Raw genomic sequence first — 116,750 nt, forward strand, 5'->3', positions numbered from 1 at the left:
AAGCAGGTAAGCGGCGAAGGATGCTGGGCAGGGAAAGGGAGGTGATGCTGTGGTATGTGGGAGCTCCTTCTGCTCAGGCACATTGGTGCCAGTGCTAATTGCTCATGACAAACTGACTCTGGGGTGGGAGAGAAACTGGGAAGCACCATGGCAAAGTTTGGGCTCTCATTCCCGAGGATTTACAAAGGTAAAATGCCTACGACATGAGAGAGACTTCATCTGTTTTCTTTGCTTTGGCAGTTTTAGGTCAGTTTAATAAGACAGAATCAAAAAGGAAACCTTCAAGAAAGTTGATGCCAAATTGGTGACAGTTTGGGAAATCAGAAGCTTTGCTCTCAACTAGTTTTGTTGCCAGTGAGATGGAAAGAGCAGGCTGGGATCCCTCGCAGCCAGGGAGCGACAGCGGTCGCTGCCCTCGCCCCAGTTTGGTGGGTGGGTGCTCTGACACCAGTGATAAATCAAATGTGGTGTGGGTAGATGGAGGAAGAAGTGAATAAACAGTGTTATTTCAGGATGCAAGGAGGGTGCCGAGGCCTGGGTGCAGCTGTGCCGGCGCGGGGACAGGGAGGGAGAGCAGCAGGGACAGGCTCTGCGGGCACAAGGCAGCGAACAAGCATTTGCAATAAATAGAAAGTAAATGGGTTGTGCTGCAGACACTGCTTTCATTACACGGGCTCATCCCCAGGAGCTCGACATCTGGGCATCACATCTGCTCAGCTGCTCGATTATTCTTTGAACTGGCCGCTCCACACTGTCCTCTGCCATGTTATCCAGCCTGGGATTCAGTGCAGCTCTGAAGTATCTCAGACCCTTCCTCCTCCATTTAATTCTCCATTCCTCACGGAGCACGAGAGGAGCTGGCAGGGGCTGGGGGTAATACTTCACTTGCACCTGATAGACCTTATACTCTGACATTTCCTCCTTTGAAGCATTCCCATTTCAAAAAGGCAGACTCTGTTACGAGCTGTTTCCTTAGCGGACAACTCACCAGTGTCTCTTGGCTGATGTTCTGGTGTCCAGCAATGGTCTGTGCCCAAAGCCAGGGTCTCGCTGCCGCTGCGGGCAGGGCGAGGTGGGCAAACAGGCAGCTCTGCGCACAGCCAGCTTTGCTACACAAGAGTAAAGCTGAGCCAGGGCTGCAGCAGCGGCTCGTTCCTTCTAAGACATACAAACTCAAACCCTTGACCTGTCTTTGGTGTTTTAAAGGTAGGGAAGAAAGAGGAAGGTGTGGTGCCTGTGCCAAAGAGCTTGTGTTCATGGTTTTGCTGTCCTCGGTTGTAGTGGGAAGGGCACTGTGCACCGACGGCGGTGTTGGACCATCACAACGTGATGGGTGCAGGCAGCCGCTGCAAGGTGAACAGCACGGAGGGCTGCTTCACTCCACCAACGTGTCCCCAGCAGCCAGGACTTACCTGCCCAGCTGCTTTGTAGACACCAATGTTTAAGTATCTATTTGATTTATAACACTTTGGGGAGAAAACAGAGCGCACATGGAGGAGCAAACGGCACGTGTGGTGACTTAGAGTGGTTTAATTTCCCCAGGCTGACACTCGCAGCACTTTCCTGTCCTGCTGTTTTTAATGTCCACTTTATTTTTGTACATTAATACTACTCTGGGGCAACTGATCGCACGTTACTGTCTCGCATCCCCCTGGGGAATTCATCTTTTCCTGATGGCATCGGTGCAATTGCAGAGTAATTTCAGTGGAGCTGCCATGGCTAATGCAGCTGGGCCGCGCTCGAGCAGTGCCTTACTGTGTTTATACCATCACCAAAGCACATCCGACGAGCTGTACCAGAGCTCTAAGCAGGGGAAAAAAAGCATATGCATTATTAAATGGCTTTTTTTTGTCTTGTACCAAGCCCAACTAGCGTGTGCTGCACTGAACCTAGAAATATAAACTGACCTTTACGAAGGCAAACTTAGTTTGAATAGGAAACATGGACGTGGGAGAATAGCTCTGGCCCAGCCATTAATCAGCCTCTCTTTTTTTGGTATTTTTGTGCGTCCTTTTTCTGCATGAAAGGTTAGGAAGTCAAAGAGCTTTTTAAATATTTTATATTGTCCTTTTCTTTTTTTCAGCCTCTGTTTAGAGAGCTATTCACTTTGTACAGTTTGGGGTTGAGGCGATGGCTAAGGCAAGGGCTGTGCCCAGCTCTCTGGGTAGTTCCATGTGGCTGCTCAGCTGGGCTGAAACCCCGGGGGTTTGGGTTCATCCCCCCTGACTGAGCAGACGAAGTGGCACCTTGGGTGAGAAGCAGAAGGGAGACAGTCTCGCAGGGGTGTTTGCTACCCTGGGATCTGTACGGAGCCTGTCCAGACGAGCGCTCCACTAATTATCTCAGTCTCCCAAGAAGAGGGTCCAGCCTGGACAAGGTTATTCTCCTACCCGTGGGCTCCTGGCTGTCCTGGCCCCATAGCACCCGCAGCTCCCCTTGCTCTGCTGCGCCAGTTGCGTGCTTCTCCCAGAAAGCTGGGATTTGTTTACTATGCACCAATTTATTTTATTTTCAGTTTAAAATACAAAACGTACGTGGGTTATAGCAACATAATTTGCAGCCTGCTGATTAATAATACAGCTGACGGAATGAAATTGGGCTGCAAGCTCAAAGTGCTGAGGAAAGCTAAAATTTGGTGAGCAGCATGTACATGTGGGGTAGGCAGCCTGCAGCCTGGAGAGGAGACTGCCAAGGCAAGAAACGCTGTTTTCTTTTTTGCTGCCTCACACAGGAAACCCGATTCTGTTAAATCCCCTTCCCCCACCCCACCGTACAACCTTCCATCCCTGGAGATGGTCAAGACTCAACTGGAAAACTCTGTGAGGAACCTGATCCGAGGAGTCGGGCTCCAAGTGGTGGGGGGCTGGACGAGGTGACTCCGGATGTCCCTTCCCACATAAATTATCCTGTGGTTCCTCACAAGCACATGAAAGCAATTTTAAGATGGGAAATTCTTATAACCCAGAGCAATTCCTCACAGTATTCCCCATCTGCATAGAGAAAAGGCAACCTATCAAGTGTTAATAAAAGCATGATTTTTTTTTTTTTTCATGGGTTCTGAGATGCCCCCATAGCCCAGCAGCCAGCCGGTCTTAGCACTTCTGGAAATACGGCCACTTTTTCACCAGTTCTTCATTTTATGGAATTTGTCATGAAAAAAGAGTCTTTATTCTCTGCCTGTTGTGTATGGGCCTGTGAAAGCGTTAACGATTCATCCCAGGGCGTGCTACTGCAGGTCACTAATAGACAGGGCAACTACCAACATTTTGCACCCTCTTCCAAGGGCTGATAAAATATCGGGGATATGTCTGGAAAAGGCGGCGTTACATGTCAAAGAGGATGTGCTCAATGTACTGTATCCAGCGGGAAACAATGGCACCAGGCTGACTTGTATCACTTCACTGACGTCGCCGAGTTCTGATCTGGCCGGGGATTTCTGAAAGTCATTAGTGCTGTAGACACTCAGGTCCTGTTTATTTTGGTAGCTAACAATTTAACTTCCTAAATACGTTGGATAAGTCCTGTAACTGGAGACAGAATATTATGCAAGACAAACATTTTGCAGTGGGTGTAACGGCATCATTATGCAACTGGGGTGAAATCTACACCCGGACAGGGTGTAAGTCCCCCAGTACAGTCTGAATGTCACCCCTGTGGGTTTCTGCTTCTTTGCCTGCGGAAGGGGTGAATTTCAGGCTCTGAATAAAATGCTGCACATGCTGTGATTAGACAATAAAAATGCCCCCTCTCTCAATGAAAATAAGTGCTGGAAAAGGAGACAGCAGAGAAAAGCACCCTCTTCCTAAAGGTATCCGATAGTCCAAGCCTGCAGCGGGAAGGCTGAATTGCCGGGTTTCAGGCAGGACTAATGCTACGCCTTTCTGCATTTGCCTCACCTGTGCTTTTGGCTGTCTCACACAGGGAAGAGAGAGAACCTCGATTAAAAACCACGTTATGGCAGGGTGGAAGAAAAGAGATTCTTATAGCTCCCATTATTGGCACATGCTTCAGGCAACAGCGCTGCCTGCTTTGATCAAGTGCGCCGGGTCCCTCCTCACCAATCACGGGGAAATTGATGTAAACACTCCGGCAGGTTTTTGAGAGCTTTGCTACTCCCCGCTTAGAAAGAGACACAATTCCTCGTGCATGAAGATGCAGCACAGGCCCATGATTATCTATTCAGGCCCCGTAGTGTTTAATTAAGTCACTTATCATGTTATCATCCCGTCTTTCTTCATCCTGCTTGTAAAGACGCACCCTTGCACTCACCTCACGCCGGAGAGCAGCAGCTCCTCTGTGTGCGTGTTGTGTGTGTGTAACGGCACCATTACACACCCACAGGTGCCAAAACCTGCAATTTATGGCGTACAGTTTGAGTCGCACCAACACCGCATACCGTAAATATGGTATTTCCATTCATTACGCTTGTTAGCTCCATGATGATGACGAGCTAACTATAGCTGCCTGGAGTTACTGCCGTTTAATCACCCCATTTGAACAGAGGCCCCTTTATCTTGTTAGTGTTTTGTCTCGTTAGTCTCTCGTTTGAGAACATATTTGCCCAAACACCCCAATTTTCCCCAATCGAGCTCTTCCCAGGAGGGCCCCAGGACGCCCTTCGTTCTCCCTGGCTGGGTGTTTGTCACCTGTGTCAGCCAGGGGAATAACTTCCACACTCGGCTTTGAAAGGCACTGGGAAGCGGCACCTAAGCTCACAGTGATGTGGAGCACACGACATCAGCTTCCCTGGGAGGTTTTAACAACTGTTAATGCTCTTATTCCTCTTTCTTCTGATTTTTTCCCCTTGCATTCACAGGCATAAGCACCAATTCAATACCTTCCTGCTCACAGGGTAACCGGACGGGAACGTTCATTTTAATCTTAGCCAGTGAAACAGTGGAGCAGTCTTGTTACAGATTACTGTACCACCAAAAATTGTTTATACACCTTCATTTCCTCCTGTGTAATTCCCTGAGAGTTTAATTTACTGGACCATTTTCTCTTTTATTTTTTCTCACCGTTTCCCCTGCGGAAGACAAGGGAGGCTCGGTTCCTCCAGCTCTAACAAAGCGGCACGCTTGTCTGGAGGGGATCAATAACTATCGAACTATCGTGCTTCCTCCACTTAGACTGTTGAAGCAGCTTCCTTTAATTGTTCTTTCACACTGCAAATACAGCGTACGGTGAATTTTTTTCCATTAAGGCTGCACAGCGGGTCATGCCACCCGGGGGTGGAAAGACCACAGCTACCTCACCTGTAATAGCCCTCAGCCCCTTGGGGCACTACCCAAAATCCGTTACACCTTTCTCCTCGGGGAAAAGCCCCGCTTCAGCGGGGACAGACCTCGGGGAGCGGACAGACGGGAGGACGCTGCCATGTTCCAGGGCTCCCTGGGGCCAAAGCAGGCCCCGGCGTGGCTCACGGGCTGCTGGGACGCTGGCTTGGTGCAGACCTGGAAACCCACACGTTAATACCGGTAAACAAAATACACCTTGGCTACAATGGAGGGGGGAAAGGGCAGAAAGCCCAGCCTGGGTTGTCTCCATGTTCAGAGTGAGGCTTCACCTCAGCCTCCCTGCCCCTGCTGTGAGGGACACCCTGAGGCGGGGGGCCAGGGGCGATCCCCCCTCGGCGGCTCCTCACAGGCACTATGGCGGGAACCCAGTCCCCTCAGGCGGCTCCTCACAGGGACTATGGCGGGAACCCAAGCCTCTCAGGCGGCTCCTCACAGGGACTATGGCGGGAACCCAGTCCCCTCAGGCGGCTCCTCACGGGGGCTGGCCGGCGGCGGGGGGGGGGGGGGAGGACGACACACCGGAGCCGCTCAGGCGGCCGCTCCCGGGGACGGCGAGGGGGGGACACCGGGTCCCCTCCGGGGGCCGCTCCCGGGGACGGCGAGGGGTAGCCGGGGTGGGGGACACACGGGCTCCCCGGAGGCGGCTCCCCACCGGGGATCGCCCCCTCCCCCGGCAGGTGGCCCCCGCGCGGCGGCTGAGGCCGGTGGGTGACGTCAGCGGCGGGGGCGGGCGCGCGGTGCCGGTGCGCCGAGCCGAGCCGAGCCGAGCCGGGCTATGGCGGAGCGGTGCGGCCGCGGTAAGTGCGGCGGTTCCGCCGTTCCCTCTCATCCCGCGCCGCGCTCCCGTTTACCCCGGCCTGAGCCCCGCCGGGGAGCGGTGGTGAGGGGATTATGGGGCGGGAAGCGATGCGGTGCGGGGTGAGCCGGCCGGAGGGCTGGGCGGGCGGTGGGTTACGGCGGGGTTCGGTGAACGGGTTCGCTGCCCGGGTTCCCGCTCCTGTCCCGTGTGGGACCGGACCTCGGGACCGGCAGCCGGGAGCCCGCCGGGACCCGCCTGGGGGCGGGGGGGAGCCGTCCCTGGAACCGCCCGCCGGTGCCGGTCCCGCTCTCGGTGCCGATGTCGTCTCGCCCTTCGCCGGGGCTCAGCCCGGCCCGGCCCCGCTGCCACCGCCGGGCCTGCCGGAGACCCCCTCCTCCTTGGAACGGTGGGTTTAAAACCCATAAGGAGCCTGCAGCGCCCGAGAGGATGAGCGAACGCGTCTGCTTTTGCTTCTCTCCGGTTCTACACCTGCTTTATGTGTATGTACGTGCTTTATGTTTATATGCATACAGACTTGCGGGCTTGCACAGCTAAATCTGCGCACAACCGAGCTGGCGTCAACGTGCCCGGCAGGTTGCCGGCCCCCTTCCCCGTGTCCGGAGAGAGAAACCTGCTTCTCTCCCTCTTTCCCCCTCCAAGGCAGGCTGCCTTTGCTCTCCGTCTTATTTATTTACTCCTAGCCTGAACTAGACCCTCGGGTCTGGAGATGGCAGGTGGCGACGGTCCAGGCTTTAATGGCCATCAAATGTGCTCAATGTGTGATGAACGCATGCTTGGCTGCTGCGCCGGGAGGCACGGCACCTCGGGAAGATTCATCCCAGGCTGGTGTAGTGTGAGTACCAGAAAGCGGGGGGAAAAAACCCGACCCCGATGTCCCAGCGGCTCTGACAGGCTGTCCCCGCACGGCTCTTTGCCCAGCTGTGTCCTCCAGCGCTGAGGCGTGGGGTGGGTTAGGGGAGAGGGGTCCCCCCAGGGCCCGGTGTACATCCAGAGCTCGGCCTTTTTGGGGTGTCGGAGGTGTTTGGGTACCTCCGCTACCTGTCTCTTGTCTGTATGCCTGGGGGACGTTGTGGCTAGAGAAGGTGATGTGCAATATCAAGGGCTTCTCTTCACGAAGCAGGTGGCTTGGTTTTGGAGACGCAGTGCTTGGATACTGCTGAGAGGGGTTTCGGTCCCTCCGTTCAGCTCTGTGTTGCTTGCTCCTCACTGTTAATTAGGCGTGTCTAATCCTACCTGGCACCAGGAACTTCCCAGGAAACGTAGAGTGCTTTTCCCTCCCCTGGTCTGCAGCAGAAGCCCAGCCTCCTGCAGAACGAGGGCTGGGGATGGTGATATCATCACCTTGGATATGATGAAGGCATGCAACTGAGACTCAGGTTTGCAGTGCACTTTCCTCCTTTTGGATGGACAGATGTCCATCAGGTTGAGGGTGACAATGAAGCCCCGTGGAGGTATGTGTGAGAAGGATTGCAGGGAAAGGGAGACCAGGACCATAGCAAGGATATCGCAGGAGCCAGGGCTGGAGTTGCACGTAATATTTTGAGGATAAATCTCACGCTCAGCAGGTGAGCATATCAGCATTCCCCCTCCCTGCAAAAGAGGTGAGGGTAAAGGGACGTGATAACCCACGTACCATCGATTCTCCTGTGCTTGGGAGACCACCACTGTGAGCCTCCACCTGGGTTCAGAGCCGAAGCAGAGAAAAGTCAGGCTCACTGCAGTCCTCTCCCTCCTCAAGCTGAGCCCAGCCTATTAGTGAGGACCAATAAGGTCTGAAATCCCAATCAAATAACCCGTGTTCAGAAAGAAGGATGCTGAACTGCAAGCATCTCAGCCAACCTCAAGCTCTCCAGGTTGAGTGCTTCATGCACCTGGTCTCTGTTTATCTCTTTATACCTAGAACAGAGACATGAAGACCTGCCTCCAGCTGCTGGAGTAGCTTTTTCTCATCCTGCTTCTGCCTCCTGGGTGCTGGGCAACTCAGCAAGGCAAAATTGCCACAATTGGCATTACAAGCCAAAATTGCCTCTCGATTTTCCAGGCGGCGTGAGGCAGCTCGCTTGCAGTGGAAGCTGTTTTGGTAGATCCAATTCATTTGCCCTCATTTGGGCATCTAAAGGTGTCTGGTCTGAGCTGCTGCCCACCAAATGGAGGGGGTAGGCACCTCCCGAATGGGATTCGTTTCGCCCTGTGGTAAACCTCAGATACGGCGCAGGCGAACGTCCTTCAGGGTGCTGGTTCCGACTTGGATATCTGAGTTTAAGAGGTCACAATTTAAGTGAGATGAATCTCGTGCAATGCTTGAAAACCTTGGTTTTTAGTCCTTTTGCCTTGATCTTTTCTTTTTTAGCATGACCCTGCTGTTCTCCTACCACTCAGGCCTTTTTTGAGGCATAAATAATGCTTCTGAAACTTTCCACGTCCCCAGGTGGGAGGTGTTGCTGAAATGCAACTGCAGGGAAGCGTTTGCAGCTCATCCTCCTGCGGACACAGAAGGCTGGGTTAAAAACCAGCCCGTTAATTTTGTTTTAATGGCTCTAAGCAATGGTGAGCCCCCCCCCCCCCCTTCTTCCTACCTTGTGCCAACACTTAATTGCTCTCACTCTGGGGAGATGCTATCTCATTTCAAGGTTGAACTTATCTAGCTTCGACTCGCAGAGGGGGGATGTTGTTGTGCCTTTGTCACAAAGGTGACTTGTCACTCCCAGCTCCTTGGCTGCAGTGATCGGGTCACCTCTTCACCTGCTCCTCAGGAGGCTGAAGTATTTGAGGTGCTACAGCCTCACGCTGAGAGGCTCCTGCTCCATTGTGTATGGTTTTTGTGGCCGCCCTTGGGACTTGGCTGGTGTGACCGCATCATCCAGGTGCCAGTCTGGATGCAGCCGTGACCTCGGCAATGCCGCGTGTTGGTGTGAGCTTGCTTTCCAGCTTCTAATGGACGTATTTCCCATTGCACCTTCAAGGACCACCTCCTTTTGCACTGGCTTTGCTCTGACAGCATACACAGAAGAGATGCCCCACGCTCAACCCTAATCCTTTTCTGGCCCGGGCAGAGATCCCTTTTCTGGCCTCATGTATTACTTTACCACATGAAAGCATGGTCTGTTGGACTGTCACCTCCACCGAGGTGATTTGGGTCTCTGTGCAATTGTGTCATCAGCCAACCATCCACTAGTTACTGGGTTTTTTTGTGTTACAGGTTCACATTTAATCTCCCAGAAGGAATCACAGATGAGACCGAGCAGCCACAAAAATCCCTGAGGACTGTGCTTGGGTGCTGGCTTCCCTCCCTGGTCTCACCCCATCAACAGCCACGCTTGGGGCTGTGCTGGCACACACCTTATGTGTGTGGGGTTCATTACACCTGGTGTGAGACTTATCCTCAAAATATTATGTGCTTTGGAGAAATGCAGGCAAACGCTGTGTCGAGGCAGTTGCCTGCGTCATGCAGCCCTGTTGGCTGTCAAAGAAAAAATAAGTCTTTTAAATAGACCTAATTCCAGGAAACTCAGCTGGCTGATTGGAATTGTATTTTTAGTCTCCAGTTCGTGTATTTACCTGAAATTTCTGTCCTGCTATTCTAGTCGGAGCTGACCCCAGGTTGCCTGCTGCTCCTGCCTTTCACCTTCTGTCCTTTCTTAAAATACTGTCACTACACAAAGTTTCCCTGTGTTTCACTGGTTGATTTTAAAATGCTTTATTTTAGCGGATGTTTGGCAATACTGAAATCTCTGTCATTAAGGGGTTTTAAGGCAGGTTATACAGGAGGTTGTTGGGAAAGACCCTGCTTTTGCACAATGGGATGCACATGGTTAATCTGTAGACTGAGTTTCTCTTGTCCTCTTTGGTAACTGTTTTGTCCCATCCCCCAGCATCCCATTGGCAGCACAGGTACTCACTTCCAATGTTACTGATGGTACCTAATAGTGAATCCAGCAGCTATCTAATTCCCTATTGCTAGCATGCTTAAAAAGTGCCTTACTTTACAATTAATTCTGTTGGCTGTTCAGATTTAATGGATTCCTTTAGAGGTCCTCATCAGTCACCGACCCTGGACATTTCTTTTCAGTGCCATCTCTTTTTCCTCTTCCTTTTCTTTGCCTTTTAGAAAGATCATGTTTCCATGGATTTTCCACATCTCATTTTTGCCAGAATGGTTTTTGCCTGATTTAACTCTTGCTGCTTTTCTGGATTTGTAACTTTTGGGGGCTTTGGTAGATGCTTCGAGCGAGTCCCTTACTCTCAGTGATGCTAGCGATTGCTTTTGGCTTTGTAAAACTTGCCCTTTTAAATTTAGACACTGCTGCTATTATTTTGGGCTCGTAGTTTCTGTGACTAGCGCAGAAACAGAAAGAAACTATAATGGAAGAGGACTTGCATTAGACATGGCAGTTCATTTTGGCTTCATCATCATCACATAGATCTGCTGCTGCTCCGTGGGCAATTAATGCTGAAATGTGAGCTACTCCACGTGCCAGCAGCGGCTCTTCATCCGAAAGACTTACTGGTGTGTTCCTTGGGTTTGGTATTGATTATTCATTAGGTTTTTGCATTGTGGTATTTTTATTTGCCTCTTTGGGTGTATGTATGTGATGAATAGTGGCAAGATGTTGTGCTCCTTGTACCCGCGCAGCTGAACGCGTAGAAGAGAGTGAAATTTGGTGCTTCTGGCCTGCGAATGCCCAGCAAATGGTCTTCGAGTGTCTTTGACACCACTGCGGAAGAAAATCACATACTTCATATGGTTTGAATTATTTTTGCACGTTTAAGCACTGAATCTCCTCTTTTGTGCCTTGACATCTTCATATTCCTCTCCTAACCGACCGCTGCACCTTGCAAACCTCATCGGCTGCGCTTCCCAGGCAGGCACGATGCCGACCGGTGCAGCCCAAGCTTGGCACTGGGAAGCCTCTCTGTGTTTCCCATGATCTGTGCTAGGGCAAGGTTAAACAGTGATCTTCTTCGAGGGCCTTCCAGGCGGAATTGCGTGTGGGGATTTACAGGAGCCGATTTCAGCCCTGCTGAAAGGTGCCAGGTTGACCTTGCAGGCACTCCCTGTCCCTGGGAGCAGGTCAGGAGCAGGACAAGCTCCCAGATCTCCATACTGAAAACTTCCCCTGGCTTGAAGGCTGCAGGGGGAATTAGCGCTGCTTGTTCCTGCAGCACTTTGCATCCAAACTAAGCCTGTCTTTAAAAAGCAGCCGGGGTGGTTGTGCTTGGAACAAGCAGCTCAGTTTCTATATTATACACAACAGTCATCTTTGTAGGAAGCTGGCCAGCCCACGCCACTGCAGCAGCCCAGAGCTACATGGCTTTTAGCATGCTTATCCTCCGGGCGTTCCTGGGAGGGAGGGAAGGAGTGGGGGAACTCAAAGAAAAAGCTTTCCAGAGCGCTGATGTGAGCATTCCCGGTGGTGTGAGAAGCGGTGCCCAGGTACGTGCGTGTCTGTCGGGTCACTGGCAGGGATGCTTACGTGTTTTTCTGGGTGCACAGCCGCTCTGTGGCAGGGAGAGCGGTCCCCTCCTGGGACTCAGTGTAGATCTGCCACGTGCAGGTGGGAAACCTGCATTCTGCCCTTGTGCCCTTAGTCTTGCGTCTGCTCTTGCACCCTTAGTGCATTCCTCACCGGCTGTGACCTGCCGGGGATAAAAAGTTACCCTCTGCTGTCCTGAGCTGTTGTCTTACTCCCAGGCTGAGCGATGGGAGACTTTCCGAGTCCTTATGATTTCCCGGGGAAGTGGCTTGGCCGTGTCTCAGCTTCATGTAAGGATCCCTTCGGATTCAGGGAAGAGCAAACAACCCCCAGGGCCGATGCCTGTTGGTGTCCATCTGTCCCAGCTGCTCAGATTGTTTGCACAAGTCAGTTCTTGGCTACACCTGATTTTACAACAGTATTAATTACATGGTAACTGATACACCTGCAACAATTAGCTATGTAAACTAAGATAAAAAGCCTAATCAAATGTCATGTTTCAGAGTACAGGTTGCTTCCCTCTGGATGCTTCCTAAGCCCTCCTCCCAAAATCCCTTCCTAAAGGAAACCCTGCAGATCATCTCTGGACCCTGAGAGAGGCTTGTTCCTATGTGTGAGTGAAGCGGGGCGGGGGGAATACAGCACATCAGCTACGGAGGCATGAGCCTTTCTGGAAGGACTTGTTCCCCCTTCCCCATATCTTATTTTTTGTGGCTGTGATGCTGCTGATCCCTGTGGAAGGAGCTGGGGGTATTCCCAGCCCCAAACTGCATGTTCCTGGTCTGGGGGTTTATGGAGGAGAGGAGGCGGAAGAAAACTCAGGCTGGATCACATTTGCAATTAAGGTGGAATATCATCCCACGTCTGCCGTCACAGCACCGGTTGTACCCGGCCCCTCACAGGGGCTGTGTGCTCCATTAACTCCCCCTGCCCCGTTCTGTGAAATACGGAAAGTTTTGAACTATTAGAAAGTGCCTTTGGGTAAAGGTAAATTAAACCCTTGCATGCTGTGAGGAGGCAGGGCTGGAAATGTGAATGTGGAAATAGGTCCCGGCTTAAAATGACTTCAAGGACAGAGGGTAGGTGCTGGGCTTCTCGGGATCTGATTCAGCTGGGACCAGTTCCAATTAAAATGAGATCAAGGAGAATGGGAAGAGAAAAAAAAGGTTGTTTCTTTGCATTTCTGTCAGTATTGCAGTTTGAAACATGGGGACTGGTTTGCATCTCTTCTACAAGCAATGAAACTGACCTGGAGAGTATTTCAGATAATTTCTTTTAAGAATTACAATTCTTTTGCTCTCTGGGAATGCTTTCTCCCTGTTTTTTTTAATTCATTGAGCCTGAAATGAGCAGGCCAGCCTTAGTTTCCTTCCACATATCTCCCAGGCTGAGTTTGCTCAGAAATGCCATAAATTAGAAATAAATATGTGCTTTTAGTAAGGCAGTAAGCACGGAGCAGACTGCTGCTGTTTCTGTGAAGGTAGTCGTCTTGCTAAGGAAAGCTGGGAGCGGGGAATGGGTGGCCAGGGAGCTGGCGGGGATGTGGGAATATGTGGGAACCAAGAAGGGAAGCCTCATGAAGCAGAAGAAAAGCTTGCATGGTGGAAAGGGGCAGGTCTCTTGTTGCTCCTGGAGTTGCTGCTAGGTTGAAGGGGATGCTGCAGGACTGGGGCCAGATGTGCATGCAGCTGTGCTAGCAATGGCAGCTGGCATGTGTTCCTCGCTCCTGCATGCCCATGCCACCATTTGCTAAACTTCAGTGAGATAAGTTTTAATGCAAAGTTGAAATTTTATATGCCCATTTCTCTTTTTACCTGTTTTTGCTTTACACTTGAGGTCAGTTTGGGGTTTTTTTGGTACAAGGGGCAAACAAGGAAATGTGAAATTTGATGAGACTCTTTTAGGAAAATAAAGCTTGAGTCGTAACTGGTGGCTATGAAGGGATCGTGATGCGCACGGTATCAATGCTGGGTCATCTTCTGTCTCGCTTGAATAAGGGGCAGGGAAATCTCAAAGGGCATCTTGATGGGCTTTATGTTTGCTAAACAATATCAATGGTTGATATTACTGACTTTTCAACTTGTCTCACATCCCAGCTTCACCTGAGTCTTAGCCGCTCTTGTTATTAGACGGAGGCTCATTCTGCTTATTTAAAAAGAAAACAAAAATTCTGAGAGTAGTGAGATGGCTGCACCCGCTCCCAAAATACCTGCTTGATTTTAGGCATGACAGACGTTCACGCCATCTGCGTGCCTCTTCGGTGCTGGGTTTTGCCCGGGGTTAGTGATTGCATCGCTGCATCCCCTGACGTTAAGGCAGGTGAGCAGGCAGAACAGCTCAGCACAAGCAACCTCAAATTTCTGGTAAATACCAACTGATTAACAAAGTGTAAATGCTGCAGAGAGTGCTTTGCTGAACTGGTGAGGATGGTGGAGACACAAGCAAGATTGTTAGCGGCACTAATCAGGCTGGTAGAAAGGAGTTTGATCATGGCACTTGAAGGGCCTCATTATCTTGTGTGTTTGGAGAGCGTGGAGGCAATTCTGCATTCGGGAAAGGCTTTTACAGTCTTTGTCTCTTTAAGTCATTAGAAATGCCACAATCTCATCTGTTAGAATGATGGGTCTAAGGATGAGAGAGGAGAAAAAAAAAAAAAGTATCTCTGAGCTGGAAAGCTAATTGCTGTCTGCTCTTCAAATGCAACAAAATGGGCAGAGTGCGTTTTGGAAAAAGGGGAGAAATTTGAAGGAAATTCCAATTATAATACTTGCAACATCTTTTCAGTACGTGAAAATGATGTGTTTCAGCAGATCCCAGGAGCAGTCGCAGGATAAATGCAGTAGCTGAACAACTAGGGGAAAAACTGTGATGGCAAAGTTTGGAGAACTTCTCCTTTTTCCCTATGGAGCAGCACGGGTTGGTGCTTTTGCTCATCTCACCTGTTTCATTTCACCGGTGCCATGACACTGAGGAGGGCAGACAGTCCTGCAGACCCTGGGAAGAGTATGGGGATGCCGCTTTTAATGCAGGAATTCCTCCATTGGGGGGATGCAGGATGCCCATTCCCCGCGGAGTCTCTAAATCTTCCCATGATTTAGGTTTACATCCTGGAATATAAGCTTATCTCCTACGCTGGCCTCTTTTTATCTGAATAAATCTCATGTGCCTGCTACTACTCAGACAGAAAATATAATCTTTATTACCATAATATGTTTGTCAGCTTTCCTTTTTCCCAGCAAAGTACTGTAAGATCTGCAAAATGCTTTAGAAACATAAGCATTTTTTGAGCAATAGATATTGAAAGGGAAAAAAAAAGTAAGTCTCCAAGACTTGAGTCTTGCAAACCAAACCACTCAGCCAGGTTTTCTTAACATGATTCCTTTTGCAAAATGGGTATCTTACCGCCCACTGGAGCCAAAAGTGAAGAAATGGATTAAGGCTGTGAAATTGCTCCCTCCTGATCATTCTTTTATGGCCCTGTGCAGAGCGGAAGGGATGTTTAAGAGCAATATTTGGGTAAATGCTGGGCACTGGTGGTCTAGAGCCCAAGCTGGTGCAGAGGACCTCAACTGCATTGCTTTCAACGAAGCATAGGGCAGGCTGATGCTCTAGCCCTGCATTTAAAGCATCAGATTTGAAAACGGAGCAAACCAGCCCAAACCTTCAGCAGTCTCCCAGTTTTGCCGTGGAGCTGCTGTCTCACTCCCTCCTCCCTTCTGGGCACCCAGGTCTTCACGGGCAGCAGGATTGTGCTCAGTTCAGATGATCCTCGCGTAGCAGGCAGCGATAGCCAGGCAGCAGGCAGGCAGCGCTCCACTGTGAGATGCCTTTTGGGCTTTGCTGCATGTGCTTACCTCCTGTTTGCATCTTTTTTTCAACAAAAGTGTGGTGGTGGAATGTTTCTCCTCCTGAGTAGCAGTAAATGTGGACACAAAGTGATGGGCAAAGTCTGAGAAGCACAAGCCCCACGTGGGATGGAGCAGATCCTCCCAGGGCTCTGGAGGACCACGGCATGGTTGCACCCTCTCAATTTTCTCATCCTGGTTAAGACTCTTTCTGGCATGAAGAATATCAACTTCGTGACTGTCTTAATTGCATCTAGGCAGCAGCCTGGGTGGTGTGTTCCAAAACAGACTGGGTGCCTGCAATGGGAACCCATGGTGGAGCAAACCCAGCAGAAGCGAGCCTGGTCCTTGTTGCAAAGGAGCTGGGTACAAGAGCTGGAGGACTGGCTGGATCTGTTTCCCCCCGCATCATGACCCCATTAAAATTTAAGGGTAGAAGTGGGAGGAATGGAAGAGAATTTACAATTTAAGGCTTAATTAATTTTTAACCTCAAGCGTTAGCTGGAGTTTGTGCAAGTCACTGGCAAGGCAATTTAAGTGACTTTTTAATGGGTTATTTTTGTTGCTTCACCAGGGTGGGAGCTAAAGATCCCAGGCTGTGAGCTGCCTGGGTAGGGGCCATCTTTTTGCTGTGCTGTTCTGATGCTTAATCCCTAATTGGCTTTTATTCACAAGCCCTGTCTGAGTCACAACGAGAGAGAAGGTGCAGAGACATGGCTGGATAGAACATGGGAAGTAAAATTTCCAGACTTCAGTCCCCAAGGCTCCAGGTTGGATCCATCCTGGAAAAGAATAGTAAAAGACTTTGGACTGTGCAGCATCCAGCTTATTTTGAAGTTGCTGGGTGTTTTGCAGGAGTAAGCTCCAGGGACAAAAAGCAATGAAAAAATGGATTCTCTGAGAGTTCCTCTTAAATCGTGAGGTTAGTTAGTAGAAAATGAGAGCGAGAACATGAGCGCTGGGTTTTCCGAGCGAGAATGCAATGACTATAAAACAGACCCGTCCCTCCAAATGCTGGGCAAACGCCTGTCTGTCTGCACCTCGGTGGACTGCTACCGCCGCTCTCTGCGTGGGATGTAGCTACTGCATCCCAGGTGGTGAAGGATGCCGTGATGATGGTGAGGTCTAATTTCAGACTTGGTTGGGGGGCACCTTCCCAGGCACGTGCCGTGTCTGTAGCCGGGGGGGGGACTTGAGGGCACCAGGCACAAACCCCAGCACGTTCATCCTAGATCATCCTGGCCTCATGTTTTCCTCTCTTAGCAGAGTGCCTCCTGGGTTGCTCATTCCCTCCAACATTTGTGTGCGTTTCACAACACAGCATTGGAGGAATACAAGCTTGGGTCCAGCTGAATTAATTTCTTGTGCAACTCGGCCAAGAGAAACCAGGGATAAATCTATTTTTCTCTGCAACATTCATTCATTCAGCTACTGCCTGCATTAATGCACCTCTGTTGCCTTGCGATCTCTCTCCACCTAGGTTATTTAGAGGAATGCTTTCTAAAAATAGCTGCCTTGGTTTGATGTCTTTCCGGTATTATTCTGTGTAGCACTAAAAACCTACCTGGAAAGGTTGTCCAGTTCATTGACGTTCCCTTAAAATACAGCTAATCCACGTAATCTCGTTATAGTAGTCAGTGATTATACTGAGAGCAAGCTTTAGCAGTGGTCCAGCAAAGCCTTTTATTCCCCATCTATTATCTGGATGGCTAAAAGTCACTAGGAGCGTGTTTTGGTTTGCTTGGGCTATTTTAGACCAGGACTTACAACATTTTTGTTTTAATTCTCTAGAAAATCTCCTGCGTTATTTTTGACGATGCCAGCACATTTCTGCCACTGCCACTGGCTTTCAGCTTTGCTGGCTGCTGGCATCCCACGACTATGCACCACGGTCTCCCAAAATCATGAGACTGGGAAGCATTAAAACAGCAGAGACTTTTTTCCCAGAGTAGAAGACTGGGAGCTTTGCCGTGTGAAGTTGTTCAGTGTGGGATTCCTGGTCTCCAGCATCTGTTCGCAGGTGTGGGGCCTTGTGGCCCTGTTCTTTAGGGAGTCAGACCAAGGAAAGGGCTGAAGTTTGGAATGCCGAGTCCCCACCATTGGGAAGGACCTGCCTTGCTCCACAGGCAATGGGATGTATGGGGCGGGCGGGCTGGACGTGTGGGTCAGGCTGGAGGGGCTACCCTTTCTGTTGTGCTGGGAGATAACACGGAGCAGAGGTGTGCGCTGCAGAAACCTGACTGTGAGCAAGGGCTTGTGTCTGTAGGAGCGGTGAAGCAGTTTGGGCTTGAAACGTGGCTCAAGCCCACCCTTGAAGAGGAACATCTTCCAGGAGGTGTTGCTACCTAAACCCCCATACACGTGGATCAAAGTGGCCGAATATGACAGAGCGTATGGTGAAATACCACATCTGGACAGTCTCCTGGATGTGTGATTAATTCTCCTTGCGGTTTGAACCTATGCCTGTGCTGTTTACGATGGGTTACAGGTCACGTTCTCTGCGTACTCGGTCTTGCCGTGCTCAGCAACCATGCCCCTCGGTCCGGCAGCGCCGGCGCCTCGGGGGAGTGTCAGTTCGGCGAAAGCTGCCGTCACCCTCCCAGAGGGTTGTTCGTAGATGGACGTCTCTGATCGCTCACTCCTCTCGAGGACGATGGATGCAAGAGCACGTGGCTGGAGGTACAGCTGCCCCGAGCCGCCTGGGAGGAGAGGGGGACATTGGGGGAGTGTTTCTGGCTGGGGCACTGGGCAAATCTCTGCACTGCATAGTTTTACCCCCTTTCCTCTCTCAGTCGCTGGGGGAGCATCTCTTTTGCTGTGTTGGGGCTGCGGCAGCGTGGGGCCATCGCTGCGGGATTGCAGTGGGAGGAGTGGGAGTGGAAACCTTTTACAAAGTGGTTTCTGCAGACAAATGCGGGTTTGTTTTTTTTTTTTCCTCTCCATAAAGCCTGTCTTCGTTGTTTTCCCAAGCTGAGCATGCAGATCTGCAAGCGGTCCAGCCCCGTCCCCCAAAATAAACTGGATGAGATTTGTCAGTGAGCAGAGGGATTAAGGGAGAGGTTAATCTCCAAGAGACACAAGTGCAAGCACTTTTGTGAGATCCCAGCGCAGTGTTTTGAGAGGACATCAGGCTCTCTGCTCGCAGAGGTACCTCCTGGGGCCCACGGAGGGTAGGGGCAAGTCAAAGGAGTTGCTCTGCCATCTCTCTGCCTGCCGGCGCGTGCTGCACATACCTCCTTTGGGGCAAATTCCTGGTGCAGGCTCCGCAGTCACAGTAAAAAAACCTCCTGGGCTGTTTCTTTTTCTTTTTCTTTTTTTACTTTTTTTTTTTTTTTAATAACCATCCTGCTTTTGCTTATCTTGGTCCAGCCCCTCCAGTGATAACACAGGCGAAGTCCTGACCCGTGGTGCCCTGGGGAGCTAAGACCCAGCTCTCCGACAAAGCGCCGGCAGAGAGCAGGTCTTCTCATCTCGTTTTTAGAAGAAAAGACTGTAGATGCCAAACCAAAAGGGCAAAATGATTTGCCCCAATGCGGTATCATGTTTCCACTCTGATTTATGGCTAGGGGAGTGGCTTCTGAGTCATCCATTCTAGGAATTGCTTTATTTAGGTAATGGAAATAATTCTGCTGGGTTTAAATCAATGTGTTGTCAGCCATTAAAAGCCCATGCAGCATGAAAACCACAGCTGGCAAGACTAGGGCTGAAGGGGGAGCAGGATGGAGGCTACAGGTGCAGCAAAATACACCGGCTACGATGTATGTCTGTCTGTCGTGGACAGCTTGACACAGGTGGATGCCTTCATAGAGATGGAGCTGGGCTTTTCCAGCTTAATACCATGTCAAACAAATGTACTTAGGCTGGTGGGAGAGGGTGCACTGGCTGCGGGGTGCACGTACTGAGCCCTGTTTGTTCAAGGCACTGTCTGGTTGCTGGCTGGCTGCAGACCGCCGAGCCCGGAGCGGTTTCACATGCTGGTCCCCCCGGGAAACGAGACTTTTCCCCACGTCTCGCCTGTGTTCAGCCGCTCGTAGCCCCCTGCCATGGCTGATTTACCAAAAACGGCTGTCTGGCCAGGGGCAGCCGGGTGGCTTTCCTGCACCGCTTAAAATCCCTGCAAATGTCAGCAAGTTCTTCATTGTTTTCTGTTCTTTCTGTGAACTAATGAACGTTGTCTGATTTTTTTCTTTTTTTTTTTTTTTTTTTTTTTTTCCCTGAGTGTAAGTTGGCCTAGCCACAAGTGCCCTAGCTGTTAAGGAGGAAAATTCCTATTTTCCTGCAAGAGGCGTGGGCAGCAGAGGTGGCTTTGCAGCGCTGAGTGATGCTGCTCCGCTCGCTTAACGCTACAATGGTATGCATGGGAAAATTGTGTGTGTTTTACTACTGTTCAAGCCAGGACTCTGGGGTCATTTTTGCGCTGCTTCCCTTTGGTTTTGCCTTCTCCTTCCGGCTTTTCCCACAGGCTTATGGAGATTTAACCTTCCTTCTGGGAGTGCTACTTGGTGCCTTCTGGCGTTTTGCTGGTGGCAGCTCTGCTCGTCTCCTCCTCAGTGGGTTTCCGTTTGGATGCTGGTATGAAAGGTATCTGATAAGTACTATTTTGGGGGAAATAGGTATATGATCCACTCCTGGGCAGGTTACATGGCTGCTGTTTGGTACAGCTGGGTTGTCAGAGCATGATAGATCCCCAAGGAAAAAACTCTTCCTGAAAAAACACATTGCTTCAGATCACCCAGGGTGCCTGATGTGCTGTGGATTGGCAGCTCTAGTGAAGCTGGGAGGATAAAACCCATGTTCAGAAACCCAGAGTGTGCCCATCGATTTGACTGTAGTAATCTCTGACTCTTTGCTATAAACAGCTCTGGTGTAAGAGGGTCTGATTCTGCCCAGGGGGAGGACTCTGCCAGTGGTAATTAGTAAGAACTTCACTCACAGGAGCTCACAACAGCAGCCCTCTGACTTTGCAGCTTGCTTTTAGACAGGTCCAAGTGCTTGCCAGTATCTGTGTACAGGCTTGTGATGCTTTTGGGACAGGGTGTGTCTGGTGGAGACCCCAGCACCGAGGTAGCTGAGGACACACAGCACAAGAGCATCGCTTGATCTTCAGCATCCTTCAAGGGCTGAGCGGTCGGCCGTATTCATCCTGAGGTTTGGGGAACAGCTCATTCCTCTGAGATCAGACTGGTTTTGCTGGGATGGGTTCTTGCCCCCTGTTTTCCTGTTTCCCTGGGATCCCATCTGCCAGATCTGGTCTCCTGATGTGCTTGCTTCTCCCAGGGTGCCCGGTGTGGGGCTGGTGCAGAGCACAGCAGATAGGTATCAGGGTGTGTGGAGGGTCTCAGGACACACAGGGCATGGGGCCCCCAACTTTGTGGTAAAAACCTCGTACTCCTGGGAGGTGCGGGAGGCTGCAAAGCAGGGAACCAGATCCTGTAGTTTATAGCTTGAACTGCAGGAGGTAAGGAAGGGAAGAGGCTGTTTGCCAAGACAAAAGCAGAAGCGTTGTCTTTACCTGCGTTCAGCCCCAAAGAGTGACCCTCCCCGGGGATCTCTGCAGGATGTTCCTGCAGAACTGAGCACCAGGAGCCTGTGTTTATTGATGGGAAGGACTAATTAAGTTTCAGCCTTGAAGCAGTCACTGGCCTGGGAGCTAAGAGCTACAGGAGACTTGCCCATATTTCCCTCTGCTCCAGTAACTCCGTTACTGTGACTAAAGCTTGGAGAGATTTCCTAAAGAGATGTGAGTCCATCACGGGAGCGGTGGGCACCAAACTCCCCGGTCTCGGTCCGCTGCACCCTCTGCCGCGGGGTCTCTGCTGCTCGCCTCCTCCGGGTCGGAGATGGCCTCCACCATGCACGGCGGGGATGCTGCTGCTGCAGCGGCACGGAGAGCAGCGAGGCAGAGATAAAGGACGTTTGAAAGGCTTTTGCTGGGGCGGGGAGGGATGCTGGGGCGAAGAGAGGGAGCGAAAAAATGAATCTCATCGTGCTCCTGCCAAATCTACCCGATACGGGAATCAATAAGCTAAGCCTGTACGATGAACACAGCCCCTGCGAGACCCCTCCTGCTTTGCAGCACGGTGTTTAATCTTGGGTCCAGTTGAAAAGGCTGTTGGGATGTAATGGTTTGCAGGATCTGGCCCTTTACAAGGTGTTCAAGCGAGAGATCACTGTTATCCTCCTTTAATTAGCACCTGTGGTGCTCTGCTAATAACAGACATCTTGTTATGACACTTGAGCTTTAATGAATTCATCCAGCTAGAGAGATCGCCGCTGCTTGGAGCGGGTTCGGTGAAAAGGAAAAGTTCATCACAACGTCACAGCTGGGTCTTGTGCTGGGAAATGCTGGGAGCTGGCAGCAGAGAGCCCACGTGAGGCCACGCAGAACCCCCCTCGAGCCTGTGCAAGGGCACCCAGAGCCCCCCAAGCCTTCGGAGAAGTGAGGGGAGCAGAAAGTTCCGTGCAAATCCCAGCAACAACGTGAGGGCAAATGCCTTCCTTGCACAGAGTGGTGTGGGAGAGAGAGAGGAAGAATGGAAGAATAAAAGAAAACTTCTTAATTTCCTAGTCCTTGTATTTTATAGCACAAGGGGTCCTGATTATAAAAATCTCTGTTTGCATCTGTGCAGAGGCAGCTGCTGCAGCTGCCCTTAGTGAAAAAGCAAGTGAGACGTAAATTGAAACTGTAAAATATGTTCAGTGTTCATAAAGAGGGAACATGTTTCTACATTTCCTGCATTATTCTTATATGCACAATGTTTATTGGGAATTTGATTGTATAATTAGCCATATAGGCAACCGCATCCCTTCCTTGGTCACCCCTCTGTGCCGGGCCGTGCGACTGGAGGGCAAGCTGGTGGGAGCATGGGCGTTGCTCCTGACCCTTCCCTCTGGCCACGCTGCAGGTTTGAACGATGACTTTGACCTCACACATATTTATTAAATTGGTGGGATTTATGGTCTGCAAAACAGGAGAATTTTCCAACACAGAAAATTTTTGGTATATGCTTTCTGAAAGTACCCCAAAGCTTTCCTAGCCTTAAACTAGGATAGATAGAGGTGGGAAGGGGGATGGGAATAAAGTTAGCACTCAAATTCCTTAAAAATAGAGTCCCTTTGTGTTTTACTGTCTTCCAGCACCCCAGCAAAACCCTCTATTGAGCACATGAGTAAAAGATTGGGGTGACTCCACCAGTATAAACACGTGGGATATATTTTCCCTGCACGTCGTCTTGGTGTAACCACAAATTTCATTACTCTCTGCTCCTGACCCTCTGTTGTGCTTCAGGACCTGTTGGCTGTATTCTGCTGCAGTTTGCCCTGAAGCTCCCATTGAATTCGGCTTTTCAAGTGGGTGGCAGATCCTGGGCTCATCAACTGAAAAACCCCTGGGACTCTGGTTCGTAGTTCCGTGAAAATAGACCATGTTTTCCGTCATCTGCAGCCAAATGGCATCGCTGCTGGTTTTATGACCACTGTTAGTCTCGGCAGCTATTTTTGTTAGGCCACTGAAATAATACTTGTTCATTACAATAGACTTGGAGAACCAAGAAGAGAGGAAAAAACGGGATTGCTGATGATGGGGCCAGCATCCCGAAACTCCCCCTTGGTTAGCTGCAGTACTGCCCCAGGATCCAGCCCTTCGTTGGAAATGCACATTTAAATAGTCAAATGGTTGTTCCCTCGCCGCAGTTTCCAGGCATCAGCTGCTCGGATAACTTGGGAGCAGCACCAAGGCTGTGTGCGTGCTTTGTTTCATTTCTTTAGTGCTTCTAATGAAATAACTGGTCAGAAGTGATGTCTGATTTGGATAATGGAGAGCACTGGAAAAATAACTCCTGTAGCCTTTCAGGGAAGGCTTGTCAGCCTGATCCTTTGGGTATGCTGTCGTCTCAGTTGGAGGTGACAGAGATAAGAAGGACAAATGGAGACGGTGGTCAGTCCTGCAGGAGCGTGTTGCCTGCTGGTCCCTCGGCTGTGGTGCGTCTCCCTGTATTCGCCAGCAGCTTCTCCCTGGATGGTTCAGTGAGAGGGACCAAGCCACAAGAGCGGGGACAGGATCACGGCTTGCCATCCTTTTAAGGGATGGTTCTCCCTTGGTCCCTCTGTAATTGCAGAAGATGCCGCAGGGTCATCATTCAGCCGGGGACTGAGACGTAGCCAGGGGCACCGAGAAGCCCGTCGATTTGCTCGTGAGATAAAACAGGGCTCTTTCTTCCCTTTTAGTCTTATGCAATGCATTTTCCCTTTCAGTGCTTCTAGAACTGTACTAATTATTAATAATTAAGCTGACGAGGCAAAACTTGGTTTCCTTCCATTGCATCTAGAGTAAGCCAAGAAGCTCAGCGTGGCAGCTAGCACCGGGTCCTGTCCAGCCCTACCTGGTCTCAGCAAACCCCGTGGAGTTTGGCTTGTAGTGCCAAAAAGCTGAGCAACATGGTGGGTTCTGGGTGATGGGGCTGAGAAGTGAGATATAGAAACAGATCTCAAACCCAACAGGGCACCTTGCTGAAGCATGTTGGCCCCAGCCCTATTTGACAGAGTTCCCTTTGCCAGTAGGAAATTTCTGCTACTTTTCTTGGTTTTTTTTCTCGTGCAGAGACTGCGGTCTTCAGTGCAGGCTTAGGAAACTCAGGTTAGTCACCACAGGTGAAAAAGCTCCAGTTTTGCTGCAGCCAGGTGTACCTCTTGCAGCCCTCTGGTTGCCCATCAGGTCCCAGCCTGCCCTTAAACCTTCCCATGGCCCTCAGATCCCCCCCACCTTCTTGAGGTTTAAGCAATGTGTGCTCCCTTTCCACGGCCATGCAGCTAGGGGTAACCTTCCTGCACAGGGTGCTCTTTCCTGCTGTCCTTGCAGAGCCTTAAGATTTATTTACCTTCTTTTTCCCCTTCACTCCTTGTTTCTCATCCTTTTTTTTCCCTCCTTTGACTATGGACCAAGGCACCTCTCTGGCTGCACATTGCCCCACTTCCTAATAGCAAGAGCGTCTTTCTCTGTTCAATCCTTGTGTGCAAAAGCCAGCATTAGATAATTGCTGGATTGAAGAGAGGCTGTAATTATTTTTGCTTCCAACTACAGGAGCAAGCAGTGTTTGCCAAACTGCTCGGTAACTGCTGGCAGATGCTCTTTGGAGGGTATCCCTGCCCTGCCTACATCGCTCACCACCATCATATGGTCCATATGTCTTTATTTTAACCATTAACTGGATCCCTCTTCAAATAGCTGCTCCGTGCTGGCCTGAAGTGTTACATTTCTCTTCCATCTTTAATGATTGATGGTCCCAAACCTAAATAAAGGTCAGCATTTAATATTTTCCCTATCGTTACTCTGGGTAACTTCTGCCAGAGAGCAGGAGGGTACCACTGGCGATGCCCGATGCTTGGGGAGTGCCGAGTGAAGGACCAGGCTGTGAACCCACTGCCGGGTTAATGGAGCAGCTCTGCTGATTAAGTTCTATAACAGAGGCATTCATCTGGCATGGAGAACACAATGGGAGCAGACCCACCATAATTTTATTTTATTTTTCCCCTCTGAGCAGCACTGGGACCGGTTGGTAACCTGGGACATCCCTGTGCAAGGTCACAGCCCTTGCAGCTGGCTGGAGATTCATAAACATCTACAGGGAGACATGGTAGGTCCAAAGCTTTGACGAACTGATCATCTAGAAAAAAGAAAAAGCCCAGCCATTTTCTAATGCTTCATGCCTTTTGTTCAATTCTATTTCTACATGAAGTAATTGCAGGTGAAAAATTGCAGTTTATCTGCAAAACTTGAAGTGCTTTGAGGGCTTTGAACCATCTTTTCCCAACTGGAACATCTGCAAGAGGTGGTCCCTTGCCCATGGCTACCCCTGCATGGTCACCTGCCACTGGAAAGTGACATTTTGTCAGGAAAATCCCCCAAATATTGGGATCCTCTGGCTAAATCTGCATCCTCGTCCCCAGCAGACGTCGGTATTTGCCTGTTAGGCCATTGCCAGCAGTGGAGTGGGGGGTCTGCCATCATGCCGGAAGGTTCCTCTGCTGCTTTTCTTTTCTTTAAAAGCCAGTCCATCTTGTTAAGAGATTCCTTCATCACTCAGAGGAGCATGTGTTAGCACAGAGAGGCTTTGAAATATGGGTTATGCTCCTGAGACACTGCAACTCACTGCTGTTGCTCACTTTGCTTGCCTTGGGTCCATTTGTTCCAGCTTCTTAATGCCAAGGGTGTCATTAAGTCTTTTCGTATTAATAGGGGGTGATAAAACCACAACTTAAATGTTACATCATTCGTCTCTATGTATTTATGTATTCAGCCGTACTTTCAAAGAGGACCATAGGACCCTGTATCTGTCTCGTATATATAACTTGTTTGCGTGGAGGAGTTCTTGGGTCTGTGAAATCATGACCAGATGTGATGGGTTAACCCTGGCTGGATGCCAGGTGCCCACCAGAGCTGTTCTATCACTCCCCCTCCTTCTCAACTGGACAGGGGAGAGAAAATATAACAAAGAGCTTGTGGGTCGAGATAAGGATAGGAGAGATCACTCACCAATTACCGTCACGGGCAAAACAGACTCAGTTTGGGGAAAAATTAACTTGATTTATTACAAATCAACCGGAGTAGGGTAATGAGAAATAAAACCAAATCTCAGAACACCTTCCCTCCACCCCTCCCTTCTTCCCGGGCACAGCTTCACTCCCGGATTCTCTACCACCCCCCCAGTGGCACAGGGGGACGGGGATGGGGTTTACGGTCAGTTCATCACACGTTATTTTCTGCCGCTTCATCCTCCTCCGGGGGAGGACTCATCACACTCTTCCCCTGCTCCAGCGTGGGGTCCCACCCACGGGAGACAGTCCTCCATGAACTTCTCCAACGTGGGTCCTTCCCACGGGCTGCAGTTCTTCACGAACTGCTCCAGCATGGGTCCTTTCCACGGTGTGCAGTCCTTCAGGCACAGACTGCTCCAGCGTGGGCCCCCCCACGGGGTCACAAGTCCTGCCAGAAAACCTGCTCCGTGGGCTCCTCTCTCCACAGATCCGCAGGTCCTGCCAGGAGCCTGCTCCAGCGCGGGGTTCCCACGGGGTCACAGCCTCCTTCGGGAACCCACCTGCTCCAGCGTGGGGTCCTCCCTGGGCTGCAGGTGGAGATCTGCTCCACCGTGGACCTCCATGGACTGCAGGGGGACAGCCTGCCTCACCATGGTCTTCCCCACGGGCTGCAGGGGAATCTCTGCTCCGGCGCCTGGAGCATCTCCTCCCCTCCTTCTTCACTGACCTTGGTGTCCGCAGAGTTGTTTCTCTTACATGTTCTCACTCCTCTCTCCGGCTGCCGAATACCGCCGTCCCAACTTTTTTTCCTTCTTAAAAATGTTATCACAGAGGCGTTACCACTATCGCTGATTGGCTCGGCCTTGGCCGGCGGCGGGTCTGTCTTAGAGCCGGCTGGTATGGGCTCTGTCGAACACAGGGGAAGCTTCCAGCAGCTTCTTGCAGAAGCCACCCCTGTAACCCCACCCGCTACCAAAACCTTGCCACACAAAACCAATACACCAGAAGAGAAGAGCAAAGCTTGGGAGGCTGCAAGCTAGCTCATGCCTCTGCAGGGAGTAGCTGCTAAACTTGGACAGATGAGGGAAGTGTTTTTGCAGCGTCCGGGTGCCGAGCGCATCCTTACGAAGGACGCGGTGAAAGATGAAGTCAGCTCCTATTTTCCCACTGGGTCATCCCACCTCTGCGTTCATCACCGGCAAAGCTGTTGGAGAAGCAGGGGGACGGCTGCCCGTGCCGAGCAACTCTCGGCAGAGCCGGGGGCCTGAGCTGCGATCGCAGGCGCTGCTGGTGGATGGCAAATCCCCGCAGCTAACAAAACGGCTCGTCCATCTTAATGAGGATGCTCTCCTTCTTCCCCTGGCACACTGGAGGTGAAACGAGCCCTGTCTTTAGCTGCTCGTGCACCCCGGGCTGAGCAACGCCGGCGCAATCTCTCTTTATAAATGCACTAAAATGGTGTGGTTTGCTGCATGAGGGAAGGGCTTGGCAGCTCCCCGCGACCGCAGGCACAGAGCCAGCAGCATCCCCAGGCTGCTGTTGAGGTTTGCTGTGGGACCCCAAATTCAGGGGCTGTCCCACTCTTGCAGCTGTTTTTTTAAGGCTCTTTGCAAAACCGGCCAGGGTGGCACCGTGTCATTTGCCCAAGCAATTTTGGTTGTTATAAGCTGAAAAACTCTGTGGCCCTCTCTGCTCTCAGCTGCTTGGCAGGGAGGGTTTGTACCCTCCCTCATGGGCTGCTACCGTGCTTTCCTTGTGATGTGCTTTAAATGGGCAGTCGGAGACATAGTGTGCTGTTGAACCTTTGCCTTCTGCAAATCGCTTTGTAATGTTTTCAGACAGATTAAGATAAAAAAAACAACAAAGGGGAAAGGAAGAGTTACAGTTTTCTGTGTATTACAAATCGAAAAGGAAAAATTAATCATCTGAAAAATGCTGGTAATGATGCATGATTTTTGGAGGGGATAACTAATGAATCTCTGAAAGGTCACAGTTTTGCTCATGGTTAACCTTCAGCAACCCATTACGTAGGCAAGGCATAGGCAGTGCCGGCATCAAATCAATCCATCTCCTCTTTTCTTCCAGGAGCGGGGCTGAGACCTGCTGAGGGATAGGTGGGCTGTGCAGCGCAGGGAACATCTCCGGCAAGCTGTAAAGATCAGATGGCGCTTGACTTCACCAGTGAAAGACGTACAAGGTGAAGGTGTTGGAACTGCAAATGTGGAAACTTGCTGCGCTGAATGCAGCCGATAAAGTGAGTTTTGGTCTGCAAAACATTTGCTGCCATCGAGATTTCTGTCTGCTGATGGGGCAGATGGGGTCTGCCTGTACCGAAAAGGGACTGACGAGAAAGGCGAAGCTTTGCTGACTGCTGGGGAGCCCGGCCAGTGCCTGGATGCGCTTCGCTGGTGGGGAAAACGCTGTCAAAACTTGTGGGCAGGGAGGGTTTGGGGCAACGGAGGGGCCATGGGGCTGCTCTGGGCTCTGCCCCATGGTGGGGCTGGCTGGCTGCCCCGGCACTGAGACGCCAGGGACGTGGGACTGGGCATCCATCTGCGCCGCCAGCCTTGCGCCTCGGCATCGTCTTGGGGACGTCGGAGAAGGAAAACGAGAGAGCGGCTGAAAAATGTAGCAGTGCTGATTTTTTAGTCTCAAGAAAATTAACCTTTCTGTTTTGCTAGAGATCTCTGGGCTGCGTTTATCCACGCTGCTTGGAAAGTCTCTTCTACCCCTTGATTTCTCAGCCAGTTTAAAACATTTTATTTGTGTGTGAGTGCTCACATCTATTTTCACTGCATCCACGCGTCATCTTGAAGCGATGGGCTTGGAGCAAGGCCCCCCCTAAGCATCTGTAACTAATAATGAGGCACTTGATTTCAAACCACGTTTGTGATCTGGAAGCCCTTCGACTCTCCCAGCTTTTCAAGTGACAAAGAGGAAAAAGCTGAAAGAGGACAGAGCACGCGATGGCAGAGAAGTGCGACTGTATCGCCAGCATGTACGGGTACGACCTGGGCTGTCGCTTCATTAATTTTCGCCCCTTGGGTTTCGGGGCCAACGGGCTGGTGCTGTCAGCCCTCGACAGCAAGAGCTGCCGCAAAGTGGCGGTGAAGAAGATCACCATCGGCGACGCGCGGAGCATGAAGCACGCTTTCCGGGAGATCAAAATCATCCGCCGCCTGGACCACGATAACATTGTGAAGGTGTACGAGGTGTTGGGGCCGAAGGGGACCAACTTGCGCGGGGATTTTTTCAAGTTTAACATGGTGTACATCGTCCAGGAGTACATGGAGACGGACCTGGCGCGGCTGCTGGAGCAGGGGAAGCTTGCCGAGGAGCACGCCAAGCTCTTCATGTACCAGCTGCTGCGCGGGCTGAAGTACATCCACTCGGCCAACGTCCTCCACCGCGACCTCAAACCAGCCAATATTTTCATCAGCACAGAGGACCTGGTGCTGAAGATCGGCGACTTCGGGCTGGCCAGAATTGTGGATCAGCATTACTCGCACAAGGTAGGCGATGCCAAATCGACGAGGCCAGTACTGTCTCGGCGAGCTGCTGGCCGGCATGGGGAGGCATTGAATGCATGTAGGCTGAAGCAGTTGGACCGTGATGGATCTTCTTGGGAGAAACTGGTCCTTGAGGCTGTTTGGGCAGCTGTAAGCCCTGCTGGGGTGGTCGTTGCTGGGGTGGTCACTGGTGGTTGTTGCCCTCCCTGCCCCAAGCCAGGACATGTTTCGCAGGCAAAGGCAGTGGGTTGAGCTCTGCCAAGCGTGCCCCAGGGCTCTCCCACGCTGCAAAGCAGCAGGCAGGGCACAGGAAGGGTTCAAGTGCCCTTCAAGTGTCTTTCGTTGCTTTATATCATATATATTAAATATATACTTACGTATTTTATTCCATCCCAGCAAGGGACTGGGGGGGGGAGTGCGTTTGCTCGCTTTACTCAAATGACTAAGCTCTGTGTTTCCTGCTTTGCTGCTTTTATAAAACACGAGCTGCCGTTCATCCCCGCAGTGGAAGCATGTGTAAAGGGTACCTGGCTCGTCCGCAGCTACTCTGCTTGTCTTTGTCCTCACTTCTGTGCCAACCCGCTTCTTAAATTCCCAACTCTATCTGAATTACACTTACTTAATCATAGAGAAAGAGAGATAGGTCTTTGAGATACAGTCATATTCTTTCATCCGAGGTCAAGATCCAAATAACCTATAAAATTTTTTGCTTTTTGGTACTTACATACTGTATTATAATGCAATAATAATTGTGAGTGGCCGGGTGCAACCCAGGGCAGCCTGGAGTACCCCACCGCTGCCCTGCTCGGGGCAGGGGATGCCCAGAGCCCTCCGGGCCCCCCAGCCTGAGCATCCCCTGCTGTCCTGTCTGTTGGTCCATGCATGCCTTTGTGCGGCAGTCTGGCTGGGATGGAGAAGGAGCGAAAAGAGGAATGAAGCAAAAATCAGGAAAAAAAACCCCTGCCCTTGAGTAGGTGAAATCTGTCCCCTCCTTGGGGGGATCTTTGGGACTCAGTTTTCTTCTCCTGCCGCTGTCACCAACTTCTCTCCGTCTGCCCAAGGAGGGCTGAAAGTCCCCCAAAGTGGCACTTTCTAACAAGGAATTAGTGAGCCACGGGCTGTGGGCTTCTCTGCGAAGGGTTGCATTCGCAGGCAGCTGCCAAACCCTGCAAAATAATTTAAGGTACTGAAAACAGTTCTATACTCAGGCAAAAATGCAGCTATTAAAGGAACTGCATTTTTCCTCTAACAAATTTAATTCAGCATGGCAGTCTCTTGCAGCGAAACCCACCTGGTGGGATAGCCCTGGATGTGGTGTTCTCTCTTGGGACAGGGGGCTGAGGAGGGACCCAGCATCCCACGGCCACTGTGGCCGGCCTGCCCACAGGCTCTCCCGTGCCCTCGAGAAAGGGAGGCTGGAGCTGGGAGCAGGTCACGGTGGCTTTGCTGGTGGAGCAGCTCAGGGTGGGAGCGGTGGCTGTGGTGACAGTGGGCAGGCAATGTGGGAGGGAGGGAGGCAAGGAAAACGGGTGAGAAGTCTCTGTAACACACAGTCCTGATGCTAATGGATTTTGAAGGGAATTGCAGATGTTTAATGCAGGTTGGTGTCCAGGCTGGAAGTTTGGAGCAGTGGAGGAGCATGGTGGAGACTTCATCAGCTTGCAGATCCACGTGGTCCCAGGAGAAAGCAAAGCATTGCGTGGTCTGCACCAGTAGACACGATGCAGTCTGCAGCAGGTTTCTGGTTAAAGTTACTATTTGGTATTGTAAGATAAAATCTATTTTTTTAAGCTGGATGTTTGTGTGGACAAGTTCAGTGTCCTCCATGGACCCCCCGTTGCGCCTATGCAGAGGTTTAAATGCACTTTGCATTTACCGATGGGTTTCTGCCCAGCACGGCTGATTTGGGCACCACTGCTTTGGGCAGGGAGGCAGGGAAGGGGAGAGGGAAAAGGATGGCGAAAAGACGATCTCGTGATCCTGAAGCTGAGCCCTGATCTATTCTGGTTTCGAGTCTGGGGTCTGGAGAGAAACAGAGCCTGGGGAGAAGGAAGAAGGTTGCAAGGAACATCAGGGAGTGAGTGCGGGGTCCTTGTCACTGCCTCCTGCCCCTCCTGTGCTCCCTTCCTCACCTGGGTTATTTATTACCCAGCTCAGGAAGAGGCTCCTCTCTTTTAAAGTGTGTGTGTTGCTTTTTTTTTTTTTTAAAGTCAGGTGCCTTCAGAGGCTTTTCCCAAGGGAGGATAACTCCCAGAGAAAACCCCTGCAAACAAGATAGTGCTACGTGAATGCAGAAAGTCACTGATTTAAGGAGCATCGTTTTGTCAGAGACTGCAGGATCAGGGTAGGAGTCATCAGTCGGTGTCTGCTGCAGAATTATTGTTATTTCCAAGCAATTCTCTGTCACCTTAATAACAGCCAGTGCAGTGGGAAAGAGCTGTCAGGAGGATGACCAGGGCTGCAGCTTCATGGTAGGGTGTATTTTTGCAAGATGCCATTGCATGAGCATCCTCCGATTAATCCTGGGGGTATGAGTCTAGAGCATCAGTGCAAAAAACCTGCAGATCCCCACTGTGCAGAGGGACCCGAATACGGCTCCAGAGCAGAGCCGAAAATAGCAGCACTGTGGTGAGCATCCAGCATCACAAATAATGTCAGTTATTTGTAAATTCTGGTGATGGGGAGGACTGTGTTTGCTGAAGCCAGGTGATGGGCACTGCAAAGGCAGAGGTATGATAGGAGAGCTTGAATGGGGCTTGGGTCAGTCCTGCCTTTGATTTCCAGCTCTTCTCAGATGACTCAGAAAAATCAATTCCTTTCCATACTTCCCTTTCAACCTTTGCTTTCCTCAAGGGCTCATACAGATTTATAAGCTCCTTGGTCTGTGCTCTTGCAGAAAGCATCAGCAAGAGGGAGAGGACTGGAACATCACCGTGTCTGAAGCTGCTGAGCCTCCACTCCGCTGCCGACCGGCATTAAGCAGGACAGGGATCCTTACACCCTGAATTTTGGTGCTACCAGCAGGTGCTAATGCAGAGCTGCCCAAAAGCAGATCCAAACCGCTGAAGGTAGTGCAGAGCTATACCTCTAGCGTAACGTTTTCTTGCAAGCCTTTGCGGCAAGGAAGGGTCATCTTAAGCGCTTGGGGTTTTTTTTCTCTTAGGATGTTTTGTATCTGAAATGTGCTTAGACTGATGGCTGGGTTCTGCTAACATGGAAAATTGCAGGTTGTGTGTTGTTATTCATCTAAAAGGTCACAGCTCTTCTGACCTGATTTTTCTCAAATCCCAAACCATCCTGCTGAGTGTTAAAATGGCAAACAACAACTGCGGTAGATTGTGAGCAGAGTTTTAAACACAGTTTAGAAATAATATACCACCAAAATAATAGCCCTTACTTGGCAATGTGTCTTGTTTACATGGCTTGCAGCAGGCAACCTTTTAATTAGGATAATTTGGTAGGAAAGGGAGAGCTCTCCAACTCTGGGAGACGCCCTGGACAACAGCGGGGAGCTGGCCTTCACCAGCTTTGAAACAGAGCAGCTTCGCCTGCATTTGTCCCACCACTTGGACGGTGTTTGCTGCTCAGATCCCTTTCTCCATGTGATAAGAGCAGCACGGGGGCATCTGTTCATTTGAAACTTCACCGTAACAAGATGAATTTCAAGCTGCCAAGGTCACGTCCAGATCTGGGTCTGTACCTTCACAGGCTGCTTAGACCTGACAGCTTAAATTTTAGCCCTGTCTCAGAGAAACACAATTCTAAGCTCCCTGCGTGCTCACGTACTTGCAAAGATGTCTTTAGGGCACAGAATATCAGGTCTAGCAGAAGAAGACCCTCGGGAGATGATCCTGCACATCCCCCTCTCTCTGTCACCCTGTCCTTTCCCTGATGCTCTCTCCATCCAGCCATGCAAGCTTCTTTCTCTTCCTTCTTACTACTCTTTTTGTCCCCGGGAGTCGCTAATCCTGCTGTTTATCCCTCTAGAACATCTCCACATTAATCCCTTTTTCCTCAGTCACTGCTGTTTGTAATCCGAACGCTTTGCTGTGCGACTTGGTGCCCAAATGGTGAGCGGAGGAGTGCTGGAGATGAAGATAAGGGGCAGCTCCAGCCTCTACGAGGTCCTTATCCTTATGCAAAACAGTCAAAGCCAAGCATTTATCTTTTCATCACCCACCTCCTTATTGAATGCAAGCATCTCGCCTTCACCATGCCCCCTCCATCTGCAGCCTCGTGGTCCTGCCTGGCCCATACCTCGCTGCCTTCCCCCCATGGTCCAGCCCCTGCCTGCATTTCTTCAGAGGCTGCCTGGATGTCTTTAGCTGCCCATCTATCCGTCCATCCCTGCTCTTACACCTTAATAAATATCTTTGGCTCCAAATGAGAGTCCAGATGTGATCTGCCCCAAGTTTGGGGGGGGAGGGGAGTGTAAAATTGAGATGCTGAGCACCCTCAGCTCGTGGTGGACAGGTGGGATGGGAGAGCAGGGAGATAGCAAAGTCAAGCATTAAAAATTGGGGTAAATACCAATGAATGTCTAGACTTAAAAATAATAAATGTTTCGGAGGGCAAACTCAGCCCTGGCTGTGCATCCCATGTGGCGTGTCGCCCAGCGCTGGTCAGAGAGGAGCCGTTGGGTTGGGTGGTCCTGTCTGGAGAAGACAACAGAAATTCCTGCTATATGGGGATACTGAGACATTCTGAGTCTCTTTACTCAGGTGATGAGACAGCGAAGTGGGATGCTCCTTAGCCTGCCCACGTTGTACAAGATAGTCAGATTACCTCTTCTGGGGGTCTGGGTGCTCTGCCTGGTGCCCCAAAGCATTTGGGGGCATCTGCATGGGGCTGCCAGGGGACTCTCTCTCCCTTTGCCTATTGGCAACGTTAATTACAGAATTAATTGGCAGAGATTCCATGCTAAGGAGGCTGTAGCAGCCCTGTTAGGGGGAGATCTCATGGTAAATAGTTTCCAGAACGTCTTCAAATCTTTGAAGTCCTCCCTTCATTTTGTACTTGCTGATCAGTGCAAACATAATAGCTTCCAGTTCATCCGGTAAAATAATAAAATTCCCAGGTGGGTCATCATGAGGAGGTCTTCAAAGGAGATGAGGATGTGGGATGTTGCTCCGTACTCACCCCGGAGGGGACCACCCTCCATGTTCAACCCTCGGGCAGCTGCCCCTGGCCCCGTGCAGCCAGCGCGAAGCCTCCCCGCTGTGACCCCGACTCACTTATTCTCCTTCTCTGTCCTCTGATGAAGCACGTAATAGTCTGCGGTCCTGAAATAAATGCACTCTGTCATCCCAAAAGGATGAGAACACACGTCACGTTGCTGGAGCCGTGCACAACGGCAGTTTTATTATTTTATTATGGAGCAACGTTCCTGCAAACCCGGTGTCTTTTCCAGCCTCTCCTAGAACTGCCCTACCTGCCTTTTAAAAAATAAGCTTAAAAAACATGCTGTGAAGAGGCACCAGCCTGCTGCTGCACCAGGATTATTCCAAAAGCTTGGGGTTGTTGCTATTTTGAGTCCCCACCTTGGCACCACAGCCGCCTGCAGCAGGAGCCGACCGGGCTCCCACGGGTGCAGCAGCAGAAATCCTGTTCCTGGCTGTGGATGGAGGTGTGGATACACAGGCTGTGGCTGGATCCTGCTGGATTTCCAGTTCACAGGCACCTGGTCTGCACCTTTGCAACTTTTTGAGTGCAGGAAGATGGATTTTGGTGTGAAATACTCTTGAGAGAAGCTTTGGGTTGGGGCCGCTTGGTTTGTGGTAGATGGGATCCTGAATTTCGGTGTCTGCCTCGAGGAGACCTGCCTTTGGTCCCTCCAGCTCCAAGGAGGAGCTCCGGGCTTGGGTGACGGTTGTTTCAGAGCATCAGCGGGTCTTGCTGTGCTCCCCGCATGCTGCCGTGCCGTGCCAGCTTCCCTCGGCGCGCTCGGGATGCAGGCGGTCCAGCGTGCCGTGACCGCGGTGACACCGGAATGCAGCAGCACCCACCCGAAATTGTTTCTCCTTCTGGTGTTACAAGCAATGCATGAAATCCGTTTTGTGTAAAGATTAGAAAAAGCATTTATTTTTCTTTGCTTTTCAGTTTCCTTGCTGTGCTGTTTGATCTGACTTGATGCTTATCCTACCTGTAGTGAATTCATCACCTTTATATATTGCCTGAGCTGTTCCTGCACATGGTGCAGGAGCAGAGGAGAAGCAGGAAAATGATACTTGAGAATTGCAAAAAAAATAGCATGGGAGGGCTTGAGAGCAAGCCTTGGACTTGAAACTATTTCTGGTTTTAAATTAACTCTGTTATATTGGTTTTTAAAGAGATACCAGCGATTTTTCAGTTCAGAAAGGGCTGTGCTGAATCCACAGAATGTTGTCGTGAAGATGTATCATCTTAATTAGAACTAATTAATATGCTTCTGCTCTTGCTCTTTCTGTCTGGTTGAAGCTACATAAATGATGAAATTCTTGTGCTAAAGCCCATGCTTTGCATAGGTGATGGCTGGAGGTGCTCGAGCTCTCCATCCTGGCACGGCTGATGCCCTTGTGTAAGTCTTGGCATCACAGGTAAGAGCTGAGCCCACACCTAACCCAGGTTTAGGTGGATCCCACGGCTGTGCCGGCAGCTGCATGATCCCGGCTCCCAAAGCTGGGCTGATATTTCTCCATAGGACTTGATAGTCCACAAGACTGTAGTTACTTCCTCCAGGTGGTAGGACAGGAACTTATCTTACGTATTTTATAAAAATAAAGATCTAGCCCATGTTTTTAGCCACTGTGGAGGCAGAGCAGACGTAGATGCTGGGGTTGTATAAGCTGCTCAGGACTGGGGTCCCGTGCTGCCCGGCCAGGGAGCATCCCCAGCCGCTCCTGCCGGAGGACCTCGGGCCAGGTCGGAAAAGTCTTGATTTTCAAACCTCCCATCAGCCCTTCCCAGTATTTTTCCCCTGAGGAAGAGGAGGGATAACCCAGAGCCCAGCAACGGAATGCCATGGGAAGCAAGGGGGGGTCCAAGTGTACGGTCCGTGCGTCGGTGGGATGGAGAGAAGCTGTCGGTTGCTCCTCTCCGTGGGTCCTTCCTGGGCTTGGTGGTGGGTGACCCGATGGTCTGGGTTATTCAGCAGATGAAAGCAGGGAGACGACAGTCAACTACACGGTGATGGGTAACAGAAGAGGGAAGCACAATGAGAAGCTCTGCTAATTAATTACCGCCAGTAACCTCACACGGCAGGGGAGGGGTTGGAGATACGTCCAAAATATTGAGTGAGTTTTTGCAGGGTATTTTCTCCGATACATAAGAGATGCCTGGGGAAGAAAAGGTTTGGTTTGTTGCAACATATAGATATTTGCAGTATATTGCTCATACATTTTGCATGGTGCACACAGCCCCGGGAACTCAAATCCATCTTGATGTCAAAGAGGAGAAACGTATGAGTCGAGCATTAAATCTGTAAGGAGAGTGACATTCCTTTGCTGGGAAGGGGACAAAGTTGCTCCAGCCAGGAATTGCCCTAGATGACTATCCCCAAAGTTTATTTTCTTAGGGTTTTCTGATAAGTACCAGTGTCTCCTTTGCTGGGAATAATTGCAGTAACCGAAAAGCGGCAGTCTGATCGGATAATGCCTGGGAGCTTTTGTGCTGGTTCTGATTCAGCAGCATTAGCAAAAATATAACAGTATTAAATGAAACTTCTCAGCTAATCAGTCTCCATTACAACTTGCCTTAAGAAGACCAAAATTAAAATGTTCTTTTAAAAGCAAACCCTTTATGATTAAAAACTTGACAACTTAAACGTTTGAAAATTGGAATAAAAATCTGCATTGGGGGAAGAGGAGCAGTAAAAAAACTCGTGATGGTGCACAAAGAAATTTCCTGGGTGCCGTGGGAGGAGAGGTGGGTGGGCTGGCATATCCGCCGCTATGGAGGGATGCTCGGAGGTGCCGGCCGTTGTGCTTCAGGAAACTAGGAGGGTAAAGAGTCCTGTTAGCATCTTTGCTGCAGCCCTTCTCATCATAAGCAATAAAGAGTAAAAAAGGAATTAGGAGTAAGAACTAAAAAAAAATCAACCTGGTTGCATCGTTTCTGATGGGAGAATCGTGGTTATATTGCAACTGAAAACAGTTTATGAAACTATATCAGTTAGGATGGAGTTTTTGACTGAGTTCCTATGTTCTTACTGCATTTTGATACCCTCCAAATGTTTCAGGGCATTTAAATGCAATTCAACTTCCTAATTTAATTTATTTTATCTTTTCTACTGTGTTTCAATCTACCTCATTCTGTTAATGTGTTATATTTAACATAGAAAATACCACTTCTGAATATTCCAGCATTATCCTGATGAAATAACCATTCACGTCCAACCCCGGCACGGCACCATCGCATCCGGAGCTTGGCCGGCAAGCTCAGCGGGGGGGGTGCTGGGACATCCCTCAAGATGCCAGTGTTATTTACAGGCTTGAACGCATCCCCTTGATTTCAGCGGGAGCTGCTGAGCGCTTGGCACTTGTGTTAAATCTCCCGGGTGAGTTCAGAAACGGGAGGGCTGTCGTCCAAAGAGACGACGGCGCTCTGTCTTTTGTCCCATGGGGTGCTATTGAGGGCATCTCCTTTAAAACCAGGTCAAGCATCCCAACCGACCATCCTCACTGTAAGCAAAGTAGGATGGAGGATGAGGACCTACCCCACACCACCCGGCTGCCGGAGGCGATGCTGGGGCACCAGTGGTTGGGTGGCAACGGAGGGAGGCTATTTATTAGGCAAGACTGAGGCTCAGTGCAGAAGGGGCAGGATTTCCTAGCTCTGCATCAGCTAGCTAATCCCCAAAAAGGCTTTCCCACTTATCCCACAGCGTCTTATTTTCAAGAGACTTGGCTAGGAGCCCTTGCGGGGCTGTATTACCCACTCAGCGATGCTTTAAGACATCTGCTGGTCCAGGAGGCTTTCCTTCCACATGGTAGTGGTGTTCCTCCCTAAATCTGTTTTTTTCTGCCCGCTCCCTCGTTTTCCTCTTTATTACAAGATCCCACGTCTCACCCATGTGAGATGCTGCCTGGGCTCATCCGCAGTTCCCAGCACACGCCCCAAACCGAAACAGGGTTCGCTGCAGCAGCATCCCGAGGATGCAGATGGGGTGAACTCGCCTGGCTTCTGTGCGAGGCCGGATCCTGCTGAGCGCTGCCTGCTTGGGAGCCCTGTGTTCTCCCCCTGCCACCTCTGCTCCAGCCTTGTGTCCTCCCCTGGTTCTCGCTGGGCTGATCCACGGGCAGCTGCTCTTGCGTGGGCTCCCCTGGGAGCTCCTGCCTTTTAAAAATTCATTTTCAGCATCAGTGCTGGGAGTCAGATCCATGGGAATTCAGCGGTACGTAGCTTGCTGTTAGCAGTGGTTTAGGTAGCTATGGAGGGACTATAAATACAGGATTAACTACAGATGGAATCAGCAAAACATTGCAAACTGGTAACGTTTGGAAATCGAAGTACTGGGCTTGGGGTACTGAGCTGGGAAAGGCTTCCGTCACACACTGCTGGCTTATAGCTGGGACCCAGCAAAGTACTTAAATAATGTGCTTAACTTCCAAAATGTCTCAAATGGTGGAATTGGGATTTATATAATACATCTAAGTCCTCTAACAGTGACCTGAAATAACTTTTGCAAGTATGATCTGCAAATCTGTGCTATAAAAGCCATCTGTCCTTTGCAGAAGATGCTTCAATACCATGGTGACGAACAGCAAATAAGTTTTTGGGGAGCAGCAAGTGCTTTGCCTCCTGGAGCACCGAAGCATCTGTTTCCAGTGGTGTATGTCTCACCTCTTTGCTTCCTGCAAGATATACAACTGCAGCCTGCCATCGATGCAGCACAAACGTGGTGGGCAGGTTTCTCTGCAGGATCTGATGGTGGGGCCACAGTGGGCAGTGAGGGCTGACCGGGGAGGAGCGGAGGAGCTCTCTTGCAAGGTTGCTGACATCTCTATCTCTGCTTTTTCAGGGTTACCTTTCCGAAGGCTTAGTAACAAAATGGTATCGCTCCCCCCGCCTCCTCCTCTCGCCAAACAACTACACCAAAGCCATCGATATGTGGGCGGCCGGCTGCATCCTGGCTGAGATGCTGACGGGAAGGATGCTCTTTGCTGGTAGGTTCCTGACTCCCATTGATTATTTTTTTTTCTCCTTCCCTCCTTCCTTGCTACCCAATTCAAAGGCTTTTTAGCATGGCAGAGGGCATTCCCCTCCCCATGCCAGCCAAGGTAACACTTGTAGCATCGCTACAGGGATCCTACAGTTGGTTATGAGACATGAGAACTGTCACCAGAACAAATTTCGCTTGCACAGCCTCTGCTATTAGAGTGTCCCTTGGCTGGTGCAAACTTCCCTGATACAGGCAGGCCCTTGGGGACGGAGAAGAGTTACTGTCAGCCTTCTTGTGCTTGCCTGGGAAGAGCACACAGTGGTATGGATGTGATGGCACCCAGTGGGAAGCCACCGGCCGGTGGGGTGCCTGAGGCTGGCTGGGGTCAGCGGTGCCCCTGTGCCGAGCCTTGCTGGGCAGGGACGGTCTGCTGCTGAAAGCAAAACCCTAAACAAAGAACAATTCTGATGAAACAACAAAACCTTTTTCTGTTTCTGGGTTTCCAACCAAAAATAAGAGCTTTTTGTTGGGAGGGAGGATGCTAAAAAATATCATAGGGTGGAGTATAAGGACAGGAGATAATGTGGCCCTGTCCCAAGAGGTTTGTACTCTATGCCATGGATTTAAATTGTGATTGGTGTCTTCAAGGTATTTCTTTTCTTTGAGGGAAGACATTTGAATGCCTCTACCCATTTTCAGGATTTTCCTATAAGTGGGTATTGGAGTTGTAAAGGTGCAGTGCAAGGAAAAGAAGACAAAAAAAGCATGGGCAAGGAGCACATAGTTATCAGTGCAGCATTTGAAGCTCTCAACTCTGATGTTCTTGAGAAGCAAATCTTTATTTAATACAATTCCAAAAATGCTACTGTCAGGAGCAAAGCTGTGCTTCCCAAGCTGGAATGCAGAGTTGTTCATTCAGGAATAAAGCAGCCGCTCTTTGCCTGTTGAACAAGCTGCCTCCCTGCCCAAGGTCTGCAGCAATGCTCCTCGTTGGTTGTCAGTCCATCTCCCATTAGTGTTTTGAATGACAAGGTTTAACGCATTTCGTGAGCAGCTGTTTGCAGAGTTGTGTAAATAAATAATTAGACCCATTAATAATGGAGAAGGACATTTTCTTCACAAATATTTCAGTGCACCGCAGAGCTCCGCAGCCGGTGTTTGATTGCAGCTGCTCTGTCACTCCCTCCCCGCTCCCGCTTGCAGCTTCCATATTTCTTTTGTGAAAGCTGAAAATTAAGCAGTCGGTATAATTTCGGAGAGATCATTAAAATTGCCTGCATCTCCTTCCTTCCTCTTGTCCTTGGTCTCTCTTCCCCAAAATTTTCAAGTCCAGGGACTTCAGCTCTGAAAATTATGCATCAGACCTGGCTTCTCCTGCCACATCCTCGGGATATATTCCAGGAGCGGGGTCATCTCCACGCTTGTCCCTGTGGGCGCAGAGCATTTTCTGGTCTCACTGGGAGATGCTGCACGTGAGTGAGCTCCCGAGACAGCTCTGCCAGCTGCCTCCCCTTGCAGAGCCGTGGTTTGCACCATGGAAGGGTCTCCAAGGTTTTGGGGTGGAAGCAAACTGGACGATGCCTTTCCAGGGCAGAGCTAAGGCTCTGCCGGTCCAGGGCACCGGACCCAAACTAGCCCCAGGTAAACCAAAGCAGCAGAAGCAAACCCCAGCACAGACGGCAGGGTCCTGGGCCTGCAGGAGTTGCACCAGACCAGAGCAACGCGCTGCCTCGTATTAAACTGAGTGTAGCTGGAGCCCCAGGGAAATCCTTTTGGACTCTTCAGTCAGTCTCTCTTTTCCTGTACTTGCTCCTCATGTCAAACAGCAAAACAAGACTGGCTTGTCCAGATTCTTCTCTGGCCATCCCCATCAGAGCACCCAAGCACTCGTCTTTATCCTGGTTTTCCAAACTGTGCTTGACCCCTCTCTCAGCCCCAGCTTGGTTTTCACGCTGTTTGTGGACCCCAGGGGTCGAAGCTACATCGGCTGACACCAACAATCAACTGCCTAGGTGTCCGAGCTGGTCCCTAAAGCTCCGTTCATGGTCAAGGCAGAGGCAAAGGCAGCTCCAGGATGTGATTCACCTGGCCTCTGTTAGCTGTCTGCCTTCAGCTGAGATTGTGCCTTAGAAATATTTATTTTTCCACTACTGCTCATAAAGAATATCTGGAGAACAAGCTGAAGTGCCACGCTGGTGTTGCACGTGGCTACAGGTTCGTCAATTCTGTCCCAGCTGCCCAGGTGAGATGCCCCAGAGCAGCCGTACGGGGATCTACTTTGCATGGTGGTTCCTGAGAGTCCACAGCAGGTTAGAGATCAGGAGATGGGACTTGGCAGATCACAGACTGGGCTCAGCTGGAGAAGTGCTGTGACCATCCCTGCTTCTCTGCTTTCTAGCCCTGTGCCATCCCTTAAGAAGCCCCCAGATGATGGCAGAATACTTAGTTAATGGGTGGAGGTCAAAACCAAAGCTCAAAATACATATTCCTTTTGGGTTGCTTTAAAAATAGTCCATAGAGTTGTTACAGGGCCCTGTGCCCCTTTTTCTTGGCCGCCTCCTATACCAGTAAGTAAAGAAGAGCCGGGGTGGGAGCCTGGCAGTGGGGCAGGGTGCCTGTGGTGTCCCATGCCTTGTACCGTCTTTCATCTGCTGGTGTCCAAAGAGGAGGAGAATAAAACCCGACCACTCAGAACAGCTAAAACTGGCCATCGCTTGCATGACAGCATGGGTTTCATCTTTGCTTTTGCTTTTCTCCTCTTTGCTTGGGAGAAGGAGTTTGCCCCAGCCAGCTGCAGCCCCCATCGCTGCAGGACAAGACTTTCAGAGAGTCCTGGGTCACCACCAAACACCCCGTGGGAAATAACAGCGATGTAGTTCCCAGAAAGTTGCAAACCTCCAGTAATTGCCTTACACTGGATAAATTTTTTTTTGAGTATGCGTCAGTGGCACAATTTAAATTGAGTGCTTAGCATAAGTCAATATAATTAACTCAGTAGTCTATCTGGGGTGCTTAAGCAATGCAGTTAAATTAAGATGATCAGTTATTCCTACACAAGTTAATGAACACACAGCAGAGAGAAACCCCCAGCCCCCTTGCCCTCCCTGCAGCCCCTTCTCTGGGTGATGCGGTGGCAGGAGCAGCTTTGGGTCTGGCAGAGCCCCAGGAGGGCACAAGAAATTTGGCTAACCCAAAGCTCGCAGGACCGTAGCATGTCTCCAACAGCTAAAATCTGGTTCGCAAACCTTTAGAGAGCTCCCCACCACAAGCAGCACAGAAAACAGTGAAGAGCATCCGTAACTGAGCAGCTACAGCTCCCTCCAGTGACTTTTCCAACCTCTGCTGCCAAAGCATATCCGAAAGCATCGCCAGTGGAAGCAAGAGAAAATAGGAGAAAAAGAAAAGCTGCCTGTCCTTGCAGATCTCCATGGGGTTCACCAGTGGGGCCGCGGCCGTGACCAAGAGCTAGGAGGTGGCGCGATGGCTTTTCCCGTGGGATCGGTGCTTGCTCCCAGAGGATTTGCTAGCAGGGCTTGGGTGCTCACTGGGGGCTTGGTTGCAAGCCTGAGGAAGGGTTCCCTTTTCCAAGATACAATGCGGAGCTCCTCGTGCTCTCCTTGGGTAACGACAGCACATTGCGTTTATTCTGTCTGTAGTTTGTGTTTTTCTTTTCAGGAATTAATGCCTCCAGAAGGTCCCTAGGAATTACATAAATAGAGGATAATGGTGCAGAATTGGGTTCCTGAGAGCCATAATTCAAGGCTTCCAGGGTTGCATTAGCAGCTTCTTTGTGTGACTAAACGTGGTGCCTTTCAGCTGCCAGGTACCTTCAGCGAGCAGTGGCTGGAGCTGCACTGAGAGGAGAACAGCCACAAAGCCTTTGTGACTTTTAATACCCTGTAATTTTGATCACAGTTTGGGAAGTAGCCTGACTAACAGGTTGGTTGTTTCCTGATGGTCGTCTTTAGTTTCTCCTGGAGCCATGCTGCGAACCTCTAGATGACCTAAAATTCATTTTTCTATAAGAAAGTGAATTCATTTGCCCAGGATTAATATTAGGAGGGTGTCCCTCTGTCTTTTTTGCTTTTCCTATTGCTCTGTTGTCTTCTGAGGCTTTGTTCTGAGCGGACGTGTGGTGTGATGGTGACCAGTTGTGCTAATGTCGGTGTTGCTTTGGGTTTGTCTCAAGTTCATTGCCATGTCCTGGCTCAGAGCTCTGCCATCCAGGATGAAAGTGGCCACAACAGCATTGAACCAAACCTTGTTGGAATCATGAGGCCATGATGGATGGAGACCCTTTCCCAACCTCGACGTTTGGACCTACCCTTGCCCGGGGGAGCGTGTTTGGGGTCAGCTCCATGGATGTGAGTCTGGAAACCTGCTGCAGACCCACAGGGAGCTCTGGGCTGGGGACAGCAGCCCCTGGGAGGTGCCAGGGACCTCCAAAGGGTCAGGGTTGCCTGAGGCCGCGAAGCCAGCAATGGTCTCCACCAACCCCTAAAAGTTAGCCTCTCCACCCTCCCTGCAGACTGATCAGAAGTTCTGTGCCGTAAATTTCACTCCTCTCGCCGAGGATCAGCCGGGCGCTGGTTGCCAGTGAAGCAGCCTGAAATCTGTGACTTGGATGGCAGGGACTTGGTAGCCCAAAAATTCCCACTGGTTTGTCTGCCCCATCCAGCTCGCTGTCTTAATGGATAGTCCTGCCTCTAATGACAGAATATTTATAACCAGCATTTCTGGCAGACAGAAAATCAATAGTGCGACTCGGTATTTCTGCCAGGCTGCTTCTCGGTACACGTAGGAAACTGGAAATCAGCCGCGGAGCTCTTGGTCACATCCGATAGTGCGCTAAAGAATGGGATTAACATTCATTAACGAGGTGGTTGGCTCCGCTCCGCTGGCACTGCTGCTTCTCTCCTCTCACTGACTGGTAGCCAGTCCCGAGCAGGGGCTTAGGAATGCGTGGATAAATATGTCCTGAAGGAAAAGGATTAAAAATATATGATTGCTCATAGCGGTTGTGGACATTGTCACCATCAGACCCTTGACTTGGTGTCCAGCAGCCAGCAGGAGCCGGTCAGAAAACGCCTTTCCCATCAGGAGAGCGCAGAGGTCGGGCACTTGCATTCATTTAAAGATAAAGCTTTGGGACCCCTGGAGCTGGATTCACAATCTTCTTGTTATCGTTGGGGTTGTGGCAGCACTTTTTGTCACCACTGCACAGAGGAGCTTTGCTTCTCGGCGTAGCACAGCGCACGGCAGGGACACGTGGTGACGGCGTCGGGCAGTGCCCTGCCCGGCTGCAGCCGTGTGAGCTGGGATGCTTCATTTGGGGTTGTGAACGAACCCAGCCATGGCATTGCTTAGAGAAGAGAGTTGTCAGTTTTGAGGCCGTTAGAGCCGATATTCATCTCCTTCCATCATGCATGATGGAGCCCACGGATGGATAATAGCTCCCACCTCCATGATTTTGGTTGGGTACGGTTTCTGCTCAGCCTGTCAGCCTCAGGGTGATATGCCAGGAGGGCAAATCGTTTAGGTGAACTCTTTCACTCTTAAAATGAGGTGACCCAGCTGGGAGTCCCACCGACATGAGTGGGAGAGGGAGGTATGGGGGCTTTGGGGGCTGCACAGCCTGCATGTGTGCAGGTGGAGGCATCTCAGCTGAAGCTCTGCCTCGAACACGCCTGAGCGGTCGCTCCGTGTGCTGCTGTGTAGAGGGAGAACCAAAAGGTGAGCTCTCAAAACGGGAGACGGGATGGGAACAGAGGGGTAGGGAAGCGACCTGGGGACATCGTTGCACCTGGTTTGTAAGAAGGTGGTGAGGACATTTTCTTTGGAGCAAAGAGCGGTGGCTAATGCCGGGAAGCATCAGTGCAGAGGGGCTGGTGGGAGATGCGGGGCTGCGGTGACGTGGCTCATTTCAGAGGGGTGGCTGATAATACCACACACCCCCCCACCAATTTAACTTCTGGATCCCATCTCACTGCCTGTTTTCTGCCTGTTTAGGGGGTCACGAGCTGGAACAGATGCAGCTTATTCTGGAGACAATTCCTGTTATCCACGAGGAAGACAAAGAGGAGCTGCTCAAAGTGATGCCCACGTTCATCAACAGCACCTGGGAAGTGAGGAAGCCGCTGCGCAAGCTGCTCCCCGAAGTGGACAGTGAAGGTACCGTAGTGCCCGCTGGTTTCGGCAACGTCCTTCTCCTGGGACTTCCCCCGGCTGCCGTGTTTTCGGACCTATTGCTCCAGGGGGTCACAGGAATCGTCCTCTAAGTCCAAGTGCATGAACGCTGGTGAACGGGATTCAGGATATCTGGGGGTTTGCAGTGTCTGGTCCCACCTGTAGCTCAACACGTCCCCACCGCTGACCCACCGGGGGAGGTGTGGGCTGCAGGACAGCACTCATGATGCAGTAGCTTTCTCGCAGGTAGCTCATGCAGAAATAAGGGTGAAATAGTCTTCCAAGACTATTCCGAGACACTTTCAAGGTGCATCCCTGCCTTCCTGTGCCTCTTCTTGAGCTGTAAGTGAGGGTTCAGCTCAGAGGTTATTTTCAAGCCCTGTTCATTTTCTTGCTGTGCTTTTTGCATGAACGCAATTGTATAGTACAAGAAAATAAATGCTTTTACTTCACAGATACCTGAACTCCCTGAGATGGTTGCCACAGGCAGAAACGTTGTCCGAGTGCTCCGAGGCTCGGACATCACTCGCATCAGGCTGTCGCAGCCTGCAATGCTCAAATACCACTTCAGCCACTTCCCTCCTTTGGCTAAAGCTTAAAAAAAATCAGCAGTGTGTTGTTGCGAGGGGGCTGCAAAGCGCAGGCTTTTGGACCTGAACTTTTGCCTGGGGCAGCTTTGCAGGCAGTGAGAGCTTGCAGGGCGGCAACCAGAGTTGAGCAGTGTGGACCAGGGCACGTCAGCTCGTCTGAGCTCCGTCCAAGGCTTAAACCGGGCTGGTAGACCTGGCCACCTGCTTTTGGGAAGACGTCAAGACCAAGCCTGGCTTATGTTCGCTGGCGTAACTCTTCATTATAAGACATCCGCTCTATGGGCTTGGCAATGCGATACCCATTGGCCCGGGTTACCCAGGGACCGTGTCAGCCTCCAGCAAGCAGGAATGGATTTATTCCCTGTCGTTACTGCAGGAAGAAAGGTCACCTGCGCCCCTTACATAATTCATCGACATTTTCCTGCCTCTCTGACCCATGATATATTGTAATACATAACTCGTAATATATCGTTCCACCGTGCTTCTTGCCTGCAGTCAGTGACCTTATGAAGCTATTGATTCCTTCCTACTTAATTAGTCCAAGCAATGAAATAATCTCGTGGGAGACAATCGGATATTGGTTAATGTTTAAGCACTGAGGCAATAGGTACGGCCCGCCCTTTCTGCCGAGTGATTTTGCCCCTAGAGAAACTGTCCCATTCACACAATTACATCTTTAATGGGGATATTTCTGAAGGTACAATGCAAAAGTTGTAACTGAAGAAAGGAATATTCCTGTTTGCATTATCTGAACTCTAAGGGACTTTTCCATGCACCAAGAATCAAGCAATAAGCAACATCTTTAATGACAGGATTTGATCTTTTCACAGAACCTCAGTAAAAGGAATCATCATCAAAGAAATCACAACAAACCCTCTGCATTTAGATTTCATTCTAGTCACTTTAATTGCACTTAATTTCCTTCTTCATCATTGTAGAAAGAGTTCATGCTCCACAGTCTTGCTAAAATAATTTTAGGCACTTGGAATTCTTTAAATATTAACGAGTAAAATAATTTCATAGTGTTGGTCATGCAGAAGACTTTTAAAAATTGCACTTTAAATCTAATCCCGCTTCAGTTGCACATAAAGATGTGAAATCAGTTGCCTGAAATGCAATGTCAATGTGCTTGTCAAATGGATCTGAGAGCGTGGAATCAAATCCCGACACTGCCCAAAGCTCTTTTTGGTGTACAAGCTTAGTGTTCAGGCCTGGGATCGCAGCACCGGGTATAACATGTGTAGGCTGTCCTGTGGAGGTGTGATGCTCTCACAGTCATTTCTCCTGCCTTGCTAGATGAAGTGACACCTGTGGGCTGCAGGATTGCTCCACTGCAAGCACACAGCTCCTGTGGGGGGTGAGATGGATGCAGCAAGGACAGAAGTGCCCGTTTTAGATGCATACGGGATGTGACCTTTAATTCCTTCCTTACTTTGAGGGGATTTGGTATGGGGGATTCACGAGGCTCATCCTGGAAAGGAAGCTGGTATTGCTTCTGAGGAATTAGTAAGCTTGTTTCTCTCTGCTCCACAGCTATCGATTTTCTGGAGAAAATACTGACATTTAACCCTATGGATCGATTAACGGCTGAGATGGGTCTGCAGCATCCTTACATGAGTCCGTATTCCTGCCCTGAGGATGAACCGGTGTCTCAGCATCCATTCCGGATTGAGGATGAGATTGATGATATTTTACTGATGGAAGCCAACCAGAGCCAGATGTCTAACTGGGACAGGTATGGTACCCAAGGCTGGGCCAGAGACTAGATACTGGCCTAAATCATTTAGGCAGAACTTGACTGGTGAGTCTCTGACCTGCTTTTGATTGGGTTCAGCCACACGTGTTCCAGACCCACGAAAGACACCTGCTTTTCCTTCTTTATGCCATATTGTAATTCTAGCCCAAGCTGGCACCTCGCTGAAGCCAATGAGAGGTTCGTCATTGATTTCCACAGGGAGCAGATGTTGAGTCTGCACGTTCCAGTTACTGAGTGTCTTTCTGCTCTTGGTTTTATTCACAGCCTATATTGTCTTCCATTTGAGTTACATCTGTTTAAGTGATGCTACGGTACTTCCCTCTGTCCTCTGTCTCTATAATACAAGTTCTAAAATAATGTAATTCTTGTACCTTTTGGGGACCAGGCCTGATTTGGAGCTCTGTATTTATCACTTTTCAAGGTGTGTAAGCCCCAGAGGCCACAGATCTGGTGTCTTTTAAAAAATCCTTAATTGTGTTGACTTCTAAATGGTTTGCTGAAAGTCATACAGGAAGTTTAGAGTGGGTCAAAGCCTTGAGCTGAGGTGTCCCATGTCCTAGGTGATTACCCCAATTACTAGGCCAGTCCCAGGAGTGGAGCAGATAGAACAAAATAAGCAGCTAAGAATTAACTAGGTTCACTTTCCTATACAGCTCCTTCCAGCTGAGCGGGGTGAGCTGGCTGAGGATGTCTGCAGCATTGTTCCTCTCTGCATGGCAATTAAATCCCCTCGCCTTCTTAATCCACTATATTTCACCAGCATTGAAAAAAATAAGCTAAAGAAATCCCTTGCCTTCACTATTATTAATCTCTTGCCTGGGTGAACAAATATCAGGGTGGAGGCTGCGGGGGACAACCAGATAAATTAGGTAAAGAGGAAAGCTGGAAGCTTTTCTCAGGATATCTATCTTCAGTGTTTCCCCACAGCTCCAGCATGCCTGCCAGTTACAGTCACCAAAGCAGCAGATCAGTTGCTGGAGGTCACCTCGTCACCCTTTTATCTCTTGGCTTTTATATTTCGTGGTGCGATGCAAGAAGCTAGGACCTAGACTGTTGGTCCTGCCACCCAGCTGGGGACAGCTGCTGTAGGGCTGAAAATTTTGCAACACAGGCCAAGTGGTTTAGAGGCGGGAAAAGATTTTGCCTGTGTGTTGTGGGACACCTGAAGAGCGTTTCATTGCTGGGACATAGAGCCCCAATACGTGGGATAACATGTCTTTTAAAGGCAGCTGAGTTAGGAACCAGTAAATTAGATGTCACTTTGAAAACCGTGTCTAAGAATGGGTGTTGTCAGGTAATTGCAATCAAGGGAGTTCAACTGGCTTGAGAAGTTATCACTTAGCAAGGTGACCCTTCAGGGATGCTCCTGGTCCACAACATCAGAGTAAACTGGTGATGTCCAGTCTCAGTGGGGATTTAAGCTCACCTTTTTTACTTTTATGGCAACAAACAAGGAGCGCTCATGCTGCAGGTACTTGTCTGTGGGCTGAGAGACAGTTTGATTATTAATATTGTTAATCACGTTTTAATCCCAAGTGGAGGGAAGGGTATGAAGGGCTAAATGAAGGGGCCAGTTGGTTTGGTTGTTGAGCTTTTATTACCACTACTGGTTATGTCCGTGCAGCCTGGGCAAGCCTCAGACTCCTCATAAATTACTCAGCTCCCCTGCCTTTTTTAATGCACGAGAAAGAGGTCTCTAATATTAATAAGAACTTAGAGATCTGTAGGTAAGCAGTATATTAGCAAGAAAAAGGCAAAAATAGCAGCAGCAGCGTGCATATCTGTTTGAGCACTGCTGTTTCTAATGAAGCCATCATCTGCATGTCTAATAGCAGTGTGTCTTTCGCAGGTATCACGTCAGCCTCTCCTCTGATTTGGAATGGAGACACGATAAATACCATGACATGGATGAGGTTCAGCGGGACCCCCGGGCAGGGTCTGAATCCATCGCTGAAGAAGCACAAGTTGATCCACGGAAATACTCACAAAGCAGCTCAGAGAGGTTCTTGGAGCTATCCCACTCATCCATGGACCGAGTATTTGATGCCGATTGTGGGAAATCCTGTGATTACAAAGTAGGGTCACCTTCCTACTTGGACAAATTGCTGTGGAGAGACAATAAGCCCCATCATTACTCAGAGCCCAAGCTGATTTTAGATTTATCCCACTGGAAAAGAACAACCATAGCACCCGCAGCTGAGCTGTCGCTGGAAGAAGAACCATCCAACCTTTTTCTGGAGATTGCTCAGTGGGTGAAGAGCACGCAGGTGGGTCTGGAGTGTCCCAGTCCTCTTCCGGAGATTCAGGAACGGAGCCTGCCATCTTCTCCTCACCACCTCCACAAAGAACCCACGGAGGTGAACAGTGAAACAGACCCTGAGTTTGACTTGGACGTCTTCATCTCCAGGGCACTGAAACTTTGCACAAAACCCGAGGATCTTCCAGACAACAAACTCAATGACATCAACGGGGCCTGCATATCTGAGCACCCTGGTGAGATTGTACAAACAGAGGTGTACCAGAAAGAGCGATGGTGAGGATCCCACACCTGGGAACCCCCACTGTATCTCCCTGTTCCTCTCTGATGGTGTGGCCATTGCCCGGGGCTGAGTGGCTTCCATCTGTCATTGAGCATCCGTTTTTTACACTATACCGAATGTCTTTTTCTGAAAAGGCAAGCACAAACCACATGCCCCTTTTGATGCCTTAGAAATACCTTTAAGGGAATCAAGAGGTGTGAATGAAATACTGAGTTTCTTATACTGCCTTAACACTCTTGCCTTGCAATCTCTGGGACCTGTTTGAAACTTAAATGTACGAGGGAGAGATGACAGTACATGGTAAGTTTACAAACAGAAGTCAAATCAACTTATTTCCCTTTCTTTTTCTATAGCATCTTAAAATGACGAGGACAAAATCAGCATTTTCATTATGGTCAGATACCCTCCTGGTTTGACGGGTTCCCAAAACGCCAAACTTTGAGCTCCTCTGATGCACCTGTGTGAGTACAGGCGGTACGGAGAGAAGCGATGCCAGGCAGTGTCCGTGGTCAGCCGTCAGTCGGCAGAGAATGGAACTAGAGGTAGTTTGGCCATCAGACAGAAAATAACTCTTCGAGAATGTTAATGGGGAAGGAATTTGACCTACAAAATATGGGCCACTTGGGGTTTTATTTTATTTTTTCTCATTGGAAGAGAAAATTTTTGCTAAGCACGTTCTCCCTGTTTGGTTCCTCACACATAAATTCTCCCTTCTGTTGCACGGGGTAGATCTCAGCTCTCCAACTACTTAGGAGGCCCCATACGATACATTTCAGTGTAACAACCTGGTGCTGCAAGTCCTGTCTCCGGCAGCTGCCCAGCAGACCAGCGAATTCTGGTGGTAAGGGCTGGACAGGAGTCGAGAGCTAGAAACAGGGCATCTCACGGTGCGATGCTGCCTGGCACCACCAGCTACACAGACTCAGCAAGGGCACCCACCTTTGCTAATAAAAAAAGGAATGAAAGTACTACTATTTTACCTTCTGACAAAGGTGTTGTGAAGAAAACAACAGTTCCTGTGGCATTAGATTCGTAACTGGCCACTTTGCTTCCAGCTTCTTTGGAAGATGCTGGTGTCAGCAGGCAACTGAGTGCGGTTTGTAAATAGACAAAACCACAACTGATCTACTGTAACTTCTGTTTTCATCCACACTTCTGAGCACCTTAATAATTAATCAGCTAACAAGAGTTTGTATATGGAAGAAATGTTCTATACTTATATTTAATCAAACTCGGCAGTTTTTTAAATGGAAAATCTGTAAATAGTGTCATAAAAGCCAATCTCCGCTTTCCTTGCCATCGTGTTGTTGTGCTCTCCAGCACGGCGGCACTACTTTCATTTGTAAAAGAGAAACTACTGTACTTAGTAACTCCAAGGTCCGTATTTAACTACTGTTCCTATACGAATTATTTCTACCCTTTCAACAAGCAATCTACTAACTGTTCTGAGATGTGAAGAAAACTCACGTGAGACTCGGATGATAACTAACAGCAGCATTTACTGTATTAACCCTGGTTTCTGTTCTTGGTGGGATCAGGTACAGGTTTAGCTGTAGGAGAGCTTGTGCTAGGCATTGACAAGCCCAAAAACTTGTTCTTATTGTGAAGATCTCTCCTTAGGCTGATTGAAATGCCGTTACTCCAGCTGATTAGCAGCATAGGTGTGAAGGCTGCCGGCTGCATGGATGGGATGGGGTGGAAGTCCTGGGGCAGGGGTGGAGAAGGCATCTGGAAGGCAAAGCCATTGGAGAAGGCATCTGGAAGGCAAAGCCACTGGGCTCTGGTCTTCGCCTCAAGCGTTTGGACGTCCCCCACAATGGTTCAGAAAGGGGAAACAAGGGAGAAACAGAGGGTTGGTTTCCAGTGTGTTGCAGATAATTGATATACCTCAACTAAAGCTCAGCACTTTTACTGGTGGTGGGAGAGATTCAGACGCCGAAGAAGCGGCCAGCCCTGCAGTGGAGCAGATCCAAATCCGGCCCTGGCAGCCCCCGACTCACCGCCCGTGGTCCCGCTCAGCTTCGCCGTGCGCCCGGCAGCAGCCGGCAAAGGCTGGGAACGGGATTGCTGGCGCTGGGGTGAGTGTGTGCCGAGAGAGCAGCTGCGGTTGTGTCCCATCGCTCCTGGTGCCACCCGGGAGAAGCGGAGCAGATAACGCCCAGCCTCTTGATGGGAGATGCACAAACGCTGCAGCTGGAGGCATCAACTGAAAATTAGATGTTTGGGAGCCGACGGAGTTTAAACCTGAAGGATAAGATCAGCAATGTGAGAGCTGACTTTTAAAACTCTCTTCTGACAGATTCAGCAACTATTTTCTACCCTTGGGTTAAACATGGGGACATGCTGACTTGTGAAATCAGCAGCGACCAAACCACGCCAGCGTTTCCTTGGTGGACATCAGTCGCCACGTCCTCTGAAACCAGAAGCCATTTTCTGTGGGTTCTTACATTTGGGCTGAACGTCTTCACCAGAGGCGTACGGGACTATTTATTATGGCCATGAAAGTAACAGTTTTGCTTTTGAATATTTTCTTCTAAGGAGGAGTGGGAGCTTGAGGGCCCACAGTTAAAGTGTAATATTAACTTCACATAACTTCACTTGCAAGAAGCAAACGGAGCTTATTGCCACCGCTCCGGATTTTCCATCTCGGTTTGTGAGCTGTTATTTAACATTGTTCCAAAACCTCGGCGTCACGTGCTGGGAAAGGAGGGAAACGAGAGGGGTAGCTTTAATTTGTTACCGGAGTGTGCTCAGCCGATCACAAGCCAGATTTATTTCTCATCTACAACAATAAAATTTAAGGCCTGAGCCTTCCTTGCTTGGTAGCGTGTAATTATTTTGCTTACTATGAGACTTGAAATGTTTATTCCAGTACTCGTCCCTAGGTTTCTTCTGCAAATCAGAGAATCATAGAATCATTTAGGTTGGAAAAGACCTTTAAGAATGATCACGAACATCTGCATTTGCGCATGTGTTGCATGAATATTTGCATTCTGGGGTTATACGGTGTTGGGTAACTTTTTACCAAGCTTCGCTTTGGCTGGTGCAGGCCATCTGAGTGCTCAGGGTCACGGGGAGGGAATTTAGACCTCGTCACCAGCACGGTGACTTCTGCAAACTGCTGCTTCTTGCAGTTCTTTGAAGAATCGTTTCAGTGCAAGGTTAACCATCGGGTATTTCAATAAATTTGCATGTGTTATTTATTTGAAAAAGAAAAAAAGAGCATTGCTATCATTAATAATACAGGCGGTGTGATGGGGCACTGAGGCCACGTGGCAGTGGGATGGGTGGACGCCCTGGATTTAGAGGTGTCCCGGCGTGGGTGTGCTGAGCAGAGGCAGGAGGGCCGGAGCGTGCTCCTTGTGATCTCCGAGACTCCGGAGTGAGCGACGTGGTCCTGTTTGGTGACGTGGAGAGGCACCGCAATGACAACGCAAGGGACTGGACTGGCAGAAGCAGAGGGACTGCCGATGTCTCCAAGCTGAGGAGGACCTCAAGTTTAGAGGCTGGCGTTTAAGCCAGTGATCAGGTATGTAAGTGCCCTTGTGGTCCCAGCCGTTGTGGCGGGCCTTTTATATGGTTTTATTTGAAGAAGAACAGAGGAAGCAGCATCCCCCCTGCCCTGAACCTGTGGGAGCAGCTCGTGGTGGCCTCCATGCAGGTTCTTCCACTACAGCCACCCACTGGCCACAAGTTGGGTACTGGGAATCCATCGGGCAGACAAGGGTGCAGCTGCCTGCTCAGCTGCTCTTAAAAACACCTTCAAATGGCAGAATGATGCCTCCGACGGTTCGGTTGCTGGCCCGGTAGTTGCTCTTCCCCAGTCACAAATACATGACTATTTTTACTGCAGTTTATTTTTAATCATGTTGGGATTCAGCAGCTGTTACACCATCACAGAGCTGCATGAACCAGATCTTCAGAGCTTTACCGTTAGTCACAAAAAAATCAGCTTACTTTTAAATACAGTTTCAGGGACATCCTGGGAAGCGTTTCCTATGCAGGTCACACCTGGATCCCAGAGTAAAACCACAACATAAGTGTCGATGAATATTACATGCAGAGCTATTGCAGACTGGACTGCTAACGATCATTTCTGTCCCTTTTAACCCAAGACAAACACGTATTTGAGCAATTTCATGCCACTATCTAACATTTTGGAGACCTTGCAGTGAGAACACTGTATAATGTGGTATGCAGACATTTCAGGTCTGAAATGTTCTTTTTTTTCCCACTGATTGTAAGAGGACTTGAAGAGGACAAATACACCATATGGTGTTTGCTTGTGAATAGTTGCCTTTGACATTTTCAAAGGCAGAGTTTGATTTTGAAGTAGTACAATACTCGGGTGAATGTAGTCCTCTCAAAGCGCATCTTCACTTTCCAAGACCGTGCTCATTTTGAACTGCCATCTGGCTGCTGTCAGAGCTGGTTTATAACAATCACGTTGCTAAATTCAGAGAGTAGGATTTTATTTATCAATAAAAGGAGAATCTGTCTTAAAAAGACGACCTTCTCTCATGGGGGCTTACTCCATCGGCTCTTGGGTTGCAGCAGAATAGATTGCAACAAAAGGACCTCAAAAGGGTTGCTTTGATTAATCTTGCAGTGCAAATAAGGTGGTTTAGGAAGCCTGTATAAATTTTTATTAAGCATTGGAGAGAATAAATCCAAGTACATCTTTGACAGGACAGACTATACCTAAAAATATAATTAATTCCTGTGATATGTCACTGCTTCATGAAGTGTTTGTGTGTACACACAGATAGTATATTGTTTTAAGTTTAAGCAATATATAATATTCCTCCCAGAAAATGGCAATAGATGTAGGTAAAGGTGATTCAAGGTGTGATTTGAACTCTCTGCTTACCCTCTGTGCTTCAGTGTCCATGGCTGAGAACCGCGCGGGGCACATCTGATGACCGCTTAGTGCTTGGGCACTAGCTCTGTCCTCATGGGAATTCCTGCCTAGGTCATACTGGTGATGGGATAAATATCTGGGGCAAAATCTGGGGTAATTAAGCAAAACTTTGATAGTCCAGGCTGCAGAATGGAGCAGGTAAGAATAACGGCTGTGTGGGATTGGCTTTGTGATCAGGGACAACAGAGGGAAGAACTGTGATTTATTTGGGGGTTTTTTTTGAAGAATAAGGAGTTTCTCAGAGTTTCTCATGATATCCTATTTTTATACAGCTCTGCACTAGAAGGACACTTTATAAAACCGATTTCAACAGCCTAAGTCTAGTGCCAACTCTAATGAAAACAGTCCACAGTGGAGCAGCTTGAACCTCGCAGCTCGGCTAAAACCACCGTCACAAAACAGCTGCTGAAAATACAAAATCTTCCAACTCTGCAGAGCCTTCACCCCGGTCTTACATCCACCCTTGGCACGGGTTGCTTGGGCACCTGGGGCTGTCACCACCTCGTCCGTAGCACTGTAGACACCCATTAGCGACTGCCAGCTCTGCCGGAGGTGCACGGGGAGCAGGAGGGAATGAGCTGGTGGAGATGCCGTGTCTCACTGCCATGGCCCATGCTTCTCCATCCCTCGCTGCCTGTTACGGCATTTCCTTCCATAACTGCCACCAAAAACCAGCAAGGCACCGCTGGGCAATTCTTAAAACTATTTAAAAGGAGCTGGTCTACATTTCTAACTGTACGCAAACCAGTTTGGGTTTTTGACTCAACAAATGTGGGTGTAATGCCAACCGTGTTCGCATTTTGTTTTCCCCTTGTCATTTCTCCTCTGCTGCACATTGACATTTCAGTGCAAGAAGGGCAATGCCAGGTTAGTGAACACCCTGGGAATGCCGTACCTCCGGCAGTGAGCTGTGTGGCTCCAGGACCGAGCAGGCAGTGCCGGGCTGGCTGCTTCTCCGTGGTTATTGCAGTAACTATTTTAAAATCCTGGGGCACTTCTGTTAGTCCCGCTGGCGCTTCAGGAGGGAAGCGGAGATCAATGGAACAGCTTGAACTCAGCCAGGTCCAATTATAAAGGGAGGCTGAGCTCCAGGGTGAGTAACCATCTGGCTGCGAACGGGGCTGGGTGATGGGACAGGCAGCACCATCGTGTTTCCGTGCAGTCACCCCGCTGCTCTTGGAGCAAGAATAGGGTGGGTCGATGTCAGATGGATGGGTTTGGAATGACAATTTAATAAAGAAAAATTTCCTTTAAAAATACATGCTGTCTGCCCCCAAATCCTGCTGGCCACTGTTAACTGCCTAAGTGCCAGCAGGAGCGCGCAGGACAGAGCCACGGTAAAAAGCCTCTTGCCCTACACAAGTTCAGTGCTGCATCTCCCCATGCGACAAGGACAGTGAAAACACGCTGCTGATGGGAGATGGGATGGGGAAGAGAGCACGTGAGCACACAGAAGTGATGAAATAGCCCTGCTGAGCAATAACGCTCAGTAAGGGAAGGAAATAGTTTCAGCCTGAAGCATTTTTGCTCTGTTCTGCAAGGGACCTGCGCTCATGAGCGGCTGGGTGCTGGGAAGCCGCTGGTCATCCAGGTAAGTCCTTCTCTAAAACACTCAACAGCATTGCGGGAGGTGGAAGGTGAAAGGAAAGATGCCCTGTGCATGAACTGGCCTCAGCCAGGCACAGCACATCTTCTGTGCGTGTGTGTACATATAGAAATGCGTGTGTTTCATGAGCTGAATGCCTGGGGGAGCCTCTGGATCTGGCCTCTGGACTGGAAAGGTGTGTTTCCATCCTTATAGTTCCATCTTTTCCTCTCATCACAAAGCTCAGCCACATCTCTTCAGCCTCCTTCGCCTCTGGAGATGTGAATTCCTTCTCCATGATGAGAGCTTCTTGGCACTGTTGTAGGAATAAAACCACCAGGAGCTCGGGATACCACAAATGCAGAGGATCCGAGCTGCCCACGTGCAAATCACCTGCTTTTTCAGCTTGCTGGAGGTGGTTGATACTTGAGTTATTCCATCCCGGAGTCAGTAGCCCATATTTTTAGGAGTTTGATGAGCCTAACCATGTTTGTGGATGGGCAGCATTCACATCCTACCAAAGAAGACCCATCAGTTCCCAAAGCCGTCACTGCTGGGGAGGAGGAGACCTTCAACTGAGAAGTCTCCTCAGGCTCAAGAGTCAATCGTTTGGCCCAGCTGGGTGCAAGGAAGACTAGGCAAGGCAAGAGGGACGTGCGGACTCCCGCCGTCTGTTCGGTGTAGATAAACAGTCTCCAGGGAGGTCTAGAAACAAGAGACGACCCTCCTGGAAATGGTTAAAAACGATTTGGAGGAGCCTCCAGATTTTCCTTGTGTAATCCCATGCAACTGTCAGCTGTGAAAGGAAGGAAGAAAAGCCTCTCTCTCCAGAGAAGATGGTATATGATGGTTATTCATCGCAGGCTGAAAAGGCTGTCGCTGCAGCAAAACAAGGCCTTACATGTGAGTGCTTCTGCCGCTAATTCAGTGTGCTGAGCAGCTGGAGCCCTCTGTGGTCCCACCAACCGAGATAGCTCATTATTCTCGTCCTACAAAAGGATGCAGAGAAATTAGCTTTTCTAGCCAAAATTAGCAGCAAATCAGGGGCTCACGTCACCCATGCATGGCCCGTGCTGTCTCTCGGCCACGGCTGCCGTACATCTCATCCCGCTGTCTGCTTCTGGAGCTGCACCCCACCGCTTTCTGAGTGTTGCCGGAGAAAGACGGGCTCTGCCTGGGCTGGGTGAGCTTCTCCATCCTCCCATGGCAGAGGGACAGGTTTGGCTGGGGACAGAGACGGTGCTGGCACGTGGAGTCGTGCATCTGTAGAGAGCGGACAGTGGCAGCTTGTTTGTGTGTCACCTCTTAATCCTCAGCCAGGCTGTGCCTCCGCTCAGTCTCTGATGGAGAAACAAACGGGAAACTGAAGGCAATGGTGGCAAAAATGTCAGCGTGTGAACTGCTGAGCAACAAAGAGAAATATTTAATCACAGAGCCATTTACAGAGGGGCCAAACAGCAGGAGCCTTAGTTTCTTCCTCTGGCTGTGACTTCTCTGTCTCCAGAGACACCGACTGACACTTCACACCGACTGAACTGGCTCATTAAAAACGACACATGGGCAAGACCTGTTTGTCACCTCTCCACCGGGCGAGGGTCCGTTCCCGCAGCAGGTACTTTGTTGCTCTAAATGATGTTCCTCAAACGTGCAAACACAGTAGCTGCCAGTAAATGCCAAGATCTTCCATCCTCTCACCTGCCGCTTTAAGTTGTTCCCCCAGGAGCTACGTGGTGTCTCTGTGCTGCTGCACCTTCGGATGAGCATCCCTGTGCACATACTCAGTTTCCATTAGCCGATTCTTACTTCCCGACTCGGTGGTTAGGAACAAGGCAGAGTGCTGCTGCGGGACTGGCTCTGCAGCCCGCTTCTCCCTGGCCAGCTGAGTGCCCAGGGGTAAGATCACCCCAGCTCTGTGTGTGTGTCCTTAATCTCATCTGTAAAATGGGGAGAATGCAAAAAAATGCTTTGAGACCGGTTGATGAAAATAGTGAGGTATCCTCTGGTTTTCTTCTCCAATCGTTAAGCTTTTATAGAATCATAGAATGGATTGTGTTGGAAGGGACCTTTAAAGATCATCTAGTTTAGGGCAGTGAAGTTATCATGAGCGTGCCGAGTGGCAGCCTGCAGGGAACCCACCTCCTGCACCAGCGCATCCAGGGAAAGGGCAGACACCGAGCCCGCACACCCCAGCTACTGCGACTCCGCTTCTGGTCCCGTTGGACCTGCTGAGCGGTTTGCTCAGCAGCAGCCATAAAAGAGCCAGGATCTGCTCTTTGAGGAGATGGATAGAGAAAAGAGGGGGTGGAGGGAGAAACCGTGGGAAGCCATGGGTAGGCAGATGGAAGAAGTGGAGCTGAGCGGTGGATTCAGGGATTCCCACCAGGTACCGGAGGCCTGTTTGCACCTGGGGTGTCTGCGGTGCAGAACTGCATCCTCCTTCGGGAGGATGTCCCCAAGCCAGGGCTGTCGCTTTGGAGGACAACTCTTTCCCAGCCCCTGGGCAGGTGGGAAGAATTGTGTTTCCCGGTTAAAAGTCTGTTTGATTTCGGAGTTGTGCAGCCCTTGGAGTTGTGTGCTGTCTTAGGCGGGGACGGACCGCCCTCTGCAGGGGAGCTGATAAAAGTGGGGTTCCTGGTCTCTCTAATTCACCGCCTGGATTAAACCCTACAGATCAACTCCACAGGGGACCCAAACTGATGACAGCACCCAGGGCGAAAGCTCTGCCACGACCTTACACCCTCCAGCAGCCTTCCATTTGTAGTCCTCGTGATGCGCAGAAGAGCTGCAGGGCGAGGGTGTACCAGCGGTCGGTGATTTGACATCGAGTTTTTTCCCGCTGCAGGGAGAAATAATGGGATCACACCTATTTGGCATACGTGTGAGCAGTGCGGAGCGGCTGTAGGTGTGGGTTGGCAGGGTGGTGAGTGTTCCCCGCTCCCGTGAACGAAGCCAGGAGGTGCTTTGTCTTGCTGAATTGCATCTGGTAGGTTTTCTCCAGCAAAGTATTTAAGCACATCATCAAGCAGGTCAGCAGAGTCATTTAAGTCAATGAGGATTATTCTTGCGCTTTGTTCGTGCATGCACTTTGTTCGCCTGGGTTGGTATTTAAGTAACACAGGTTAGAACAGAAAAGGAAATTATGCTGTTTCTGGTGACCTGAGTCCACACTGTGCAGGCGCTGAGGCCACCCGGATTGTTTCAATGTGTCTAAAAAACATAAATTCCCGTCTTCAGCTTTGACAGTACATTCACTGCACCCTCTGACAAAGAAGGCAGAAGGGAGGAACCTCCTCCTATGTGGGACTGAACACTGATAGGTGTACCTGCTAAATTAGGTGGCTTTTAAAACCCAGAAGGCTCATGCTTTGTAGCAATATTTTAAAACTGTGTTGGAGACTGCTTTTTTCTCTCACAGAGAGAAGCCTCTGATCTGCTGGGGGAGCTCAAAATAAGAAGTCCAAATCTTTCTGAACAGTAACCTGGTGCTGCCCCCAGTTTGCTCGTTAACTCTGCACTCCTACTCCTCCCCTGATATTTGGGACAGGGCTAATGTACAGCTCACATTCAGACGAGTTTATCAGCAGCTGAAAAAGTACAAAGTCTTGCTGTTCAGGCCTTTGTATGCACTGCTGGAAAGTAAGACAGTATCCAAAAAGCAACACGTACAGCTGCTAGCCCTCTGAGTATTCTCCGACAGCTGCAATTTGGAGTCTGCGGGAGCTGTGGGGATCGACTGAGACTGAGGGGAAAGTAATGAACTGACTCTCCTGGGCTCAGTCATGCAGAATATACAGAGTGACTGCAGTCCTGCGCTCCCGCTTCCAGGCCTGGCCACACGCTTTCTCTGGGGACTCCGGGGGACCGCTGCGGTGAGGGTTGGCATCTGGAAGGTTTTGCTCCTGACAGTGTCTATTCTGCCGGCAGTTTTCCGATTAGGGACTGCCAGCGCCTTTTGTCTTCAACTGACTTCAGGAGCGGTGAAGGAGCAGCCCTGGAGGGCATTAAATGAAGGCATTAAATAACAGCAGGGGTGCAAAGGGACCCCAAAACCCTCCTCAGGACAGAAGGGATTGCTCGAGCCTACAGGTCAGGCAGCCTAAGCTGAGGTCCTGCAAAGAAAAGGGAACAAATCCTCCTGGAAGCCATTTCCAAACACCTGAAGTGGATAAAGGTGGTTGGGAACAACCGGCATAGATTTACTGAGGGTAAATTGTTCCTAACAGCTTTTTGTGATGGCTGCCTGATGGCTTTCTTCTTTCAGCGCGTTGACTTTAGACCTCTGGCCAGCAGGCTCAGAGCAGAGGTAAGATCTGTGGCTTCTACAGCTCTGTGTCATGCCATCTTTTAGCCTGAAGTGCCTTTCGGCAGTGGCTTCATTCAGCTTCAGCCCACCTGATCCTTGGTTTGAGGAAAATAAACCTAAACTGGAAAAAACCTTGCTAGCTAAATAGGTCTGGATTTTCAAGAGGCTCAAGTTCCCTTGCTTTCAGAAAAGAGAAAAATCTTGTTTGTGGAAGCTGTCAAGAATCAGAGACTTCCATTCACAGCAGTGCTGATGAAATCTTGATGGAGTTAGGTTCTCTGTAATTTAAACTACAGAAGAGCTTCTGAATAAGTGCCAAATCTCGCTTTATAACAGAAGTTTTGTAGCTGGCTCATAACTCTCTATCCAGATATCTCATAACTAAGACGTCTGACACTGTTCCAAATCCAGATGTCTGCACATTCTAGAAAGTGATACGATGCACAAATGATGTAAAGGATTTATGGCTTTTATTGCTTGTATGAGATACAAAACCTCATCATGTAGTTGTTTCTCCTTGATCACATTTTTAATATCAACCTTCTTCTGCAGGAGGAGTTAGATTTTATGATTCAGCTAGCAATATGCGGCCAGTGAGCATATCTGTCAGATGAGTTAAAATACAAAGGAGTCTGAGGAGGACACAGATGTAACACCGTGGGTCAGCAGCTACAACACTGCTTTAGCAGAATCCCATGGATTGCTTTGCCTTCCGCAACGTTCAGCAGGTAAACTGCAGCTCCAAGAGGAAAAGCCGTTTCTCTTTAGTGACGAGCTGGTGCTCTGCTTATCAGCCCATAGTCTCTTTTCTCACTTCTTTCATAGGAAACTAAACTGATTTGCACCGGTTAGGATGCTACCCTTTGCTAGCCTTATAGAGAAGTCAGGGTGGAGATGATGATATTGTGCTAACAAGTACAGAAAATTCACTCTTTGGCCTTTCAAGCCAGTACAATTTGGAGACCTATGAAGGTTAATGGATCTTTTTTGGCAATTTTCTTTATTATTTTTTCTGTCACTGCCATATGGAGACAAAAGCACACTGTTCTCATTAGAGAGAGTTTCAAGCCTGAGACACCAGTGTAATTGCCTGGGAGCCCAGGCTGAGAGCGTGGTGTCCATCAGCTTAAAAGCAGAAGCAAGAGTTATCGAGAATGCATATGCTGATGGGACTCATCCTTTAACTTTCAAGTCTCACCACTGGCTCTGATCAGTCCCTGCGAGGTCCATTCTCATTCTGCAGCACACGCACACCCCATGTTGGAAGAGAGAGAGGCAGAAAAGCGCTGTATGCTGATTTCAAGATCTTAAACCCAGAGGCAATGTCACCAAACCCTTACTGATGTAGTTAGAGTCTCCTCTGAGGTGTCTGAGTGACACCTCTTTCCAGCTTAACTCAAGTCAGTGGGACTTTAGGACTTCTAAGCTCATAGTGAGTTTAGTGTTAAGTTTTTGGTGCTTTTTATACCCGCTTTGGTCAGATAAAGGCGTGACAATCCCCACTTGGTATATACTGAGCGATCAGAAGAGGGCAGTCCTTCCCCTCGGTACCCGCTCTACTTTATGCTTGAATTAATACTCAAAGCCACAAGTTGATGCCGCAGCCTTGTGCTGATATGGTTACACTGGTCAGGGATGTGGATAGATGCAAACCCTGAATGACATCGCTGCGCTGGAGTAGGGCCCACCGCCAACACAATTCTATCAACAAAGCTGCACTTTAACCTTACTTGCTATTTTCACTGCAGAGCTGCAAGTATGGAATAACTGCGAGGATTACATTAGTCCTCAGCCCCCTCCCAGATCACCACACAAAAGGGAGACAGAGTGATAGACCATTTGAGCCTAATGATGAAAATTAATTCATTACTTCTGCGGTTAAAGGAGGCACATTAAAGACACAAGTTTTCTCTCCTGAGCCTAAATTGCCAGCCTCGGTTCAGGTCCTGTGTCCTTCTGCCCTTCCACCAAGACAGTTAAGGAGCTCAGCCACTAGAGAAGAAATATAAGAAACATGATGTCAGGGAAGATGATTCAGAAGGGCAGAGGTAGGGTGCTGTGGATGATCTCTGGAAGAAAGCTCCCAGTTATGAGGATGATGTGGGAAAGGGTCATGTGTGTCTGCCCCAGAGCTGACAGCTGTGACCACAGCACAGATAAATCCACCTGGTTTTAATGCAACTAATACAACTGAACGCAGTGGAGCAGAGGAAGGGGTTTACCCTGATTCCCAGCAGAAAAGTAGATCTATTAGTGGATGAAGGCACCAAAAAGGCTGTGGCCTCCCCCTGCGAAGGCGGCTCTGTGTGGTACCTGTGGTCTCTGCCCCAAGTGGTAAGGCAGGAGCTGGGCAGCCTTTCCTTTACAGGGCACTCACTTCTGGCCCCACCATGGTGGCCAGATTTGCTCCAGTACAGGTAAGTCTGTGCAAACTGCAACCGTATATTCTAGTCGCTCTGTGGCTGTATTAATGGGGCACAAATGCGGAGGGAGGAGAGGGCCATTGGTCAGGATAAGTAAAGTAGCATGGGGCAGTGCTGAAGGTGGACTGAAGAAACTGAAAATTGATGGAAGCGGAGGAAGAGCCAGAAAAGCAAGATGAAACACCACCTGGTTAGACCATCTCAGGTTTTGTCACCACGTCCGTGGCTGTTCACCAGCTCAGCAGAGTAGAAGCAACTGATGATCTGAGGTCAAACGGGTCACCAGCCTAAAAAGCAGGTCAAAAGCAGAGAAAGGAAAACATAAATTAAAAAGCAGCAAACGCCAGCCAGACCTGTTAGTCTACAATGACAGTTATATGAATCACTGACAAAGGAATTCATCAGAACTAGGGAGGGACCTGTATCCATGCACGCCAAAGCTCCCTGACTGGGAAGACCTACAGACATGTATGGATATATGTTTAAGCAAAGTCATCCCTAATCAAGACAGAATTAACAGTGCCACAAAATGTCCCCAGGAGCTGGAGCTTTGTCATCTACACCATTAAATTGTTAGCACAATCCCAGGCGTAGTTCTGGATCCAGTCAGCCAGCATTTTCCCAAACAATTGCTGGAGACAGTGTGGGAATTAGCATACTATTCCCAAAACACAGTCTGCATGTGAATGTTGGTTTGGATGGTAAAACACTTTAATAGCATGGATGTGGGCTGTTCCCATGTGAGCTGGGGAATAGTCTGGACACATTTGATTGCAAAAAAGCTACATGAGAAATTTCAAGCAGGAGAAATTTCAAGTAGGAGTGTTCTACTTTAAAAGGTAGAACAAAATTACTGGGCAGAAGTAGAATCAAAATAATGGAAACAGGGTAAAGGTAATTAGCAGTGTTGTTGCTACAAAGTTGTAAAAGGGGCAAGGTTTGTGGAGACAAGTAATATCTTTTAGTGGAATTGGTCTAATAAAAGATATTCTTTTTCTTCAAAAACCTTGCCTGGAGGTAACGATCATCTTTACTGCCTAGTTCCTGCTATAGTCTCATAATGTAAATGAGAAGAGTCATTAGGGTCATCTCTCTATATGAGGCTTAGTCTAAACATATAGTTAAACCTCAGCACTTTTTAACAGAAATAAGAGAAGAAGGTGAAGATGCCAGTTTTTATCAAGCCACAGAAACTTTCTTACTGAGAGATGGCTTGTCTGCTACTCTGTAGTGTAAAAATTTCTGAGATTGGAGGTAGATAAAAACTAACATGACTGTTTAAATAATCCTTTGTTCAGTAGCTGTATATATATTGCTACTTTATCAGTGTATTTATGGGAGTGACAGTGCAGGTGTTGAGGCAGCACTATGGAGGGAAGGAAAAGAGCCCTGGATCTAGGTAAGTAGAACAGAGAAGTGATTTTTTTTTTTTAAATTTACATTAAGCATCAGTGATACAAAAAACAACACCGAGTCCAGCTCTGGTGATGTTGCTTTAAATAGGATATTTGAAAAACTGGAAATGTTACAGAAGGGAGAGACAAAATTATCTCAAGGATGGGAAACAAAAGTCTTCTGTTTAATTTATCAGACAGACTCGGTTACAATCAGTAAGGTTTATCATGAGAAAAATGAAACAGGAAGTATCCAACTCTGTGATTTAGCAAAGAGAGACAGAACCAGCAGCAAACGATCAAAAGTCCAGGAAAACTCAAATGGGAAATACAGCATGGTTTTAGGAGAGTGGAAGCGATTTAAGAAAACCACCTTGATATATACCTTCAAACTACACTCGGATGACTTTTGGGAGATGCATTTTACTTCAGCACAAACCGCTAGCTTCCTCTGAAGAGGAACCCCAGTAAAATGCAATGGCCTGTATATGCGGGAAATCTGCTATTATAATCAAATAGTCTCCTGTTGTATTAAAAATTTCTGAATGAATTCGCGCCCTGTAGCGAGCGAGCTGTGAAACTGCCTGAGGCTGCTCCGGTACAGCCAAGAGAGAGCGCAGAGCCGTGACAGTTGGCTTTAAGGGGTTGAGGAATGCCAAGGGCTCCCAGTTGTTCTCTTGGCAACAGCAAAGCAACAACATCATGTGCGCCAAAAGAAACTCGTCTGCGCTGAGGACCAAATACGGTGATAAAAGTCCTCAGGAGGGAGAAGAAATGACTGCTTCTCTTGTTCTATAGCACAGGCTGGTTGCATGAATTAGCTGTAAATGTAACAGTCACTCGGTGGCTATGTAGTAGCATGAGATGAAGAACAGGCTTGGGAAAGCAGGGTCCCACGCTGCATGGGATTGCTGTCCATATAGATCAGACATAAAGCACCCCTGTTGTCTTAGGACAAGACAAGTTTGCATCATCACGACATGCTGTAGCATGACAGATCACTACAGGATGCTGCTGCCCACCTGTACAAGGCTGGGGCTGTGTTAAGGCATGAATTGTGATACAGACCTCCTCTCCACGACAACATGTAGCTTTAAAAAGTTTTGGTGGATCGGAGTCTGGATTTGAGAATGAATGTAACTGATACGAAGGGGCTGCTGGGAGAAAACACTGGTGCAAAAGCAGCGGGTGTGCGCTCTAGAAATGGAAGGTCTCCCTCCCATTAAAAATTGTTGCTGGGAGTTTCAGACCCTGCAGCCCTGCCAAATCCCATTCCCTGGGGTGGAGGTTTTTCTCTTCTGGGACTAATTACAACACAGCTTTCAAGACAGTCGTTCTTTCACAAGTAACTGTTATGCAGTATATTTCAGCAACGTGTTAACTGTTCATTAGATACATTGGGCAAGATCCTCAACCAGTCTAAAATGACATGGGTTTACAGCAATACTGATTTATGCTATTCGGGTATGAAGTCCAGCATTTTTAAATGCCTTAAATTTGGGCTATTTTTAGCCAGGTACAAAGTCATGACCTTGCACGTCATTTTAGCAGTCTCCTTTGTTTATAGGTGCAGTACCACATTATTCAGAAATGTTTCAAAGCCAAACCCAGTCATGCTGACGGGGGGGGGAAGCAGCAGAATATGCCCTTCATGACAGGCCTCAAAATCATGATTAGAAGAGGAGGTTTTGATTAAGTGGGTTTATATATTGTTACGGTTACTATAGCAACTCTGCTTCTTTTAACTGCACAGTGCTCCTCTGTACATCTAACAATTTAAATCACGTTAAGTGCCAGAAGAGGATTAACTGCCTCACGATCTGTGACACTGGAAAACACCTCAGACTTTGGGCGGGAGAGGAGACGGATGGAGTCTCAGGTGAGGAGAGCGGTCACGTTTCACACCGTCGTACCTTCCCGCTCCCAAACGCTGGGAAAGCTTAGCTGGGGAAGAGGAACATTTCTATGAAGAAGGTGAGACCAGTGTGAGGACAAACAGCCCGGCGTCGTTATGAAAAGTGACGCCTTCTCAGACCGCAGCTCTTTCCTGGGCCTGGCAGTTTTCGCGCTGACCCGCAGCATGAGCTGCCTCGCCGCCTATCTGCCAACGGAGGGGATCTAACCCTGTGGCCCCGGGCCACTGGGAACCGGCGTCCATCTTGCTTCAAGTAACCATACCCGGGGGGGGAACCCCTTCTCCCCGCCACCTTCCTCCCGCTTCGCCTTTCCCGCCCAGCCGCCCTCTCCGCCGCCATGTCGCCTCCCCGTCCCCTCAGGCGACCCCCTCCGCCCCGCCCCCTTCCTGGAGCCCCGCCCCTCCACGCCGATTCGCCATCGCGCCTGGCCTAATTAACATATAACAGGCCGCGCCCGGCCCGCGTTTTCCCCTCTGTCTAGAGCGGGGAGCCGCGGGGAAGAAGGCTCGTTGGCCGAGCGCCGCCGTCGGCTTCCTTTTCATTGGCTGGCGCAGGTTGTCAGTCATGGGGAACACCCCGCCCTCCGGGGTGTCCCTCCCTGGCGCCTCCTTGTTCGCTCCATTCAGTGGCGGGTTTCCGAGGCGGACGGAGCTCCGGCGGATGGGAGCTGCTGTTGCACAATAGAAACAGGTCCTCGGCCAGCATCACTCAGAGGGCAGCAGCCGCAGGAGGAGGTAGATCCCGTTCTGGTAACAATTTTACAATTGCAATGGCGTACGAAAGGCCTCTGTCTCTTTACAAACCCGTATCTTGAGGGCGTTTTCTCCAGAGTCTCGACCCCCTCCAGTGCCTCCCCCGCCCTTTGAAACCTCTCCCCTGCCGCCTGCGTGTTGCCAGGGTGAGGAGAGGGCGTTCGCTTCGTGCCCCTGGCCACCGAGCTGTAGCCGGAGGTGTGCGGTAGGCAGGACCGGGCCGGCACCGGCACCGGGACCGGGAGGGCCGGGGCGTAGGGCCGGCCCCGTCCCGCCGTGAGGGGGTACGAGGCCCACCCGGGAGCGGGAGAGGAGGGGATGGAGGGAGCTCGGTGTCCCTCGGGCCTGTCCCCTGGGGCCGACTGAAGTGGTTCCTCCCCCGTTTGTTGGGAGGCCCCGAGGCTCGGCCTGCTGCGGGGAGCCCCCCTGCTTCCACCCCGGGGGCAGCGGAGGCCGCCCGCCCGCTGCGGCCCGCTGCAGCCCGCTGCCCTCGGCCCGGCGGCAGGTGGAAACCACTAAAAGCGGCTGTTTCGCTTCGGAGGAAACAGGACGTGTGCTGCCAAAGGCCGTGCAGCGGTACGTGTTTACCAGCTGTCAAAATGGGTGAGAAATTCAGCTGCCACCCTTCGAGAACAACACCCCCCCCCCCCCCCTTCACTGGTGGCAGCTCCTGGGGTCAAGGCCGGGAGGATGCTCCCCCAAACTTGACAAATTCAGGCTGTAGCTCCTTCTGCAGCTCCTCGGCGTTGGCCGACGTCCCCCCCCCCCCCATGCCGGCTTTCAACCCGCGATGAACTTTTATGGCACGTCCCTAAAAGCCGGAGAGCAAAAGTTGGGAAGCGGCAGAGCGTTGGGAGAGGAAACGCCGTCAGCCTGCCCGGTGGTTTTTAGAGCTGGTCTCTGCGGTCTGTGGGTTTTGCCTCTCGGCTCTCTGTTAAAAGAAGCGGCGGTGGCTGTTCGAAATGCCACCGTCGCAGGTCCCGTGTTCCTCTTGGCCTCGCTGCGCCGTAACGTTATAAACGGTATTAGGCAAGTGCCGGTCTCTGAGCAACTTGGTGTGTTACGTCACGGCACGAATCTCTTAACTAATTGAAGAAACGGGAAAACTTGCAGCGTGTTGTTAAAGGGCTGGTAAAAAAGGACGATCTTGCAGCCGAGCGAGCTATTAATTATTTGGTATCTTTGTGTTCTTCATTCCAAAAAGTTAGTAGTGAACAGCAAAGGGAAATTTTCTAGGTATGTGTGTAAACACATGGGTAATAGAAAGAGCTAGGCGGAATAGCAAACTCTGCAAGTAATCCGTGTGTGTGTGCAGCCAGCAGTGTCTAACGTGATGTTGGCTCTATTAGACGTGATAAGGTCTGCAGAAATTTAGACTGAGCAGGTATTTTTAAGAGAAAGTGTGTATTACAGTCCCAGGACAAAACTTCCGATAATCCCGTGCTGTAGCGTTACGAGTCAGCAGTGTCAGTACAGACAGGATTTGAAGCTTTTTCTTCTGCAAACTGAGAAAGAAGCTGTCAAAAATGCATGGTAGTGTGCCATGCTTGAGTGAGTACTAATTGGATGTTCATCTTTACTACTGGTGGGAGCACCTTTATTGCAACAGAAAGAGCACTTTGCTGTTACTAGGGCTGTAACTAATTGTGTATGGATAGTTTTTCAGATTCTTCTGTAATTTAAGCAGGGTTGTTTTTTTTTTTTTTAAAGCCCTAACTGTAGTGCACACCAAGGTTTATAAGTGGTTGCCAGGCTTATACTTCACCTGATCGGCACTGAATTAGCAAGCCGCTCAGTTTCTCCATGCTTATTGCTGAGTTGTTCTCCCAGGAAGAATTCCCTTTTGTAAGTGTGCAGCAGTTGTTGAGAACATCCTTGTTTCTCTCTCAACTTATATCCAAAAAAATCTGTATTTTTTGAACTGAAGAAAACAGCTCTAATACAGAGATGTACCCGTTCTCCAGAATAAAGCAACAGTGGCTTTCTGTTTATTTCTGCAATCTTTCTGAGGATTCTGCAGGATAAGGCCTTTGTCCCGCACACGTAGATGCGCTTACCTTTACTACCGGTAGCCCTCCCAGTTAGACAAATGGAATAAAATCAAGAATGTGAATACATTTTCTTGTCGGATTAGGCCAAAAATATTGCTGCTGCAGTTTCCACAGTACAAGATAATGGACTTTCTGATGCTTAAGAAAAATATTTAGGTCAGATCCATTAATATATAAAAAAATAGCTCCCTGATGTTGTGTGGTAAGAGCTTTTATGAACCAAGGCTCCAATACCAAACAATTTAGTCTTACTTTCTAGTTATGCCGCAAGAAGTTTTCTAATATTGTAAGTTAAAGTAATTCAGAGAACATACGCTCTTTTTACAAAGGTGTTCTGACATTATTCTCATTTGAATTTGCCTAAGTGTGCTTTATTTGCTGAGTGTTTCAAGCCTCAAGTTGTGAACCTACTTAACCTACTTAAGTACTTTATATCTAACTTTTCTCCTTGTTGAATTGGTTGCCTTAGAATAAGAGGGAAGAGAAGTAGTTTCAAGATCTGCTTCCAAAATGATAACGCTCACCACTGCCAAACATTTTATTAGTAACACCCGCCCATATGATTGTTCCTTTTACTTTGCAGATCTCAAGGTACCTTAGAAATGTCCTTTAAAATGATGGCTCAGGACTTTGCTGGAAGGAACCTGAAATGTTATTACCACCATTTTCTGCTAACTTCCCCCAACAGCATCTGGTCAGCTCGGGGAGTCAGAGGTGCCGAGTTGCTGTGCAGAACTGCATTGCCCAGCCTCGTCTCTCTGCTCCTTCCTCCGCACATGTACGCACTGGGGTGCTCCTGTTGTAAAATGGAAGTGTCCCCTTTCCCCCTTGATCTGCAAAGCACCCACTGCAGTGCTGCAGGTGGTGGGTGCAGGGAAAGCTGCTTTCTTTAAGCAAAAGTCTCATTGGGAGACACATTTATAGTTAATACTTGCCTAATGTAATAATTCTAGACTGCTTTATCATTACTGAAGTGATGAAGCCAGCTAGTGTGTGCCTGGTTTGTGTCATGCTTAGGTAGGCAAGGCTCGTCTGTTTATTAAAAAAAAAAAAAGGTAATAGAGTGCAATGGTGCACCCACGCCAGGCTGGGGATAGTGCAGACTCATGGTATAGATTGCTCTGGGTGTATAAGAGAAAATGTTTGTTGGCCCTAGAGCAGTGCTGCTCAAAAAAAGACAACCATTTGGGGCCAGAAGGATTGGAAACCTTGTGAGGCCTGTATGGTCTTGAATTAATAATTCCAGCTTGTGTTATCAAAAACAAGTGTCTGTTAGCACATGGGTCTTGGTAATTTCTGTACATGAAAGACTGGAACTGTTCATTTACACAGGATTTCCAGAAGACTTGAAATATATTTATGTTTAGCCACCCTTCAAACTGAAGGAAGACTGCAAAGTCATCAAGCATAAGTTGCTGTCCACTGAGAGATACTCCTTACTATTAAGGTATAATCCACAAGTCAGGCAGCCTGTGCAGTAATTGAAGCAGACCTTGCTTTAATTGAGACTGAGCTTCCTGACTCTGAGCAATGTAATTGTACCTTTTAAAAGTATGATGAACCTTTCCCTTAAAAGTAGCTTTTGCAATTTAACAAATCCATAATTGCAGCAGCAAAACATTTGCTCCTAGATAAGGGCACTTGTGCAGTATTGGTAATTAGTTTGACCTGGCCAGATGCCTCCTGATAAGGCACAGAAGAGAGCTGTCATCTGGTATGCTGAAGAATTTAATTCTCTTAAATTGTGACACAGCATGTATGTGATCATAAGTCAAAAATTACCAGTTGTATTGGATTAAGTCCAGTGGTGCACCGCAGTCTTGTTTAGTCCTTACCATTGTGAGGTCCTGAAAAAAGAAAAATCCTTGTTCTGGTTATGCTGACACATGTTTTAGCAGGAATTTCATTCCTCTTTCAATTCTTCTGCTTTCTTCCCAATTCCTCCTCAGAGGACATTGCACAACCTCAGTCCTCTCTGTATGTTGTCACATCATTGCAACCCTCTATCTTTCCCTCAGTTGACATCCCTCCTCCTTCTCCATCAGCCTCTCCTGTCAAAATCATCTCTCCTTTCTCTTATGGTTAAGGTACCACCATCTCAAGCCTGGCCTCTCTTCTACAAAACCCATCACAAACCATTGAAAAACCTTCCTGCAAAGCAGCGGGACCCAACCCTTATCATCTCCTTGAAACCAGGTATTGGACTGGGGACCTTTCATCCAGACCTGTCCTTGCAGCTTGCTGCCTGCCCCAAGTGCTTCCCAGAAACAGGGCTGGCAAATACGAGCCACCGGCCATGAGGCTTCGTGTCCTTTCTTCCTTTCCCACGAGGCCAGAGGAGAAGCGATGCTGCCCAGGGCTGCTTATGTGTTGTCGGTCGGACCATGCTGCATCTCAAGTATTTTTATTGTCTGGTGGTATCTTTCATCTGAGGAGCTGTTAGCTGTAATCCCAAACTCCTGGTGTGAGCTGGTTTTATGGCTGCCCCAGCGCTGCGTCTGGCTCGAGCCATCCTGTGAGCTCTGTTTTAAAAAGCATTAAACTACTAGTGGCATGTATAGGTGTAGCCTTGGTTTTTAATCGTCAGGGTTACTGGATTGTCCTCTGCACATATTCTTGGGAAGGAATTAGGACTTTTAAAGCAGAAGGACCTGGGCAGATGGGTGGCTTGTTCTTGCCAGGCTGGTGGCCTGCAGAGCCGGGAGGAAAGGGTAGGTGAGCCATGGAGGGCCACGGCCACGCCGGCAAAGCACAGAGCTCCTGGCACTTCTACAGAGGAGCATGGACAGGGGATGGGGAAGGATGCTTGCTTTGTGGCTTCAGGGTAGGTCATGTTAAGGTGAGTTTTGAAGGCAGATTCCTGCTAAAACATGCTTAAAAGTCCGCGACAAAAGGAGTTAGAGGAGATGTGCGAGATGGGAGGTGGAACAGAAATAGGAAGCAATTAGAAGAGCAAGGAAAGGAAAGCTCGGGACTGAGTAACCAGGCAGGTTTTATGCCGGATATAAATTAACTGGGATCATATCTCTTGGATCGAAACAGAGGGACTGAGTGGAAAAATGAAGCCTGATTCCTCTCACTTGCTGTATGCATCTGAGAGACCTCCACCAAGAATTGATTTTAGGTGTCTGTATGGCACCTCAGAGGAGAGGAGCAAGTCTCCTTTCTCAGAGAGGAGAGAAGAAAGTAAGACTTGTAAGATTTGAATCACACCCCTGAAAAGTCAGTCTCTCTCTCTGATTAGAGTTAATTGATCAAGTTACGAGAAATCTGGGCCACAATCTTGTTTGGTTCTTAAACACTCATTAATTGCAAGGAACTAATTTAAATTTAATTAGAGTAAGATAAGGTGTGGTGTTTGGCCTACTTTTTAATTTCTTGTTTAAGGTGTTTGCTCATGACAGATTGAAGCCACCCTAACACCAGACTGATGGGATGCGGGCTGAGGTTTGCTGGGACGCTGTAATCACAGATCGTTTTTAGCCTCACGTGCATGAGGAGATGGACTTGCTATTGTGTAATGATGGCAAATGAGCAATGAGAATTAAAACCAGTTAAGACGGAATTTGCCATTCCTAAAGGCTGGTTGTTTTGCAGCACAAATTTAGTTTTGCTTATCTGATCCTGATTTTCAGCTGCCCTGAGTTCTGGCAGACCAGCTGTGTTTAGTCCACTGCTAGCTGGTTTAGGGAGGAATTATCATGTTAAAAACAACATTTGTTTGTAGTGCTGGCAAGGCTTCCATTCATCCTGTCTCCACACAGTAAATTTATGTTCTTTACCACGAAACAGCTAAACACATGGGTTTCGAGTGGAACTTTTTTCAATCGCAGGGCCTAAACAAACAAATAAAGGATGAGAGAAAGGGATCCCGCTGAATGTCAGTGCTGCTTTCCTCTATGCTTTATGATGGGTAGAAGAGAAACTTGGGTATAAGTGATGATGAAAAATATTGAATGTTTGCATGTTCTTCTAATGCTTGGAAATATTTTGAAGAAAATCCTCAGATTGTAACTTGTAAGATCAGTCTGCCATCTTAAAAGCTGGTTATGTGTAAATTTGATTATAGAAAGGTCTTCTAAAGTATTCAGGCCATATTTAAGGTAATGAAGTTTTGTTCCTTAATCTATTTTTGGCTTCCATCTGGAAGAAATTACAAATCCAAACCATGCATCATTTCATTCCTTAAAAATGTCTCGTACCTGCTTTACTGTCCTTGCATGTGCCTTGGATCTGAGCATGCAGCAGGACTGGGGGATGCACCGGCCACGGGGGTCCCCCACCCACGCCAGCTGCAATGGAGAGGGAGAGGGGTTCCCTGCCACGCTGATCCTGGATCTCTGCCTTCCTCCACTGACTGCATAGGCCTATTGCTAAAGGAATCTGGTTTTTCCCTCTCCCCGTGTCAGGATTCTGCACGATACCTCAACTGAGCTGTGTACGCCTGTCCCTTCTGACCAACCATCTTAATGTGTCTTCGTACAGTCAGGGGTCCTGAGTAAGGTCTCACTGTGATTGTTGTTGTCTCTGTGTGCTGGTGAAATAATGTTTAGAGGTGAGTCCAGCACACATTCCCTGGTGGTACTGCGTTATTGAAGCATGTAATAAATTATCATTTCTGCTCCAAAGAGCTTGCAATTAATAGTTGAATAAAACGGGTTTGAGAGTGGATATCACCTGGCAAGATTAAGAACTAAGCTTTTGAGTGGTACTAAGAAACTTTTTATTTTGTTAGGGAAACATATCTTTTATTGAAAAGGATATATTCTCTCTGAAAATAACCTTTTTGGGGGGGGTTGGAATTTAGAAAGTCTAAGCATGGAATTCAGAGTTCAGTGAATTTTTGACCATTTTAATTCTACATTTTGTTCTAATCTAGTTTTAATATGCTAATAGACATAGTTTCTTCCCTTTCTGTTGTCCAGAAGATTTCATTGTCAGAAAGCTACTGAAGAAACTCAGATTAAATTTTCTTGCTGCACTAGCTCAAGTCATTGTGTTCTCCCTGGTATTTGCACTGGTGCCAGTTGCATGGGTCGCCATGGAAGGTTAATGTTTGCTAACGGCAATTCTGCTCTGAGTTTATGGTGCAGTTATAAGACAACAACCTAGTGAATGCTGGCTGACTGCAACCCACAGCATAATGCTAGCTCACATTAGTATCCTTGTATGTTCTCTCCGCTCATTCGTGCACTCTCGTTGTTGTAAAGCCTTCCTTCTTTTTCTTCCTCCTGGCTGTCACAAGGCAATTTTGGGTCATTATCACGGTGTTTGAGGAAAGAGTCGTATCTAACATGTACCTATTTCTTTTACAACAGATGGCCTACAACTGTGAACATTGGTTCTGCGGCCTCTGTATCTGAATGTCTTTCTTCTCCTTTTCCCAGGTGCAGTATAAAAAAAAAAAATGTTCTCCCGACTACGAGTAGCTGCCACTCCCTGTGCGATGGCGTATCGCAGTGCACATACGAAAGAAAAAGGCAAGCCACTGATGTTAAACCCACGAACAAACAAGGTTGGTAGTGCATGATTATCAGATACCTTATCTTCATCCGGTATTCATCCAATGGACCTTGTTCTGGGGTTAAACCACCTCCAGGAGGTGTACTGGGCCACAGCCAAAAAAGGGTACAGAAGATGGAGGAGTCAGTGATCATTTCAAGTTTACTACATGGATATCTACAGTACAAGGACTTCCAATAACACCTTCTGCTTCTGTCAGCCTGTGCTTCCCCTGGTTGGCTGTGGTTTACACAATCGATACTGCTGCTTCCTTGTGCCAAATCAAGAGTTGCTGATTTTTGCTGATTACTGGCTTAGTTTTGGGGCTGGTTGAATTGAAGTAAAGCTTCAGCAGATAGAGTCTTATTTCATAGTTTGCAAAAGTTAATTCTGAATTCAGTCTTGCTAGGGATAGAAAGCGTCAGCCTCTCTGTCCTAGTCCTGGCTGTTTCCTGCAAGACTGTGAATTGGGACCGAGCCATATCAGTAAGAAACATCCCTGTGCAGAGAGTCGGACAGAGAGCATCTAAAAATAAGCCTTGAATGGAGCTAGCTGGGAGGTAGAGACGTTATGTTAATTCCATGCATTGGGAGGAACTTCTCCTAAGAAAGTAGGGGGTTTTTTTCCTTCACAAAAATTTTCCTATTTCCACTACCCATCCCCAGTTTCTTTTTTCCCCAGAGTAGTAGTAGCCTTCAGGAATATTGAAACAATTAATGTGTAAACTAAAACTAGTAAGAAATGAGATGAGCGCTTTTGGTAGCTGATCCGAGATGTCTAAAGTGTCAGAGAAAGGTGACAAATCTAGCTGCCTCTGACAGGGTATTTCATGAGCAAAGGAGCTATGGAAGCTGGACTTCCATGGTTTTATCCTATGTTTTTAATGTCTGGCACTTCTCCTCTTCCACATTCTCTGATTTTATTTTTTCCCCTCCACTAATGCCTTGAATTTCCCCTTCACTGTAAATTTCCTTCCTTTTCTGCCCATGGCCCTGACTCCTCCTCTCCCCCTGTATTCTTAGCTCCTTCCCATGTCCCCTTTGCCTAGATGCAAAGCAGCATGTACTGCTATAAATTGGCCAGCTGGCAAGCCAGACGCATAACCCTGAGCCTTTCTCTCAGCAGAAGGACTAGGCTGGCTCTTTCCTCTGCATGGCTAAACCTTCCCACCCCCACCCCTTTTCTTTTCTTCGTCTCTCTCTTTTGTCAGAATTAGAAGTTGGCCAGTGGGTTCAAAATATCTGGGGAGGATATCAAGCTAGGAACTGCAAGCTGCATCTCCTTGTATCCTGCCCATAACTACAGGGAGAATTGCTCACGTTTCTTTTGGCAAAAGTGATTCCTCAGTGTCCTGAAAAGAAAGGAAGAAGGCACAATGTAGACTTGCAGTCATGTTTCTTACTGTTTCTTGTACAGTATTGCGTAGTGTGAGATGCCTTGATACTACATGAATGCAGGTTGCATATATAGAGAACGAGCTGTAGAAATTAGAGACTGGCTGATAGCAAAAATAAAATTGGGGTGGCCATGTTGGGGAAGGAGAAAAGAATAGTTTGGTGTGGTTTATAAGGTCAGATTATCTTGAGACTTTTCTGAGCTCTAAACACTTTGACATGCCAGTGGAAATTATTTCAAGCCCTGTAAGCTTTTCCAAGTGCTGATTATGCAACAGTGTTCAGAAACAAAAACAATAGGTCATTTCTTATTGTTTTTGTAGTGGGAATATCTTTCTAATTTTTATTTTCTTTTAGGCCTGGAATTCTCTGGTGGACTGAGCACAATGCAGTATTTTTTATGGGTTTTTTTTGCGGAGTAGGGAAGAGCAGAGAGCTGCTTATTAATAGCAGTTGATTTTTCTTTTTTTTTTAATGTCTCCAAGAAAAGATACTTGGGAGAGGAAAAAACTTTCCACATTTGTTTGGCTCTGTTGTATCAGTCTATCATTAAGGCTGACACCTGTTTGAATGGATCTGTAAGCTACTTAAGTGCTACTGCTTGATATTGGGTGCAGTATCTGTATAGAAATGTATTTTGGAAATTCAACAGAGAAATAAATGATTGACTAAATATGCAAAGTACTTTACCCTTTGTGTTTTTCTTGCCCACAGTGCCTCATGTGCATGTATATATATATATATATCATATACATATGGGCATGGATAAAGGGCTTTATCTCTTGCTGGCAGCTTGTTGAGATCATAATTTTATGACTCATGTTTTAGTTGCTTATGTTTAGTTTTTACAGTCCCTATCAACTCTAAAGAACATTTGATCTCCTTTAATATACGGGGGCCCTAAAACAAGAACTGCAAGATGGTAGTGTCACTAACAGAAAACCACCCCTTCCCCTTGTGCAAATTAATCTGCTCCGGTTCTTTGCCATTGGAGTAGGTTTTTCTCTTACCATTTGTTTCTTTTCTTTCCCATCCTTACCTGTCTTTTGCAGGTGCATGCTACACCTACATCAACTGGTTTGGTTTTTGGTGTTTGAAGGCCAGCTTTCAAGTGTTCACTGTCAGGGCAGCTCAGAAAAGGTCATGAGCTATATCAGTAATGCCCTTGTTGTTGCAGCCAAACAATTGCAGAACATACTGTAACTGCATTGCTGGCAACCATATATATTTACGATCTTCCATGATGTTTGATTTCTACTCTGTGACAGGGATTCAAATTACAGTTAATTGGTGTCAGGACCTTTTATTCTGCTGGAGATCCTTGCTGTGCCAAGGCAGTGTTTTAAGCTTGTTGGGTGCTTGGAACACTGTTAGGACAAACTCGTTTGTTCAGTACTCTCAATTAAATTGTTACTTATATTGTGGTAATGCTTCGGATTCTCAGTCAAGGGCCAGGATTTCTTCTTCCAGCACAGAACAGATGATGCATGAGTAGGTGATCCCTGACCTTGGCGATGTCCATTCTGCCATGTAGCGTGGCATCAGTATGTCTTTTTCTTCACTGGAAATATGTGACCTGTAACATTATTCATATGTTTGTTTTCTGTGTGCTTGCAGCAAATTTGTGACTGAATAATTTGTGACACTTTCTGTGTTTTAGCTGGTGATTTTTCTACCTCATGGCATCAATTCTTCTTGTTACTATCTGAGTGCGTGACTGTATTTTGTACAGTTGATTCCATTACCCCTTTTTCTATTACTCTGTTCCTCAATATTGTTTGGTTATTTCATTCTTTAACCTCATTCTCCTGTACCGACAATGCCTCCCAAATTTTTAGCTTCTGCAGATATCTTTAGGACATTGCATTAAACACACACATTCATGCACACATATTTGTATGTATGTATACGCCTGGGCACATGTGTGTGAGAATACATGATAAATTTCAAAATAGAATTCACTGAAGGGGTCACAAGTGGCAGTTTAATCCCAGGCAGATTCCTGAGGAACTGTCCCAGTGTCTAACTTCCATATGGGTGGTCATCTTCTCATGTCTTGTATTTAGCTAGACCATTAATCACAGTTTCATCTGTATTCATTCCCAGCTTTTTTAGCCCAATTTATTTTCATCTATGCCTTACTGAATACTTCCAGAAACTCTGTCAGATTACCTTTGTTTAAAGAATCAGTTCTCTTAACAAAGATGTATGTGACCTCACTGACTTGGGGCAAATATCTGAACAGTATGTTTCCAATTCAGAATAAAAAACAAACAAAAACCCCAGCCCAAAGTTAAAGCTAGTTGGACAAAATAAGTAGGATAGGACAAGAGAATGTGAAGAAAGGTTGTATGAACTTTAAGATCTAAAAGCATATGCTCCCTTTCCCCTTCCCCTGCTCTTTCTCACTGTGCTGGTTTCTGACACATTTGATTTCTTCTGTTTTAATACTTTTTAGACTCTTGTCAGTTGAGTTGAGCAGCCAGGGTGTAGAATACACAATGCCTGTTACCTTCCAGGGGAAACCAGGATAAACAGGATGTGGAGGTGTACTGCAAATGGTAATTGTCATGTTGCTAAGAAATGCAGTGCTTGAAATACTACCAGAAGTTTCTGATCAGTCATGAAGAAAGATCCTAGAAGGTGGGAAACTGATAGAAACTGCTAGTTTCCTTGCGCACGCACATACCCAGCCCAAAAGTACCACCATGAGTTTTGTGTCCTGCTCAACTGGTTTGGAGATGGAGGTTGCACAGCAATGCATCTTCAGCTTTTATCAGCTTCCTTGAGATCTGAGTGCTTTTAAAGGGAATTAAATGTGGGAAGATGGAACTGTTTAATCTGTAACCAGCTTTTATCATCCCTCTGAAAAGGTGCTCTTAAGTGCTAAAGGTGGTAGGTAGTATTGCACCTCATTTAACTTAGATCAGCTATTCTGCTCAGGACTCGTGAGCTGCTGGGATGGTGGGTGGAGAAAGGAAGGAAGCTGTCTTGGTTTTGAAATGTTTTGGTTTCTTTTTTTTTATTGTAGGATTAATGCCGTTAAAGGAGAACAGAAGCAGTGGCATCTGCTTAGTTAGAAAAAATAGCAGTTTAATGAAATGTCTCTGAGGTGTTCAGGGATGCTATATGGTGTAGATGAACCATTTCGGTCATCATGCTTGTGATTTGCAATGTACAGCTTTACCGTAACTGTTGTGCTTGACAGCAAACCCTAGAGAGGCTGAATGACTTACTTGCTGGTGTGTAAAGGCTTTCTGTTTCTGACTTTTTCCCATTTTCTGCAGGGGAATGCTTTTAGGTGAAGCCACATCATTAGTAAATGAGAGTTACTGCAGGTTAGCTAAGTCTGGTTCAGCAGCCCAAGTGATTTACATCTGGTTCCACACATACAGAGGCGGTACAAGAACTGGTGGCATCTTTGCCTGCAGAGAGACTGAGGTCTTTAAAGGCTGAATAATGTGGGGAAGGTCTGGGTCATTTCACTGTTGAGCAGGGAGTAGATTGCTGTGCTGTATCAGCCACACCCTCCACTATATATACTATGCTGTTTCTGGAAGAATAAAGATATGAAATTGAGTTTAAAAAATGAAGGGGGAAAGAAATCAAAGGAGATTTCCATATTCTACACTGCTCTCATTAAGACAGAGAAACTTTGAATCTATGGTTGAGATAGCAAATACACCTTTGATTCATATGAGTGAACTTTATTAATTTGCAGTTGTGCAATAGTGAACTTTGTGATTTAGCAGAAGGAAGCAGAGTTAAGAGAAGCAGCCCACAATCCTATGTAAAATCTGCTTTATTTTAAAAATGTTTATGATGCTACTTCAAAGCCTACGATATACTGCTGAATATGTTATAACAATGATTAGAAGTTACATGAAAACCATTCGTTTAAATCTTCCCTGTGAAGCAGGCTAACTCATTTTCCAAACAGTGGCACATTTGGATATATTCTGCATTTACATCTTTATCAGGGGCTTTGAATGCGTTATTTGTTGTCAACTGTCCAGGTTTTCAGAATGCTTGAGAGTATTTGTGTTATCAAGTAAAAGTATCCCCTCCTGTATATATACCTCCAAGCCTTTGCAGGTAGGGAAAAAATTATAACCACTAGTACTTCTCTGCTTAGAAACCTCTCAGTGTTACTTAGTGGTGCTATAAAAATCATGCTTGCAGGATTCAGGTCTCCTGTTCACCTTCATGCAAAGTAAGCAACCAGAATTTTCATATGCTGGTATTTATAGCACCACTCGCTTTGTGTAGCAGAGCCCAGTTGTTAGGGCCAAAGTGAGGTCCCAGTGCCAGATAGTTTGTGGATTAAAGGCACAGTACGTGATGATTCAATGTGAGCTTGTCCTGACTGAAAAACTGTCAACACTTCATTTTACTTGCCCCCCCCCCCCTTTTTTTTTTCTTTTTCCCACGGCAGTACGTTGGTTTTGTTGCAATAAATTTGTCCATGCGTATTAATTAATTCATCTGTGGTCTTTGAAGTGTGCTGGGTTTTCTCCTAGATGTGCTCCCTGCTTTGTCTATATTATCTTCGAAAGGACACTGAGCTGTAAAGAGGATTAAGGAAACTAATCTAAGTGAAAGTCAGTGCATAACACTCAGAGAAAGGACACCTAGCACTGTGGGTCAAAGGAAACCAAAAAGTGAGCCCTATGACTTAAACCCAAATCATTACAGTATTAAGGCATTTAATCCCAGTGGAAACCAGAGGGAATTTGGCCCTTAAGTAGGTGCTGGGATCGTAAGTGCCTTTGAGAACATCAGTCCCACTGCTGGGAATTGCTGAGTGCCTCCTGATTCACTGGAACCTGATCACTGGTTCTGTCAGACTTTACTGGGCTTTATAAAATGAGGGAAAAGGCTAGGAAATTTGTAATACTGCAGCTCCTAGGCACACTAGTTTAAGGAAAAACTCCGTCCTGCGAGGTGCTGTGTGGGGAACAAGCCGCAATCCCAAATCCAAAATGAGAGGCAGCTGGTGGTCATGGACAAAGATAATGAATGGGAATACAGCAAGTGGTGGAAGGGCTCTGGGTTTTTTACAGTGCTGCTCTGCACTAAACTTGTTCTGTTCTAGTTGGAATGAGGATTAAATTTCTGTATGGAGGCTGATGGCATTCAGGTTCCTGAGTTTAGGCCTGGGCAGAAATTACAGCGTCTTTTAATGTGGTAAGATCTAATTGTCACGTAAATAAACAGCTGGAAGTACTTAGTGCCACTTAAAAATTCACTGTGTTTAATGTTATTGTAACTGCAGATGCACTGAAAAACCAGGTTGCCTATAGACTGGAAAAAATGTGAATAAACTGAATAAAGATGGGTAGCTGTTCCGCTTAGTACTAACCTCGGGCCTCATTTGATATTATTAATGACCCAGGTAGTTTAAGGTCACCGGTTTCACTGTACAGGGAAATTAAGGAAAAGCCATGTCCCAGTGTCATGCTAATAGTGGAAATTAGAAATTAGGTAGACTTTATTTTTAAGGGACTTGAGAGTTTCTGATGGGGAGGATGTAGGTTTTGCTAGTGAGATATTTCAGCTAGTTTAGAGTAAAATGTCAATGTAGTCAGTACAGTACCACTGAAGGGATTCTGGCCTTTGACATGCCTTGAACTAGTGACATTAGTGGCTTTACTGACCAGTGTTTATATATCTTCTGAAAAGAGGCTAAGCATTTTTTTTTTCCTCCTTCTTCTTAATATCTTAAATCTTTTGGCATCACTTTTGTTTTTGTAGTGCCCAAAGTAACAGTCAAAATATTACAGATGTTTACCAGCTGTACTCAGCTTTGTACCCTAAATCACTTGCACTGCGAATACAGTTTGTGTTGAGAAAGAGTTGTTTTAAAAAGGCATAAACTGCTGATGGTAACAAATTAGGGGGTGGTTAAGGAAAAGAGGAAGATAGCTGAGATGTGTGTTTGCATGGTTCACTTCCATGCAACTTTGGAAGATGCGTTTACATTCCCAGAGAATCTTTGAATATTTCTTGTGAAGTATGCAGAAGTGAAACTGAAGTAGATTCTTTGCAATACTGGAAAAAAAAATGTGGCATTCAATGTGTGTTCCTTGTGGTTTTTTTTCTCATGCCAGTGCTGCTTACTGGTTGTTTTATCAGTGAAAATTTTGGATTATTCAAATCAGTTTTCAGAAAAAATGGTCACGTGGCTAAAGTGACTATTACACCCAGCAAAAGACCAGCAGCCAGGGTAAAAAGTTCAGGAATAAGCTGTCATCTGAAATTTATTTACAGACAATATTGGAAGAATACTTGAGAAAAACAATTGCATTAGGAAAGAAAAAAATGGTTTGCAAATGACTCTCAGATAGTAGGAAAAGGATATAAATTGAGTTCAGTATTTAATGTCAAATCTACTACATGGAAAGTTGTCAGAAATATGAAGCATCAATGTATTTTAGGGTTAAACACTTAGAGTTTTTTGCAAAAAAATATTTTCAAGAGTTTTTCGCAAAACACTGGAGTGTTTTGTTCTTTTTTTTCTGGGAGTAGCTTGCTTTTAACTCTTAAAATATTTTATTACTTTAGAACATAGTATAGAATTAGTATGGAAAAGCAGGTGGACTGCTTAACTCAGTGTAGTCAAAACAACTGATATTCAAAACAATATTCAATGTGATTCAAATAAGCGAAGAGAAAAATTATATAAAAATTATTAATCATTTTAATTATCCTTTTTCCTAAGGAGTAGTTTTATTGGTTATAAACCATTCACGTATGCTGAATTACACTAAGTATAGCCTCTAAACTAGAGATCTTTTGTTACTGGGCATGCTTTCTACAAATACCTGTGGAATTCTATTCAAACATAAGCAGAGGTGAAAATACATAATAGTAATTTATGGTTTTTTATTCTAATGTGGGAAAAATATTATTTTCTTGTGATTTTTCTGATTGCAGAAGGAATTTGGAATGTAATTACAAGGCATAAAACAAACTTTAGAAAGCTTTTTTTAAACCTTTTTTTTTAACTTGGCAGTAAGAAGCCGCTTCCAGCATGGGGAAATTTGAGAAAATGAGCTCTTGTTTTTTAATCTAGCTGCTTTAGTAAACAAAGGAAGTGTTGTTTATGAGCAGAACTGATCTTTCTTGTTCCTGTCTCTTTCAAAACATTACAACTAGCAGACCTTTCCCTTTCCGATTCTGCTTTTGCCCACAGACTGAGGCACAGCCTTGGCACAGCAACGGCTTTCCTGGGTTTTCAGCTCCTGCGTTCCCAAATACTCATTTAATCATTCACTGAACTGACCCGATTGGATACAGTAAAGTAGGGAAAGTTTATCATTGCTCTTTTGGAATTGGCAAACTTAAAGTGAGGTCAGTCGTTGTCGGAAACGGGGTCAGCGCTTTGGGACAGGTTGGCTGTGAATCCGGGCTCAGATCAGTTAACGTTTTGCAAAGTTACGCCTCGGAGTTAACTGCCCCGTGAAGATGCCTGTCAGTCTCCGCTAGCAGATAGCTCACAGCTGGCTGTTTTGGGTAGTAAGTGAAAAGCCAGTTTTATTGAATGTTATTGTTAAATAGTTCAAATTAGTATTTAAATAACAATAAATTAAACTCTTCATCCACCTTGAAACAGAGAAGAATGGAAATGGTGGGCTATTTTCGCGGTTTAACTCCTCTGACAATTTGTTACAAATGAGGCTTTTTGGTAGTAGACAGCTACAGTTGAAGACAAATAGATTAGTTCTAGCCCTCATTAAAAATGAAGGATTTGGGTTGAATTGCGATCTCGATAGAAGCATTAGGGCCATTCAGTAGCTTTGGGATCTGGCTGGATTACCGAAAGGATGTAGAAAAAAGCAGCAAATGGAGCAATTCAGATAAACCTCTGCAGACTAAATGTTACTGTCTGTGATTGTAGGGACCAGACCGGGTGACCCACATGTTCTTGGTCAACGTTACGTTCCTATGAAACAATTCAAGAAGCAGCTGTTATTTTACTTTTAAACCTTAGACTGTCTGCAGTGGGATCTCTTAGTTGTTCTCCAGTTTCACAGAGGAAAATGAAATCTGCCAAAGGGCGTGAGGACTCAGAGATGTGGAAAAGCTGTGGTCAGAAGGGATACCCACAAAGGACAAGGAGAACCCCAGAAGAGGCAAACATATCCAAACGCTGCCTGCTGTGGCACCTGCCATGAGAGAAGGATGCAGTGGATAGTCAGAAATGGCAGATAGAAATACATTATAAATAGAAATGCTAGAGGAAGAACTGCTAATTATTTCTCACCTCTCTTGTTTTCAGGGTATGGCCTTTACACTACATGAAAGACAAATGCTTGGGCTGCAAGGACTTCTACCTCCTAAAATAGAGACGCAAGACATTCAAGCCTTACGCTTCCATAAGAATTTGGCAAAAATGACTGACCCCTTGGAAAAGTAAGTACTCCTCTGGCCTTGTTCTGTCCCGCAAGTCAATGGAAATTGCTGTAAAACATTGCACAGGGATAACCAAACAAGGTTTCTATGCCTCCACTGGGTTTTTCAGTTGTTGGAGGTTATTTTCACTTTGCACAGAAAACTGCTTTCCATCAATCATGCATTCATCATGTGGCTAAATGAGGTTAGGGAGCTTTTTTCTTATGTTCCGTGGTCACAAGGTAACGAAAAAGAACATGCACAAATTGGCGAGTTACAAAGCTGCACACCGTGCTGTAATACATAATGCGTATTTCTGTAATATGTAAGATTCGGGTGGCAGGCTGTTAGAGCACAGAACTGTTGGGGGAGAGGAGGGGACGGCTAGCGCATGCTAGAAAAATATGTGAGAATGAAAGTAAATTGAGGGTTTGATAATTAGGTATGAAAAACAGTGTTCATTATATACAGTAGTTACCGCTAGAAAGGAATTACAGGGTTAGAATTTTGAGTCTCAATGTGTAATTTTTTACATCAATCTTTTTTTTTTGTTTAACCCACTGGTTTGTTGAAAAAAATGTGAAGGATTTTGATTTGGTTTTTTTTAGAATGGCATGTTTTTAGCATCCTGCTACTGTTTCCATATAAGCCTATATATATCTGCATGTAAAAATATGCAGTCTCCTAAAGGCGAGAGGAGTGCTGGAATGGTTTGAGGCTTACTGGACCACATCAAAACTCTTTTGTTCTCATGAAAACCAAAAGATGACTTTTAAATCCACATCATGTCACTTGCTGATCGAAACAGTCATGTCATCTGTATTGGCAAAGTGCCTGGTTGCTGTAGCCTAAGACGGATCGCTAATTCATTATCTTTATGTTGTTGGGTCAGCAAGACTGAATATGAGTTGATACACGGTAGATTGGTAGTTAAATTTGCAAAAATGCAGGTTTAATTTACATACCTATGTAAGTCCTTCAAAATGAACTTTTTCTTAGAGTTAATTTGTTTTACAACTGTGTTAATGTTAGGATTAACAAGACCTTACTTTTCTTGGATGAAAAATTCTTTCACTAATAATTTTTTTTTAATAGTAATGAGACTCCTAGCTGCATCCTGTAATAAATCCATGGGTTATCTTTTGTCGCAATGCATGTTTGTGAATTAACTTGTTAGCATGCGTGGTGTATGTCATATCCAGTATTTTTATTTCAGCTTTTTAGTATTGCTGCTCTCTCTTTTCCAACTTTTGTTTAGTGCTCAAAGCCCGAGCAAGAATTGCATGAAGAAATAATATGAAGCTAGCTTGGTTTTTGCTTTGACATTTGTCACGTTGTTTTAAATAAGCATAAATGTGAAACAATAAATGGGGTTTTTTTCTTTTGCTTAATTTCAGGTATATCTACATAATGGGAATCCAAGAGAGAAATGAAAAATTATTCTATAGGGTATTACAAGATGATATTGAGCGGTTAATGCCAATTGTATACACACCAACAGTAGGCCTTGCCTGCTCCCAGTATGGACACATCTTCAGGAGACCAAAGTAAGAATAGATACATATTGCTGCAACCTTTATTACCATTTTCTCTGTATACTTGCCTGAGGTTTGGAAATGGTTTATTTCATTTTCATTTGGATTCAGCTACACAAGACTTGTGCCAATTCAGGGCAGTGAAAGTTCATTAAAGAATATCTCAAGAGCCAGTTTACATTGGAAAACAGAACATCTGAAAACAGAATTGGTAATGTGTCGCATAAATAGCACAAGTGCAGGGCTTCAGCCCCATTTCCAGCTCTTCCTAGATGCCATACGGCTCTTTAATTCCGAGGAGAGTGCTGTGGCTTTCTCCAGCTCTCAGAATCACATCTGTGAGTCTGAGGATCTGTATCAGGACAGAGCATTCAGAGAAAGTGTAGATTGAAAGGGATTTCCAGAGGTCATCTGATCTCACCCTCTGTTCAAGAGGAGTAACTTCGGGTAGATTCGTTAGCTATATCCCCCTGCGCAACCCTGCACGCATCCTGCACAGAGGCAGAAACACGAGTGCACACATACCCGTACAGCAGATTTGCTGGAGGAAGCTCGGGCTAACGGCAGCTCTGGCAGAATGGAAGCCGTGACCAACATGTTCCTGCTGGTGGCAAAAAAAAAAAAAAATCTCTCCCAGTGCTGGAGAGATTCTCACGATGCTCTGCAGAGCGGCACAGTGTGACATCTTGGGTGCAGGAGCAGCGTGTGAAGAGAGATGTTGGCAAAGCAGGAGGGGAGAGGCTTGACTCATGGTAGCTCAGCAGACTCCGTTGGGTGCAGGTAGTCCCTGTATTAAAGCTGTGCTAGTAGGAGTCAGCTTTCAGTTATTCTGACACAGCAATATGCTTGGCTGGCATCTGGTTTGGGTTCAGCAGTGACTTCAAAACAACCATTCAGGTTATTAGCTCTGTGTTGAGGAAACCGGTTCAGACTGGCAGTCATTTCAGCTCATTTCCATGGTACTCTCACTGCAATTCAAAGTGTATTTCTAGAGCGCTCTTGCTTGGGGGCTTTAGTGGTGTGTGGAGGAAGGGCTAATCCTTTGCTGCCATGGGGACTCGGCTGCGTAGTGTGGCTGCTGTGATGAAGACAGTAAGAAACTCACGGTTTTGCTCCTGATCTGGGGCAGGGGATGTGAAGGATGTACTCTTTGTTCTCACATACTTCCTTTCGTCTTCCACGTCTCTGTATGCATTATATACCAGTTTGAAAACTGTCCCCCTCTAGAAGTTGTCTGTACGAGAAACAGCAACATGGACTGCAGCTCAGGATGTGCCCCTTTCTTTCTGAGAACCAGCACTTTCCAAGCGTTGGTAATTTATCTGTTAACCATGTCTGCTGAGCCTTTCGTGCCCCCTTTCCTCCAACAGAGGAACAACAGAGGACTTGCTTGAGCAGAAGAAATACAGACACTTCTCATCATCTCTGCTCCTTTCTGCTCCTTTGCCTCCCCTCCCACGTTCCCATGGAGGAGCACTCCGCAGTGGGAAGCACTGTTCTCCTCCTGGTCTTGGAGAAGACAGTATGCTCAGTCCCTGTCTTTCTCTTCCTTTCTTTTCCCTCCCCTCACCTTGTGTAATGTCATGAACGGAGATTCACTAAGGTAAAGCCAGGCTTAGGATCATGTTCCCTTCTCCTTACAGCGGAGCGTAGATCCTGTCATGTCTGACGCTAACACCAGAGGTGTTTTGCCCTAGAGGAGAACTAAAGGTGAATATCTGTAGTAGTGTAAAATCCAGGTAGCATCATGAAAAGTATTTTCCCTGTGTTGTTAGAGTGTCAAAGTAGCTGAATAAACTTGTGTATTAGAAATTGTCCTTTGAGTGATTTATGTCAGTGATTGCAACACTTTCAATTTTAAGAAAATTGTACTGTTTGACATTTAGTTTTACAGAGCAAGGTGAAATTTCTAATTGCCACCTATAAAATATTTCTGCTTTGTTTTTTTCTTTCAGAGGATTATTTATTTCTATCTCAGACAGAGGCCATATAAGGTCAATTGTGAACAACTGGCCAGAGAATGACGTTAAGGTACTACCAGTGTATAATTTTTTTTCTAGTTGTTATTTAATCTCAGTTGAACTTCTTAAGATTTGTTAGTATCTGGTGGAAATTTAAATACTAAATAATGCATCCTTGGCTGTTTCATGATGATGGCAAAATACAGCTAATGAAGATAATGCGTATCTTGAAGAGCGGTGTTTTATCCTAAATATGAGGTTTATGGTTTGAGTAAACAGTGACGATGAGAACTAGACTTGCCAACCTTTTTATTTTACTTCATTATTCCACCTTTTGGGGAGGTGTTGGGGTATGCACCTCTGGGTCTTACTTATTGTGTTACATAGCAGTAGGAGAGGTGATCTTATCCTTTCATTAGGACACAGAAGTAGTAGTTGGGAGGTCCAGATTTTGCCATTAAATCCTTCTCTGATCCCAGTCGGATCGAGAACCACAAGGGGAGATAAGGCGAATGATACTTACACAAACTTCTTGATGTCTGGATTTACAAGTGGAAGTCATAAACCCAAGTCACAAGCTGCAGTTCCACACGGCAGCTTGGATCCTTCCCACTTAGCTTTCAAGGATTTGGGCAGTGGGTTTCAGCAAAGAAAAAGGAGCATAGCAGATTCTAACATTAAGCGTTACTGTTTCAAGTAAAATATTCCTTGTAATCTTTTCCTTGTTTCATTGTGCAAACATACCTGAATTTTTGCCTGGAAAAAACCCAACTGGTATTGCTTTCAACTTTATAAATTTCAGTGATCATATATAATTTCACCTCCTTTTGTTTTCAGGCTGTTGTCGTCACTGATGGAGAAAGAATATTGGGTCTTGGAGACCTAGGTGTGTATGGGATGGGAATTCCAGTAGGAAAACTGTGTTTGTATACAGCCTGTGCAGGAATACATCCAGATAAATGCTTGCCTGTGTGCATCGACGTTGGAACTGATAATACAGTGAGTTTGACTGAACTTTGCCTGCCATAAGTTATCCCTATGAAAAGTATTTATTTAAGAGTATTTAGTACTATGAGAAGATTTTTATTTGAGCACTTTTATTTAAGATAAAACCAAGTATTTTTATGTAAGGGTAAATGATTTGGAATTCACTATACAGTTACATATCAGTGATTGAAAAACACGAGTTTATTTGTCAGTGAAATGGTACATTTGGAAGTAATTTGAATGCTGGAACACTGTAAAATAGACAGTCAGGTTGACCTGACTTTTAAGAAGCTGGAAATGTGAATCAGATTTATTAAAGCACTTTATTGTTCACAGTATTGATTTGTTCCATTTTAAAAGCAGCCATCACCAGTCTCAAGTGCCAGCTGAAATTACTGAACGTAGATATAGACTGGAGGCAGTTACAGTGGCTATATAAATGCGGTTATCTTTGGTGTGAAATGCGTTACTGTGAACTCTGGAAAGTGTATATTGAGGAAGTGATTCATCCTGCTGCTGTCTTTGATTTATTCTTTTTCAGACACTCTTAAAAGATCCATTTTATATGGGCCTATACCAAAAAAGGGATCGCTCACAGGTCTATGATGACCTAATTGATGAATTTATGGAAGCCATTACAGACAGGTATGACACTGAATATGCTGCACAGAAGTATGGCCAAAACTGCTGGCAAAAAACCCGCTGTAACACACTGTCCTTGAAACAGTCATTTAAGGAATGAGGATAGGACTAGAAGTCAAGAAACACAGCTGTATTTCTGGTTCTGTAGTGATTTTCTCTGTGACCTGGAACATGCTGCTTGTACTTATCTGTTAAATATGCACAGAACGGAGATAGAACTATTTTAAGTAGTGAAAGGCCTGAGGACATCTTCTTTCCAAAGATAATTGATTATGTGCAGGATTTGTTTTAAAAGGAATGTATTTCTTTGTGTCTAGTGATAGGAATATTTGCCATGTTCTGTAGGTATGGCCAGAACACACTTATCCAATTTGAAGACTTTGGAAACCACAATGCTTTTCGGTTTTTAAGAAAATACAGAGAGAAATATTGTACCTTCAATGACGATATTCAAGGTATACCCTTTGTTTATTTTCCTTAATGTATATACAGAAACTTTGCCTAAAACCATAGTCTGCCATGTAGATCTGTTCAGCTCACCTTAGATTTGTACTGCTTTTACAGGGACAGCTTCAGTGGCCTTGGCAGGACTGCTGGCTGCACAGAAAGCCACTGGTAAACCACTTGCAGAGCAGAAGGTGCTGTTCCTTGGAGCAGGAGAGGTGAGTTCTCTTAAGGGCTCTAGAGCAACAAGAGACTTAACTGTGTATTTTCTGGTTCTGTAGGACTCATGGAGATTCACGTTGTCTGAATTCCATTGCAGAACTTTTTATATAAGGCCAGCTGAAACACATTAACAGAAGGGACTACCTGCTTAAAGATGACCGTTTGAAAGGTGTTTAGCATTTGCAAGGACGCAAGTTTTTCACTTTCTTACATGGACTTGAAAAAAACATCAGGGACTTGTCTGTAGTTGAAGGGGAATTTACCATAAAATTATGATTTAGTAAGAAGGAGGGTAAGAACATCTTGTTAATTTTTATAGCGTTGGAGAGAAGTACACGGTGGTTTTCTTAGCAAGTTAAATCAGTGGCTATTTGCAGCAGACACTACTTAGTTACTGGGGCAGCAGTGTCAGGACCAGCACCATGCTGCTTGGTATATCAGCAAAATTGCTTCTATGGTGATGACAAAATAACTTAATTAGCTGAAAATTTCTCCAGCTGGGGAAGGTCCTGATTGCAGTAATTGGCCAATGTTGTGTTGTCGCCTGAGCACTGAGCCCTGCTCTGCACTTCCCTCTACCTTATTTCTCCTGCCAGACTTAGCAGCATGTGCCGTGAGCCAAGAGAAGGGACGTGGAGGGAAGCACTGCCAGCATCTACTTTCTGCCCTTTGTCTGCAAGGCCTTTATCACAGGCAGCAGAGGCAGAGAGAGGTTCTGAAAGCAGTTGGGCACAAAACGCTACGCCGTGGTTTCTTGGCAGGAGGGCTGCAGCACTAACTTGTTCTTACTGTCTGGTTGGGCTGCTTTATTGTGGCTGCTGAACTGGTACAGGCAGGGGGGCACAGTACCCAGAAGAGCTGCCTCTCTTTTGCTTGAAGATGTGACACTCGTGATCCCAGGAATCTGCCCCCGTCTAGGCAAACATTGCTTGTGTTTCCAAGCTTACTTACTAAATAATTTTTGTGGGGATCTTGAACAGGGTGGTGTTTGTGATGACAGACCTCTTTTGTGACTTGTTAAAAATCAAAGTCCTTTTATCCACAAGGCCGCCCTGGGAATTGCAAACCTCATTGTTATGGCTATGATGGAAAGCGGTGTTTCTGCTGACGAAGCCTATAGGAGAATATGGATGTTTGACAAATACGGTTTACTGGTTCAGGTAGGGGTGCACCATGCCTTGAAATACCACTATACAAATGGCCAGTGCTCAATGTGTCCTTCTCACAGAAAGAATCAACTTTTTATCTATAGGGCCGAGAACAAAAGGTAGATTCCAATCAAGAACCGTTTACGCATCAGGCTCCAGAGCAGATACCAAAGACCTTTGTAGAGGCAGTGAATGTACTTCGGCCTTCAGCTATCATTGGTAAGTAAGGTTATTTTTGTTTCTGTGTTTCCATCATTCGGTTATTTGCTGCATTTAATTTGCTAACGTGGCTCCAAGGAGGTTGGTGACAGTGATCTGCGTTTCTGCTGGTGTAAATAAGATGAAAATGTGAGGTCAGTTTGCTGCTTGAAAATATACCGAGCTGCAGGTTAGCTCTCAGTGCATCCTTCATTGCAGCTGCAGTGCTCCTTCTGCATCTTGTATCCTTTTTAACTGCTTCCTCTCGTCCTTGTCCAGCTGGTGTTGGACCTTTCTTAGAAAACTGAGCACATTCTCAGGGACTGCATGGCCACAATGAACTGACACTGTAATGAAGGGCACTAAGAGTCACGAAGACAAAAATATAACCATTTTCCCAGACACATTCCCTACACCAGCAGCAAGGGAGAGAGCAGTCACAAACACTGCATTTTCTGCTTTACAGGAGTTCCCTAACTTCAGTAGTTTTTGTTTGTTTTTTTTTTTTTCCTGACCTTCCTTCTCCCAGTCATCTTCTCTGGCCAGAATCTGCCACCAGCATGGCGTGAAGAAGCTGTTTCATATTGCAGATCACCAATACCTGTTAGGTCCCTGACCTATGTCGGTATTGATTTATAACTGTGGCTGTCTGCAGAGGTCAGATGGGATTACAGGTATTTCCTGGTACAACTCTGCAATTTCCTTTGCACATGATTTATTTGGAAAAGAAATGTTTTTTGGCTGAGTAGCTACCCTGAAGTTTGTAGCCAGCATACAAATGTACACCATATTTATGTATTGGTACCTATGTGTTTGGGTGTGGTCAGAAATACCTGTATCAAGGGAATGTGCAGTTAACACCCAGCTAGGATGAATCATCTGTGAAGAACCCGGAGTTCCCACTTGCTTATCGAGGGCAGCGATAAGTGTTCTTTACACAGATCAGTACAAAAAGTCATGTCAAATAGGCTTTTGGAACACATTAATTAGATGTTCCTGTGAAAATGAGAATTTTAAGCAGCCACTAACAGAGCAGTGCCTGGTTTCCATCTCCTGCTGCTAGAAAAGCCTGTGATTCTTTGCTCTGAGTGGGAGACTTCAGGGGTGACGTGAACTTAATCTACAGTCATCTGCCCTGAGGCAGTCAAGTATTGATTCTATTTTTATGTGTTTCCATTTACTTCAGGAGTTGCAGGAGCTGGGCGGCTCTTCTCTCAGGATGTGATCAAAGCTATGGCCTCTATCAATGAGCGACCCATAATATTTGCACTAAGTAACCCTACAGCGAAAGCTGAATGCACAGCAGAGGAAGCATATACGTTAACAGAGGTATGTAACGTTTAGAAATGTTGGCCTATTGGCAGTTAGTGATATTGCTGCTTACTGAGTGTGAGAATGCAAGAACTCAAATTTTTTTATTATTACTTGGACTTACTGACATAATAATACAGATCTATCTTGTCTTCTGGCAAAAGTAAATGGCGGTGATTTGAAAAGAATTCTTGATTTTTAAATAATGACATTCTACAAAGCTTAAAATAGCCTAAATCTTGTTAGACTTTTAAAAAGAATGACCACTAGGTACTGTTTCACAGCTTTGATCAATTAACTGTTTCCCACCATGCTTTTTAATTATTTGGGGTTTTAAAGAAACATCTTATTTTAACATCGTAATAGAGACTAGGTGCAGCCTTTAAAATGTAATGGCTGAGTGAAGTCCTTAAAGCAGGTAACGTCCCTGCATCAGTCCAGGAATTCTGCTTTGCACTCAGTCATTTCCTAGTGTCTGCAGGTCAGAACTTGTATCACTAACAGTGACCCATGAAGACTTGTGCTTCCAGTGCAGGAGTCGGTGGTGGCCCTCTATCCTCGCGTTCCGCTCTCGCAACGCCTGTGTCTCGTACGCTGGCACCACCAAACGTTGAAATGAGTGAACGGAGACTAAACACACCTCATTCTGCACTGTTACCTCAAAGCCATGACACTGTGGGGTGCTTGCGGGGGGTTGGACGTTGGGGTTTTGGGGTGTTTTTTTTTAACAACACTATCACCAGTGCATCCAGACCTTGGTTTTGCCTTTAGTGAAGCAAGTCTTTTATCCTTCTGCACAACTTTATATAAAAAACTAATCATCTTTGAAGAGAGCCTGAGGGAAAGGAAGTGGGGGCAAGGGAGCATCAGGCAGACACAGTGCTAGCTTTAACGCTTTGAACAGGCTGGTAATGCCTTCCCTTCACATGGTAGACTCCAGCTTGCTGTGATCTCTCCCCTGTCCACAGGGCCTGCCTGTAGACTTCAGGGGTGGGGTTCTTGAAAAGACTTCTTTTTTTTTTTTTTTCTTTCTTTTTTTTTTTTTTAAATACAGTCCCAAATCAAGTGACTCATATGTGAAAATGAGTGGGTGGAGATCTTTCCTTGTTTCTTGATGCAGAACAATAACTCCTTCCTTCCACTGTTAGCGTGGCTCAATTTCCAGCATTACAACCTCACTGGTGTTAGCTTCACACAGGGAAGGGTAGAACTGCATCGTCTCCAGTTGGTACCCAGATTCTCTTCCGTGTTACTAGGCCCATCAGCTTGGAGGGAACTCTTGCTACAGAGATTTGCAGGTCCAGAGTGAGCCCTAGGCAGGAATTACAGCCTCTGAACAAAATCTAGACCTTAGCTTTTAATAGTAAATGAGAACACTTTTAAATGAAGATGGTTTAATATCTCTGGGGTGTCTTGCATTAGCCAGAATAGTGAGTTGGGCAGTGTTTCAGTGTAGAGAATTAAATTCCAATATCTTGGATAGAAAGTAAACAAGAGTTAGTTATACAGCCAAGCCTTTAGCTGGCATAAATAAATGTAAAAACTACTGGCATCTCTGATGGCTGAAGGAGGCCAGAAGCACTATTAGAGGGAGAATCAGCCTAGTTTTTGCTTGCACTTTTTATAGAATATCAGCAGAGCAATAGATGTTTTAAGGGAAGAGGCTCGCTTGTTCCCCATGGCTGTGTGTTGAGTCCCAAAGAGTTGGACCTCAGGGTAGTTGTTGCTATCAGATGCAGAAGCAAGACAGTGCTGGTTACATTCAGGTGTGGTAATGTGTCTTCACTGAAGTAGCTGTATGAGCATAGTGCTATTTTAAAAGTTTGTGCCAAATGGAGAGAGGATTTTTGGTTTTTTCTGGTATTGGATCCATATGTCTTTTTATTTGTCCACATGTCCAAATAATTATTACTGGTCAGTAAATGAATGGGTGTAATTTTATTCCAGTCCTTATTAATAAATTTTGTAATGTTTCTGGCTCTTTAGACTTTTCTCCATATCTGATGTTTGTTTTCATAATGCTCTTTAGTTTTCTGAAATGTACTCAGTTTACCCATAGTTTGCCCTTCAAAATGCGTAATATTTTTCCCTTCAAGATACAGTAATTACCTAGAAAATCCTCTCTGACTTTACTTACTTTGTTGTTTAACTAACAAAGTTTGTCAGGCAATTAGGGGTTAGAGCTGTTAGCCCCATGTGTCTCCCGGCCTCCAGAATAGCCTAATCCTGGCTGGTGAGAAATCTTAGGCTAAACTAGCAAGTCAGTAAAGAAACGAAGGTATCATTGCCAACCTTTTATTCTTTATTCTTTTTCCACTAGATGGCACCTGTAAAAGCACATTAGTGCCCTCTGCCACTGTGTATTGTGGGGGCTTTTGTTGTGTTTTATTTTCATTGTCTTTTGGTCCTGTCCTCAAATGCATCCATATGTTTTGCTCCGTGCACAAAAAGGCTATTGTCATGGGTATGCCCTAACATTCAAACATAGTTCCTGAGTCTTTAGCTTCTTTGATAATTTGTTCTCAAATGTACTGGTCCTGGGGAGCCTTAAATATTTTAAAATAATGTTTTAAACCTGTTACTCAAAAGAAAGTCAAGATTTTTTGCTTACAGGGGTTTTACTGCTTGAGGAAAGGGTCGTTTATCTGGAGGGTATATTTCACACTCCAAACTCTGTATTTGTTTTAATATTTCGTGCAGATTAAAATCCTTTTCAAAGGAAGGGTAAGCAAACTGCATTATTTACTCCTCTCGGAGCTCTCAGCAATAAAACTATGATACAGCAGTTCCTCCCTTCACCCTCCCACCCATCAGTAAACAAGCGCCCTTTTGTTACTGGACTTCTATTTCAGTCTTCTTTTGGAAGTGGCCATTATTAGCTGTCTTTGTACAGTCCTGACAGTGGTGGGTCCTAGCTTGTGGCCATGGTTCCTGATACATGGTAATGGTTATAATAATGGTTAACACACAAGTACTTTATTCTGTGTGTGAGTAGTTCCTCTAAGTCATTGCTGTCTTAAAGAACAATGAATGATAAAACAAATAGATTGCTTCCATTCCTTAGAAAGCTGCACGATTCAATGTGTATGCTTGCCTCTTTGGCTTTCCAGATGTTTGCTGCAGAAACGTTGCATGTTCTGCAGCTGCAGAAACATGCAGATGCTTACTGATTCTTGTATCTGTTCCAGGCCCTGCTGGAAAGGGTGGGTTTGGTTGTTGTCATTCTGGGATTGTAGAAATTGAGTCAGCAAGGGATTTAACTATGTGCTTGAATCCAGTTGCATTCAGTAGGGCTGTTTGCCTTTTTGCATTTGGCTGCGTGCTCGAGTACCTTCCTGACTCAGTCCTAGAGCTGACTGGGAGCTGTAGGACTCTGGTGTCCCTGTATTTCATAATGACTGCATTGCTCCATACTGTTGGCTTTTCAGAAGCTGCTTGACTGTGATTACTCCTCTGTTTAACAGGGCCGTTGCTTGTTTGCCAGTGGAAGTCCCTTTGAGCTGGTGACTCTGAAAGATGGAAGAACCTTCAAACCAGGCCAAGGAAACAATGCTTATATTTTTCCAGGTAATAAATAAAATTGTTTTCTTTTAATCTTTAGGACTAGGCTATTGGCACCTCTTCTTGGTGCCTATTGCTACACTAGGCACAGTTAGTGAAGCAGCATGAAGAGGTGTTACCAGCATTTAAAGCTGAGAACAAAATCAGAAGGATGAATGAAAGAAAAATCAGTTAGGGATGGATGTTAGGCATGTGCAGCTACATATGCGACCTGCACACAGTGAGCTCCCCCAACTGTATATTTCTAAGAAGACAAAAGGGTGTTATTAAAGGCATTGAAAGCTGCTGCGTTATGGGCTCTTCTCCTTGTTTTGGGAGGAAGGAGAAAATAAGTGTCAGTATGTTCCTCTTGAAGTTACGTCTGCACAAGTGAGGGTACAAAAGAAGCACTAGGGATATTTCTCTGCCTTCCCCCTTCTCTCCCTTTCCTCCCTGAGCTCCTAAGCTCCAACCCTTTGTCAAAAGCCACCTATTACAGTAAATGACTAGCACACATGGTAATAGTTTTGTGAATGTGCGTAGAAAGCTATGGGAAGATTTTTAAAAATAACATTCTAGATGACTCGCAGCTTCTCGGCAGCAGGCTGCATATTATAAAACGATGTGGCCCTAATTGGCAATAATTTTATTGTAGGCGTGGCTCTCGCTGTGATCCTCAGCAGTGTTCGACATATTAGTGATAAGGTTTTCCTAGAGGCTGCTAAGGTAAGTGTGGAAGCAGAGTAGGCTGTGGCTTCTGACATGATGGTGGATGACATGGTGGGCAATTTCTCAAATCTTGCTCAAACTCTATGGTTTCCTGTTTGACTTCTGTTGGTTTTATCCCTCCCCAATGGGAAAAAAAATGGATTTTGATCACACAAAATTGTGAAAAGTATCAGCTTCCATTGCAAATTTAATTTTTTCATCCGGAAACCAAACACCCAAATAGGAAATCTGTCCATGTGTAAATTGCCTCCCAGCCTCGTTGGTCTGGCAGCAGGCCTGCCTCCTCCTCCTTCCCTGCTCTGGGTTCCTCAGCTGGCGTTGGGGTCAGGGATGCACGTGGCCCCCAGGCTCCCGTCCTCTCCTGCCTTTCCACTCTGGAGCAGGAGCACGTACCACATTGGAGTAGCTGGTGAATCAACTGGCCAAACACTCGGGCAGTCCTGCAGGCGTGATGTGGTCTTATAACTTCCATGGTTATGGGTAGTTCAGCCTCCAAAAAAATAGGATCTTATTTTGCTAAATGCTTACAAGCAGAATTTGCTGATATGGGCACAGATTGAAGAGTTGATCTTTGAGAATTTTGAGATGTTGACTGCCCTATTCTAGTGCTTTGGGAGCACTCTAGTAGTAAGAACACTGCAACTTGTTTCTCTCAGGTGGCATGTTATTGATCCCATTCGGGATGCAGTAAATAGAACTTGTTTGTTTCTCAAACTCAGGCATTGGCAGAACAGTTGACCAATGAAGAACTTGCACAAGGAAGGCTTTATCCTCCACTGTCTAATATCAGGGAAGTTTCTATTTATATTGCTGTCAAGGTGAGTATGAAGCATAAAAGTGGACCGTACTAAAAGTGTTCTATGTATACATTAACCTGCTGAATTGCATGGTATGACCCTTAAACACTAGGTGCTTGGGCACAAAATACCCAGTTCTTTGTGCCTTTAATAAGAGACACTTAGAAAAATGTTGAATTTGTTGGATGCTTCAGTTTGGGAGTGATGATGGGTCAAAATTATGCTCCTTTGATTTCTGAAATTAAGTTTTCAGATCCCCAGTAAGGCATTCAGGAATTGTAAAAAGACTTTGGCGTTTGTCTTTATCCAGTTTGTGAGTCCTGAACATATTGCAGTGGAAGCGTGGCTGTTATGTGAATGTAGTAAAAGGCACAAACTGCGTCATGATTTAACTTTTCAGGTTATGGAATTTTTGTATGCAAACAACATGGCTTTCCATTACCCTGAACCTGCAGACAAGAACCGTTACATTCGATCAAAGGTTTGGACCTATGAATACGAATCCTTCATGCCAGATGTGTATGACTGGCCTGAATCTAAGGTTCACTGATGCATCAGAAGATCGCACTCCTCAGGCAGTATCTTCTACTCTGCAGGGATCCCTTTTTCAGACCAATTTAAGTCATTATCTTTGAGTCCTGTAATTTATTTTTGCTCATTTTGTTGTCTTTTTTTTCCCTTCTACCCTGTTCTTCACTTGATGTAGATTTCTCCCCACTCTCCCAAGTACCTGATAAACTGTATGGATGATGGCATCTGTCACAGGAATGAGAGAGCTCTCCAAAATTAATTTAAATAATGACATTGCATTTCTAGCTTAGAGCCAGCACCACACTGAAGAATTCTATTACTGATGTTTTAGCTACGTGCATTTGATGATGAACTATAGCTCTCTCATCACTGCTGATTTCCAGGATGATTTATTTCTGTTTTTAATAATCAGTCTTCTAATTGTCCTAGTGTTGTCACGCTGCATTATCTGTGACATCACCAGAGAGCATTTGTCAAAAAAAAAAAAAAAAGGACAGCTTAAGACAAATTTAACAGTCTAATGGGCTTTCTGTTTTGTCTGATGTTTAAAGATGCCCATGTCCAGACTTCTTGTGGCATTGGCTGCTCTGTTTCTTTGTGCGTTGAGGAGCAGTGTGGTCTGCACGCAGTCTGCAGTGGAATCTGCAGCAATGTGTGTATTTCGTGTTTTCACCGCTGTGTGAAATCTGTTATCAGGAAAAATGTGAACTAGTTAAAATTATCCTTGGAAAGCCTGAAAATAATATTACTCACTTAATAGTTTTTAAAAACAAAGCTGTGCTGTTGCATAATAAATTCTATCATATAAAGGCAGGATCTGAAGTAATTTACAGAAATCTGTTAGAGATTTTTACAAGGAGATTTTCTGCAGTGGACTCCAAGGTGATGTACCAAAGGATTTTTTGTTTCATTTTTTTTTTCCAAGGTTTTGTTTCTTCTAAGCTAAATTGTTTTCTCCCTTGCATACCCTTGTTCTTACAAAAAGACTTGTGTGTGATGTTTTCATGACATCGCTGACTCAAAAAACTCTTAAATGGACTCACTTGCCACTTTGAACAACCCCCCCCCCGGGCAGCTGATGAAGCTGAAACAGAAAGCGTTACAGGCAGCTACTGACACAGACATTTACAGAAGTTTGACTTGAATGTTTCTTGTGGTCTCAGTCCAGTATATTCAGTTCAGTTTGAATACAGGACTTGAAAGATCTAATGCTTAGAAGCTCTAAGTTGATCACTTCATCTTCCTCACTCCATTTACAGGTTTAATTTGTCAGGGGTTTTGTGTGAAAACAAAAATTGTGAGTTGAATTTTTCCTTGGAATGAATAGTAGTGCACATTGATAGAGATACCACAATGTACATTCCTTTTCATTTTGTTCCTATCAGGTTTGAGTGCCCTCCATTACTTTGTATTAGCAAGCAAGGACACACAGTGATAGTTACAGTCTGTGACTTCTCTAAATCTGGCCTCTGTAACAAGAACAATGGTATGTCGGGAACAGAAATAAATATTACGTGCTGTTCCATAGTTTGCTGTATCAAGGCAAAAAAGGATTAAAAAAAAAAAAAAAAGATAGATGTAAAAGGGCTATACTGGCAAACTTGAAGCCGGAATCCAAAGAGATGAATTAAAGCTTGCTTGGGATTTACCGATGGCAAGCACCTCTCACATATCCTCATTTATTTTGGAAAATGCAGTCTCCACAGAATAGGCCCAAAATAGAACAGGGAAAATAGTCTCTGTACCCCCTTAGACATGGTCTCTGTTGCTAGTCTGCCTAGTCTCTGATTTTAAAATTAAGTTCATGTATTAGATAAAAAGAACAGTAAACTTTGGGAAGGCTTTACTTAAGTGAGGAAAGAAGACTGATTATATAAACACAGAAAATAGTGATGTGGGGAAAAGACTGTGTATTCAAACTGTGGTAAAGCGCTGTCTGGTGAGGCTTGAAATGCTACATTGCCAAGTTGGGCGACGTACGTGGTTTGCAACTTGTATTATGTAAGTATATGTACAAAAAAGACCAACACACACATAATGATGTTTTTACAAAGAATGCTTTTTTCATCTATTTTTGCTATGCCTCGTTTTTATTGTATTTAAATTTGTGATCTTACTGAAGAGTTATTTATTTAGTGTACAAATTATTTTTACCTTCTGAAAATTCAACTCTAGCTGAAGCCTGTTGCAGTGTGTCAGTGGAGTTCTGCATCATTGGATTCAAGTATATTGGGAACGCACAATTCCTCGCTTCTGCCAACATACTAATTAGGCAGAGGAGTAACAAAAATATCCCATGCACTGATCTTGTGTCCCGGCTGAGAGTGATCACAGAGGCAGGGCAGTCGGTCCATAAATACAACTCTGTCTTACAAAATAAAGATCTACATCCATCTATTCAGTCTGATTTTTTTTCTTTCAGGCAAGAAGTGCAGTCATGGTCTATAATCAGTGGGCATTGATAGTACTCAGGAAAACCTGACACGGGAAAATGGCGTTACCTGCGTGCAGCAGGAGTCTTGCTTTGGGCAAGAGTGATTTTGGTTCCCAAAGGGAGCTCCCGCACAGGAAATTTGCAGTGGCTGCTGTCAAGCTGAGGCAAGGTGCCTGTTTCGTGAAGTTCCCTTCCTGGCACCGGCTCCCTGCTGTCTTTAAGCAGATGCCGAGAGGGATTGTTCAGAACTAGCCAGCACTGGGATTTTCCCAAGTACAAATGTTCCTGCATAATTTGTCTGGAAATCCCACTGCACAGGTGAGGAAAAACCAGTCTTTAACTGACTCGGAGGCTCCAGTTACAATAGAGCCCTGCCCTGGTGGGGCTGCAGATGTATCGGAGCTCTAGAGTAGAGAAGGCCTGACTGTCTCTCTCTTAACCTGTCCCAGTTACGGCAGCTAAACGATACCAGTTAGACTTCATCTGTGCATATGCCCCCGTGGATGTTGTTTAATCAGGTTCTGTGGATCATCTATAGCTTACAGTACAGACACAGAGGAATTTTACCTGTAATGTACAGCCATAGTTTTCTGTTGGCAACAGGTAACATGTCAGCTCACAAAGTTTTAAGTGCATTTCACCATTTTTGGATTATTTTTTTTTAATATAAAATACATAGATTCATCTTTGGGTTTGTATATTCTTCAGATCTAATTAATCTTTGAATTAATTACAACTGCTAATCTTGCCACTTAGTAAGGAACCACAGTATCCTTTTTCATATTCTACTTAACCTGATTTTTTCTGTTTGCTGGCTTATTCAATAGCATTTACCAATCTTTACCTATACAGAAAATTCTCTTACACAGTATGCAAAGGGAAAAAGTTGTCACCAGGATGCATTTTATAATGCTACATAGCTTAAGTTAAGCTTATACCGTTCCTTAAGAAATATATCACCTAAAAGATGACAAGTGTTCTAGCTCTTCACACAGCCCTGGTGACTTTTGCCCTCCAAATAGTATTTAAGTCTGTCTTCCACATCTCTTCTGTGAGGATGCTATTCTGGATGTACAGAACACTTCTGAGAGGATCAGAAACTCCCACTGAGTCTTTTCCAGGACTGTTCCAAGACTCGCTTCCTTAAAATCAACAGGAGCGGGACTGAGCCTCTTGGCAGCAATGTATAGAAATGTCTAGGGGAGGAGAAGAAAGGTAGCTAAGGGAGCGCAGCCTTTTTTTATCAAGTATGCGTGTTCTTGTTCAAAGATGTTACAAAGGTTTGTATGTTCCCAAAGCGTGTGCCCACTTGCCAACAATTGACATTAGAGGAAGACTATTAAAATGTCCTGTCTGATAGATTTTAAAGCCCAAATGTGACTCCTTGCATAAGTTCTTGGTTATGTTTGTGAACAGTGATGTTTCATGATGTTGTGTTTGTTTTCCAAGCTTAAAACAGCAACACTTTATGTGCAGATTGGTGTTTAACAGGTTTCCTGTGGTAGGTGTGTGTCTTCTCTGTACTGTTGTTTCCAGCATGCTGTTTTGCAGGAAGGGGCAAAGTAACCCTTTGTCCCGCTCCTCTGGTAGTAACTGCAAAGATAAATGATACACCTTTCAGTTTTTCATTAGCAGCTCTATTTGGTGACTACTCCTGTAGGAGAGTGGGGATCACTATTGTACAGCTACAACTGTGAATTTTAGTTCAGCTGACTCTGGGCCTAAGTAAATCCAAGTTGTCGTCTTTCATTTGGGGCTTGCTCCGGGTCTTCTTGACTTCAAAGGTGCAGGTTTGAGCACTTCCGTCATTCGGATAAAGGTATCTACAAGACTCTCAGATGGGACTGTAAGAACAGTACAGTTTGGACTCCAGTTCTCTTGGCTGTAAGTGCTATTCCTGAGTTTAAGAAAACCACTGTAGTTTTTGGACTCTTTTTAAGATGATGCATACTGCTATCCTGTTTCATAACAGCCGTACATAATCGGCAGGGACTGGTGTTACATCGAACACTGGAGCAAGGAGAAAATCTAGAGCAAAGCTCTAATGCACCCACTCGACAGCTGAATTTGAGCAATGTAATTCAGTTGCGGCTGGGGAAGGGACATCTAATTCTGTATGGATCCACCTTGACCTACCTACCTGCTCCCGAAATACACATTACCATGGTATCGGAAAGCCTGCAGATGGTCTGGGTGATCCGCGAGGAAAATCCAGCATGCTTTAGACCTCTGCTTCCTGCCCTCGCTTCCCGAATCGCAGCACTGGGTGAGGATGCAGCTTACTTGTGCCTGCTCCGGAGGGAGATGTGCTAACAGCTAGATGGTTCGTGGGGAATCCGGTACCTGGTGGCATGGTGGACCATGGCTGCAGCTCATGGAGAAAGCTGTCTCGTGTCCGACGTTCGACTCGCGGTGCAGGAACCCTATGGCGTGCGTTTATATTCCCCGTACGTGAAGCGGGAGCTGGATTGAACTTAATTCTCCCAGTACCTTTGACTTTGACTTACCCATCCTTTAAGTAGTTCCTTTCTAACAAAAAATGGAAATAAAAATACTTTTAGGTCTATACAAACATAGTAAGATGGCCAGTTTGTCAAGAAATAAAATGTCTATTTACATTTATTCCTATCTTGAACATATCTACCTTACACAAATAAACCTAAGTCTGCTGGAGTGTTTGTGAGCACAGTTCTAGCCTGTCTGTCAGGGGCTGACTTTACCTGGGAGGGTCATTGCTCCGCTGAAACTAAAATTGTACTTTAAATGTGAACTGGTTGGGTTTTTTTTTCTCCTTTATAATGTTGTAACTCTATTGAAATGTGTGTTCCGGTCTTCTATTTTCTTAGTAAAATGCATTCCCTTTGCCTAAATTAATTTGATTTTGTTTATTCTGAAAAACGAACACTTGACCTGTACAGAATCGGTACGCCACTGCCTACGTCACCGGCGTTATTCACCTTTTTTTCCTTTTGCCCCTTGCACATGACCAGCACCAACAGGCTGCAGGTGAAGCAATGGCGATTTTTTTTCTCAAAACTGCCTTTTCTCGAACACCTGGCTGTCCCGCAGCGCTTTTAAAACGCTGCTGTGTAACGAGACTGGAGGATCTACGCCCGTATTTTCACAGATCTATTGAAAAAAAGCCCAAAACCAGGGAGCTCGGCAGCGGCCTGTGCCATCCCCTGTCAGAGCGGGGACCCGCCGGCTGCCGCTGCCTCCCGCCCCCGCGGGACCGGGACCGGGACCGGGATCGGAACCGGGACGGGGATCGGGACCGGGGCAGGGGTAGGGACCGGGGCAGGGGCAGGGGTGGAGGCCGGGCCCGCCGTTGTCCGCCTCCCGCCTTTCCCGTCCCTCAGCACCGCCTGAGAGGACGAGGAGGCGGCCGGGGCCGGGCGGCGGAGCGCGGGCTCCGCCTTGCCGCCGCCCGGGGCGGGGAGGTAGGCCCGGGGGAACGGGGCCGAGCCTACGCGTTCCGCGGTCTTTTGACTAAACCCAGCCGGGAGGGTGTCCCCTCCCCGCGGCTGAGGAGCCTCGTCCTGCCCCGGCCCGCTGTGGGGCCGTTCTCCCCGAAGGGTTCTGGGGAGCGGCGGAGGGCCGCGGCCCGGTGTGTGTGTGTGGGGGGGGTGGAAGGCGGCGGGGCAGAGGCCCGGGGCGGCCTGAGGGGCGGGTGGTCGGGCGGTTTTGAAGCGTTTTGGGAGAGGTTAGACCTCGGTAGGAGCTGGGGGGGGGGGGGGACGGACGGACACGGCTGGCCCCAGGTCCCAGCCCAGCGACACACCGAAGCCAGTTCGGCTGAGAAGTCGTTCGTTACACCGAGGAGGAGGAAGCGAAATGTTTATTTCTGCCGTTTTGGGGGTGTGATAGAGGTTTATCCCTCCCCTCTTGCCCCCCCCAAGGTCAGGTAATGACATGTTGCACCTTGGTGTGCTTGGGAGGACCCTACTAGCACAGCAGGGAAAAGGGCTGCTCCTCTAAAAGCAACTAAACCTGAGAAACGGTAATTCTTCTGTTTGAAAGGTATCTGGAGCTGTTGAGGCACCTGGAGTTTGAAATGAGGTGGAAATACATCTGAAAACGAGGTGGCAGCTAAGTCTGGGAAGACCCCGGCTGGAGAAGGCAGACCCCGTAAGGCCAGACAGCCTTAGAGTCGTGGACCTGGAAGTTCTCCTCCTAACGCAGCTTCGGGAAGGTTGTCCTGCTCCTACGGAACGGCCGGCCACCTCATCTGGACAATATAGCGGATACGGAAACAACAGAGGTACGGCAGCTGATTTTATAGATCCTTCAGCCACTACAGGTGACCCGTGATCTGTCACGCAGCCTTCAAGCTACGTAAAGGTTTGGTAGTGTTTAATTTTTCACTTAACACTGATGAGAAGTAAAACACCCGTCGCTTTCAAGGATGCCGTTGCAAAGGCAGAGTAAATCCGGTTGCTCCTGCTTTTTGCCATCTCTGAAGTTGTTTTGAGGGGACCGAATCTTTGCGTTGCTGGGCTGGCCGCTCCTGATGTCCAGTAACGGCGTTTAAATGTCAGCAAGTGGTTGTTTGGTGTTAGTCATTCTGAAAAGGCTTTTAGAGGAAAGCGTGTGCAGGAAAATTCAAAGTTTCAGTAAAGGGAGGAAGAAATAAATAGTAGCAGGTTTAAAGATTAGAGCATCTCCAGCTGGCTAGGGCTGTTTCTTCAGGTAACAAACAAAGGTCACGTCTTACCTTTGGGCTGAGTCTTTGCAACCTTCCACTGACATAAAAAGCAAGTCTGCTGCTTGTAAATATATGTGTTGTCTGAAAGTTGTATCCTACTCCAGGGAGGTTTTATTTTTATTTTTTAAGGGAAGGGCAATTTGATCCTCACACTAAAGTAGAGAGGCTGCCTTCATTTAAAGCAAAAATGTTTCTTTCCCAGCATAAATACGTATGTTCAGCAGCTCAAAATCTCTCTTTCAGGTGGCATACCGACATATTTAAAATGTCAATGGATATAACTTTCCTCGGCACAGGCTCAGCGTATCCGTCTCCAACAAGAGGAGCATCGGCATTAGTGCTTCGCAGGGAAGGAGAGTGCTGGCTCTTTGACTGCGGAGAGGGAACTCAGACACAATTCATGAAGAGCCATCTCAAAGCAGGTTTGTGCTGTTGAAAGGTATTGTGATGTAGGAAGGAGAAAAGTCTCATGAGATCTAAACAAAATACTTTGTCCTCGTGCTCATGGTATTTGAATATGTACGTACTAAACATGCGTGAGCATCTGAAGGTGCTGCGTAAGGGTGGGAGTTGCTGAACCTGCTGTGCAGTAATGCTTGATTGCCCTTTGGTAAAGAATTGTGTTCGAGAACCAAACTCTCCTGCATTAATTTCTTAGGCTTTGTAATTTCAAATGTGGACCACAGACCAGCTTTTAACTGGCACAGTTTGTATTTGTCTGAAGACAGATCTAGGCAATACCTGCTGTGAGTCTTCCTGGCAATAAATGTTGTGCTTTTGTTTTCAAGTGAAGTTGTGTGTATTCGCGGTAACTTTCACATTTGAGCAAATAAAGTAGAAACCAGACTTAACCTTGAGTCGCTGCGCTTTTGCAGTCTACAGCGGCAAGAGCAGACTTTGGACTCTCATGTTATAAAGATGGAATTATCAGTTATAAACAGAAAACTAACCTCCTGCTCCTCCAAAATCAGAAGCTATCAGGGGGTTTAATGACCAAGTGAATAGACTAATTTTTACTAAATTTACTGGTTTTTACTAAATTGTTCTTAAAACAAAGAGATTCTGTCCTTCCTATTGCTCGGTCCTAACAGATGCTGGAGAAAGTGCCTTACTGTGAGGAAGTGGGAGCTCAGCTAGCAGAGGAGACTGAGGCAGGCTGATTAAAGTACATGTGTCTGTAGTGAGAGAAAAATCTGGGCTTTTTTAATCCAGCAAGGGCAGGGCCTGGTGCCTGAGAGCTGGAGACCAACTCAGATGCGAAACAAAGTCCAGATCTTTAAGTGCATTTTTTCATCTGTTTGAAACAAACCAGTTGGGAACCATGGGGTTCTTACCTTTTAAAAAAACTTTGAAATCAAACCTGGATTCTTTTTCTTTTTTGATTATGTTCATTTCATGTGCTAGATTCAAAACTAGGAACAATACAGATTCCACTTTATGTTTCTCTTTAGTCTACAGTTTCCATGTAATGTATGAAAGCGCAACCACTTTCCAGCACTTCTTTGCGTTTTAATGTGGCAGATGTCACCAGTCGATTCTGTTCCATGCTTGTAGCACCTTTTGCTTAGAAGCAACTAAAACTTCTGTCTCGGCAGCCTTTTCGTGACAAATCAAGCCAAAATAAACCTTGTGCGGAAACTTAATTGCTACTGTAGAAAAAAACCACTTTGTGGTTTGGGATTTATTTCTTAAACACTGGTTTTATTTTCATTTCCCTCCTTCTTTATTTCCTACTTCTTGCCAAAAAGTGATTATTTCTGACTTGTTATGGTGTTCATTTATTTTCCTACCTTTTTCTGTTTTATTTTTCTTTTCCTGTTGTTCTAATCAATAGGCAGAATTACCAAGATTTTCATAACTCATCTTCATGGTGACCACTTTTTTGGACTTCCTGGCCTGCTGTGTACACTTAGCCTCCAAAGTAGCCCTGACCTAAACAAACCACCTGTTGATATTTATGGACCATTAGGACTGCGAAACTTCATATGGAGGAGTATGGAGCTCTCCCACTCACAACTTCTATTTCCCTACACTGTTCATGAGCTGGTACCTACACGGGACCAGTGCCCCGCAGAAGAATTCAGAGATTTTTCTTACTTGGACAGAGATGAGGTATCTCCCGAGGGAGCACAAGGGAGAATACTCCACCTGGATCCAGTAGAAGACTCTTACTTGCTGATTGAGGATGAGCAGCTGGTTATGAAAGCATTTCGCCTATGTCACCGCATTCCTTCCTTTGGCTTTGTGGTGGAAGAGAAGCCCCGGACCGGTAAACTCAATGTACAGAAACTGAAAGAACTTGGTAACTACTTTGACTTATTTTTCCTCTTTTAATTTTTAAATGCCGAAATGCATGTGTTCAGGCTGATTAGCGACTCCCAATTTTCAGCAAATGTAACAAAATCGGGTTCACAGGCAGCTGAAATCTTTTTATGGCCTCCTTTCTAGGGGTTCTAGCAAATTAGAGCTGCTGTATCTCTCAGTAATCTGTTTTAATTCCATTTTCTATTAAAGACATTTTAATACTTTATACCAATGCAGCAGTCTGAATTGGTGTGTAACACTAGTGCCAATAAATATCGCAGACTATTCTCATACTGGGAAGAGCAAACACGTTCACATGTTAAAGTTTAAAAAGCACAACGTGGCTTTCAGGGAAATGTATGGCCAGTGTATTTGCATGACTTTATTGACTTTAACATGAAGAATATAGTTTTTCTTCACACTTCCTGCTAATGTTCCAAGCTCTTTATTTGTATGAAGTAATGTGAGATACCAATTGCTATTGATACTGAGGTGGTATTTTTTCAGTGAGACAGCTCTCTATATAGCATATCTCTTCTTAAATGTATTTTGTTTTTTTTTTTAAACCTGACACTCATCATAATACTTAGGGCCTCTTTTGCCTTTATTTACCAGGAGTTCAGCCAGGTCCTTTATATGGGAAACTGAAGAATGGAACTGCAGTTGTTCTAGAAAATGGAGTAACGATTTCTCCTTCTGATGTCTTAGAAGACCCTATTCCTGGAAGAAAAATCTGCATTTTAGGGGATTGTTCAGGGGTGGTTGGAGATGCGGCCATGAAGCTTTGCTGCGAAGCGGATGTACTGATACATGAAGCCACTTTGGATGATACCCAAGAGGAAAAGGCCAGAGAGCATGGTCACAGCACTCCAAAAATGGCAGCGGATTTTGCAAAATTGTGTAAAGTTAAGAAACTGGTTTTGACTCACTTCAGTCAGCGGTATAAACCGGCTGCTCAGAATGGTGAGGGAGATACGGGCATCACTGAACTGAAGAGGCAGGCAGAGTCAGTGTTAGATGGTCAAGAAGTAACACTAGCTGAGGATTTTATGACAATAGAAATTCCAATGAAAAAGTAAAAATAGTAGTGTTAGCAAGCTCTGTATGAAGACATAAAGTAGGATGGCATTGGATAACACTTTAAAATAATGGTAGGGTTTCTGGTATCCAAATTAGTTCCCTTCTGTGGCACGCAGAGACCCATTGCAAACTGGAGAGAGTACCAGGTACAGTTAGCGCTGCTTTTGTAAAGCAAGAAAAAAGGATAATCAAACGTCTGGAACTTGGAATAAATTCCTGAGTGATGGTTTCGGCCACTTAACCTCCCCAGAAACCGCATGTGTAGGCAGGCACAAACCTTCGCAGTCCAGGGGTTTTCCTTGGACCGCAGGTTCCTAGAGCAGAGCACTGGATCATTTGGCTTAATATGGCCTCCAGGAAGGTTTGTGTTCTGCACCAGAATTTAAGATACCTTGCTTTTGAATAACACATATTTCAAACTTTTATACAGTCTTTTGTAACTGTTACCTGATTTCTGTGTAAGAGGACTATTATACTGAAACTAATAAAGTATTTATAACTCTGCCAAGTGTTTGTAACTGGGGGTGTTGCTATGGTGAAGTTGAGGAGCTCTTATAGTTCTCCCTTGCATATGAAGTTTCCTCATAAATAAATATAGTTTAGGCTTCCTGTCAAAAGTGAATCACTCTTAACAATTTGATTCATTCAAAGCTCTGAGGCGTAAGCCCTAAGTTTGCATACCCATTCCCTGCATCAGTAAAGTTTTGGAAGTATGCTCTGGAAGTCTTCGGGCAGATGTCAAGTAGTCTTCCCTAAAGTGTTCCTCCAAGTGCATTTTCAAAGGCAAATTATCCTGATAAAAGCATATTTGTGCTTGTAGAAATACCCCTACGGGAGGAATTTCACCTGTGTATAGCTCAGTCTGTTTCTGCAATGACTTTATTCTTTCAGTTAAGGGACATGTAGTCCAGCTTTATCTCCTTTTTGTCCCACCTCAAAACGAACTAGAAGTTGGAGTTTCCCGAATTGTAGCTCAATTTTCTGGTCAAAAGTAAAATCAGTGTTTTTGAAAAATCTACCCTAAATATGTTTCCCCTAGCATGGATTCCTGAAAGCTGAAACACTTCGTAGCTTTCTAATAAACACTGAAAACACTGGCAGGTTTAAGTACAGCTGCTAGAGTTTGTGCTTGTACTTTTGTTATGTTGATGGTAGTACAGGTGGAAAATAAATCAATTTTAATACACAATTTCCCTCCCTGCTTTAAATGTAGAATAACAAAGCTCCAAAAAATGAAAACTGAACTACACCAACGTTAATACTTTGTGCTTCAAATATGCTTCAAATGTATAGGAAGTCTTTGATTTCTTAAAAAAAAAAATACTGGGAAAAGTTGCAAACTTTAATAACATGAATTCTGGAGCAGAAACTCACTGATCTGTGTGACTTCTCTCTTAAAAATGGTGTAAAGCAGGCAAGAGTTTACAGATCATGCAGTGGCACATTCTTTCCCCCGTGCATTGTTTTTCTTTTGTAGGATAAAAATCAATGGCAGGTGCAGAGATCTTGATATCACACTCTGCTTTATGCCATCAAAAGCTGAGCGGACTCCAGCTATTCGATGTTTCATACAGTGAAAGAATAACTTTGTTGTCCTGACCTGCTCTGCTACATCTGCTTCCACACTGGAACAACCAAAAATTCCTATTTCTAAGCCATTCACAGTTGTGATACGAAGTTTAGGGAACAACTTCAAGGCTTTGTGGAAATTCACTGGATACCACCTGCAAATGCCAAAATTGAAGGATGGAAATAATAACAAGGGACAATCTAAAAGCCTATGCAACCTGAAATGTGTGCACCCACCGCTGCGGCTCATCTCCCCACGGTGCTGGATCGCGCTGCTCCAGAGCTGGGTTATCCATCCCAGCAGTAAATACATTTATGCATTCGTCTGATTAAGTTAATTGCTGTGAATTCAGGAATATCTTCAGTTCCCATTCAAATGACGGAGGGTATGGGTAGATGTGTGAAATGAATCGATGGCGCAGGCTCCCGGCATGGAGGGAGCTCCTCCATGCCCCGTGGTCCCAGTGTCCCAGCTCAGCGTGTCAGTCCAGCACTTGTCTGGCTAAACGACCACTGGTTCTTGCTAGCCTGCAAGAAAATGGCCCCTGGGCTAATTTTTGGCTGGATTACCAAGTCGATTAGCCAGCTGTCTTGCTGCACAACTTGTACGAGGGCTGAACGGATGGACCATTCGGTGGATAAGGAATTGGCTGGATGGTCGCGCCCAAAGAGCTGCGGTCAACGGCTCGATGTCCGAGTGGAGACGGGTGACGAGTGGTGTTCCTCAGGGGTCGGTATTGGGACCGGCGCTGTTTAACATCTTTGTCGGCGACACGGACAGTGGGATTGAGCGCACCCTCAGCCGAAGTTTGCCAAGGACACCATGCTGTGTGGTGCGGTCGACACGCTGGAGGGAAGGGATGCCATCCAGAGGGACCTTGACAGGCCCTCGTGAAGTTGGGCAAGGCCAAGTGCAAGGTCCTGCACATGGGTTGGAGCAATCCCAAGCACAAATACAGGCTGGGTGGCAAATGGATTGAGAGCAGCCCAGCAGAGAAGGACTTGGGGTGTTGGTTGACGAGAAGCTCAACATGACCTGGCGATGTGTGTTTGCAGCCCAGAAAGCCAACCGTATCCTGGGCTGCATCACAAGAAGCGTGACCAGCAGGTCGAGGGAGGGGATTCTGCCCCTCTGCTCCGCTCTGGTGAGAGCCCACCTGCAGTACTGCATCCAGCTCTGGGGCCCCCAACATAAGAACTACATGGACCTGTTGGAGCAGGTCCAGAAGAGGACATGGAGATGATCAGGGGGCTGGAGCACCTCTCCTGTGAAGACAGGCTGAGACAGTTGGGGTTGTTCAGCCTGGAGAAGAGAAGGCTCCAGGGAGACCTTACAGCAGCCTTCCAGTACCTGGAAGGGGTACAGGAAAGCCAGAGAGGGACTTTTTACAAGGGCACGTAGTGGTAGGATGAGGGGTAATGGCTTTAAACTGAAAGAAGGTAGGTTTAGATTAGATATAAGGAAGAAGTGCTTCACTGTGAGGGCGGTGAGGCACTGGCACAGGTTGCCCAGAGAAGCTGTGGCTGCCCCATCCCTGGCAGTGTTCAAGGCCAGGCTGGATGGGGCTTGGAGCAACCTGGGCTAGTGGAAGGTGTCCCTGCCCATGGCAGGGGGGTGGAACTGGATGATCTTTAGGGTCCCTTCCAACCCAAACCATTCTGTGATTCTGTGACTCTATGAATGAAGGAGGGTGCAGAAGTGCTTGGCCAGAAATGGGGAGCTGTTTGGGACCCCCCTTTTTAGCAGTACTGAGCTGATACACTGGGTGAATCCTATCACATAGCTACATCCTAAATATGTTTTAGGGTCTAAATCCTAAATAAGAACGGGTCAATTTGGATAAAGAACAGCAAGGGGAAGAGCGTATCAAATCGAAGCAGCAGGCCAGGTCCTCTTCAAGTATTAGGTCTGGGGACTTTGTTGCACAGAGTTGATGTGTTAGTGCATTTTTTTTATGGCAATTTATTCCGTATGGATGATCAAGGGAGGAAATGCTTGTTTCATCTAAACTGAGAAGAAAAGCTGCAAGCTGCCTGGTCTGTATTGAAGGCCAGATTAACTATATGGCTGTCATTTTTTAAAATGGTTTCTTTTTGGTATGTTGGTGAATGAGGGTACATTTAGTGCTGGAGTTATGTGAAATCCCTATATTTTCAATTTAATATATTTCAGTGTTTGTAATCAAGTTATAGTTGTCTCTTTCTTAGCAGACTCGTGTCTTTGCTTACTGTGGTCCACTCTTCTCTCATATCTAAGTCTGGATACTAAATTACTTCATAAATCTGACTGCTAGTGAGACTTGAATTAAATTAATGGGAACATGTGTGTCAGAAAAATTTGGACCATATTTTTGCAATGAGTTTATCTTTCTATTAACCATTTGTTAATTACTGGAGAACAAAATTCCTCTGCATTAAAATAGATCTGCCTGAGAGTATTTCATCTGACAGCAGACAAAGGACTCTGGTCTGGTCCTGCAGGGACTGGAAGGGTGTTTCAACAAGTTCTGGGTATGTAAATGAAGTTGTTGGGTTTTTTTTTTTTAGCTTTGAATAACTTATTTTAAACATTCTTCTGCTTTCTTGGAAGAGTTCCTCTAAGTTTGGTTCCTTTTTTAGCTGGTACCAGCGGAGGGACTTGATAAACTGCGAAAGAAGCTTTTTTATGTTACGGGCAAGAGGAGGAGGGAGCAAATAAGACATGAAGAGTTTTGTAACAGCAGAGCTGTTCCTGAGTTTTACCTGTAGCTGATCAGCATTGATCAAAGGGAGTGAGGGTAAATCTTCCTTCTGCTGACATCCACATGAGCTTGCAAAAAAGGTTGAGAAATAAGTTTCCTCCATGCTCTGAGCGTGGTGCAGTGTGTGTGGAGGATGGAGAGCCCGAGATTGAGTCTGGGCTCTAAATCCAGCCGGGAAAGGAATCCTTGATGCTAGAGGTGGTTCAGCTTTTTGTGTCAACCTCTCTCCTCATGGCCCATGGTGGGACTCTTCATCTGTCTGTGTAGAAAAAACACGATCTTCATTTGGGAGCTTTTTTTTTTTTTTTTAAACAGACTTTAAAAATAATTTGCTCTTACTGAATTATGTTCATTTATAAGGAAAAGGTTATTAATTATTTACCTCAGATGGTTTCATTCTAGAAATCTAATTTCTGGCGAGGTGGTAGGACTGATCCAGGTCTCACTGAAATTGGTGGTTTGGCACATAGTCACTAGAACAACTTAATGCATTTTTTATTAATAATGAAAACATATTGATTGGGATCTTGAGGTAGAACAAGTTGCAGAAATTTGATCAAAGTAACATTTTGGGGAGGGGGATGGGGACGGATGCTAAACCACAACATGTTAAATTGATCCTGCTAGTACCAGCATTTGATATTTGAAAAATGTTTGAGTTCAAAGGCGTTTAGGCAGTTAGAAAAAGTACCATTTTGTTGGACATGGTGTCTCTGCAGCCTTTCAAAATTGCCTTAATGGCCTGCAAAGGTCCTTCCCAGGACTAATTGTTGCTGGAGCTGTTTGGCTTTGGATAAATATGAGGCAGCAGCTCAGCATGTTGCCTGATGAAGCAGCTACTTGGGGGTCACCCCAGTCCCTTTACAGCTCCGGGTCAGTCCTTTCCTCGTGTACTGGTGCTGGTTGTGGTGGGATTCGCTGCATGTCCCCAACAGCCACCGCGCACGGAGGCTCGTGGACACTGCACCGAGCTGGGGACACTGGAGACTGATGGTGGCACCCGCTCAACGGCTTGTGCACCCCCAAATTCCACGTTTTATCATCCGGTTGAGTAGGACATCGCAGTGATTGCTTTATGAACCTCAAAACAGTCATAGGTATAAACACAGAGAGTTACCACGATGCGTACAGTACTTTTGAGATACCTAATTCAGATCCTTTCAGATTTAATACAACATTCATGCTGTAGAGGTGAATTAATCACACTACCCCATAACCCAGCTGCAGTGTCATCACTGGGGATTTCCTTGTTGAATTTGCAGCTTGTTCACACCTGCTTGTGAAATAAGGTGAAAGATTGCACCGAATTTCCCAACATCCTTTCATCTCCACTCTTAAAAACAAAATTTTTGCCTATAAAGATGGCTGCCTGTTGAAAAGATGTTTAATCCACAGTGTCGGTAATAGTAGTTCACTGCACCCCAATGGTTTAGGTGGGGCTCTGCTTCATGGTATGCCTTGAAAGCAAACCAGGAATGGTTTGCCAATGGAAGGAAATTTAACATAGTATATTTAAACTTATTCTTTGCCATTATACAACCAATGGGAAGTCTGAAAATTACACTGCTTGGTGCTCAGCATTAACGTTTTGCAGCTTTTATCCCCATATTTGAGCAAATCGTCTCCCTGGATGAGGGGCTGCAGCTGGTTCTGCAAGCACAAGGGGGAAGAGACCGTGCTTACAAATTGCAAATTATTTAATGATTTATTTTTTTAAAATGATATACCTTGGAGAGGCAGGGGAAGCGCTGGTGTGTAACTTGCCAGCACGGAGGCTGGTGTAGGCAGCCCATGAGCACGTGGATTTGCTGCCCCATGGTCCATGAGTCCTGCACGGGACACGCTTCCCGTTGAACCAGAGCGCTCATCTCCCATCCGTAACACTTCAAAAACTCTAGAAATGGATAATTTGCAACACACTTAGCAAATCCTGGTGTGAAGAGGCTTCAATTACATCTACCCAGGAAAAGATGACAAATATAGCAGCATTTTACTTGCTTTTCATCACTAAGATATTCTTAAGGATGTGGAAGTGACTATAAATGACTTAATAGTGTGAGCAGGAAATTCTGGTATGGCAATATAACAATTTTTGAAAATTCCCATCATTCTTCGTTCTTACCAGAGTAGCTGTGATAGCACACCAGCACCTTGGCAAACGCCCCACTTATTTAGCAAAAATATATTGCGTTTTGCAGTGGATACAGTATTTCGTGCACCTTTTCCCTTCTGCTTTGTATTCTAGCGGTGGCCCAACACCGCAAAGGTGGAAAGATGTAACCTTCTAATTTAAAAAAAAAAAAAAATCCTTTCCTTTTCAGCTGAATTCCTTTAGGGAGTTTGCTTTTGCTGGACAAGGTGATGGGGAAGGGGAAAAGTTGGGGTTGGATTTGTGGGGCTTTGCACTTTTGGAGGTTGCATTTGCGGGGCTGTGCGTTTCTTGGGGTTGCATTTGCAGGGCTTCCAACTTCTGGGGGTTGCATTTGTGGGATTTTGCACTTGTGGGGGTCGCATTTGTGGGGCTGTGCATTTGTTGGGGTTGCATTTT

At 46.6% G+C, this 116,750-nt stretch overlaps 3 protein-coding genes across 11 annotated transcripts; all 3 read left to right on the plus strand.

The window, feature by feature from the left end:
* Positions 1-5,994: 5,994 nt before the first annotated feature.
* Positions 5,995-53,502, plus strand: MAPK4 (mitogen-activated protein kinase 4). Of its 4 annotated transcripts, none has more exons than XM_052778212.1 (7): positions 5,995-6,094; positions 28,055-29,481; positions 39,476-39,620; positions 45,626-45,787; positions 47,926-48,127; positions 49,998-50,681; positions 51,042-53,502. In XM_052778212.1, the coding sequence occupies exons 2-7, from the start codon at positions 28,936-28,938 to the stop codon at positions 51,052-51,054; spliced, it is 1,752 nt and encodes a 583-aa protein (XP_052634172.1). In that variant the 5' UTR covers positions 5,995-6,094; positions 28,055-28,935; the 3' UTR covers positions 51,055-53,502. The 4 variants fall into 4 exon arrangements, with proteins under 4 accessions (XP_052634172.1, XP_052634171.1, XP_052634173.1 ...); XM_052778211.1 differs by lacking the exon at positions 5,995-6,094 and adding an exon at positions 11,529-11,551; XM_052778213.1 differs by lacking the exon at positions 5,995-6,094 and adding an exon at positions 19,729-19,787.
* Positions 53,503-67,836: 14,334 nt separating this feature from the next.
* On the plus strand, positions 67,837-101,766 carry ME2 (malic enzyme 2). 4 transcript variants are annotated; one of them, XM_052777111.1, is made up of 16 exons: positions 67,838-67,964; positions 75,421-75,548; positions 85,212-85,345; positions 86,722-86,871; positions 88,815-88,890; positions 89,658-89,819; positions 90,349-90,452; positions 90,795-90,904; positions 91,014-91,111; positions 92,162-92,275; positions 92,368-92,482; positions 93,648-93,790; positions 97,237-97,339; positions 97,968-98,038; positions 98,761-98,859; positions 99,239-101,766. In XM_052777111.1, the coding sequence occupies exons 2-16, from the start codon at positions 75,441-75,443 to the stop codon at positions 99,386-99,388; spliced, it is 1,737 nt and encodes a 578-aa protein (XP_052633071.1). In that variant the 5' UTR covers positions 67,838-67,964; positions 75,421-75,440; the 3' UTR covers positions 99,389-101,766. The 4 variants fall into 4 exon arrangements, 3 of the variants coding, with proteins under 3 accessions (XP_052633073.1, XP_052633071.1, XP_052633072.1); XM_052777112.1 differs by having other exon boundaries at positions 67,860-67,979; XM_052777113.1 differs by lacking the exon at positions 92,162-92,275 and having other exon boundaries at positions 67,837-67,964.
* A 3,331-nt stretch (positions 101,767-105,097) lies between these two features.
* Positions 105,098-110,400, plus strand: ELAC1 (elaC ribonuclease Z 1). Of its 3 annotated transcripts, XM_052778642.1 has the most exons (5): positions 105,098-105,243; positions 105,824-106,064; positions 106,752-106,930; positions 108,343-108,810; positions 109,428-110,400. In XM_052778642.1, exons 3-5 carry the CDS (start codon positions 106,774-106,776, stop codon positions 109,889-109,891), a joined length of 1,089 nt encoding a protein of 362 aa, XP_052634602.1. In that variant the 5' UTR covers positions 105,098-105,243; positions 105,824-106,064; positions 106,752-106,773; the 3' UTR covers positions 109,892-110,400. The 3 variants fall into 3 exon arrangements, with proteins under 3 accessions (XP_052634602.1, XP_052634601.1, XP_052634603.1); XM_052778641.1 differs by lacking the exon at positions 105,098-105,243 and having other exon boundaries at positions 105,697-106,064; XM_052778643.1 differs by lacking the exon at positions 105,098-105,243 and having other exon boundaries at positions 105,697-106,064; positions 106,805-106,930.
* The last annotated feature ends 6,350 nt before the right edge of the window (positions 110,401-116,750 follow it).

Source organism: Harpia harpyja, chromosome Z, assembly GCF_026419915.1.
Source record: "Harpia harpyja isolate bHarHar1 chromosome Z, bHarHar1 primary haplotype, whole genome shotgun sequence".
In the NCBI taxonomy this organism is placed as follows: Eukaryota; Metazoa; Chordata; class Aves; order Accipitriformes; family Accipitridae; genus Harpia; species Harpia harpyja.

What these genes read in the sequence shown, in the direction of transcription:
- MAPK4 (XM_052778212.1), top strand. Translation starts at nt 28,936, where the DNA reads ATGGCAGAGAAGTGCGACTGTATCGCCAGCATGTACGGGTACGACCTG. An exon ending in GGGAAGGATGCTCTTTGCTG is followed by an intron (nt 39,621 to 45,625) that starts GTAGGTTCCTGA and finishes CTGCCTGTTTAG; the next exon opens with GGGGTCACGAGCTGGAACAG. An exon ending in CCCCGAAGTGGACAGTGAAG is followed by an intron (nt 45,788 to 47,925) that starts GTACCGTAGTGC and finishes TCTGCTCCACAG; the next exon opens with CTATCGATTTTCTGGAGAAA.
- ELAC1 (XM_052778642.1), top strand. Translation starts at nt 106,774, where the DNA reads ATGTCAATGGATATAACTTTCCTCGGCACAGGCTCAGCGTATCCGTCT. An exon ending in GAAGAGCCATCTCAAAGCAG is followed by an intron (nt 106,931 to 108,342) that starts GTTTGTGCTGTT and finishes TCTAATCAATAG; the next exon opens with GCAGAATTACCAAGATTTTC. An exon ending in ACAGAAACTGAAAGAACTTG is followed by an intron (nt 108,811 to 109,427) that starts GTAACTACTTTG and finishes TTTATTTACCAG; the next exon opens with GAGTTCAGCCAGGTCCTTTA.
- ME2 (XM_052777111.1), top strand. Translation starts at nt 75,441, where the DNA reads ATGTTCTCCCGACTACGAGTAGCTGCCACTCCCTGTGCGATGGCGTAT. An exon ending in TGTTCCTTGGAGCAGGAGAG is followed by an intron (nt 91,112 to 92,161) that starts GTGAGTTCTCTT and finishes TTTATCCACAAG; the next exon opens with GCCGCCCTGGGAATTGCAAA. An exon ending in AATACGGTTTACTGGTTCAG is followed by an intron (nt 92,276 to 92,367) that starts GTAGGGGTGCAC and finishes TTTTATCTATAG; the next exon opens with GGCCGAGAACAAAAGGTAGA.